Genomic DNA, 109,477 nt, shown 5'->3' with positions numbered 1-109,477 from the left:
CCTGTGGAATAGAGGTGCTGTCACAGTTGCACACAAGTAGGTCATTCTGTCAGGTGTGTGTGGCAGGACTGAATTTGGTGGCTGATGATCATGTCACTTCAGTACCGCAGCTGTACATGACTCATGCAGATGCCCGTAAAGCAGGGGACCATGGTGGGGCTTCCACCTCTTAAGATGAAATGCTGACAAGACATGATTATAAACCTGGGTCTGTTTATAATATATTTTAATGTGACACAGAGACTAACAGTATGGGACATTTGCAGGTGGTTTCTAATATATTTCTAACTAGGGCAAGATACTTGTATTTCATTGTGTTCATTTAAAATATTACTCTGTGTACTCTGTTTTATGTTGTCTCCCTGATTTCCTCATTGTGTATATCTGTTTGTAAGCCTAGTGTGTCATGTCCTCATTTTTCCCCCCGTACCTGTGTCACTAAATCCCCTTTTTATTAGTCATGCATTTGTGTCTGCTTTTTATCTACCCTGCCTTTATACCATGAGGCAAAACCCTAATTTGTTATTATGAATAATAATTATTATGTTATATATAATAATATTTCGTACATACTTTTATTTAATGACAAGTTTGTATAGAAATGTATGTATATTTCACACCCTCAAGGTCGGAGGGAGAGGAACAATGGATGACGGATGAGTTTATTGGAAAAAAAAAAAATTGAAGTGAAGTGAAGTGATTGTCACTTGTGATACACAGCAGCACAGAGCAGTCAGTGGAACCTTAGTGGCACCTTGGCGGATCGGGATTCGAACCAGCAACCTTCTGATTATGGGCCCGCTTCCTTAACCACTAGGCCACCACTGCTCCCTGGGATATTGGGGTTGAAAAAAATGGAAAAAAATTGCGCTATAATCAATCTACCATGCCACACGCTGAAAAAAGGGAAGAGTCCCTTTCTGTCCAGGAGTGAAAGTGCAGTAAGCTAGTATCGCTGTCAGCGGTTCAACGTTCCTCAAGTCCAACACATTGACTCCTTGACTAATGACCATCCGGCTCGAGCAGGCCACGCGACTACGCACGATTTTGTACGATACACACAAACATGCCACTTTCGCCAAAACAGTAGAGCACACTTAGGAGACAGAAAAACCCTGGATCTACGTGTTTGAGATCATCCCTGATGATCTCAGGGGCAGTGGTGTCTTAGCGAGGCCAGTGGTGGCCTAGCGGTTAAGGAAGCGGCCCCGTAATCAGAAGGTTGCCGGTTTGAATCCCAATCCGCCAAGGTGCCGCTGAGGTGCCACTGAGCAAAGCACCGTCCCCACACACTGCTCCCCGGGTGCCTGTCATGGCTGCCCACTGCCCACTCAGTGTGATGGGTTAAATGCAGAGGACAAATTTCACTGTGTGCACCGTGTGCTGTGCTGCTGTGTATCACAAGTGACAATAACTTCACTTCACTTTATCGCTTGAATCTGAAGATCACACAGGGCTTTTGAAGGGAAATGGAAGGGGAATGGAGTCACAATCCGCACTAGTTACAACATGGTGTGGGGGAATTGGAGTATAAAATGACACAAGGTTGATTTGGGACACAATGAGGAACGGACTGATAAATCGCAAAGAATTTGAGCAGGTGTCACCTTGTGGGGCTCTCCTTCTGTGATGATGGGCGCTACCCTTCGGCAAGCTTGGGATTTAAAATGGAGAATTGCTGACTGTCTGACCAAAGGCCTGGGGTGATAACTTGAGGTTAAAATAACCACAAGCCAGAGGCGTTTGAAAAATGCTTTCCACACTCATGAGGTGAACTGGGCTGCATAGTCAGACAGTTCCCTTTGAGAACCGATCCACATCCAGCAGAACCGTAGCCTTTCAAAACCAGCAGATCTGTGAGTCCACTGCAATTTGGAAACACCGGCTAGCAAATCATGGGGACTCTACGTCAGTGGTAGCACAGACCGTACAGGGGGGATGATGATTTGTACATCCTTCTGCAAAGAATGTCACCAGAACTTTCTGGCCACCACCTCCCTCACTCTGAGAATTCCAAGATGCCCGATAGATGGTGTAATGTGTGCCCATTCTATCACCCTCTCCCGAAAGTGCTCAGGCACATACACTCGACCAGTAGGGCACCCCGGGGGGACAGGCTGGGTCCAGCTCTCCCGAGCATCTCCTCGTCGAGCACCCACATGACCAGAGCAACTATAATGGAGGTAGAATGGGCGCCGGCTGCTTCTCAGTCTTGCCAGCAGAATACTGTTGAGAGAGCGCGCGTCCGCTCTCCTGTTCCGCTTCCTGGTCCAAATGTAATTTTAAAATTGAAAAAAGAGAAGAACACGCTCCACCTCACTTAATGTGTATTCAAGTGTTTAGAATATATCCGACAGATCAAATTGATCAAAGTGGTCAATATATAAAAGAGATTCATTGCTCCCTCCAGCAGGTGGTGCCACTCCACCGGTGCCCAGTTGCCCACATCATCATTTCTTTTGGCCTTTTCTTTCTTAAAAAGAAAAATATAAAGCGCAGGGGTGTAATTTCTCTGGGTTGCCATGGTACTGCGATAAAACCCCCCTAAAATTCACCTATGTGGCATCAACCTCTACGACGTAAGATTTTGGCAGGTCAGGCATTTGTAAAGGCCGGTGCTGTGACGAAACGGTTCCTCAGGAAGCGGAACACCTCCCGTGCACAATTGAGTCCACTGGAGCGGTTTTGATTTTCCCCGGAGTAGGGACGAGAGCAGTGCTGCTTAATGAACCAGTGGTAGTAATTGGCAAACCCCAGAAAGCGCTGCAACCCTTTCTTAATGGTGGGCTCCAACCACTCAATTACTGACTGGACTTTCGTTTCTTCCATCGTTTTTCCCTCAGAGCTAATGTGGTAGCCGAGAAATGCTACCTTCCTCATGAAGAAGTTGCACTTCTCCGCCTTTACATACATACAGAACGCCAGTATATCGTCGATGTACACCACTAAATGTTTAGTTAACATGTCCCTGAGGCCACTGAAATATGGCCGGGGCTTTGGCTAGGTCTTCAGGCATCACCCTGTACTCTTAATGTCCTAAAGCTGTACTTCTATTTGTAAAGAAGGTGGCCCCCCGGAGACGCTCGATGGTCATGGGAATTAGGGTTACAAATACAGTGTTGAGCCCCTGGTAGTGAATGTATTGGTGCCCGTCCTTCTTCTTTACAACAACAGAAATGAGTCGGGAGAGTGCAACTGACTCAGGGCCTCGGTCACATATTCCTCCATCACCCGGTACCCTGGTTCAGACAATAGATAAATACGTGACCGAGGAGGTGTCTTACCAGGCAGGAGGTCGACTGCACAATCCCAGGGTCGGTGCATTGGAAGATGTGTCCCCTTGTCAACAGAGAAGGCCTCGTGGGAGTCAGCGAACTTGGAGGGAATAAAAAAAAGTGAAGTGATTGTCATTGTGATACACAGCAGTAGAGCACACGGTGCACACAGTGAAATGTGTCCTCTGCATTAAACCTATAGTGAGCAGTGGGCAGCCATGACAAGCACCCGTCATGGCCCTCGAGCAGTGTGTGGGGGCTGTGCATTGCTCAGTTGCACCTTAGTGGCACCATGGCGGGATGAGATTCGAACCGGCAACCTTCTGATTACGGGGCCGCTTCCTTAAACGCTAGGCCACCACCGCCCCAAATAGTGTGTGACTCATGTGCATGTGGGCTTTCTATTGAAGTGGCCTGCACAGGCATGGCTTAAATAAGCACTTGACACACCAAAGTCACCATTGCTCACCAGCAGTGTAAAATCGGCTGATCTAACTGAAGAAGAAGTTTTGTAACACTAACTGCTGAACCTGTTGCTGTAGTTCTCGTGTGGCTTTACTTACCTGTAAGAAATAACAATGGGGCATTTAATTAACTTCACTGGATTTCAATGAGGCATCATCATCAATAATATCAGCACACCAACAAATTCCCTGTCACGAGGGCATGACAGGGCATAAAGAAGGACGAAACTGCTTAACTCACTAAAAACAAGGGATTTACATACACATACACACATACACACAGGACAAGGTAAAACTAAATGACCCAACAATACAGAATGTAGCTACATTTATTCATCATGTGCACACAATCAGGGCATCAGGGACACCAAACTCAGTCAATACCAAACTCTGGAAAGGAAGACGGAACCGCAAAGTCAGGCCACAACACTTCCCCTCGTGAGTTATATGTGCAAACCATTGTTGTTCAGACACATGTGAAGTTTTTCCATTCCTTTTCTATGTATAATATTTTTCAATGTTTATACTTATTTTTATTTCTTTTATTACTTAATACTGTGGACCCAACCTGGGTGAATCCCATCCCTGCAAGTGAGTATTACCACTTTAAATGCTAGATGATAGAGAGCTGTGAATCATCACTCGCCACTTATTTTAACATTAATGTTAAAGTTAATCTTCTTAGTGACAAATGAAGAGACTCAAACAAAAAAGACTGGGCGGTTATTAGTTCCTCCTAAAATACAGATAGTTCTTCTTTGTTGTTTTTATTTCTGTTAATACGTTCCTCACATCCAAATGCCATCAGTGGACTCTGGTCAACACTGGAACTCTGTTTCCATCTAGTGGTCACTACATCTCAATTTTGTATGCAGCAAGTGTGTTAGAGAAACAGGAAAAATCAACATGACTTCAGAGTTTGAGAAATCTCAGCATGCACATCAGTTCATGTGCTACTAAATGATGTTGCTCAGGACCAGCTGAATCTTTATAACGGAATACATAAAATTGAACTTTCAGCTATGGGACCGTATACATAGACAGGTGTGTGCCTTTCCAATCACGTTCAAATCAACTGTTTTCTCCACAAGGGATTTACTTGCACATACACACAGGACAAGCTCAAACTTAATGACCCAACTATAGAGAATGAAGCTACATTTATACACTTATCATGTGCACACAATCACGGTCAGGCCACAACACTTCCCCTCCTGAGTTATATGTGCAAACCATTGTTGTTCAGACATGTGAAGTTTTTCCATTCTTTTTCTATGTATAACATTTTTCAACATTTATACTTATTTTTTATTTCTTTTATTACTTAATACTGTGGACCCAACCTGGGTGAATCCCATCCCTGTAAGTGAATATTACCACTTTAAATGCTCAAATCTTCTGTGGTAAATGAGAAATGATAATTCATGTTAGGGCTGTAGTAACGATTAAATCGATTATGAAAAAGAGTCGTCCAGCTGAATCTTAATACACAATATGATACACAATACAATGAAATACACAATCTTAATCACCAGAATTAACTTTTCGATAAATCTTTCAGTTTTTTCTGTAAAGCATGACCATGAAAGTGTGCCATGAAATTGTCATTGTGAAACACAGCACAGCCCTCGGTGCACACAACGAAATTTTACTTCTTTTAACCATCACGCTTGGTGAGCAGTAAGGAGCCGTGAAAGGTGCCGGAGGATCAGTGTGGGGACGGTGCTTTGCTCAATTCAGGTTTCAGGATTTTTTGGCGGTTCAGGATTTGAAATGACAACCTTCTGATTACAGGTTTGTTTCCTTACTCACTAGGCCAACAACAGCCCCAGTTGGCTCCAGTTTGAAAAACCTGCTTGTCCTACAAGTTCTGCGCCAAGGTTCTGTGGCAGATTACGAAAAGTTGCAGACATGCACAGCTGGTGTCCCTATTTATCTTGCAAAGTCAGAGCATCAGACGGAACCAGCTGTTGTAAAGTTTGACCTCCATTATAATCTGGCACATGACGGCAGCTGTGAACATTTCAATACAAGACGGGTCAGAGGGCATGTTACATGATTTAGCAATCCAGCAATATAGATTCAATGCATCATGCCCAGCATTTTTGTTAATAACTTGCATCCAAATCATACCAGCACCCTTACTTTTAAATGTTGATAGCCAGCTACATTTGACCACCAGTGTGATAACCAGTTACAAGTGATTTGTTGAATTAATATATATACACACACCCATTGTGCAGCAAACCTCTGGCCAGTAATATATGTAAAATATAGGTAAATTTACTTGGTATAACTGCAATACAACCTAACACGAGTATTTCACGTAAGAGCCTCATAAAAGTGGATTACCGTTAGGAAATTTGGTTCAAGACCTTAAGAAGGAGCTTTATTACCACCACAGGGCATGCAATCTATATCTGATACCATGTCAAGCTGCAAAGCTCTGGTGGCTTACAAAGGATTCATATACATATAGATCTATTTCCTCTCTGGAATTAGCTGGACAGCACTGTGTCCACAGTCCAATTACAGTACATACACACCATTTTCTATGAATCATACATGCTCTGAGAGGACTTTCTGTTCAAATCTGATGTGCTAAACTTAACCGCGTTCGTTTACATTCCATGTAGTTAATATAATGTTTGAGTTCTTCATATGAATATTGAAAAACATTCACTGAATCTTTATAAGGAAATACTTACTTTCCAAAATTTAAATTATTTTTATTTTTTATGTTAATTTAATAAAGTCACTCAGATTTTAAATGCATGACACCCTTCTGCATAATTTAGGTATTTGATGAGTCTGTGTGGAAGAGGCAGAAGGTGAAGGAGTTTTAATCTCTGTTGTCCGACCTTCTCTCGGATCGCCAGTCGGCAAAGATGACCAAGATGATGTGGATTCTCTGTAAATAAACAATCAATTCATTCAGCATGGACAATATGATCACAATGCAATCTACTGTTAATTTGTGTTGCACACCTACTTGTTCTCTCCTTTATAAGGACCCAGCCATTGTGAGTGTCCAGCAATTCCTTGAGTTTGGCACAGAGATTCACTTGACCCACATAGTCGAGCAAAAGAGCTATGATGGGTCCTACCCAACATCTGACTGAGGGTTTGGAGATCACCTCACAAAACTGATGACATGACAAACTCAGTCAAGCAGTATTCAATAATCTGCATTTTATGAATAAAAATGTATTGAGAAGCTTAAGTAAAACTAGTCAAGGAAACATGGCTGAAGAAGCAAAATGTCATGGATTTCTAGATCAGCAGAAATTTCCGGTCCTTTCTATAATGAAGGATCTTGTTGGTTCAGCAATTCTTTTCTACAGCAGTCTTGGGTATAGACTTTTGACCAAATAAGCCAGGAAAAATGGCAACACAGCAGAATCTGAATCAAACATTATGCAAAATAACATTTGCACTGGTGTATTTTTAAGCTTACTTGCAGCGGGCACTCTTCTTTATGGAGGCCTGTGGTATCCTTGCAGGAAACCTTCACTGATGGATGCTGGTTGTCTCCATACTTACATTGGAAACAAGAGAGAGCACAGAGTCCATTGTCCAGGAGGTTTTTTAACATTGGTGGGTTCCTCATGCAGAATATAAGCATGGCTGGGAATGTGGTGGGTAAGGTTGGCATCCCTACGTTGACATTCGCACCATATTCCACCAACAGTCTCACCATCTCAATGTTGCCTTGCCTTATAGCAACCAGCACTGGCTGAAAAATGTCCAGGTTTGCATCAGCACCAGCTTGTAGGAGCATGGCTGCAGTCTCCAAGTTGCCATTGATGACGGCAAAGTAGAGTGGTGTGGTTCGGCAGTCTTGGTACAGGCGGGAATGACTGGGGGAGAGTTGTGCGTTCACATTCAAACCAGCTGCAATCAGAACCTTTAGGGTCTCATCCTCATTGTTTTCAGCTGCCAGATGAAGAGGACTAATGCCACTATGTATAATTCTGAAATTGCTGGTGACAGGAATCAACATGGACACAATCCTAAAATGCAAACAAATTTCATGTTCATGATGCATTGAAAAATTAATGGACCAGGCAGAAATTATATATCTGAAATTATAGCTGTTTACATAGATCAGCCAATCAGGAAATAGCATTTGTTGTTTCTAGATGTGATGCCACAGTGACACTTATGTATTTTAATCATATGCAAAGGACTTAATTATATATAACAGAACCTTTTTTTTTTATTTAAGGGACTGAAACTCCCAAAAAATGGCTCTGCCCTAACAAAGGTTGGGTTGTATTTTGATGATCAGCTTTGTGCTGTCTGTCAATTTTTTTTTGCACTGGTACAAAGTCTGTTTCCGCCACCATTAAAATATCAAAATGGACATAGAAATATATTTATACATTATGCACCAGATTACCAATATAGGACCGTCTTCAAATAAAGGATTACACTTATAATGTGACCTGCCAAGTATATTTCAGTTTAACAGGCAAAGGTTGCAGAACACAAATGTAAAATTTTACAAGATTTTATACAGACTCATCAAATCCATGTTTGGCAGCCACGTGAAGAGGTAGCAGTCCTGCTTTATTTGGTCTGTTGGCATCTGCCCTATGAGACAGCAGGAGCTTCACAATGTTGATGTGTTGGTTTTTGCAGGCTTCGTACAAGGCGGTGGCTCCATCACTTGCTTGGCAGTTTACAGAGGCACCTGTTCACGAAATCCGATTTAAAACATTCCACAACAGTTTACAACAAACCACAAAGACTTGCAAATGAATGATCATGTCCAGACATAAATTTTGAAGCGTAAGAAAAGTGATGACACAATGTCTCCTTGAAAACTCAGGAAGCTACCCTTAAGTTGGCATGTCTTCTGATATACTTTTTTGTTGTTTTCATGAACAGCAACAAACAGATGAATAGTTTAACAGAATCCAGATTCCAAATGAATACCAGAAACTAAGAATAAGGAACTCTCACCTGGAGATTTCCAGGAAACTCTAACATGAGGGCCAAACTGAAGGGTGTAGATGCACCATAAAAGCAAAATTTTACCAAAATTACTCACCATGGTCGAGAAGGAAGCTGAGAGCTGCCTCATTACCCGTCTGGGCTGCCAGAAAGAGAGGCGTGATGCCGTATATGTTGTGATGGTTGACTCTGGCTCCAGCCCTCACCAGCATGTTGCATATCTCTACCTTGCTGTGACACACTGCTTCATGGAGAGGTGTCCAGCCCTGTTTACATCTCTTGTTCACCTCAGATCCAAATCTCAGTAGAACGGCAACAATGTCTGCATTCTCCACCTCACAAGCTTTTCATTTTTTTGAGAGAGTGGAATCGGGGGGTACAGATAAGACACATTTATGCATCAATATATATAACTGTATGAATGTACATCCATGCATGCACCGTACCTTTGTGCAGAGCAGTCTCTCTGTCTCTATTGCTGGTGTTGGGATTTGCTCCTTTCTCCAAAAGGCATGCTGCACAGCTCATGTGATTGGCTTCCACAGCCAGCAGGAGAGGGGACTTTGCCTGACTGTCACAAGCGTCAATCACTTCAGGATGGACTAAGAGAGGAAATTAAGATTAAACAAGGTTGAATCATGAATCTCACAAAATGAGTTTGTAGTGGATGGTGTTTTTTTCTATGTGGAATTAGACATTAGACTGGAATTGGTCAGCATGTAAGAGGTATATGCTGACCTATGACCTACACTTTTAGAAAAGTGTTATACAGCCCATCCAGGTTGTAACAGTTAACACAAATTCAACAAACACCCAGTTTGAACACCAATTTGAATAATGTGTTGTATTCAAGATTCATGGGGGTTTATTGTCAATACAGCAGGATACACAGCCTACAGTGTTTCGAAATGTTGTTTCATACAGGCCCACATTAGTGCATTTCTAAAAAAAAAAAAAAAATGAATTTGAGGAAAATTACTCTGACAGGAAAATTACTCTGAAAACTAATCGGACAGTCATAGGAGACAGCAGCCACTGTGATTGCTGCTGTAAACGTCCTCTACAAATATGCAGACAGACTGGAAGAAATGAAATTGAAATTAGACTCACGGTGCCATAAACCGCAGAGCACAGCACAGATGTACACACAGATCAGGTAGGTGTCACAGATTGGGAAGCCACATGTCAATAATTGCTGCTAAACACTAGAGCTGATTCATTCATACTGGCTTATGATGCTTTGTTGCTAAGTTTCACTTTCTCCTGCAACTTCACTGCACCTGTCTGCAAACATGAAGTGACGTGAAGCACAGCAAGCACAGATGCAATGAAATGTGTCCTCTGCATTTAACCCATCACCCTTGGTGAGCAGTGGGCAGGCATGAAAGGCGCCCCGGGGAGCAGTGTGTGGGGACCCATTGCTAACATGGATTGAGAGGCTGCAGTGAAACTATGTGTACAGTAGACCACATATGGTAGATTTGTGAAATACCTGCCAACAGGACTCTGAGACATTCCTCCTGCCCGTGGGCGGCAGCTTCATGTACAGGCAGTCTTCCCATCACGCTCATTTCTTTCAGGCTCCTCCTCGTTCTGATCAGGTCTAGTAAAGAGGCCACAGAACCACGTCTGATCACTGCAGCCACAGCATCAGCAGATCTAAACAGGAACATGAGTGTTCATCCAAGATATAATTACAGATTTAAGTTTTTATCCAGCTGAGGATCTAAAGACAAGAACATACTCCTCAGGCTCAGCGAGAGTGTAGAAAGTCCCATCGTATCTTCTCCACGCGGCACAGCGTGTGCCGTCACTGCCGACAAAAGAATAGCTCCTGGTTGCGTCAGATGTGGGGAAGTTTTGTGTGAGGTCCAGCTTCATCTCTCTCAGACTATTATCAATCACAGTACCATTATATTGTAGTTATAGAATTATAACAATCCCACAACTGAAAGGATTTTCTGAAGAAACAAAGCTCTGTAAGATGTGCTGGAAAAGCAAGTCCTCACAATAAATTGGATCTTCACACTTTATATGATGTACACTCCATAATTCCACAGACACAATGGGTTAACGCTTCATATATGACTAATAATCAACATTTTGTAGATTAGCTGATTTTAAAAATGAAAAATGCCGGATTTTACCTTCCTGTAACTAGCAGCAAGACTCCATTCCTCTTTTCAGAACCAACAAAACACTGGTCCAGTAGCAGGAGGACAGTTCAACTCTCGCTTGTCCACTCAGCTCACGTTTCCATTTGCCTTTTTTGGCAGGAGCCACTGAAGTTCATGTTCTGCTGCAGCTGTTTGTCAAACCTCTCAGTTACTTTAGCAGCCATCAGTTATGGAAATTTCTTCTTTAACAGTGTTAAGGTGCCATTTTATCAGTTATTATCATCAGTTATTCCACATGCAGATATCTACTGTTTTGGCAAACCCAATGCCAGTCCTCCCCAGAGTTGTGTAGACATTTCTGTTTACAACAATTTAACCAAACTGAATAACAGAATTCGTTTTTAACATTTATTTCTTGGCAAGACCTGCACATGGCAGTGTTGGCATTTACACATGTGCACTGGCGCCTAGCGGGTCACCCAGCAAACATGCATTCAATGCTATGCATACGAGGAAAACAGAACTGTAATGCAGCAGCAAGAATGGCAGAATAAACCTGGGAGCTTATGTAGAAGGACACAGGAGGAAGACAATTAAGGCTGGGACAGTGACAAAACCAGGAAATAGCTCCACCAACTGGGCCAGGGGCTCATGGATGTTTCATTACATCAAGCCATATGAAAGTATGTATGTAATACCTTTTTTTTTTGGCTGTTCTCAGCCATTGTATCCTGTGATCTCTTAGGACTTCTGGTGAACACCAGACAAACAACATTCGGAATTGTCCATGAATAATGCTTCCAAAAATAAAAAGAATATGGCACATGCCGTGCATATTATCATTATGATAAAATGCATGTTTGGTTTAGTAGCGAGAGAGTGTCTACACATTTGTGTGTTATATACCCTGTGTACAAGGTGTTAGAATTGAAGGAAATGGACATGAAGGACAAACAAAATAGATGGATGAGTACTTATTTCCTCCTCTTTTTATTTCTAACATGTCCCATGCACTACATCTTATTAGATTTTTCCTGAAGTGATTGTCGTTGTGAAGCACAGCACACGGTGACCCAACAAAATGAGTCCTCTGTATTTAACCATCATCCTTGTTGAGCAGTGGGCAGCCATGACTGGGGAACAGTGTGTGGGGACGGTGCTTCGCTCAGTGGCACCTTGGCGGCAACCGGCATCCTTTCCTATGTATGGTCCCCTTCATTACCTGCTAGGCCACCACTGGCAATAGGAAAATACCAGGAGGTATTTTCAGTTATTCACCCCCCCATTGGAGGAACAATACCAAATGTCAACTGGCTTGCAATTACAAATGGATGTTTTGTTCTTATACAACTTTGATGGGCAAGATTTGAATGATGAAATTTTTACAGATAACTTTTTTTTGCTGGTTGGATATGGATGCAATAGATACTGCAGGCCAAATTAACAAAGATTGAATAAACAGAACTTCATAGTCTCCACTGATTGACAGAATCTATTGCTTGTTTGGAATTTCCTTTTTTTTGCTTCATTCACCCATGTTTGAGGATAAAAAGAATACGCTGTGCTATAGTGCCACCATGAGGTGTATTTGAGATATATCTTATACATATACTGTATATTTTTTATGTTTCAATAAATCTCAAAATACATTTATAGATTATAATCAATAAGCTTTGTTGTAGTTGAAACTTTGTTTAGTTGAAGTTTTTTTGTTTTGGCTAAAGGATTTTGTGTAGGAATTTTGGACTATGTTGTTTGAATATTTACACAATCCTACATGAACAACATTCTTCATATTCACATGAATAAGAACCACTAAAAATGACTTTTTAACTTACACCTCTCAAAGGGAAAACTACACAATGTATCTCCAATTCAGTCACTCTTCTGTTTAATCAAACTGTCCACTTAGGAAGCAAGACTGACAATCAAGTTCTCATGCTGTTGTGCAAATGTAATAGACAACAGGGGGCAATTACAGGCACTAACCAAGACATCCCCAATAAAGGCGTGTTTCTGAAGGTGGTGTCCACAGACCACTCCTCAGTTCCTATGCTTTCTGGCTGATGTTTTGGGCACTTTTGAATGTTGGCGGTGCTTTCACTCTAGTGGTAGCCTGAGACGGAATATACAACCCACACAAGTGGCTCAGGTAGTGCAGCTCATCCAGGATGCACATCAATGCAAGATGTGGCAAGAAGGTTTGCTGTGTCTGACAGCGTAGTATCCAGAGCATGGAGGCGTCACCAGGAGACAGGCCAGTACATCAGGATACATGGAGGAGGCTTTAAGATGGCAACAACCCAGCCCTGGGTTCCGCAAGACAATGCTAGACCACCTCATCAGGAGCATGCCCAGGCATTGTAGCAAGGTGGAGGCCACACACACTACTAAGACTTTGATGTAATGTTTTAAGGACATTATATCAAAGTTGGGGTAAGCCTGTAGTGTGTTTTTCCACATTAAATATGAGTGTGATTCCAAATTCAGACCTCCATGGGTTGATCAATTTGATTTCCATCAATAATTTGTGTGTGCTTTTGATGTCAGCACGTTAAACTATGTAAAGAATGAAATATTTAATAAAAATATGTCTTATTTTTGTGTTCCCTTAATTTTTTGAGCAGTGTACTTTTTCTGGTATTTACAGTATATGTAAAACATTTGGAATTCAATGGCTTCCATATGTTTTGTATTGCATGTTTAATGAAGAGCACATGACCGTACAATGACAGAAAAATAAGAAAATGGGTCTAAATTGGGAGACAAGAACTTGTGTGACAAGTACCGTAGTGAGAACCTAGCTGAGGAATAAAATGATTAGCTTGAAGTAAACTGAGTTTTATTTTTTTGGAAACTTTGAAATTATATTACTATTATCTTACAATTCTTTCATCACACAGTCATACGACTTGTCTTCTTCCTATCATGCTTCCTGGAGTTTTTGTAATTTTGCTACTGGGGAACAGTGAATATGGATGTTATGGATGAATATTGATGGATATATATATAAGCACAATGTACAGAAGTGGTCAACAAATGTTAAACAACCATTTGAACATAAAAAATTAACTTTGTACTTGTAAAATTGTACTTTATCTTAGGAATTGGACATTTGGCCACAAAGTCAAAGCCAGGTAATAAATGTATTGATTTGAATGTAATAAATGTATTGATTTGAATGTAACTAATGTACTGATTTAAACTATATATGTTATAAATTATTCTATTGTTATATTATTTTTGTTAGAGATTAATGTACCTAAAATATTCTGGGGAAAAGCTGCCCCTGACTGGTGCAGTGCTCAAAAGTCTTGTGTGCGTTCCTCGTGTCTGAGAAATCTTAGTATCCCAACCGGGACAGGAAGAGTATTGATAAGACATAATCGCTCAGTCCCAAGCAACTTGTAGATCCGTAGTCTGCAAAGCTGCATTAGAGTCCGGGGAGGTGCTGAAATGATATAAAAAGAAAAAGGTGCTTTATGAAAGCTGTATACTTGAAAACTGCTTTTTTCTGTAATGACCAAGCAAAACTTTATTGCTTAACATTATTGCAACCAGACTGCTCCTTTAAAATATTACAGTGTACTAATTGAATTCTGTTAATTAATTGGTGTGTTTCTGGGAAAAACCATTTCATTCTGTTTCCAGGTTTTGCTTGACCCATGCAGGGTTTTTTTGTGACTCTTCAAGGTTTTCTTTATTGGATTGCCTGGATGCTGGTTACACTCACTGATTTGACATGTCCTGTGGGTTTCCCTCTCCTGTCTGTGTAATACAACATTTATTTATCCATCAGCATTTGTGCATGTGCCTCATATGCTGGTCCTGAAAGTGTGACCGAATCAACTAAAGGAACAGCAGACAAAGCTGAGCTATGGAGCCGTCATCGTGCACCAAAAAGGCTGTGCTGTTTCTTGCAGTAATGGCCACTGAAGCGCATATTGATTCACAGACCAGACACTTTCCCTCACAGTGAGTAAAAGTGCCTCACACTATTACACGCATCAAGAGACAAGCCCTGATCTCAGCAGCAAGCACCTGGACTGATTCATGGGGGAACACTTCATTGTAGTTAACACCATCCTGACTTAGCAACCTACTCGCCCACAGATCATTTAGAGTCCTTCATTATGGAGCTTATATTCTTTGCACTGTAATTGTGTAATGACATCACATTTTTTATGTGTATGACCCAGAACATATTTTAAAATTTTCATGCTTGTCACAGTTGTGAAATTATAAGCCACCATTAACATATGACAAGCAACCTAGTCTCATTTAAAATAAAGAAAATTTACACATCCGTGTTAAAAAGCCAGGCTTTCAGGTGTATCAACAAAGAATTACTTATGTTTTGAATTTTTTCCATTGATTTAAGCATTTATATGCTTTTCAGTTGAATTGCACATGCTTTAAGTCCAGTGTGAAAGTTTTGAAAGGATTTTTTATTGTAGTGCATTTATTATGGTAGTGCATTTTAAAATATGCATTGGTAACATATCAGGGGATCAAGTCCCTCCCTAAATTAATGCTCTCAAGCTTTTGCCTTTTTTTGTCAGAAAGAAGCAAACCTGGGGACTGAAAACTATTAAGTCCACTGATACATAATTGTTTAACTCTTGGATAATCAAGACTTTGAAATTGCTGTTATGGTTCATCTCCATATGGTCATCATGTAAACAACCTAGAGAAATTCTCATGGATGTCTACTAAGGTATTTCCAGTCCTATCCTGACACAAGAATTGCTTGACTCATGGATGTCTGGCTGGTCAGATAGTGAAACTATTGAACATATTCATGTTTGGTGTTCACAGACATATCTGACCAACATGCTTGCATGAACATTCCTAAAAACTTACTGGCTTTCTCCTTGATGCAAGTCCAATCACTGTAGCTGTCCAGATGTTCAATGAGCCTGGCACAGAGTTTCACATCCCCAACATAGTCTAGAAGTACATCAATGATAGGTCCTGCCCAGCGACAAATGGACGGAGTAGAGATCACCTCACAGAACTGGTGAAAACAAATTTAATGCACGGGCAAAACACAATTAGAGCTCTGGAAATAAGACACCAGCAACATTTTTTTTTGGGATTTCTTGTGTCACCCACCTACCACACCCCTAAGCAAGACACATAAAAAAAGTGGAAAATGTCCATCAAATTCCCAATAAAAAATTTTATAGAAACTGAAAACAATGTTACAATAATTCTAAAAAAGTGAAATCAACTTCATACCCACGATGAAATAATATAATACATCACACTTTAACTCAGGGAGAGTTCAACAGTCAAAATAAGTGGTCAGCAGTGGTTCTCAAACCTTTCCTTGTGTGACTCCTTATTGAGAGTGTAGCATGATGATAAAGAGAAACTAAACATATAGTTTTACATTTACAGCATTTATCAGACTCCCTTATCCAAGCGACTTAGTAGTTACAGGGACAGTCCCCCCCTGGAGCAACTTAGGGTTAAGTGTCTTGCTCAGGGACACAATGCTAGCAAGTGGGGTTTGAACCTGGGTCTTCTGGTTCATAGGCTATGGCAAAAAATGAATTCAGTAAAGTTCCCAGAAGGAGGCTCTCAACTGAAGACAAGACAGATGAGTGCCAATGACCGGAGATAACGGATATATTTTATATAAAGGGGTTACCTTGTCTATACAAGCACAAAGACACGGAGACAAAGATGTGGCGCCATCTGCTGGGCCAGAGGCACCAGGATGTGACACTTTTTTTTGTTGATCTGATCATTTATTCAGCATTTCATCATGTTGAAGAAGGTGTGTTGGTGTTTAAATGCAAACTAATAATTGACATGGAATTCGGGAATATTTTTTGAATGCACGTTTTAGAGATGTAATTTTCCGAATGTCTGAGCTTACCTGGACACAAGTATTGGAAGGAATCTCAGGCCTGTTGCTCAGGACACCCCTGCGATCTTGTGAGACTTCGAGTGGCGGGTGAGGATCGCTTCCATAAGAACAGCTGAAACAGGAGAGAGCGTCACAGCCATTGTCCATCAGGTACTTGAGCATGGGCAGGTATTTCATTGCAAACATGACCGTGGCAGGGAAGGTTGTGGGGTGAGATGGTATGTAGAAGTTGACATTGGCGCCATGTTCAACCAGCATAGTGACAGTCCTGATACAGCCCTGTCTAATTGCCACCAAAAGGGGACTTAATGTATCCAGGTTTGGGTTGGCTCCAGCTTCCAGAAGCATTGTGGTTGCCTCAATGTTGTTATTGACAACGGCAAAATAGAGTGCCGAACTGCGACGGTCCTCATAACGCTTAGACCAATCCTCAGACAGCTTGGCATTAACATCATAGCCAGCTTCAATGAGGACCTCAAGAACTTCATCTCTGTTGTGTTCTGCTGCCAGGTGGAGAGGGCTGATGCCACTTCGCCGCACTCTGACCTTGTTGGTGACTTTGATCAGCATGGAAACAATTCTGCAATAGTCAAGAAAAATGCAGTGTTACACAATTGTCTGCTGGGGTACTGAAGTGAGTTGTGCTTCTGTAAAAGTGATAATGTGAAAGTGATACACAACAAACACAGCACACACAACAAAATTGTGTGTGGGAACAGTACCTTGCTCAAGGGGACCACAGTGGAACCATGGCGGCTCAGGATTTGAACTCAGAACCTTTCATTTATGAGTCCCCTAGGCCACTAGGCCACCCCTATAAGCCTTCGATCACATGGTCACAAAACTTTAACTACTCTAAACTCTTGTCAGTCATATTGCATGTACAAACTCTGACAATTAATAGTCAGTAACAGTAAACCTAACTATGTCCTTCTGTTGTAAATATAACTTCACTAAAATTGGCCATTTTCAAGTTCCACTAGTGTTGCCTGATTGAATTGAACAATTATGATAGAATAGTTTTTATAATTGAAGAACCAATTTCTTTTCATTATGTACAGTAGTTGCTGGTAAATAGTATTCAGTTTGTCAGTGTCATGAGTGGTTTATGGTTTATTTTTCAGCTAAAACATTCAGGTATCTGGCAACAGCACTTCCCACTGAGCTTACGACATTGTCAATATTGTTAAAACTTCCCAGTGAAGTAAAAATATGTAAATAAAATACGGAAATTACACAGTTAAGAAAATTAATGAACTGTCTTCATTTGTGTTAATTAATTGGGCATTGTTGCCTGTAACTGGTAATCAGAACAAGCAACTAGTTAGGGCAATGAATGGTTAATAACAACCAATCATTTAAGAGCAACACTACTGCCAGGGCGGCAGACACCACATAGATGGATGCTGAATCATTTGCATCTGGTCACTGTTGTGGTAGTTTTAACATTTAATGTACACAAACTTTTTTCATTTTTAGAGAAAAAAATGCTAACTCTGTAACATGTAGCTCGCATAAATGTTACCAAAGCCACAGCAGATGCCACCAGTAGACGTAGCAACAATAATCGCATGACACAGTTTCACCAATCAGACGTAGCCATGCAGTGACATGACCACAAACCACACAAACCATGGTGGCAGCACAAACTCATCACACAGCTCAGACTAAAGGTTACGTTACGAAATAATATCATAAGAATACGGAATCTCAGTATTTTATAATAACCCTTTTAGTTAAATGTTGAGATATACTAAGTAGACCTCTATGTCACGTCCATGCGGGCATGACGCGGTGGGTGCACGGAGAGGAGGACGAGGAGTGACGAGGAACGAAGAATGAAGGACTTTCACCTGACATCACGAAACCGGGGTTTAATTTGTGAAGCACAAGACAGAGGAGACATCCGAGACGTAGACACTGGTGAACATGGAACATAACGTTAAAGACCTGACAGCGAACAGAAACGAACAGGGCAGCTTTATACAATTAACACAGGTGAAAACGATTAGGGAACATTACACAGGACAACAATGAAACTCCGGTACGGATCCTGGACCGGAGTAACCCCCATTTCGGACCGGATCGTGACAGAATCCCCCCTCCTATGGCACGACACCTGGCGGGCCAGACGAAGCAGTCCATGAAGGAGGGAGGAAAGTCCAAAACACAGTCTTAAATGGTCCGAGTGGACAGGAGGAATTGAACGGAATCGATTCGAGTGAACCAGGATAGAAAAGATGAGCAGAGATGAATGATTAATGAATGAATGAATGAATGGTCCGGTATTCACGATTGACGAGCGGCGGTTCTCCAGCGCAGACGGCTTCGGGCCAGTGTGGTACCGGCACCTCGTCCGCCGTCCGCATGCGTCCGCCGCTCCCTGTCAGTCTCCGGCTCGCCCCGCTGAATGGCCGCTCCTCACCTTCAACGCCGCCAGACACGGGACTGAGAGGCAGGGGTCGGGACCCTGCTGAACATGAAGCCATGGAAGGCCAGGGACAAGGAAGCTGGCGGCGTCCTCCCGGCGAGTCGCGGCTCCTCCGATCTCAGCGGGGCTGCGTCAGGTGGCGTCCAAATGTAGGTCAGGTCTTTTCGTCACGTCCATGCGGGCATGACGCGGCGGGTGCACGGAGAGGAGGACGAGGAGTGATGAGGAACAAAGAATGAAGGACTCTTTCACCTGACATCACGAAACCGGGGTTTAATTTGTGAAGCACAAGACAGAGGAGACATCCGAGACGTAGACACTGGTGAACATGGAACATAACGTTAAAGACCTGACAGCGAACAGAAACGAACAGGGCAGCTTTATACAATTTACACAGGTGAAAACGATTAGGGAACATTACACAGGACAACAATGAAACTCCGGTACGGATCCCGGACCAGAGTAACCCCCATTTCGGAACGGATTGTGACACTCTATACATTTTCTGTAGAGAAAGGAATAAGCGTTATCATTTAGCTGTTTTATTTCACACTAACACTTATAATTGGCATATATAAGATAGTTTGTGTGATCAGATTTAATCCATTAATTACTAAATATAGTACTTTATTAAGTTATTCTGGTAGGAAAAAAAAAGATATTAAAATCAAACAATTACTCAATAGTCTTATCATTACATACTTTTGTATTCCTACAAATTTTTTGGATGGCTACTTTATTACTTGTATTGAGTAATTATTATTATTATTTTTGAAGTAGCACTACTCATACTTGAGTAAAATTTTTGGTAACACAACCCAACTCCTATTCAGTCTCTAAAGTTGTCGTTAGTTAACAGCAGTTTACATTTAGTTAAAAAATACAAGGTCTTGGGCACAACTTTTTTTTATCATGCCAGTCTCAATGGGAATGTGTCTAAGCTAAATTGCTAAGAAACATTGCCCAAACGTTATCCAATTTTCTGAAGATATATATATCTTATATATATTACTAGTTACATGGGCTTTTCATTGATTCTGATGATTTCCTTATTGCTCTCTCAGGAGACGAGGGCAAGAACTCCTTGATGAACATGATCAATTGCACACAACAATATCTTCAAAATAAAGGCAAAAGGACAAAAGAACAAGAGGGCCATGGCTGTGCACACTGTTGTGCTCTTTGCATGCAATAGCGGGTGCAGTGAGATCTATTGTGGAGAGGTCATGTCAGAGAAATGCAATAAAACAGCAAATTCAACAGGACGGCCCGATCCTCTATAGAAGCAAAAGTGAGGTCTACCATACAGTGTTCAATCTTTTTGAATGGAAAAAAGAGCTTGCTCAATGTGACTCTCATGATTGCCTCACAAATGATAGAATCAGTTGAGATATTGGCACTGTCTGGCAGGCTTCTCTATATTGTTTTCTAGCACTAAAGGGAAAGCCATGTTCAACAGGGGAAACCACATCCAGACTTACTTAACTGACTTGGCAAAGCCATTGGTGTAGTAGGTGAAGTTAAGCAGGTTTTTTCTGAAAATGGATTAAGATTTACTTATCATTGTTATTTGCCAACATCATGGTAACTGAATGTAATTATGAATTACAGGACAGTAATCTGTGTGAGCCATTCACTTGAGAAAAACATTCTGCTGATCTGAGTTAATGAGATAATGTCTGCAAGTTTTAATTGTCTCAAGTAAAGGGATTCAACATACTTTTAATCTTCACTGAATTCATGATTGAAGTTAAGACTTTATTAGTCAACACAATCCTTACCCATCATTGCCTTTTTGGGCAGCAATGTGTATTGGCAGTAGACCAGACTTCCCAGGCTTATTAGCATCTGCATTTTGGGATATAAGGAACTCTACAATGTCCTCATGTCCATTTTTACAAGCTTCATAAAGAGCCGTGGCCCCATCAGTGGCTTCACTGTTAATATCGGCACCTGTGTGACAGATGAAATCTTGGTTCCTGTTACAATTTCCAGGAGACTCTTCAGGAAATTGTTTTATAGTCATTACCATTTTTTACAAGGAAGCGTAGAGTTTCTAGGTGTCCACTCTGGGCAGCAACAAAGAGAGGACTAAGACCATATTTGTCCTTTAGGCTGACTTTGGCTCCAGCTCTCACCAGCATCTCACAGATCTCCAGGTTGTTGCGGTACACAGCTTCATGAAGTGCTGTCCAGCCTTGGATGCAGAGCTTGTTCACTCCAGCACCATAATTCAGGAGAGAGGCAAGGATTTCCGCATTCTCTTTTTCACAGGCTGGAGACAACAAGGCAGGCCTAAACGTATCTGAAGCTTACAATAATTCATAAAACATGCAAAAGCTGAAAATGTTGTTTTGTACTTTACTCTACATTCTGATTTGACCATGAAGCTCCTCTACAATGCATTCTATACAAACCTATTCCTTTTGAAGACTGTAAATCTCAATGAACTTGATTATCATTACAGCTCAGCTGGGGGGACCAATTCAGTGCACATTTTCTCTGAATGCCTCAGGGTATTGTTCATGTTAGGATTTAATGATATTCAGTAAGAGAATGCCTTTGACCAGTTCCTTGTCTGCAGGAGACAAGGAGGGGAGTCAATCAGAGGTTGACATCCCTGCTTCAAGAAAAAAATGACAACCTGGCTGCGCCTAACAGTAATATATATTTTCAATCATGACAGAGTGTGAACTATAACTGTTCTTTTTGCAATTTAAAAGAAATTCCTAAACCACTAATACCTTTAAATAGAGGTGTCTCCTTGTCTTTGTTAGTGATGTCTGGATCAGCTCCGCTTTCCAGAAGACACGTGACGCATTCACTATGATCCCTGGAGACGGCAAGCATAAGGGCAGTCTGGTCTCTCAGTGTCCGTTTGTTGACCGTTCCAGTATGGGCTTTTGCCAGAAAAAATTCAATGTGAAATGCAATTTGTCAATGCAATGCAAACTTCAATAACAATAAAAATAAAAATGAACTTTAATAACTAAAATGTGGTATTGTGCAAAAGTCTTGAATGACCACAGATTTTTTTATATTTCAAAAAGACGTCTTAAGGAAGGGAACTGAAAAAGTGTCAGCATATGCCAAACTAGAACAGAACTGCAAATCGTTGGCAATTCCTCTTATTAATATATTTTCCTTACATATTGCAGGAAGTGAACTGTAACAGTGTCAATGGTTTACTTGAAAACTCAGTAGTGTTGAATTCAGTTATTATGGGTTAATAAGGTTATAGTTATTAATAATTTGTGTGGTATATATAGTTATATATATTACTATTTGTGTTTCCACATGTTTTAATTCATAGCATAATAAAAAAAAATACTATACTGTAATATGCAGTACATATATACGGTATCTGATTACCTTCTATTAGAATTCTCAGACACCTTGCTTGGCCATAGTACGCAGCTTCATGGATTGGCAACCATCCTAGATTATTTGCTTGCAGCATATCTGTTCCAGGTTGTCGTACCAATGTTCTTAGTGTTGCTACGTCCCCATTCCAAATAGCGATCACAAGTGGGTCCACTTTCCTTTGAAGAGAAAGCCTTGCACTTCATACCACTCACTAGTGTGAGCAATCACTCAAATAAAACTAACATAAAGGCAACATTACACATTAGCAAAACCAGAATCTAATAAGCATGTGAAGCTCATTGAGAGAATGCCAAGAGTGTGCAAAGCAGTAATCAGAGCAAAGGGTGGCTATTTTGAAGAAACTAGAATATAAAACATGTTTTCAGTTATTTCACCTTTTATTTTGTTAAGTACATAACTCCACATGTGTTCATTTATAGTTTTGATGCCTTCAGTGAGAATCTACCAATGTAAATGGTCATGAAAATAAAGAAAACACATTGAATGAGAAGGTGCTTCCAAACTTTTGGCCTGTACTGTATTTCTCCTTCTCCCTCCTCTTCATCATCACCAGGTACCAGAAAAGTACAAAACAGTGACATAAAAAAATGTATGTACTCACGCCTCCTCCTCTGGTTTGGTGCAAACCAGTGTACCATCGGCTTGTCGGTAGGCAATCATTCTCTGCCCATATCCTGTGATGAAGTGACTTATCGTGCAGTTAGTTAAGTCTGTGTTTATATATCTGCATTAGTGAGGAAAAGAGAGACAGTGTTAAATTATAAAAGACACATTTTCAACACTAGATTGAAATACTAGATTCAAAGCTCCTACAACGGCCACATTACATTTATATTTACAGCATTTATCAGACGTCCTTATCGACTTAGTTACAGGGGACAGTCCCCCCTGGAGCAACTTAGGGTTAAGTGTCTTGCTCAGGGACACAATGGTAGTAAGTGGGATTTTAACCTGGGTCTTCTGGTTCACAGGCTACTACCACCCACATGAGCATCAGAGACCATGGAACAATGGAAGAAGGTGTGATAAATCTGGGCTGATAAATCATAATTTCTTTTGCATTGTGTGAATGGTAATGCCAGAATGCCCACTATGGGCAGAGGACCAGCCGGTCAATGTCCTGCCATGTAACCTTGGCGACAGCATTAACGTTGACGTTACAACCCTGCAGCTTACGGGACTTAAAGGATCAACCATTGATTCTTGGAAACCACCCCTTACCTTTCTGGTACCGCCATCTCTCAAGGTACGAGGAAAGCATTCATCTAAACTCTTCTATGTCTTGGAGACTAGGTGTCCAAACAGCTGAGTCATTCAAGAACTAAAAATTCTTCCTGTTTAGAAAATATTTGGACTTTTTCTTGGACCAAATACTTCTGGAATTTTTTTTCTCTTGTATGAACCGTTTCCACTATTGTGAAAGGATGCTGTACAAGTGAACTATTTAGTTAATGACTAAATTGTTTTTATCACACGTCTTTAAGCTTCAAGACATGCAAGTAGCATCACGAAGTGACCTATAAAAACTGAGCAGCGAGAACTGGACAGGACGCTCAGTCACACCATGTATCCATCCAGATAGCACAGGAATGTGACCACTCTGTTCTCTGTGTAAGTAGTGTGTACTCATCTCTCATCTCTCCATATTAAATCTTCATCTACTCACCACAGGCCATCTTTTACATACACTTTATATATATTGAAAAAAATACAAAAACGTTTTGGATCAGATACCGTTGTTATGCAAAGGGTATCTACATATCGGGTCCTAGGGGACCAAAGCAGATTTTAATGATGGAAATTTAAAGCACTTATGTAAGTTGCTCCAGATAAGTGTGTCTGCCAAATGCTGTAAATGTACATATAAGTGTAAAATGTAGTGGCTGATTGGTTTCATTGCTTGCTAAGTGTAATGCTTAATATATGCAATTGTTAAAAGTTCCGCAGTCTTCATTAAATAAATGATAAGATAATGTTATTAAAGTACAGAGAATTATGCAGATCAGAGGAATTGGTGTGATATCTGTTGGAACTGCAATCATTCAGCATTTTAATTATCATTAATATGAGTAGTAACCTACTTGGGGGGGTTGATGGGACAGACCGCTGAGGAAGGAGTATTGTTTCTCTGTGGGGGGTGAGATGGAGTGGGCTCCACGACAGCTGGACTGGGTTTGTTCTGAGCGACTGAAGCCTTGATGCTTTCAGCCGCTGGCGCAGCAGACTGGGCGTCCGCCAGACTGCGCTCGATGGCCAGCTGAATCAGCTCCTCGTCTGATAAGTTACCGTAGAGGCTGTAGTCATCAAAGCCCAGGCTGGTGCCTGTGGAGCCGGGCGGGGAAACGCTGGGAGCCGCCATGGAGGTACCTGGGAGGAGAAAAACAAACGTCCACTGGGATTTTATACTCCAATTCACAATTGAAATTTCCAATTATGTATGTTTTCTAATTTTATCAGCATAAAAATTTCTGAAGGGCAGCATGTCAGTTTAGTTTTTAACGTGTGTTTTGTAAGTCATGTATTTAGTTAGCATGTCTGGCCCATTACGTAGACCCTCAGTATATCTGTGCATATAAATAGAGCAAGAATTCCTAGCTGCACCCTTCCAAAAGCAGGAACTGCGTGCTTGTCTTAACAGGATTCATGTAGAAGCAACTTTATATCACATTGAACATTAAAATATGACATGCTATGGATGTCTGGACCCAAGAGTAAAATTCTGCAGTGGTTCCATTCACCAATTGCCTGGTGCATTCGTTTGCATTAAATAGTGTTAATTCATTGTCATTAATGGCTAAGCCCTTTATTGAACTTCTGATATATAAAATCAAACCTTTACATTTAACTTCACGACACAATCAAGGACACAATCACATTAAGTTAAAACGTTGTAAATGTTGTAAGTTGCTCTGGATAAGGGCTTCTGCCAAATGCCTTAAATGTAAATGTAAGTTAAAGTACTACTATTTACAAATGTGTTTGGTTTCCATTTTTTTTACACATTTGCTATTTGTAAGCAAGTAGTATAAACTTAGTAATTACATAGTAACATATTTCTAATTGTTAGGTCAAGTAAAGCACTTACCCTCCTCGGTTTTTAAAATGTCTTTAAGCTCCGGGTCCTTTCAGTGTCGAGCTTGTAAGTGTGGAGGGTAGCAGTGCTTCCCAGTAGGAAGAGGCCACCTGCAGTTAAAAGCGTGTCAATTGTCTCTACGCTCTGCTTCTGGAAGCCCCATGTCATGCCAGAACGTGACTGGCGCTTAACCTCTCAGATTGTGTTACTCAGGTCATCGGTGAAGAGCAACACCAGGCCCCGTCACTCTCTGAGGTCAGCAGAAAAAGGGGTGGGCAATGGGCATAGTATTGACCGTCAGAAAACCACAGGAGCCATGTTGCAACTTGATCGGTCGGTAGAGCTGCATTCCTGCTCCCCAGTTTATACAGTTTGTGTTCCCCACATTTTATTAATAAACAAATGCATGCAGACAGGTCTTTCCGGTATTGGGAGAGGCAGTAATTTCCCTTATCCAGAGCGACTTACAATCAATAGTTACAGGTACAGTCCCCCCTGGAGCAACTTAGGGTTAAGTGTCTTGCTCAGGGAGTAGTAGTGAGTGGGATTTGAACCTGGGTCTTCTGGTGCATAAGTGAGTGTGCTACCCTCGTGGTGGTACTGCTTGTTCCTGAATTCCTGAGTGCCCGTAGCTGGCGTAATGTTAACCCATTCTATCACCCTCTCAAGAAAGCACTCCGGCACATAGGTATGACCAGGAGGGCATCTCAGGGGAACCAGTATACTCCAGCTCTCCCGAGTGATCTCCTCATCGAGGACTCCTCGTAACGTAGGACAAGAGGAAACCTCAGGGTTGGGCGATGGCTCTGTAGACTCCAGAGTATGCAGGGCTTTTATAGGGGAGTGGATGAGACAAAACCAGCCACACCTGATGCTTTACATCTGGGAGGGTCTCTATCCGTGCTGAAGCGCCCCAGGAAGGAAACGTGACAAGGAACCCTCACCACTGAAGTGCGAGAAAGGTGCAATCTACAGGATTGCGACTTACCCAGTCACATGCGACACAAAACAGAGACAGGGACAATGTAAGTAATACTGAGTGTGTCATGGGGGGCGGAGCCGGCATGGACGTGATGTATATGAAAATTGCCAAAAAAACCTTTGTGAAAACCAGCATTTGTGTCATTCTCAAAACTTTTGGCCATGACTGTAGTGTCTGCATGCTCACGTATAATGATTTGTCTTGGTAGGTTGTTCTCATAAGGCAAATCCGTGGGGCATGTGCATGTTCAACACCCAGAAGATGGAATAGAGCAAAAGTAACATGCCTAGGTTTTTAGATTTTTAGAGTATTAATCTAATTAAGCATGCAAAACAGAAGAGATGCAGACATGATGGCAATCAAAATTGTATTTTTTAAAATATTTTTGTCATACATTTTTCCCAAACAGATCAAGTAGTCAACAAATTAATTCAACCCAATGCAAAAATATATTTCACAGAAAGAACACTCTTACAGAACAATTGTGTACAATACTTTGTCAAAACAAAGTTTTCCTAGATGCACTTTTCATCTTGCACTTGTCTCTGGTGCTGAGTGACTGGCTAAATATATCTACTTTCACTGACTCTCAGCCAACAGCACGTGGCTCCTTCTGAAATAAACAGACCTCGTTTTCATGGGTACATATCAGTCTCACTGCAACCGAAAGAAAAAAAGCTTATCCAACCTCTTACCCAACATTACCCATCTAGTTCAGCTGTGACGCGCTTAATGTGTCACGTGCTGACCCCAATATATGACGCCTGCTTGTTCAAAAGTTTTTTTAACCAAATCTGTTTTTTACCATGAAAATGATTTCACCTGAAGACAATGGTGACAAAGCATGCTGATATTAACACAATTTAAATGGAATTGTTAAGTTTCAGAATCAGAAAGAAATTGCTAATGCTACAACTACGCAGAGGGAAAGACATACAATGTATGTACAAGACATACAAGTGCACAGAGAGACAGACATACATTTATGAGTAAAAATAAAGTAAAAATAAGCACTAAAAATAAGTATACAGTAAACAGTTTGATTTCATTAATTGTTTAGATGAATTAGGTCAATAGCTAAATGAATGTACATTTTATTTATATGTAGAACATTGTAAGTACATTGTATGTAACACTACATATCTTTTTTTAGACGTTCAAAATAGAGGCTTATATTCAGGTCAATGTGGTACGTTAATGTGGTACGTTAAGTATGTACTGTGTACATTTTTAAGATTTTGAATTTTATCAAACTGTGATAATATTGCAAACTGCCATACCACATATTGAAATTCAATTAATGACAATTTAGTTTGTAAAACCCAGTCTGCTGTTATATACATGTTAACATACATTTCAAACTGAAATTCTGACTACAACGCAGTCAGTTATCGAAGAAAACTGTAGACATCTTCTAACTCCATGTCATCGTAGTTCAAATATCGAATAAGTATGGGAGGGAGGGGCAGACAACTGATCCTCAGCAGTGGAGTGCCAATCTGCATACGGATCTTCAGCCTGCAGAGCCGCATCAGGGTGTATGGTGGAGCTGGAACAGTAATGGTCAAATAATCAGTATTTTAAGTGTTTCCATGGAAACCTCATAATCATATCAATCATAAACCACACAATCACAAAAGCCGAGCAGTTGCGGCTGATGGTCACCAGACGGTGTCTGGAGCTGATCCTGTAGCTTATGTTCTTCAACTGAGCCACACTTCTCTGGTTGTGGACCCTTAATCAACTGATGATTTTTTTTTGTAATTTTGTTTCTTTTAAAGTGTAAGAAATTCTTAGAATTTATGTAAATTTACCTGTAAATTTACACACTGTGTAAATATAAGATGATTTGTCAGAAGGGTTTTATTCAAGATTCAAGATTGGTTTATTGTCAGTACAACAGTATACAGGGAGTGCAGAATTATTAGGCAAAATGAGTATTTTGTCCACATCATCCTCTTCATGCATGTTGTCTTACTCCAAGCTGTATAGGCTCGAAAGCCTACTACCAATTAAGCATATTAGGTGATGTGCATCTCTGTAATGAGAAGGGGTGTGGTCTAATGACATCAACACCCTACATCAGGTGAAGGACTTGACAGGCTCAGAAAAGTCAAAAATAGTGAGATATCTTGCAGAGGGATGCAGCACTCTTAAATTTGCAAAGCTTCTGAAGCGTGATCATCGAACAATCAAGTGTTTCATTCAAAATAGTCAACAGGGTCGCAAGAAGCGTGTGGAAAAACCAAGGCGCAAAATAACTGCCCATGAACTGAGAAAAGTCAAGCGTGCAGCTGCCAAGATGCCACTTACCACCAGTTTGGCCATATTTCAGAGCTGCAACATCACTGGAGTGCCCAAAAGCACAAGGTGTGCAATACTCAGAGATATGGCCAAGGTAAGAAAGGCTGAAAGACGACCACCACTGAACAAGACACACAAGCTGAAACGTCAAGACTGGGCCAAGAAATATCTCAAGACTGATTTTTCTAAGGTTTTATGGACTGATGAAATGAGAGTGAGTCTTGATGGGCCAGATGGATGGGCCCGTGGCTGGATTGGTAAAGGGCAGAGAGCTCCAGTCCGACTCAGACGCCAGCAAGGTATAGGTGGACTACTGGTTTGGGCTGGTATCATCAAAGATGAGCTTGTGGGGCCTTTTCGGGTTGAGGATGGAGTGAAGCTCAACTCCCAGTCCTACTGCCAGCTTCTGGAAGACACCTTCTTCAAGCAGTGGTACAGGAAGAAGTCTGCATCCTTCAAGAAAAACATGATTTTCATGCAGGATAATGCTCCATCACGTGTGTCCAAGTACTCCACAGCATGTCTGGCAAGAAAGGGTATAAAAGAAGAAAAACTAATGACATGGCCTCCTTGTTCACCTGATCTGAACCCCATTGAGAACCTGTGGTCCATCATCAAATGTGAGATTTACAAGGAGGGAAAACAGTGAACAGTGTCTGGGAGGCTGTGGTTGCTGCTGCACGCAATGTTGATGGTGAACAGATCAAAACACTGACAGAATCCATGGATGGCAGGCTTTTGAGTGTCCTTGCAAAGAAAGGTGGCTATATTGGTCGCTGATTTGTTTTTGTTTTGTTTTTGAATGTCAGAAATGTATATTTGTGAATGTGGAGATGTTATATTAGTTTCACTGGTAAAAATAAATAATTGAAATGGGTATATATTTGTTTTTTGTTAAGTTGCCTAATAATTATGCACAGTAATAGTCACCTGCACACACAGATAGCTAAAATAGCTAAAAAAACTAAAAACTACTTCCAAAAACATTCAGCTTTGATATTAATTAGTTTTTTGGGTTCATTGAGAACATGGTTGTTGTTCAATAATAAAATTATTCCTCAAAAATACAACTTGCCTAATAATTCTGCACTCCCTGTATACATGTATTGAAATGCTATTTCAAACAGACCCCCCATAGTGCAATCGTAAAAGAAAGAAAAATATATTTATGTATATATATGTACATACACACTAAACTAAACTATACTAACTAAAACAAAAACATAAAATACTGTACAGGACTATAAAAGAAAAGTAAAATATTTCTGTACACTGAACAAACATGTGCAAAATGAGCAGAAATGTGCAAAATGAGCAGAATGTTAGAAAGTGCTTAATGTGTATTGTTGTTGAGTTTAAATTTTTTTGGTGATGGCAGTGCATTGAGAGCTCTGAATGCTTATGAACTACAGGCTCATGAAGGTTTGGGAAACACAATGTCTGTTGTGTTTATGTCTGTTGAAATACCTTCATATAGTTTATAAGACATGTTTTAATGAATTTATTTAAAGGTCCCATGACATGAACATCTCACTTTGTGGGATTATTTAACATTAATACGAGTTCCCCCAGCCTGTCTATGGTCCTGCAGTGGCTAGAAATGGCGATAAGTGTAAAGGGTGCTTTGGTCATTTGCTTCAGAGTACAGAGAGCGGCAGCTCAGACGGTTGGATCTGGAATTTAGCCCGTTATGTCATTATAAGGGGAAAGGTTACCACCCCTTACCTCATGCTTTGCCCACACAAAGAATTTCGCTCCCTTCCCTGTCATGCCATGGGGTGAGAAGGAGACGCAAATGAAATGAAAAAAAACAATAATCTTTAATAAACGAAAAGAACAAGAACACGAGGGCCATTAACAACATAGAGAATAATGTAGCATAACTGTCCAACTAAAACACAACAATGTAGGACGAGGGAGAACCCTTGTGGGCATGTGACTGGCAGCATCTGGCAGCATAGTCCAGGACTGCCTTGTCATCACACACCCCTAAAAAAGTAGCTCCACCGACCGCTATGACTTGTAAACAAGCGGAGCATTGCAGCTGCTCTGTGATTGGATGTAAAAATGAGCACAAATGTATTTGTGGGTTAAATTTTTTTCTGTAAAATGACAACGACTCCCTCTCTGCACCAAACATCATGGTTGGTGAATGGTGTTGATGACATCATTTCCGCGAATGCCCGCTCACTTCTATAGGCCGCTCTCCTCCTTGTCCCACCACTCTCCTCATTAGCATTTAAAGCTACAGACACCGAAACGGCGCGTCGTGGGAAATCTCATAGTGAGACTGGATCAAAGTGGCTGTAATTCTTCCCCATGGCTGAATTTCAGTTAGAGACTTTAGATACATTATTAGGGGACCAACTAAGACCGACATAAAAGAAAAAAACATATATCAGGGTCATTGCAACTGAAATCTACCCTTTTACTGACTTGATTTTTCTTTGATGTGGGGGAATTCCTTGAAGCCTCTCAGATGATCAATGAGCCTGGAACATAGTTTCACATGGCTTGCATAGTCTAATATAAGGTCTATGATGGGTCCAGCCCGAGGGCTAAATCTGGGATCAGCGATCATCTCACAGAACTGAAAATGAAGCAAAGATCAAAAAATTTGAAAACACCAACTGGACACAACATGTGACATTACTAACAAATTACTGAAGTCACTCTAACCTGTACAGTTTCAGGGGGCATCTCCAATGTGCAGTTTAGATCATGTCTCCTGCTGACGATGGTATTGACCGGTGGATGAAGGCCAGTCCCATGCACACAGTCAAAACAAGCGTTGGCGTCGCAGCCATTTTTCATCAGATACTTGAACATAGCCAGATAATTCATGCAGAACATCAGGGCACCTGGGAAGGTTGTGGGGTGGGTGGGGATGTAGACATTTACATTGGCTCCATGCTCCACCAGCAGAGTGACCATTTCCATGTTACCCTTCCTCACTGCCACTAGGAGGGGCTTGAAAAAGTCCATGTTTGGGTTAGCCCCAGCATCTAGTAGCATTTCTACTGCTTCTAAGTTGCTGTTCCTGACTGCAAAGTAGAGTGCAGTGCTGCGCCGATCCTCATACATTTTCGACCATTCCAGCGAAAGTGTGGCGTTCACGTCAAAGCCGGACTCGATTAGAACCTCCAGAACCTCATCTCTGTTTCGTTCAGCAGCCAGGTGGAGAGGACTGATTCCACTGCGTCTTATTACTGTTCTGCTGGTGCGGGGAATCAGCATGGACACAATTCTGCACAAGCAGGGAAAGATAAAACAGGAATCAAAGAGTAGAAAAAGCCTCAACCCATGAGCAACATGCCGAGATCCCACTATTTGTATTTTGTTGAGGCAGCAAAATTATTGATATTTGTGTGTTGTGAGATTCTTCTGTTCTGTTTACTGACTTGATTTTTTTTTTGATGTGGGGGAATTCCTTGAAGCATATAGTCCAGAAAAAGGTAGCATATAGTCCAGCATATATTTAATATTGGTTACATTTATCTTCAATAAGCCATTATAACAGCAATAACAGTTTAAAGTTTAATTGGACTTAAATGTTTTATACCCAGAAAGAAACATAAACTTCATGGACATAAACACTTGATCTGCAGGCTCTCTTGGCTCTAGACTCAGGGTTGCCAGATTGGGTGTTTCTGATTTGTCAAGAAGAGGTAACAAAAAGCCAGTACAAAAAAAACAAATGCACACTATTATATAGGGGCCAGTGGTGGCCTGGCGGTTAAGGAAGTGGCCCCGTAATCAGAAGGTTGCCGTTTCCAATCCGCCAAGTTGCCACTGAGCAAAGCACCGTCCCCACACACTGCTCCCTGGGCACCTGTCATGGCTGCCCAATGCTCACTAAGGGTGATGGTTAAAAGCAGAGAACACATTTCATTGTGTGCACAGTGTGCTGTGCTGCAGTGTATCACAATGACAATCACTTTTCTTTCACTTTTTAATTGAAAAACATAATCAGACAGTTTAAGAGGTCAGCAAGGTCAGCAAGCCTGGGAAAAGAAAAACTACAGATAATTATAGTATGTAGGCCTCATCTAGTATGTAGGCCTTATCTTTACACCCTACAGTACTGTGCAAAAGTTATTGGCAAAAATCTGTAAACAAAGAATGCTTCGCAAAATCAAAACAATAATGCTTTTTTTTTTTTTTAAAGAAATTACAAAATGCTGTTTCTTTTCACCAAATCAATAATTGGTGTTACTACCCTTCAAACCAACATAATTTCTTATACATACACGTACACAAAAGGGCAGGGATTTTGCAAAATTATATCTAGGTGTATGAGCAATCAATTATACCAAGCACAGTAATTTCCTGTGAAAGAAATAGCTGGAGGATTAATATCAGGAGGATTAAAACACATTTCTCGTCTGTTCAATAACTGCATTTTGTTAAGTAAACTTTTATTTTTGAAAGCATCCTCAGTTCATAGTATTTTTCACACCTGCATAAAACTTTTTCTCTGTGCTTTATATTGTAATGTAATCATTTCAAACAACCTACCTCACATGCCCATTTTTTGCAGCAATGTGGAGAGCGGTCAGTCCAGCTTTGTTTGTTCGGTTGACATCAGCCTTATTTGACAGAAGAAGTGCGACAACCTCCTCATGACCATTTTTGGAAGCTTCATACAAAGCCGTTGCTCCATCATTTGCCTGTGAATTAATGTTTGCCCCTGGAGCATATAGAACTTATATAACTATAGACTTCAAATGAAACTTAACTACAAGCCCTGTTTGAAAAGAGAGGAGAATGGTGGCCTTATTGTTACCACACATTGGCCAAACTCACCAACTTTTATCAAGATCTTCAGTACCTCTGTACCTCCACTCTGGGCAGCCATGAAAATAGGCTCGATGCCGTAGATGGTTTCAGCAAAAATCTTCGCTCCTGCTTGAATCAGTAGTTTGCTTATGGCGACATTGTGGTTTTTGACAGCCTCGTGAAGTGGCGTGACTCCCTGGATGCTGCTCCTGGACACATTGGCCCCACAACTGAGCAGGACCTCCACTACCTCCTCAGCCGATTTCTCACAAGCTGGTAAAAGACAGGAAGTTGACCTGGTCATGGTTCATAGGAATCTCAAGCATATTTTGCAGAATATTTTTATTCAGTACCTTTGTAAAGGGCAGTTTCTCCTACATTGTTAGATATGTTTGGATCTGCTCCCTTCATGAGAAGATACTTGACAATGGACAGGTGTTTACGGGCCACTGCCAGTATGATGGGTGTCTGGTTCCGGTTGGTGCGCCTGTTTATTGTATCTGGGTAGGCTGTTGATGGAGTAAAATTAAAAAAAAATAAGTGTCAATGAACATGCATGCAACACCAAAAATGCTGCTGGGTAAAGATGGAAGCGTTACCATGGAGCAAAACCTTGAGACATTCCAGATGTCCGCAGTAGGCTGCATTGTGTAATGGTATCCAGCCATCTTTGTTGGGTTTGTTCACATTCTTAGGAGATTCCTTTCTGATGAATTGACTCAAAGCCTCAGCATCACCTTTCCACACGGCTGACAGAAGGGGGTCTAGATCTCTGCAATTTTTACAATGTTTGCAAATTGTGATGATTTAGCTTAAGGAAATAACCCCTCCAGGAGTTTATAATGGTGTGACCTAGACTGTAAACTCAAACTGACCCAAAATTCCACGAATACAGCTTTGCGGCACCAAAATTATGACTGAATAAGTGCCATCTCCTCACCAATCATTTCATCATTTCATTCCAAGGGCATAAAACGCTGAGTCAAATTTCACCAAATTTACCATGCTTGCCCACATTGCCCACGCTTGTGTTTTACCTCCTTTTTCTGGGGACGCGAGCTGCTTTACTGATTTCAGAAGTAACTCTCCAAGTGAGCTAGGAAGTAATGCTTAACTACAAAATAAATAGTGGTGGTCTGTCATACAATGTAATATAACTTGCTTATTTAATGGGGATAAATGATGGTGTTATTTTAAAAAATGGGATTTAAATGGGATTTAAACAATGCAGTGGCAAATTAAACATGGTTTACCCCATGAACCGACTTCCTTACTACCACAGTCTTATAAAAAAAACATTCAAAATCATTGCAAAAACAATATTGTCTAACTTTGCTGCTTCCACAGTGACGTGGAGGAATCCGTTGTGTCGTGTCCAGGCAACCACTTGCTCTTTTTCAGGACGGAAGAAATGGCTCTGAGAATCTCGGCTTATTTTTTGCTCTTGAGTTTCACTGGAAGCAGAGGGATGTTCTAGACCACAACATCTGCTTCTGTGTGCAAACACGTCAAGAGTCAACTTCCTTTTCGAGAGTGTTGTTTAATGTGTAATGTCTGACTGTTGGACGTGATGTTACCTATTGGAGCTGGTTATTGGTGGTTGTGGTGGGTTGGCAGATGGGGGAATGGTGTTATGTTGGTGAGCGAAACCTCGCCGTGCTGACAGATCCGGTGGGCTGAGGCATGTTGTTTTTTCTGCATCAGCCAGACTGCGCTCAATGGCCAGCTGAATCAGCTGCTCGTCGGATAATTTACTGTAGGCACTGTAGTCTTCAAATTCTTGACAAGAGCCTGTGGATACCGGAGTAGAGATGCTGGCAGCAGCCATGAAGATCCTGGGTGGTTGGAAGAGTCTGTCAGTACAAGCATTTGGCCTAAAAAATGTTAAGTGAGCAGAAGATTACCAGGGATTACCCAAAAGAAGACCCAGGTTCAAATCCTGCTTACTACCATTGTGTCCCTGAGCAAGACACTTAACCCTAAAATTGCTCCAGGGGGACTGTCCCTGTAACTACTGATTGTAAGTCGCTCTGGATAAGGGCGTCTGATAAATGCCTTAAATGTAAATGTAACTGAGTCTGTATTGCCTCTATTGTGTCTATCATGCACCTAAAGGAAATCAAATAGAACATATGGAATATACATGTTTGTACATGAGGACATGTTTGAATTTAATGATGACTGCAAATAAGACCATAAGTTACACAATGTCCCAGACTTCCTTTAAAAATTTGATGATCAGTTCAACGTCTCCTCATTTAATTATTTACAGCAACAGACAATTTAAGCAAGAGCACATAAACCTTTACATGATTCAAACAAGCCAAGTACAGGATGATTTAAGAAGCACGCAATCAAGAACAAGTTGCATCAGCAGCAAATAAATTCTGCCTTTGATCAGAGCACATCTATGGTTCTTCCATTTACAACATCAGGGTGGACACTTCTGTTCTAACTCATTTGCTCATGTCTGCCTATAACACAAACCTCTTCTTGCGGTTTTCATTGACATTCATGTTTCAAACTCTTCTTGTATTCAACATGGTGTTCGAGCAGAAGGATTTTTTTTATTTAAATAGAACATAGTTTTCAATTATGGTGATTTATTAAATGTGCAGCATATAAAAAAGATCCTGAAATGACTTACCTAAACGGTATTCTTCTCCCCACTGTTAAAATGAAATTAGAATGAGATGTAGGTCTTACTCTGCAGTGTGGTTTATAGAAGGGGATGTTTACCATCTGCCCACTCCTCTAGTTTTTGCTTGGGTGGCTGCAGCCTGTGTCACTTGCCCTGGTCGATGAAGGCGTATCTGGCACCCAGCGCTGGATACTTTTAGAAGGGAAGGGGTATGGGGTAAACAATTCTAAACTGGGTCACAGGATTAGTATTTAGACACAGTGTAAAGTCAAACCTATTTTTTCCTTATACAATTCAGCTTTCATTACACTTTTGCCAGTTTGGAACCGAGTCTGTATTGCCTCTATTGTCTCTATCATGCACATAAAGGTAATCAAATAGAACAAAAGCAATATGCATGTTTATTAAATCATATACCACATATCAAATGCCATTTTTAAGCTTTGTTAAAAGATATTATATTCAGTTTCTTCAGTAATGTCTTGATCCTAAAATTCCAGTGGGAAGGAGCCTCAGGATTTTTGCACTATTCGTACAACACTAGAAGACATTTAAACTGTGTGCTTGATGAACTATGATTCAGCGTAGTTCAGGTATGCTGTAATCTTTCCCGGCAGATTGAGAGTTTTAAGACGCTCCAGTCTCCGGACTCCCACCAGCTGGCGAATCTTCAGTCTGCACAGATGCATTAGTGGGCGAGGAAGCGCTGGAGGAGTTCAAGGACCAAATTAAAGAAGCAATACAATTTCATTTAACCTTTCTCCAATGCCTAAATGTGAACATTCAAATTTCAACATGACTCTCTGTGTGACAAGTCTAGCAGCAAACTTACTGGCTTTCATCTTGATATGAATCCATCCACCATAGCTATCCAGATGTTCGATGAGTCGGTCACAGAGTTTCGTTTGGCCCACATAGTCCAGAAGAACATCAATAACTGGTCCTGCCCAATGGCTGATGGTTGGCCTGGATAACATCTCACAAAACTGATCACAGAAACCCACACTGTAAAAATACATATGCTAATTCAACTTAGCAGTCATTGTGCTACTTTGAAGGTTCATTACCTGTAGGCAGGAGCTGATGCCGGTTTGCACGGTGAACTGCAGGACATGTGTAGCCTTGTATGGTCTCTTTCCACAGCTACACTGGAAACACGACATGGCATCACACCCGTAGTCCATCAGACACTTGAGCACCGCGAGGTTGGTCCCTGAGAGCAAGACAGCAGCTGGGAAGCTTGTAGACTGGGTTGGAACGTTGGCATTGATATGGGCACCATGCTTCAGTAACAAAGAGACCATGTTTACATAGCCCTGTTTTACAGCCACCAGCAAGGGGTTAAAGGTGTCCAGGTTTGGGCCTGCCCCAGCCTCCAGGAGCATGCCTGCAGCATTCAAGTTGCTGTTGACGACCGCAAAGTAGAGTGGTGTGGTGCGGCGGTCCTCATACATGCAGGACCAGTCGCTGGAGAGTTGGCTATTGGCATCAAAGCCAGCTTCAATCAGCATCTCCAGGGTGTCATCTTCATCATTTTCAGCTGCCAGATGAAGGGGGCTGATGCCACTGTGTTGTAATTTAACACTGCTGGTGACAGGGATCAACAACGACACAATGCTGTTTGAAGGCAAACAGAAAAGAAAAATCTGAGTTAATACAATCAGGGCCCTATTCTTAAAGGTCCCCTATTATGATTTTCTTTTGCTTTTATATAGGTCTTATATTTGCACTTAATTTTGTATTGTTGTGTCCCTGATCTATCATCCAAGAATTCCTTTAATTTAAAAAAAAACTTTTAACCTTTTCAAATGACAATAAAGCTCTACCCTCCTATCAACAGTAATATTTTTACAACTATTACTATTTGTAGCAAAATTGCATTCATGATTAGGAGAAATCTCAATTGGCATTTCAGATCCAATCTTTTTAGTTTTGCATATTAATAATAAACAGGTACAATAAACAGGTTCGGCACCTCATAGACAGGGCGGAGGTAGAGATAAAATACAAGGCCATATGGGACATAATTTGCATGCATTTTAACATGTGCTTTGATCTGTGCATGAGCTCAACACAACCATGCATTACGTGTGCTTTCTTTGTACAGGGCACGCGTGACGCCTGCTTCACAGCACCTGCTCTGACCAGGGATCACGCATGGTCCAGAATGCCTGGTCTGACCCGCAAATTTCTCCTCCCCTGACATAACAACGAGCTCGTCATCCTATGTGACAACAGTACGGCGAGCTGGAGAGGACAGGTGGGGTGAGATGAGGTGCCTGTTGTTCGTATTTCACAGCTGTCTCCAAATTATTTGGCAAGGCATAATGAACTACACGGCTGTTTCAAAGTGGATTTTTGCGTGATTAATTTGCATGTTTACGGTCCAGTTAAAGTTGTGACATTCTTGAATCATCTTTATCACCCTCACTGAGGTTCACAGCCAAGTGCAGAACAAAGTCGTCACATTCTTTGGAGAAAAGAGACTTGAAAACCCATTACTGTGGTTGAAGGCTAACAATAAAATATATCCCATGTTTGCCAGGTCAGCCAAGTGGGGCAGTGGTGGCCTAGCGGGTAACAGACCCATAGAAGGTTGTGGGTTCGAATCCTGATCCGTCAAGGTTCCACTGAGCAAATCACCGTCCCCACACACTGCTCCCCGGGCGCCTGTCATTGCTGCCCACTGCTCACCAAGGGTGATGGTTAAAAGCGGACACATTTCACTGTGTTACTGTGTGCTGTGCTGCAGTGTTTCACAATGACAATCACTTCACTTTAACTTTCAAAGAAAATGCAGACATGCTTTTCTCAATGCTTTTGCATTGCAATGCAAAGCGTCTGAACAGACAATATGTTGCATCCGACCGAGATTCAGAACTTTGAACCAGTCCCACAATGAGATTTCCCCAGGACATGCGGTTTTGGTGTGTGTAGCTTTAAATGCTAATGAGGAGGAGAGTGTCCTAAGAAGTTTGTTGAAATGACGTCATCAACACTTTCATTTTTAGTTTTTCCAGAAAAATATTAAATGAACCCACTGGGTCTTCAAATTCTCACGTATCACGTCATGATGGTAAGTGGAGATACCTTTCCCCTTAGGTCATCACAAATTCCAGATCCGGCTGTCTGAGCTGCCGCTCTCTGAACGGTGAAGCAGAATGACCAAAGCACTCTTTACACCTGTCACATTTCTAGCCACTACAGGACCATAAACAGGCTAGGGGAACTCGTATTAATGTTAAATCATGAAATTTTCATGGCAGGGGACCTTTAAAGAGCTATAACAGCTGTAAAAAATGGGGAGTGTTCACTAATGTTGACACACACACACAAAAAAACCTTATAAACAAGAACAAGACTTCTTGCTACTTGTCTGTATCGTGAAAAATTAGAAATAACTACTTTGATTTTTTCTGTTCCCCAGCAGATTATCTTTAATATTATAGATTTTCAAAAACAAATTATAGATTTTTTAAAACATGATTTTCATTTGAAATACTTCATAAAGAACCCAATTACTCACTAACAATTACTCACTAGCAATAGTTTTTCCTAAAATATCAAATGCAAAACAACCGAAACTGCATTGCCTTTCCTTTTGCAATCCTTTTTTACAAAACCAAATTAATAATTCTGATTGGTGAATCTAACATTGTTTGACAGTTCAGTGTATTTTTTCTATACCTACAATATCCTCGCTTAGCAGCCACATGAAGAGGAAGGAGGCCACGTTTTTCCGGTTTGTTGGGATCTGCACCGTGAGAGAGAAGAATCTCCACGATCTTGTTATGACCATGTCTACAGGCCTCAAATAATGATGTGGCACCATCTTTAGCTTCTTTAGCAATTTCAGCCCCTATAGTATTTACAGCAAAGGCACATTTTTGAATGCAAGTTTATGTTATACAGGTAATATGGAAAATTTTGGATATTTTGTTATTGTAATTTTACTGATTTCAACTGAACTTGTAAGAACGTACCACTCTTAATCAGGAAGAGAAGGGTATCTACACTTCCACTCTGTGCCGCAATGAATAATGGAGAGATTCCATCATCACTGACCGCGTCCACCTTGGCTCCGTGCTCGACAAGCAGAGCCGTAACTGACAGGTTGTTGCGGGACGCCGCCTCATGCAGAGCTGTCCAACCCCCTGCGCACCTCCGATCCACCCTAGCACCAGAGCGAAGAATTCTCTGCACCATTTCGACATTGCCGACAACACTGGCTGGGGCAGAAATCACACTGTCTGAGCTGATATGCCCATTCTTTGCCAAATGAAAATTGTATTTATATTTACAACTGCAGACCAGTTTCAGGATTTTCAGAATTGGAAAAAAAGTCACCAAGTACCTTCATAAATAGGAGTTCTCTTGCTCTTGTCTGCTATGTTAGGGTCAGCACCCATGTCTAGAAGACACTGGGTACATGCGAAGTGACCTCTGGCTGCAGCCAGTATGAGAGGAGTCTGACTGGAGGTGGTCTGGTGGTTAATCATCTGTGGGGCAACTTCATAAAACCACATCAAGTCATTAAGTTAAATTAAATATAAAATAATCAATTTATGTGGATTGTATATAATAATCAACTTGGAATGATTCTTTCAAGCAGTTACCTAAAAGTAGTATCTTCATGCACTCTGCTTGGCCGTAATATGCTGCCTCATGTAGAGGTGTCCATCCATCCTTGTTTACTTGCAACTGATTCGATTCTGATGTCATCAAAATGTCCCTCATGACTCTTGCGTCACCTCTCCACACAGCCATGAGCAGTGGATCTTCATCTCTGTGTGAATATTTCAAATATGTTCCTTCATGTTTCAAATCCTGAAGTTGACTGTGAGACACTGTGGGGAGACACTTACACATCATTGTCAACTGTAACCTGCATAAGTCCATTTACTGCTTGCCATGTGACACAGGTCTTCTGGCAGTGCTTGCCACTAGATTGTGTGAACCTATAAAATGTTATACCATCAAATGTCATCAAATGACCTCACATTCAACAAATTTTACAACATTCATGTGATGCTGATGTGAGGTATCAACAAGGATCTGATAGCATTTTACACTGATCAGCCACAATTTTAAACCCACACTCGTGTGTTATCAACAGATCCTTTAAGTCTTGTACATTTTGTACCATGGATTGGACCTATTTTTTCTACAGATGATTGGCCAGATTGAGATATTGGGTAATTTAGACACTCTTGTCATCTGGAAGGGTGGTATGGGTCTAGTGGGAAATATATAACGTCACAGGTTCAAACCCCACTTACTTGAGTGTCTCCAGGGGGACTGTCCCTGTAAATACTGATTGTAAGTATTGCTCTGGATAAGTGTGTCTGATAAATGGCAGAAATATAACTGTTAATATAAAGAGACCTAAAAGAAACCACTGCCATCGGGCAATTGAGGTCTGAGTCCTTATAGGTGCTGCTGTCTCTTCTCCAGCAATGCACATGCACCCAAGCATTCACACGACCTATGACCCAGTGAGTCTCTGACCTGGTGGCTGGTTCACCAAGAACACCTAGGAACACTCCACATGACCTGCTGCTTTGAAGATGCTCAGACCCAGGCTTCTATTCTTAGAAATTTAGTCCCTTTCAGAGTCCAACCTTGACCTGCCCCGTCAATAACCGGGTAATCAATTTTAAAAACTGGTTAATGTGGCTGATCTGTTAATTTCATATCGTTTTTGTTTTTCTCTTCTAAAAGATGCCAGTGGTTGTCACTCACTTTGTTCTAAGCACACTTTTTTAAGAGGACGCAAGTTTATGAATAGTAGACACGGCAGCTGTCTGGTGACCCACTTTGTGTTGTGTTGGAGCCCCGCTGGTGTCTGCTGTCAGTAACTGATAGGTCACGGTCATCAGGTAAATAAGCAGGTCCTAAATTTAGCTGTGGGAAATTCAAGACCACGTGCGATGGTTAGGGGTGTTTTACCCAGATCGACAAATCAGCAAGTCTTATTTCAACCCACAGCAAGAGAAATCGAACAGGCGTCTGCAACAGTTCCTCATTGTTCTGCTGGTAATGCAGTTACTGCAGGGAGATGTTTTACCTGGTGGCGCTGGTTACAGCAGCCCCTGCTGCAAGGCTGTCACAGGAAGAGGTGACCAAGATGGGGTCCGTGGGAGCGTCAGACATCAGGGCATCATTCAGACTCATCTCAATGACGTCTGGTCAAGGGACTGTGACGTTTCGCCCTGTTACTTTTTGGTAGTGAAGATGAACGGTTTTTTTTCTCTGATGTTTCTGATCATTAAAATAAATACCATTGACTTTTTCTGAACCATGTTAGATGGCCATACCTGTAATATCACAGTTATAAAGCTACAACAGAAACATAATTGTATATCTGAATAATGAATGGATAAAAATAAATCAGCAGCAACAAATGTAGATAATGAACTATTGACAATGTATTTATTGGCCAGGACAGCATTAACAGCTTCTGGAAAATCTACAATGAAAATATTGCCTACCTTTAGTCCTTCAGCTTTCCCTGAAAGCTAGTGATGATAGCAAGGCTGCAGCTTCTGTACTTGTCTGTTACTGCTTCCCCACTACAAACACCACTGACACTTGTGGCAAATTTTTCAAGAGCTTTCAGTGACAAGAAAAACTTTCAACTTGGGTTGCAGGGGCCTGTTAGGGGGAGAGCAAGAGTACAGTATGCATTTTGCAGGTGACAGCTAGACACAGGCACAGTCCTCACCTAAAACAAAACTATAGGTAATTTTTCAGATGCGTGTTAATACATGCTTGTGTTAATGATTACATTTTGTAGATCACGTGACAATGAGCTTTATGGAGAACATTGGCTTTTCAGGAATCAACTCCGCAGACCAACCATTATTATTATTATTATTATTATTTTTGTTGTTGTTATTATTATAAATTAATTAATTTATGTATTTATTTTTATCTATGCATACCTTGACTCTTTTACACATATCACATTCTTGCCTTTTTTTGCACAATATTATTTGCTCATTATTCTCATTCTGTATACCTGCACATTCATACTGCTTTTTTCCACATTGAAGTCTCCATGTCTTTTTAATCAGGCCTAGTCTAACTGTCTTTCTCTGTTCCACAATTCTATTAGTACATCATTTTGTATTGTTGTGTTCCTGATGTATCATCCAAATCTGTAAACTAGGACAATAAAGCTCTACCTTCCAATTAGTAGTAGCATTATTTTTACTATTAGTATGAGTACATTTACATTTACATTTAAGGCATTTGGCAGATGCCCTTATCCAGAGCGACTTACAACGTGCTTCCATGTTACAATCAATGACGTCATCAATTCTGGTTCAATAGGATCCTCAACTATGAATACAATCTTTTTATTCACTCTGTTGTAGTTTCTATACATAAGTTAGACAATATGAAGGTTACAAGTTAATATAAATATTCTCTTAAGAGGAATGTCTTGAGCTATCGTTTGAAAATACTCAGTGACTGAGCTGTTCTGACCTCAAGGAAAAGTTCTTTCCACCACGAGGGGCCAAGACAGAGAAGAGTCTAGATGAGTGTCTTCCTTTTACCTTCAGAGATGGAGGGACCAGGCGAGCAGTACTGGAGGCTCTGAGTATACGAGGTGCAGTGCGAGGTGTAGTAAGGGCTGTGAGGTAGGATGGTGCTGCTCCATGTTGGCTTTGTAGGCCAGCATCAGTATTTTGAATCTGATGCGTGCAGCTACTGGGAGCCAGTGGAGGGAACGTAGCAGAGTAGTGGTGTGGACCTGGCGGTCCTTCATAAAACCAAGCCAGGACATGCAACTGCTATAATTTCTGTTTAATGTAGTTTTCTACACACATAATCTTATTTTTAAGAGATAAATTAAGTAGTTTGTGTCGGAGGGGTGCCCTTGTCCGAAGTTGTGTTGTCATCATAGTCACCCTGATGAATATGTGCATGAAAAAAAGAACAATATTTCTAAAAAGAAGACTTGTAATATGTTGGACATAATATTCACATATGAGGGTTGGGTTTTATGCCATCATCTGCCGTGGTTAAGGAAATTAATAAACACATTTTGCAGAATTTGGTAGAATATTGTATTTCTGTATTAATGTGGTGTTGTTAATGTAAATGACAAAAAATGTGTTGGATTAAATGTCTTAAGATTTATATGTGTGAATGTTTGAGTGTTCATACGTATAAACCACAGGCTCCTGCACCGTTATGAGCGCGACCTTGTCGCGTAGGCACCAGTGCGCATGCGTGTCACTAGCAGCCGGCTGCTGCACATGCCCGCTGGAGTGCAGCAGTTTTCACGTCAGCGACAACTCCCTAAAAGTATTCAAGGCTCCTGCAATGACAGTTACCAAGGCAACACTAATGGTCCAGTTATGCAAGGGTTGAGAAAAAAAGGAAACCCCAGCAAGGACCCTGTTTTTCCCCACGGCACCTGCAGTTTCTCCTAATCTGTAATCCGCTCCCACGAATGAAACACGCGGGCGACTGATATTAGATTACATTCGTTACATCAGCCCGAGATTCACAACGATTCACCTGCCATGTGGAGACAGTTTAGGGACATATTCACATTTTTTCACGCCCATCTGACCCCGGCAGCGGAGTTCCGCTTCAGAGGCTGAATAAAAAGTTCTCGTCGCCTCAGACCTGGTTCGGATGACGCTGTCTGCCACCATTGCGGGATGTTGCCACGACTTTGGGGAAAAACGCGCCACGCATGAGCGCCGCGCCAGTTACCCACCGGGAGAGTTCGGCTGCGACTCCCGCCCCTTCGAGCGTCGAGCCAGCGCCTGGTTTAATTTGAACTGCCGCGCGGTTTAATTGCCGCTGCCTCGTCATTTTCGCTGTGGGCTCGAAATCCGTCGTGACCTGGCAACCCCGCGCGCGCCGCCGTGGCACGTCGTCTCCATGGCGACCCGTTTAGTTGCTGCAGTGCGTGTGCGCGCCGACTGTATTATTAGAAGACCGCGAGCGGAGTGGCGGACGTCGGTGGCGGATTATAAAAGTGCGCCGGGACGTGGGCTTTCCCAGAGAGGACCAGCATCCCTGTCCTCGGATGAAGATTATCTCGAAGGGGTTCGTTCGCGCCGATGTTGCGTCCCTGCTGACTCGAACCGACCACCACCCAGCAGCCCCTTCTACCCAATGAGTGGGTGGAGCAGCGTTTTCTCGCATCACACTCGTACCCTCGCGGGCTGGAAGCTATGGCCGTGACGGAAGCGTGAAGACCCGCTGATGTTCCCCAGCAAGATGACTCTGAACCACTCCGGGCTTTTCGGCCAGATAGACGACCTGCAGGACCTCACCTTCATCGAGAGACCCATACGCAGGAGTCTGAAGGTATTTAGCCCACTTTTTTTACATGGCCTGGTGCTCGGGACGTGTTTTGTTCTCACCTTCTGACCACAGGACACAACTGGTCCCCTTTAAACGCTGATGCTCCTCTCAGCGAGGGTGCTGGAGAAGGACCTGAAGTTGCACGATGCCGCTCCAGTGACGGGGAGGGGTTGCCCACACGGCTCTTTCACGGCGTGACGCACTTTCTGTCAGCTGCCAGCGTCACCCGCCCCTCTCGCTCCCCTCCACTGCGGAACCGAGAGGATTTTCCGCTCCCTGGTCCACCTTCCCACCTGTTCCTTCCCGCTTGGTCTCGCCCGTCCCTCTCTGCAGGCGTGTAGGCGAGGAAGGGGTTACTCTCGTTCCCTGGCACCAGAGTGGTCTTCTCTGTGTATGTAGGGAACGTGTCGCCCACACAGGAGGGGGATGCGGTGTGTGTGTGTGTTCTTCTCTGGTTCCTTCCTCCTCCTCTTCTTCTCTTCCTGTGCAGGGGAGGATCCAGATTGTGGCCTGTCAGATACTGAGAGAAGCCCTGAAGTAATAACTGTTCGCCCCCACTCCCCCACGCTCTCCTTCGTGCCCCGGCCCGCCCCGCCCACCTCCTCCCATGGCACGTTTGGCTGAGTCATCCCTGAGCCGCGATGGAATCCTGTCCAATTACTGAGCCCCGGCTCTGCAAACCCCCCCCCCCCCCCCCCCCCCCGAGGTGGCCGGTTCGTCTGAGTGATGACGAGCAGGGTCCCCGGATCGGAGTCGTGACACACCGTGCGCCCTCGCCGCCTGTCTGTGTCTCACCGCACGTTTCTCATCTTTCCACAGACTGCAGAGGAAATTGACAAGTTGACCGTGGACGAAGATCTGAACGACATTGAACGGGCTGTGTACCTCCTGAGGTAAAACGGATGGCAGACAGGTTCCATGCTGTCTGGGGGAGAGATTAGCGGTGGAAAGCAGACCGTCTCAGCTCTGTGTTGGTTAGAATGTTAGAAGCTTGAATCTTTGGCTCTTTAAAATGGGTATTTACAGATTCTGTGGTGCTCATACGTCTGAAAACTGCCACGATCCTAAGAGTTATGTACATTCCCATACATAATACAGGACATCCAAAGGCCACAGAGGTGGGGCAGAGGTGCCCTAGCGGTTAAGGAAGTGGCCCCGTAATCAGAAGGTTGCCAGTTCGAATCCCGTTCCCACACACTTCTCCCCGGGCGCCTTTCATGGCTGCCCACTGCTCACTCAGGGTGATGGGTTAAATGCAGAGGACAAATTTCACTGTGTGCACCGTGTGCTGTGCTGCTGTGTATCACAATGACAATCACTTCACTTTATCACAACATCCCCTTGTCCCAGAACTAACCCTCCATCTTTTCAGCATAGATATGGTGTTGCAGTGCAGGGCCTGCAGACAGGCCTTCACTGAGCATTTCATGTATTCTTCAGTATGTAGATATGTTTGGGAACTCCTTAATAAAACCTTTGACCTATTTATTTTTAAAGAAAATAACTGAGGAAATGGATTGGGAGAGTCTACGCAGTAGCCCACAGGGGTTAAGAACTATTTTACCAATGCTTCGGCAGCTAATAATTAAAAAATGTGCCCAAACTTATACAAAACCCTCTGGAAAGTATTTATTTGCCATGATTTAAAGGACAAAGACATTCCTCAATTTTTACAAATTTACAAACCAGATTTTTACCTTGCCAATTCGGCACCAGGAAATGAAAACACTGCTACATAAAGACACAAAAATATTACAGTAGCAGTTTGCTCTGATCTCAGTTAAATCCCCATCCCCACCATGAACTCACCTCCCACATTTTTGCATACTTTATTAAGATTAAGATTCTATATTTGTAACAGTGAACATTTTGTGTCCTCCCCCTCTTCCAATCGCTGCACTTTTGACGGTGTGCAATGTTTAACAAAAAATCTAAACTTTAATGTACATTAAATCATTTTTCCATTTGGAACTTTTATTTTGAAACATCATATAGAGTGGCTGTATTATTTAAACGCTGCAGCAAAAAGAGAATCCAGCTAAGTTCAATTGATGTCTGCCGAATATAGAAGTCACCGCTAACTTTACTCAGGTAAAAAAAAATTTGATCTTTTTTGTCGCCTTACATGCATATATGTCTGCCACCCTGGCTGGCCACCCCCACCAGAGCTGTTAATCAGTTTGTTCAATTGGAGTTTTAAAATCTGAAATCTCTTGGGCTGAGTAAACAGTTGTTTGTAATATTTAGTGTTTAATGATTTTCATATGCTAACCATAATTTGATAAATAAGTTGTGTAGAGTTAACATAAGGCAGTTAGTGTTATTTAGTTAGTGTGATCAGATCTCCTCTGGTCTTGTTCACAAGCAACACACTAGCCTTGTTTTTATTCATAGCATAAAAAGTAAAATAATATATGCAGTGCTATCTTCATTTTACATGTCAAAAATTATTTGCCTCTCCCATTGCTGTCTCTTTTGTGGAAACCAAGTCCAAATTGCTCTTTGAGTGGTAAAGGTTGCTGACTCCTGAGCTAGAGATTCCAGTTCAGTGATTTCTAAGCACGTAAAAAGTTGTGGTCATTGAAAATAACTTCGCATTTAGTAAAACATCATTGTGCGTAACTTTGCTTCTAAAGCAAGGATTAAAATACAGCCTACTGTACATCAATCTGAATATAAAAAAAGATTCTCAAAGATTCTGCTCGTCATGGTTCCTGTAACTGCTGGTGTCTGCAGTTCTTTATTCGGACTAATTAAAGATCCTCGTGCATGAAAGATTTTTCGTGCATGAAACGCCTGCTCTTTTTGGCTGTAGTCTTAACAATAAAATTTTAATTTCAGACTCATAGCAAATTGAGTTGTTGGTCCCATGCTACTTACCTTTCTTTAACCTACAAGCGATTCACCATCTTTGAGCTAATTAAGAGCCTCATTTGTTGTGTTTTTTTTTTTCTTTTCTCCCTCCTCCTCTGCTCCCATGGGTGGCAAACTAGTTCTGAGAGCAATTTAATTGCCTCTGTTGGCTTTTCTCTTCAGAGCCTGAAAGGGCCGAGCTGCCAGGCAGTGCATTTGAGATGACAGACAGAACAGAGTGGGCTTGTTACGGCGTGGGCAGTGGCCTAGAATGGAGGAGGGTGTTCCTGGTGTGCAGACACCTTTTACATTATGATTCAACAAATGCAGATCTCAGCTCTCCACGGCGCAATGAGTTCCGGCCACACATTCTAAAGCTTATTTCCACAAGAAATAAGAAGATGAAAGGTCCGATAGTTCTACCAATACTAGGGATCATAGTTATGCTAGTTGTCTGTATTTTTTCCCTAATTTTCATTCATTCTAGCACTTAAATTTCATTAATTCTCCATCCCTAGCAATGTAAAAAACCTACTGTAACAGCATGAGTTATATACATTTACTCTTTAAAGATCCTTTTTGCGGTTTTGTTTGCCATTGCTGTGATAGGCTGAATAAAGTCTTATTTTCTGATTAAGCTTGCATTTGATCAATTACTTGGGTAATTGATCAACTTGGGTAATTGATCAACTGTAATTGAGGCTGGACCAAAGCGTATGAAATGCTGACCGATGGGGCGATACTGCTGATCAGTAACTCTCTGCTCACGGTAAATGAAGCTTCTCACAAATGATACCCAGCATGCTGTGCGGCAGAAGCCATTCGTCATGCACTATTTGGCAAGGTCCTTTTCAAGGAATCTGTAGGGAGGTTGTCCCAAGGACATAGTTCTCAAGCTCCGTCACTGAAATCCCAGTTTTCCCAATGTTATTGGTTTGAAGAAGAAATTCAGCAGTTGAGCACTGGGACAGGCCTTTCAGGAGATTTTGCTGGTCTGCTGCTGTAGCTATTAGTTGTTTGGTGTGAAGCAGGAATATTATTAATACAATGAAAAATAGAGATGTAAGGACTTTGCTGATGTTCTTTTGATATTTAAATGATACTTGAGTGTCACGGCTCCTCTGACCACATAAGCAAGCTGCGCCCATCCAGTGCTCATTCATGGCCTCAACAACCACTGACATTTTCTTTATTGTAGTTAGGGTTTCTGCATCTTCTCCTGGATTATTTGCATTCCCGTTCCTGGCCATGTCTCTGCCCTGATTCCAGTGCTGATAGGGTTTAGGGTCTCATTTACAGTATTTACCAGACACCCTTATCCAGAGCGACTTACAATCAGTAGTTACAGGGACAGTCCCCCCTGGGGCAATTTAGGGTTAAGTGTCTTGCTCAGGGACACAATGGTAGTAAGTGGAATTTGAACCTGGGTCTTCTGGTTCATAGGCGAGTGTGTTACCCACTAGGCTACTACCACCCTCGACTAGTGGTGGAAAATATCATGATGCCTGTGCCATGAAATGATTATATCAAGGTATATTGCAATGATGTACATATATAGTTATATATTTCAATATTCTACAGTTCACAGAAAAACAGACCTGAAGTGCAAGATGTTGAGAACAATCTGGGTGGATCACTTTACATGAATAATTGAGCCAAAGCAATATGACTCTGAATTGAAATGTATCTATATTGTCTTTGAGATTGTAGAATTTTGAAAACTCTCCCTGAAATGGCAAGCATAATGACATTTCTGCCTGGAATGAAAAGCACCTTGCTGTACAGCGCCATCTACAGGAGTGGAGGTTGCAGTCGCACGATGACCTCACTAAATAAAACCCTCAACAGCAGACACCGGTGGAAAACATTTGTATACGAAATATCAATATTTACCGTCCCTGTATCGATACAATATCACCAAATAAAATATCACAATATCATGCTGTATTGTATCCCCAGCTCTAGTTTCGACCCTCAAATGCTCCTGACTGAGTGTGTCACACTCCTTTTCCCACAAAATGACACAGAATACCATGTTTCTGAGCGAGTAAATGTTTCTTATCAGCACCCTCCCGTTTTCCTCCACCTCTCCTGTCTTCATACCTCCCTGGCCCTGGAATTTAACTCAACAGACCCTGCAGGCTTCGCTGTTGTTGGTGGTGGAAGAGAGTGACACAGAGTGGGATGTTGCACCGGTTACATTTCGTCATGACTTCTATTCCTAAACAGGCCTAGTGCTGCTTCTCTCCGAAGCCTTTGCAGCTTGTCGATCAGAGGTTTTGGTTCATGCTTCCTTTCTTTTTGAGCCGCAGAGGTCTCTACTTCCTTCAGTGTTCGTCCGGCCGTCTGATATTTGCAGGTCACCTCCGAGTCTGAAAGTGCGTCACTTGAGTTAACTAGAGACTCTGGCTTCAGTAGGATAAGTATTGAGCTCCAGTGTCTGGCCTTCACTCACTTCTAGGAATTACGGGTGGGGGAAAATACTGGCTTCGCACACAAATCTACTTTTGATGGAATCGTGATCTTTCAAATCCACATAAAGTGTAGCATGGATTGAATAATATGGTTTGGGGAGGAGCTGAAGTCTGGGGTGGGAGAATAGCCAACAAGGCTGAATATCATGAATAATTCAATGTGTATTCAGTCAGAGTGGATGAGACATTTACATTTACATTATTTATCAGATGCCCTTATCCAGAGTGACTTACAATCAGTAGTTACAGGGACAGTCCCCCTGGAGCAACTTAGGTTTAAGTGTCTTGCTCAGGGGCAAAATGGTAGGGATTTGAAGTGGGTCTTCTGGTTCTTAGTGTGTTACCCACTAGGTTGCTACCACCTCTAGTTACCACCACATAGTGATTCTTGGAATTCCTTTTTTTCCTGGTTGTCCTTACAAACATATATTTTTTTTTGGTAGTCTTGCAATAAATTGTGGGATTAAACACCAAGGAAGGGAAAGTTCAGAGCAGCCGATTGTGACTTGGGTTTCAAGTTTCTCTTGCATCAGTCACCGGCCAGCAAACCTCTATTACCAATTCAATGGGGACTCTCTTTACGAACTGACAGCCTTCCAGGAAACACTGCGGGCAATATTCACCGGAGTCTGATTACCTGCTGACCCTCTCAGAACCCGGTCTTTAAGAGATTAAGCCCTTACGCTCATCTAGCAGCTGTCCACTGCAGACATGTCCTCCCGAACGACGCCATTGTCAAGGTGCTGGCTGCGATTGCTGATATTCAGCAAGTGCATCAGCCATGACCGTATTACCATCTCTTCAGAAAGGCTTGACAAATGCTAAAGTTGTGTCTTAGTTATTAAATAACCTGTGGCCAACAGAGGCCTCAACAGGACAATACAGGCCTGAAAAAATAATGAGTAGCTGTTTAAAGTTCATTATTTAGAGTGGTGATGGGAACGGGGAGCCATGGGGCCGGTCTAAGGGCTTTAATCGTACCAGTCAAGTGTACTAAGTGTCCTGCAACAATGAAAACCGCATACATTAATACATAAATTCAATGAGTAAAAACAGCCATCTAAATTATGGCCAAACTTGATTATGCATAACAGATTTTATTTACACTTTTCTATTTTCCAAAAAGCATTTGTGTAGTGTCCTTTAACTACTGGGTACTGGGGATTCATTGCATGCCACTTGTTGGGCTGACAGCAGTAATCTTCTTGACATGAACCCAGATCAAGCACAGTACAAGCATATGCCACGGTGCATATCACATACACTACAGGCCAGATGATTGGGCAAACAAATTCATTATATTCTTTTTTGTCAGTTTTTATAAAAAAATGTTAGAAGTACAGAAGTATCTGATTGTAAGTTAATAGTCCGTAGTAACGATATGTTAAGCTACATTAGGTCTGTGTTTAGGTGTGATGGGTGTGGCATTCACTTTGCATGATTGAAAAAATGCTGGGAACGTTTGGACAGTATATGCAAGTTGAAGTAATTAAACGTTTTGGTAATTTGTTATATTGTCGAAGAGATACATAGCTTTTTTCATGCAAGAAATAACACCATTATAACGTCTGTATTTTTCTTTTTATGTTTGCTCAAAAAGACTGGTGTCTCTACAAAAATTTGAATAGAAAAAAAATATATAGATTTTATGAAAGTGAACACTCTGCAATTGGCCAGCCCAACATTAAACACAACTACAGATACAGATACACTCTGTATTTATATTGTTTGTTTTTGTGCAGATTTATGAAAAGCTTGCAGATAGAAAAAGAATGGAGCAGCGGCACTAGAAATTGTAGGGAACGGGTAGTTCAAGTGGGTCCCGAATGTCAGTGGTGGTCTAGTGTTCAAGGAAGTGGAAGGCTGCAAAGTCATGGGTTTGTCAAGGTGCCTTGGTACTGTCCCCACATCCCCACTTGAGCAATGTAGCGTCCCAACATGCTGCTACCCAAGGCTGGCCAGTGCTCACATGATAATATTTATGAAATGCAGAGGAGTTGTGGTAACACAAAAATCACTTTCATTTAAAGAAACGATGAAACTTCTGTGTGAGAGGGTCCTAAACATGTATACATGTTGGCCACCATGTTCACAGCTCAGGTCAGGAGATCCAGCGAGCGAGCGTAATCGTCAATCTGCCAAACCTTGTGCGACAGAACCCGGCCGAGACCTTCCGGAGGGTAGTGCCAAAAGTCAGGGTGAGCCACTGCTTTCTTCACCTCTTGACTCTTTTCTCTGAAAAGGACGCCATCTTCTCACGTGCACCACTCCTCTCCACTACAGGAAGTGCTGCACGTGGCCGGGGTGGACATGCAACTTGCAGCAGCAGGGTCTTTCCTGACCACCCTCCAGGACGACATCATCCTCATCCAAACACACACCCACTCAATCCTGCAGATTGTCCTCCTCAACCTGGACCATCGGGAGGCAGGTCAGAACCGGTTTTCCATCCAATACATTGGTCTTGTGAATGTAGCATAAACAGCTTGTCCAGACTGGGCAGTATCGGGATAATAACGGTGATTGTTACCTATGCAATTTAAACAATAATTCACTGAAAGTTCTGTGGTCAAAGGTCATCCATTGCCAATATACCTTTGTATCATGCCACAGTTAATTCATAAATATTAATGAGTTCAGTAATATACTAATAAAAATGACATGTGGTCTATAGATCTCATGCTGACTATGATGAGCAATGCTGCTCTAATAATAATAATAATATAATACACATTAATGAAACACTGTGAGAAATAACCCACTGACCTACTGAATGTTGGTTAGACATTATGTTGCTGGTTATGATGTCAATGTGATCGTCTGAAAGTTTTAAAATATAATGTTATTAACCGCTCTTCTGTGTGGTTCTCATCAGCTAGTAATCAGATGAGTGGTTTCGTGACACTGGAAGGGGACAAAAGCACATGGTTTAGAGGGCCATTGGGGCAAGATTCCTTAGTTCCTTAGATTTCACTAAGTGAAAAGCGAACAAGGTCACTGCACAGAGAATCTTCCTGAAACCGGTGTATACTGGACATATGAAGGGTGAATGTTCTGTTGACTGGACCAGGGGTGAAGCTTCATTTGCGCTCGATTTTAAATGACCGGTTTTAACTGTGCAGCACTGATGCGCTGCGCTTCAGTTCATTTGCCACATGTAATTAATGCAAGTTTTAACACCACGGGTGTCAGACGTGTCACCGGTTGTGTAACAGGAAAGTTGGGCCTGACAGTGACATAAAGCCGCCATCGGTAATTCACACTGGTTTTGCTTTGGGAAACTGCTTTCACTGTAATGTGGAATTTATGTGCAACATCTGATCAGGCATTACTAGTTTGTGTATGCATCAAACTCATGTATGTCCCTGAATACTGTGTGACGATCTTAAAAAATAACTTTAGCTATTGTGGTGAAAAAAAAATGCTGCAAATTATTTTACTGCTTTTTTTTTGTTGAGTGGTTCATCACTCACACAAATGATTGCACCCCACCTTCAAAAAAGCATATATATAACAGTCACTCTGTTATTATGGCTGATCCTGCTCTGCCAGTATTTCCTACAGCCGCTCTGGAAGCTCTTTCCTCAGGGCTCTTAAGATCAGACAGAAGTGCAGTGGTCTCTGCTTGACCATGATGAAAGCCTCCGAATCCATGACACTTGGCACCTCATGACTTATTTTTGGCAGAATGCACATGGCAACGCCGCATAGCAGGAGCAGAGCCAGTTATTGTCGCTTTTCCTCCACAGTGGTCAGTAATGCCTGGTTAGAGACACTGCTGTCAGCTATTGATGCTTTACCGAAGGAGACCATCAGACAAGAGGTAAGAAAAACAACACGGCAGAGAAAGTGGGGCACAGTTTTAGAGTCCTTTAAAAATGTCCCTTTTTTGGATGGGGAAACAACTATTTGGTGCATTAAAAAGACATCAAATGGGCCATATTATTCATATTGTAAATGACTGCTAGCTGGAAATGCATGTACAGAGCAACAATTAGTCCAGAGTTGCAGTGGAATGCAGGTCTGTCACTTTAAAAACTTTGTTCATCATTCACCATTTTCAGTAATCAGATTAAATAAGTAACAAAACTGTCCAAATTTACACTAGTTGGGGCATCAGCAAATGGGGTTTTGACAGCATCATTATTTCTAATAGTTTGTCAATAACAAATTATTTTGCTATGTTTTCATTTTCATTAAAGACATGGTCTTAAAAAATTGAATTTTATATGTATGTTTATGTTAATAAAGAAATATTAGGGGTTAACTAATATTATCATTAAAGCTCAAGATGCAAATTACACACTCTAATTAAAGCTCAATTGTATAGAGGATTTTTGAAAATGATCTCCTTAGCCCAGTCCTTGAACAATCTTTGTGAAATAATGAAAATGAGCAATCTGTTAAACAAAAGGCATAATGTAAACCATTCCATCTTACAGAGAAGATTTAAACTTAAACTGAGTGTGCACCAAAGGCATATGCCAGAATGTTTGGACGGCTTCTCATGTCTGCTTTCTGCTGGTTGGCTGGGCAGATTCTGAGCCCTTTGGTGTCAAAGGCACAGCTGTCCCAGTCTGTACAAGCCCGCCTCGCCAGCTGTCGGATACTGGGGAAGGTAGTCGGCAAGTTTGAACCATCAATGTGAGGTTTTTTTCTGTCTGTTTATTTGTTGTGCCTGCAAAGGATTTGGATTTTCAGTTTAATAAAGCATACCATGTGTAATGCTGAAAATAGGCATTTTATGTCTTCATTTCTTTTCATATTCTTAATTTTGTACTTTACGTAAAGGTACATTGATGCTGATGATGAACATGTTTTATTCTCTATGTGTGTATTTAAGTGAGAGAGGTACACGTATCACAAATGGACTTTTCATGAATCATTTCTGAACATCCACAGAGTGAAGAAGGACCTGCTGCCCCTGGTCAGGTCGCTGTGCCAGGACGTGGAGTACGAGGTGCGCTCCTGCATGTGTCGCCAACTGGAGAACGTCGCCAGGGGAATAGGGTAAAAAAAGAAACAAAAGAAAAGGAATGGAGTGTGCTGCCATATTTGTCCAAAATGGTCAACTGTTGAATGAACTGAGCTGAAATGCCTTTTTGTTGCTGGTTCCCCAAATGGATCTGATAGTTCTTCTCAGAATAGGTAAGATAGTTGTCAGTTTACAGAATAAGAAAAGAATAAGCTTTTTCTAATCAATGTGAGCACCTTTAACAGAAAAAAAAGTAATATATTAGTACTTTTACTCCAGATAGTTGGAAACATCATTTATGGGCCTTGTATTTTTTTACATTATAGAAGAAAACTGAAGACACAGGACTATGAAATAACACGCGTTGAGGTTATGTAATAAACAAAAAAATATAGCTAAAATCAGGGAGCTTTTTCTGTGATGGCAGCATTTCACACTCTTATCTTCTCACCACCACCACCTTAAGTTAAACAACAGGGACGGTTTCCATCAGTCCTGAAGGTTCATGCTGAACACTTTCTTATGATCCACTCATGTTAATGAGCATCTCATCAACCGGCTTTTGGTGATGACAATAGTGAACAAAGCAGCCACGAAGGTAAAAAGAGGCGAAAACAGATTCATCAAACAAACCTCATTTTCTCCTGATACAATAAATACTAAATATGTTTCTTGCATTGTATTCTTCAAAATGGCTCCATCTTAGTCTCCATAACCGCCTCTGACTAGTAGTTTATGGAGGAATGGCTTGCTTGCTATAAACTGGTGGATATTCATCAAGGTTTAAACATTCTTTATACATTCCAAAAGTGACAAACATGGTGGATACTGAATTACAGTGTTAACTGTAATACCTGCTGCTATGACAAGGAAAGTCAAAGGAAGGACCGCAGAACATGCAACCTCACAAAATTACAAAAAATATAACATTTTAATTAGGAGGTCAATACCATGGACCAAGTTCTAAATTAGCACATCAATTATAAAAAGCAAATGGACATCCATGCATGTGGTGCAGCAAGGTCTTTATTTGCCAAGTGAGAGACTGCAACAAAACTTATCCTTCCTGTCTCAGGCTAGAACACATTAAGGCAGCAGTGTTGCCGGAGTTGGTCGAACTTGCCCAGGATGAGGGCAACACGGTCCGCCTGGCTGCCTTCGACACCATCATCAACCTCCTGGAGATGTTCGACAATGGTGAGTTGGTGTGTAAGCCCCTCCAATAACCGGACATTATATTCTAGTAGATTGTATCCTGCTTAGGTGTAGACTAACAATGCACATACCCTGTTACTATGCTCATGTTTCTAATAGAAAAATTTGTGGACATTTATATCACTACATTTTGAGAATACAAAGTGAGTGCTATACACATTATACACATACACACATTGGGGGAGTATTCACCAATGTCACATCAGTTATATACTCAGGATTTACAGAAACAAACAGGTAGGAACAAGCATGGTCTGCATGCTATGGAATGGTGTTTTTATTAAAAACAAAGTTTAAAATGGAAGGAGACTTACAGCTATCGTGCACCCAACTTCGTCATTCTGGAGCATCTGAACTATTCTTGTCAATACATCACATGCACACAAGTGATGTTGCCTGAAAGCTTCCTTGGCTCACAGTTAAAAGGACCTCTGCATCATCCTCAAGAGAGTCATAAATGTCAAAAATAATGATTATTATAATTTATTTTTTGTTCTTCTCTCATCTGTAGATGACAGGACATGTGTGATATTTCCGTTGGTGAAAACGTTCTGTGAGAAATGCATAAAAGCTGACGAAGCCGTCCTCGCCTCTCTTTCATATCAGTATGGAAAGCTTTGTCATGGTCTGTCCGGTGAGCGTCTGTGAGAACTTTTTATATCACATTTTAAATGTTTGTTCTTTGGCAGTAATGAAAATGACTTTTACAACCATATTCCAAAATTGATTAAATACATGTATTTCTCCCAGGCAATTGAAAAGAAGTTCACTTGAGGCTTTGGCAAATATTTTAACAATTAAAAAAAGGAGAAATTATATGTATATAAGTATTTAAAGCCTTTGCTCAATACTTTGTCGATGCACCTTTGGCAGCACATACAGCCTCAAGTCTTTTGGAATATGATGCCACAATCTTGGTACACCAATCCTTGGCCAGTTTGGCCCAGTCCTCTTTGCAGCACCTCTCAAGTTCCATCAGGTTGGATGGGAAGAGCCATTTTAATGTCTCTCCAGAGATATTCAATCGAATTCACTGGGCCACTCAAGGACGTTCACAGAGTTGTCCTGAAGTCACTACTTTGATATCTTGGCTGTGTGCTTAGAATCATTGCCTTGCTGAAACATGAACCGTCGTCCCAGTCTTCAAGAGCGCTCTGGAGCAGGTTTTCATTCAGGTTGTCTCTGTACATTTCTGCAGTCATCTTACCCTCTATCCTGACTAGTCTCCCAGTTCCTGCATCTGAAAAACATCCCCACACCACCATGCTTTACTGTAGGGATGGCATTGGCTTGGTGATGAGCGGTTTTTACCAAACGTGACGCCTGGCAATCTAGGAGGTAATCCTGTCTCGGAGGTCTACAGACAATTCCTTCGACTTCTTGCTTGGTTTGTCAACTGTGGGACCGTATATAGATAGGTGTGTATCTTTCCAATCATGTAAAATCAAATGTTTTTTCCACAGACTGACTCAGAAACATCTCAAGGATGATCTGGGAATACACGATGCACCTGAGCTGAATTTTGAACTTCATGGCCAGGGCTGTGAATACTTATATACACTTTTTTAGATATAATTTTTTTTTTTTTTTTTTTTTGCCAAACCCTCACGTAAACTCCTTTTCACTTTGTCATTGTGGGGTGTTGTGTGTAGATTCATTCATTTAATTAATTTTGGAACAAGGCTGTATTCATCGCTGTGAATACTTTCTGGATGCACTGTATGATTGGCCTTTAGGTAGTTTGATTAAAAATATGTCAGAAAACTGACCTTTAACCTGACCTCTGCCCTCAGCGTCCTTCACTGAGGAACAGCACCTCTGGTTCCTGGAGTTCTACAAGAAGCTCTGTTTACTTGGTCTGCAGCATGAGAACGGCCACTGTGAAAGTCAACCGTACCCCCTCGAGCTGGAGAACAAGTACGCTTTGGTTCGGCGGAATTGTGCCTACAACTTCCCTGTGAGTGACTGAACTGACTTCTGGGATTCTGATTCTGCAAGAAAGAAAGAATAGCTTGTTGTACACCATAAAATGTAACTGTGTAATTTCTGTGGAGTCTATGAAATGGATTTAGCATGCCAGTCCATACTGAATCTGCCAGAATTCGTTATTTTTACTATTTTTAGGTGATGAAGACACTATAGAACGTAATATACTTGGTGGAGTGTTTGAGGGTGCTAGTTCTCAGATGACTGGCACAGTGTGTTAAAGGTTGCAAAAAAATATATGTGCTAAGTGCAGTTATGTTACATTAATGTCACAATTTGTATTTGTGATTTAATTTAATGAGGGGCATTTGAATTAAGATTCAATAAATAAATTAGCATGTTCGTATTAGAATGCCCACTGTGTTCCACAATCAAACTTACATACCAGCTTAAGGGATGTTTTCACACTGGTCAGACCAGCTTTTATCAGCAAGTTTAACTTGACTTCTTTAATGCAGCCAGAGTTGCCAGATCAGAAATAACTCAGCATTTTTGGGGTTGTATCTGGTAACACTGAATATTGTACACCTTGTTGTATTTTTTTATAAAGATGTAAATTAGTAACATGCCATGCCCGGGCATCTGCGAAGTGCTTCATTACTGACTGTTCTACAGTTGGAGAAACTGAGCAGCTCATCAGCAAATCAGAGGTCCTAAAGCTTTAGAACGTTTCAGAATGTGATGACGTAGCAACGTTGAATCCCAAGTGAAATGTGTCAGTCTTCATGGTTGAGTCACATCTGACATCTCTCTGTGTGTTTAGGCAATGATGGTGTTTGCAGACCCCAACCATTTCTTATCAGAGCTCTACCGCACTTTCTCCAGCTTGTGTCATGACCCTGAGATCTCAGTGCGGCGAAGCACAGCAGAAGGTTTCCATGAGGTAGGCCACTTTATTTTTCAACATCAAGGCACCTGAACTTCTGAACATTCACACTGTATTTAAGGTCTGCAGCCATTCACAAATACTAAAGTGATCCTGTGTTGAAGCAGAGAGTTCAGTTATTTGTGTAATTTCTTTTACTTTGTTAAAATAAAAAGTGGCAGGCTGCGGCACCCACGATGTGGGACCGAGAGATTCAAAAGGTCTTTCCGGCCAACCACTGTCAGGCTCTACAACAGCTGACTACACAAAAACACACATCCAATACACCATCTCCATGTTTCTCAAGTGCAATATGCAATATCTACCCACTCTGACCATATGTAAAATCTTACAAATATATCTTTATTTATGTATATACCGACATTTTTTTTTTACAACACACATTCACTGTTTTATTTTCCTATTATATGACTATTTATTTGCTTATTTGTACAGTGAACCTTTATATTATACAGTCGACATATTGTCTGTGCTATTGTCTTTTGATGCTCGTATCTTGTAATACCTACTTCTGGCCGTGACAATGTACATTTCCCACTTGTGGGACTAATAAAGGATAATCTTATCTTATCTAAAAAAAATAATCACACACACAGAAAAAGCAAAACAAACAATATAAGAACAGATAAATAGTCTTGTTTGTCTTATTTGACAAATGTCTGCACATATGCATATGTGTATTGGGGCAGCGGTGGCCTAGCGGTTAAGGAAGCCGTAATCAAAAGGTTTGAATCCCGATCTGCCAAGGTGCCACTGAGCAAAGCACCGTCCCCACACACTGCTCCCCAGGCGCCTGTCATGGCTCCCCACTGCTCACTATGGATGATGGGTTAAAAGCAGAGGACACATTTCGTTGTGTGCACTTTGTGCTGTGTATCACAATGACAATCACTTCACTTTCATACAGACCCAAAAATATATATACACACATTTTTGTGTATATATAACCCTATGTTCATATCTACATATATTCCAGTCCTCAATTTGTTGCCAGTCATTCCATTTGTTAAGACACTGTTCTTCCTTAATTCTGATCTTTTACATCAATAGCTCCATGTTGTTTATACCTTTCACTATTTCCAGCCATTCTTCTTGTGTATGGACCTGGCTTGTTTACAAGCTGCTAAAAGTAATTTAAATAAATATCTATCTTCTTTTAACACAACTGTTCCTGTCATATCACCAAATACAACATATTTGTATAATTTTTGCCTTACCAGGTGGTCAAACTTCTGGGCTCCAATGTCCACTACATTCACAAGGAGCTGGTGGCATTACTGCAGGACGATTCGCTTGAGGTGAGTCCAGCTCACGGCCCGTACTGATGCATATATTATTTTGGACATTACAGATGGGAACCTCTCCTTTAAAGGCACATGGTGGAGTTAGTCATCTGTCCCGCTCCAATGCAGATCATACGCAGATCGATTCTCCACTAAGCAGAGGAACTGAGCAGACTTGTCCAAGCTCCTGTGGTCCCTTCATCATTTAATTTTGTATTACATAAAAGTAATGTTTGGTTTGTGTAATATCCCTTTCTCATGTACAAGTGGTTACCGACATTTACCTGAGTACATTTACATTTAAGGCATTTGGCAGACGCCCTTATCCAGAGCGACTTACAACGTGCTTTCAAGTTACCATCGATGAAGGGATCAGTTCTGGTTCATTAGGACCCCCAACTATGAATACAACCTTTTTATTCACTCTTGTTGTAGATTCTGTACATAAGTTAGACAATAAGAAGTTTACAAGTTAATCTAAATATTCTCTATAGAGGACGGTCTTGAGCTGCTGTTTGAAAATACTCAGTGACTGAGCTGTTCTGACCTCGAGGGGAAGTTCATTCCACCACCGAGGGGCCAAGATGGAGAAGAGTCTAGATGAATGTTTTCTTTTACCTTTAGCGATGGAGGGACCAGGTGAGCAGTATTGGAGGCTCAAAGTATACGAGGTGCAGTGCGAGGTGTAATAAGGGCTATGAGGTAGGATGGGGCTACTCCATCTTTGGCTTTGTAGGCCAGCATCAGTATTTTGAATCTGATGCGTGCAGCTACTGGGAGCCAGTGGAGAGAACGTAGCAGAGGGGCGGTGTGGGAGAATTTGGGAAGGTCAGTCGTGCTGCTGCATTTTGTATGAGTTGTAGAGGTATGATGGTACATAGAGGTAGACCAGCTGGGTAAGTGAACTGTAAGCATAATTAATAGAGAGCATAATAAATAGACAGCGGCATGAGATTCTCTTTCTTCTCGGTGGCCCTCCATTCTCTACATGCTTCACTACTGTTCCCTCCACTACACACCGACCCAAACCCTTTAAAACCTGAAGCCACAAATGCCAGAAAAACACCTGGTTCAAACGTCCGTGGCGTCAGGTGAGTACGGACTAAACATAGGTCGAACACAGCATTCCTGCTTCACGTGTGTGTTTCAAAGTGGCACAAAGAAAACTCACCTGCCTTGGTTGTATTGGTCGCACAAGAATACGTGACGTGCAGTGTGAAAGTCCTACCCAGAGCGGCGCTAATATATTATTTTAAATAAAAAAGTGTTTTTCCATGTTCTGCTCTCTTATTGGCTGTAGCCCTACTGAATAACTGATTTTTAGATGCCAACAAGTGTGAAGTTTTACCACAACACCATCAGATGGGAGGATTTGATCTGCAACCTCTGGATTCAAATCATGTAGTGTAAACTAGGAGTAAGTGAAAGTTGTGGGAGAAATCCTTCTCATGGTCACCTTGTTTGTGCTATCTGACAGACCTGTTTACTTGTATATTCAAGCACGTGCACAATCACAAATGAACAGCCTTTAGGAGTTTTCAGGGCTGGAAATTGAAATACAAATCCATTCCTTCCCTTCTGTGTGCCTAGCAGATGATGTCTGCTATGATGAAACCAATGAGAGATCATGTTTGCAGAAAGGTTGCATGACTTGGGCAATATCACAAATATCTAATGTATTTGCAGGCATTGTTTTAATTTTGGATATATGTTGTAGATGCAAATTCCAGCAGAAACTGCATGATCTTGTGTGTGTGTCGAAACTGTGTTTAGACTAACAGCACGTTCATCTAAAGAATTAGCACTGGAATTCTTGCAGTTTTTAATAAAGGATTTCTCTAATGTGAGCAGCCTCTCACAAATAAATTTTTTTGACAATGACAGAGGAAACGTGGTACAGTATCAGACTGACCTAGCAGTTAAGGATGCGGTACCGTAATCATAAGGTTGCCACCTCAAATCCCGATCCATCAAGCTGCCACTGAGGTGCCACTGAGCATAGCACCGTCCTCACACACTGCTCCCCGGGCGCCTGTCATGGCTGCACACTGCCCACTCAGGGTGATGGGTTAAATGCAGAGGACACGTTTCACTGTGTGCACAGTGTGCTGTGTTGCTCTGTATCACAATGACAATCTCTTCACATATGTTTGTGTGTGTCTGTGTGTGTGTGTGTGTGTGTGTGTGTGTGTGTGTGTGTGTGTGTGTGTGTGCGTGTATGTACGCTGTGTGTGGGATAAACGAATACATTATTCCCAGGCGGCTGGGTAGACCTGTATAATTAGTTTTTTTCTAGATCCCCGGAGAAGGCTTTAGTCATACATTACATGCATATAACAGAAAGTTTCCCGACTGCATGATCTTAAAGGCAGAACTAGCTTCTCTTCGTCAACAAATTCCCCTATAGACATTATCATGTTTTTTTTTGTGTGTGGTTTTTGAATGTCTTTGATTACATTTATGGTAATTAGTGGAACTAATATTGCCATTGAACTTTATTGTCATTGACACTTTTTAGCTAATGGCTCCTCATGACCTGGCAACCTGATGTGATTTTGCACTCTTCATTTATGCTATTTTTAAATAATCTCAGTCCTGACTGGGCCAAGTTTCTACTGAAATCTCTGTTTAACAAGCAGTCTGCTATGGTTCTTCCCATGTTTGGGCTCATTGTCATGGTCTGGCTGTAGACCACAAGCAGACAGTCTGACATTCTGCTGAACATCCCTCAATGGTTACAAGCCGTCCAGGCCCAGATGGGAACAAAACAGATCTACAGCGTTAAACTCTATACTGGCATCACTGTTATATGGAGGGGCAGTTTCCTTATATGTTTTTCTCCAGTGATTACTGCTAATATTATCCTGCGACATATATTGCACAGATCCTGCTGCCCTAAGGGTATTTTTGTTCTTACATTTACAGCATTTATCATTTACAGCATTCTTGTGTATGCTACCAGTCAAAAGTTTGGATTCACCCACTCTGTGGCGGTTACTGGGACTAAGATGGAGCCATTATGAAGAATCCAATGCAAGAAACATATTCAGTATTTGTTGTATCAGATGAAAGTGAAGTGTGTTTGATGAATCTGTTTTTGAAGAGTCGCCTCTTTTTACCTTCATGGCTGCTTTGTTCACTATTGTCTTTATCAAAAGCTGCTTGGTGAGATGCTCATTAACATGAGTGAATGATAAGAAAGTGTTCAGCATAAACCAGCATAAATTTCATATTCCTGTGTCTTCAGTTTTGTTCTATGATGAAAAAAACGCATGCCCTATAAGTGAGTAGGGGTGATCAAACTTTTGATTGTTACTTTACATCAACTCCTTTCCTTTTTACACACGTGAGATGATATTTAATACATGCCTAATCTACTAAATCTACCAAAACCTTGTTTTGCAGCCTCCCTGTGAGTTCAAGGGCAGTTTTAGTTGTGTTAAATCAGATTACTAGCTAACATTTCCTCCCATCTGTAGGTCCTGGATGCTATGCTCACCCATCTCCAGGAAACTCTGGAACTGTCCTCATCCAGGGGGGATGGGCCCGGGTCTGAGAACAAGGTAACATCCCTATGATTTACATGTATGATGTCATTAGATGAAAAAACAGCAAGTTGTTATGGAAAAGTGATGCTGAATTGATTAATTAGTGTTCTGGCACCCCCTGCTGGCCAACATGACCTGATCACATAAAAATAACAGGCATAAATGAAATGAAATTAAATTGAATGTAATATTAAAGTAACATTTATAGCGTTTATCAGACACCCTTATCTAGCTGCTGTGACATCAGAGGCTATCTGTATTTGTTACAGTAAATAAGTGCTCTTGACATCTGTCCCTTTTATTTCCGTTCCTTTTCTCCGTGTGTGCGTATGAACACGCAGCTAGTAAACGTGCCCGATCTGGTGCCAGCCCTGGTCACAGCAGAGCAGAAAGCTGCATCATCACTACGATGGCGAGTGCATGAGAAGCTGCTGCAGCGCTATTCCTGCCTGCCCCGTGTCATCTCCGGTGACCAGATCTATTACCGCTTCCTGCAGAGGATGTTCACTATTATCACCACCAATGTAAGTGCTGAGGCAGATCTCTCCCTTGCAAACAGCCCTGACACATAAGTAACAGGGGGGTAGTAGCTAGTGGGTAAGACAGCAATCTATGAACCAGAAGACCACAAAGTCACAGGTTGAAACCTCCTCCTCTACAATATCAGACGGCTCCGCTCTTATCTTGCCTAGATACTTGTTCAGTCCCTAGTAATCTCACGACTGGATTACTGTAATTCCCTTTTACCAGGTCTACCTCTGAATGCCATCCGGCCCCTACAACTAATACAAAATGTACCAGCATGACTGGTTTTCAACCTTCTCCCACAACCCCCTACTGCTACACATCCCCCTCCCAAAGCCAAACATGGGGTTTCACCATCCTACCTCAGAGCTCACATTATATCTTGCACTGCACCTCACATTCTCAGACCCTCCAGTACTGCTCGCCTGCTCCCTCCACCATGAAGGTACGAGGAAGACACTCAAGAGTCAAGATTCAAGATTGTTTTATTGTCAGTTTAACAGTATACATAGTATACCGTGTATTGAAATAATGTTTCACACAGACCCCCCATAGTGCAATAATAAAAGAAAGAACAATATATATGTATATGCACACTAAACTAAACTATACTAACTAAAACTAAAACCTAAATACTGTACAGGTTATCTCTATATGAGAACATTTCTGTACAGGACAAACAGCTCCTTGTTAGTGTAGTGGTGACCGGGGTTCGATTCCTCGACGGGGAGGCGATGCTCCAGGGGCAGTGGTGGCCTAGCGGTTAAGGAAGCGGCCCCGTAATCGGAAGGTTGCCGGTTCGAATCCCGATCCGCCAAGGTACCACTGAGGTGCCACTGAGCAAAAGCACCGTCCCCACACACTGCTCCCCGGGCGCCGGTCACGGCAGCCCACTGCTCACTCAGGGTGATGGGATAAATGCAGAGGACAAATTTCACTGTGTGCACCGTGTGCTGTGCTGCTGTGTATCACATGTGACAATCACTTCACTTTTTTTAACTTTAAACAGGGCAACATCATGTAGGATGATTGTAAGTGGATATGTTGAATATTTCAAACAGGACACACAAGAGACAAACAGCAGATATGTGCAAAAAGAGCAGAGAAGTGCGAAATGGTCAGTATGTTATCAGATGCATAAGGCTGTTGTCGAGAATTTTCAATGGCAGCTTAAGACCTTCCTCTTTAGAGAATACTTAGACTAACCTGTAGTTTGACTTATGCAAAAAAAACTACAACAGAGTGAATAAAATGATTGTATTCATGGTTTGAGTCCTAGTGAACCAGAGCTGATTACATCATCGACAGTAACATGAAAGCACATTGTAAGTTGCTCTGGATAAGGGTGTCAGCCAAATGCCGTAAATAAAAAATGTAATGTAAATGGACTACCATTGTGTACCTGACCAAGACACTTACACATACACAATCACATACTACATATGTACTACATACATATGTTTATGTTTTTGAAACCACATTAAAAGTTTTAAGATGAACAAGTCAAGATTGACCTGACTTTCCACAGTGAAATAATGACCATTTTCATGATCATAATAAGAAGATGAGACTCTTAGATGGCCCATGTGTAAGTTCAACTTTTATGTCCTCTTCCTTTCCAGAATGTTCTGCCAGTTCAGAGAGAAGCTGCCAGGACTTTGTGTGTATTTCTTCGCTACAACCGCAAGCAAGAACAACGGCAGGAGATTGTCAGCAAAGTCATGCAGGGTAATAACTGTAATATTGTTGCATGATCAGAATGGTTGGTTATACCCATTATAAATAAAAAATCTGTGATATAAAAGCACCTTGGCGCTATTTTAGTGCTGAGCTATATAGGTGTGCAGTTGGTGTAATATCAATCACTCAGACTTTGTGACTATTGCTTGATGTTTTGGGGCACAATTTTCTAACTTGCACATTTAGCTTGGGACTTGTTCAATAGCGTAAGGGAGTATTGTTTTCATCAACCAATTTTTTTTTTTTTTTTCAAAAAGCACATTTAGTCTCAACAATATAACACAACCAGTATATCCAACAATATAACATAACCATATATATATATATGGTCGTGGGTTAGCAGAAGGCTGGGAGAAAAAGACCAAGTGACCTTTGGACACACTTTCTTTTACAATGAAGTGGAAAAGAAAGCAGAAAGTGTCTCAAAAACATATGCAAAAATGTGGCCACTGGAATGGATGTAGTGTATTCTTGAGTCTATAAGGTAACAATAATATAATAATGAAATAACCTTGTTTTAACTGTGAAATGGGTTTGACTACAAGAAAATGTTGCTTTTGTTCCTTCTACTAGGTACTTACTATATTGGCTGGGTTCAATTGAATTGCATTAATAAAAAAACTAAAATACAACTATAATAAAATGTCATTAGTTTTTGTTGACTAAAACTAGACTAAAATAATCATGGATGATTTTGAGTAAAATAAAACTAAAATGCTCAGACTTTTAGTCGACTGAAACTTGACTACTAAAATGACGTGACTAATAAAAACTAAAATGACAGCTTGATGCAAAGACTAGACAAAAACTAAAATTAAGACAGGCTGCCAAAAACAACTATTGTGTATTGATTCACATAAGCAGGTTGATAAATATTGATAAATATTTCAATGCTGGTGAACAAGCCTCATGCTTAGTGTTGTGTCAAGCACCAGTTTGAGAATAGTGCCTGTAGACAGTCTTTGGTGATTTTAACAATCAACCTTGTAACCCACTCCAGATCTTGCACAAGGAAGAAGTTACTGGAACAGACTGCGCTATCTAGACCTGTGTGAGATCGCCATGGAACTCTTCTCCAAATCATACTTCTGCAAGAACTTCCTGATGGAAGCCCTTGAACTGGTCAATGATCCTGTGGCCAACGTCAGGTCTGAGTTGTAATGCAAATATTACTCTGAAAATTTGTGACTTGAAGTTTCTGACATGAGTCTTCGCCTTAATGAGACCCGCAGGTACAAGCTGTGCCACATGCTGCCCAGATTGAGGTCTACTATTAGGTTACCCACTGACAAGCACCTGCAGCAGCAATTGGACTTCTGTGTACGCAAGCTGCTGTGTCGAGAGAAAGACAAGGATGTGGTGGCTGTAGTGCGCAAGGTGAGGCCCACGCACATGCCCATTCCTCACCTGCAATTCAGATGCAAGTAGGAACAGCAGACTGATGACTATCTCTGTTCTATCTTCTCTGTTCAGATAGTGCTAGAATTGGACAAAATGGACATCACAGAACCAGTAAGCATGGTCTTTTTACAGTTCTCAAAATGATTACTGTAAGCATGTACTGCTTCATAGAATATTTTGCGATTCTAGTATCACAAAAGGCATGAAAGAGACCTACTGGACCAGAAGAAAGAGAAAGAGGAAGCTCTGTTACTTGAAATGGTGAGATATTCCATACCTTGGGAGCAGTTTTCTCTGTAGTAATTTTCACTAGGGCTCTTGACTAAGCCTTTAACTGATTAATATAATATTCAGATTGTTCTGTTTGCTTTCTCGGGGGGGTTATTTTCGGAATGGTTTTGGCCTGCAGGAGCTGCTGGAGCGACAGCAGAGTGAAGCAAAGCTTAGTGGAGAAAAGCATACAGAGAAAAAACGTGAGTAGAGACATCCATATACACCCCTGAATAAAAATGACAGGTTTGTAAGTAGAGGTTAAAACTGCAAAAAGAAGAGACAATAAATATAGAGTAGGCAATTTATTGAAAACTGCATTTAAACTCAAACAGGCTGTTCATCAGTTGATAATTTACATTTGCATTTGTAGCATTTGGCAGGTACCCTTCGATGACAATCAGTTCTGGTTTACTAGGACTGCAAAAATGAATACAATCATTCTATTCTCTCTGTTTAAGTTAGACTAAAAGAAAGTTACAAGTAAGTCTAAGTATTCTCTAAAGAAGAAGGTCTCAAGCTGCCATTTAAAAATACTTAGTGACTGTGCTGTTCTGACCTTGCGGGGAAGTTCATTCCACCACCTAGCAAGACAGAGTCTAGATGATTGTCTTTCTCTCGTACGTGGATGGACCAGGCAAGCAGTACTGGAGGGTTAGAGATGCAGTGCAAGATATAGTAAGGGCTGTGAGGTAGGGTGGCCAGCATCAGTATTTAGAATTAGAGTTGTGTGTTGTCAGCATAGCAGTGATGTCACATGATTTCATCATGTGACCGGGAGTAACACGGAAACGAGGTAACGTGACTCCTATATATTAGGCTGGAGAGCAGCTGCCAATTGCTCAGTCATTGAATGAAGCACGCCATTCGACTCGGCCCCGAAAACCTTCAACCCAGTAAGACCGTACCTGTCCTCTCTGTTCTCCTGACCCACGAACTCCTTCCTGTCGCTCTCGTTTCCTCCTACACGTCTCTCTCGTTCTGGTCCCGGTTCGCGTTACAAGTGATAGGATAACCCACGCAAGGAAATTACCTCATCAAGTGATTTCATGTAGAGGGAGAAATGGAGAGGACTGAGTACTGATCCCTGAGGGAAAACAGTGGAGAGTCTGCTTGGTAGGACCGCTCATCAAGGTAGGAAGTAAACCACTGCCATGCTGAGCCCAGAGCAGACAACTTTCTCGTATCCAACTGTAACTTTATCAAATATGGAAGAGAGATCGAGGAGAATACAAACCAATGACACTTTTGCTAATCTGTTTGCATATAGCAAGAAGGGCTGTCTCAGTAGAATGACCTGCTTTGAAGCCAGACTGGTTGCTCTGATTGAATCGGTGATCAGTGATAGATGATTGTAGACCAAGCACTCAAGGACTTTAGAAAGAAATGATAAAAGAGCAGTGGGTTTCTTTAGGATTGGATCAAGTGGACATGATTTTATCTGATGGAAGCTTTAAACTATTTGGTGAGTCTTCAGGGTGTAGATTAAGGGTTGGTAGTGGAGAATGTCTGGCAGATTTTTTTTTCAATCTTCCCTGTGAAAACTCTACAACTCATACAAAATGCAGCAGCACGACTGATCTTTAACCTTCCCAAATTCTGCCACACCGCCCCTCTGCTACGTTCCCTCCACTGGCTCCCAGTAGCTGCATGCATCAGGTTCAAAATACTGATGCTGGCCTACAAAGCCAAACATGGAGTAGCCCCATCCTACCTCACAGCCCTTATTACACCTCGCACTGCACCTCGTTTACTCCAGTAGCTTCCAGTACTGCTCGCCTGTTCCCTCCATCGCTAAAGGTAAAAGGAAAACATTAATCTAGACTGCCAAATGCCGTAAATGTAAATGAAAAATTTGGTGAAATCTTCAGTGGTTAGCAAAGATTGGGTCGAAGAACTTGCAGGGTTGAGTAGAAATGAGAATATGTTGTGGAGTTTCTGAGGGTTGTGGACCAAGGCTTCCAGTTTTGTAGAAATCAGTTTCAGCAGAGTTGAGAATTTGAATAGAAGATTCTCATAATACAACAGGTCTTTCTCCTCTTTTGATTGCACAATGTATCAATGTATTCTTTTGGGTTTAGAAGATAGAAGACAGAGATGATCCATAGAATGTGAACATGAGAAGAGGAGAGAGTTAGTGTGTGTCTCCAGTGGTAAGGAGTAAGGAATGACTCAGAGGTTGGAAGATGTGGAAGAGTGTAGGAAGATGAAGGCGAGACAGAGTAAAGGTTATGTAGAATGAAGAATGGATGGTGGTCAGTCTTGGATCTGGTAAGTAGAGTGAGGGTGGTCAGAAATGTGAAGTCGAGTGGAAGAAAGGTTGCTAGTTAGGGAGGGACGACTGAAGACCAGGTCCAAGACATTCCCTCCTTTGTGTGTAGAAGAGCAGCTGCTCACCAAAAGGGGTGTCTTTGGGAACTTTGCTGAGCAGAGGGTCCGATTAATTAATAAAGCGATCCGGAAGGGCGATATATGACAATGAGAAGGATGTTCACCGGAGAAGAAACTGAGACTGCATGGAGCTCAAAGGAAGTGATATTAAGACATGTGAGAGGCAGTGGTGTAAAGGACCAAGTCCTGTTTTTTGCATTTTGAGCCTCAATTTACAACCTGGTTGTGATCCACCAGCACAAAATGTGTACTTTATTCCAGTGTATCTACTAGATAAAAAAAAAAAACAGAAAAAATTATAATCACTCACTTGTTCAGAAGCAGGAAATGTGCAAAAGAAGCCACTTTCAGTATCACCTGTTCCACAGGAAGGGACAGCAAAGCAGGGCTGTCAGGAACCAAAGGGATGTCTGTGTCCACATCTGGAGCTACTCTGTCTACCTCAGCGGGTAAGCGGCTTGACTGAGAATTCACTGAGCTGTTGTGCCGCCCCTGACCACTAGTGGGCAGTATGACATGCTGTGTCTTGTAATTGATTGAGTAGTGACTCAATGAGCTGTTTGCAGAATTGAGGGATCCTGTGGTATTTATGCATCCCTGTTTAACACGAGAAGTCGAGCTCTGCGTCTGTTTCTGACATCCTCTGTATTTTCCAGGTAAAGAAATGAGGAAGGCTAAACTTGCCCGGAGTCGCTCACTCAGCAGCCACCCCACCACACCCAAGATTACCAATTCTGAAAAGTCCCTGTAAGTGTCTTTCTACTATCTCACAACATACTACGTCTTACAACTGCTTTACACATGCAGAGCCTGCTCTTAGGTTAAATAACATTAATAATAATAATACTAATAATAATAATAATTTAACTGACTGGTTAATGAATGTAACTGACTGGTTGTTTAAGTGTAATATAACGAAAGTTTAGAAGCTTTAACTGTTATCCATACTTATTTTAAGTGTTTGTAATGGTTTTTATAATAAAATGTGGAAAAGTAGGTTATCATTAGTTTTGAAAGTCCAAGAGTGATTGTAAATTTCTAGCCTGTACTTAAAATGAAAAAATAAACATATTTTATGTTCCTGGTTATTAATTGCAGTAAAATGACAACTTGATATCAGAATAAAAAAATGAGCATTATTTCACTCTCTGATTCACTACTCTGTATTCAGAAAAGTTAAAGAATCTGGAAGCTGTTCTGGAACAGGGAAGGGCACAATGTTACCTATAAATGGTAAGACATGTGTTATGTTGTGTGTGTTTGTGCACTGTTCATGATATGTTAGGCAGATCATGAACACTATCATTAAAAGTTTGGACCCTGTGGCAGTTATGGGGAATAAGACGGAGCCATTTTGAAGAATACAATGTTATATCAGGAGAAAATGAAGTATTTTTGAATCTGTCACCTATTTTTACCTTCATGGTCACTTTGTTCACTATTGTCATCATCAAAAGGTGCTTCATGAGATGCTCATTAACATGAGTGAATGATAAGAAAGTGTTCAGCATAAACCTTCAGCACTGTTGGAAACCGTCCCCGCTGTCCTGTTTCTTGCATTTTGAGCCTCAACTTGCAACTTTGAGCCTCAAATGCGAATACTTTTTTCCAGTGTAAAAAACAGTTATATTAACTCGCTCGTGTACGTCTAGCCGTTCTGTGACCTGTGCATGTATTTTTAGCTCAGAGAAACCCATGTACATTTAAGAGTGGCTTCATGTCTTTTAGATGACGCTCTGCGGCCCCACCACTACAACGTGGCCACTTCGTCCTCCTCCCTGCCCCCAACCCCGTCCTCCTCCTCCATGCCAGTCCTCATTCGCAGCAACACCACCAGCTCTGTGGACCACCGCAGCAATAGCAAGGACACACAGTCCAGGAAGTTATCCATGTAGGAAATCTTTCAAGAAAACTTTTTTTTTTAACTTATTGTATTTCAAAGAAATTATTCTAATTATTGCTCTTCTGTTCTTTGTAAGACAAAGGAAGTCCAATTCGTTTGGAATGCAGTCTGGGAGGGAGTGAGTCCACATCTCACGAGGAGTGGGCTGAGGACAACCTTGTGGCAGATCCGCCTCCACCCCAGGGTCGTTTGCCTCGTCTGATGGCCACCCCTTGAAAATTTCAGAACGAACTGCTTCTTGGACAGGAGGAAACTGTCCCTTTGTTTTAGCGCCAACGAAATTCGACATTGATCCATCTCTGCCTTACTTCACGAAATACTTTGTCCAAATCAAGCCAGACAAAAAAAACCAGAAAAGACAGGAAACAAACGTGACGTTAATGAGCAAGCTGGATGTATTTTATTCATTGACTCATTTGATTTATTGTATTTTAAGCATGCTTTTTTTCTTTTATATCAGCAAGTAAAGTCAAGAGATGTATTTTTATGACCGCCCACCACCACTTCTCATACATCCTTTGAGTTGCAGACCCCACCCTCTCACCCAGTGAAAATGTGCCGGGGTCCCTTGGCACCTAAGTGATGCCAAACAATGAATACTCTGTCAATAAAAAGCCTAAACTGAAAGTGTGTCACTTTGAAGTGAGACTCAACTGAGGACATAAAAAGACACGAGAAACCAGGAATACGTCAGACTGGTGAAGTTACAGGTAACAAACACAAAACATCGAAAAGCAAGATTTAGTGTTTTCCACTACTTCTTGGTAGGATCATTCACTCTTCCCATGAGAAGCAGGTTTTTGGTTGCTTCATGGTACACGAGGAACAGGAAGGGTCGGTTGATGGTAAGCCGGGGAGGAAGGTTGGAGACGTTTTGGTCTCCCCCTGGGGTGGCAGCCGCCACTGAGCCACTCTCGTCTGCTTCAATGGCCGCCTTGTGCACCACCTGTACAGGAATATAGACGGAACTCATGCCTTTTAACTCCCTCCTATACTATTATTGCTATATGCAACTATCTGAATGTAGAACCACAATTCCATTCAATGAAATGAATGGGACCCCTTGCAAAGAAGCAACGCTCTTTTTGAGGTTGGGTGACCAGACCTAAACATTATACTTAAGGATGGATCCTGTGAGGGATGTAAAACCAAAACAGCTGGGATGCCGAGTTTATCGCTTGTCAGACATTATTTTGTGCTGATGGCTGTGCACATGGTGGGAGATCAACTGTGTACCATGTTTATTGTTGTTTAAGCAAAAACATAATGAACATATTCCACTATCCTAAAACAATGTGCATGGTGCGGATGTTGTGCGTCAGATGCTCAGATTTACTCCCAAAGTAGTCAGGATTCGAATTTTCACTCAAATGCTGTTGTGTGCGCTGCACTCTGATTGTAGACTACTAACCCTATAAAAATGCGTTGTGAACGTGCCGATCATTGGCCCTGTGGGCTTGCCTTGGTGGAGGGCAGAGGAGGGCAGCATAGGGAAATTTGCATATCATTATTGTTATTATTAGTCCTGTTCAGTAAATATCTCTCAGTGTAAAAAACGTCCTCGCATTCTATCCATCACCTATCGTGGTCATGGCTGCCAGACCTAAGGGCGCAAGGCAGGGACACTGCGAGGCCACCGCAGGGTGTGTCGGTTAACAGTAGTGTGATGCACTAACCTCAGACAGCTTGAGGTCCTGCTCTTTGCTGAGGCCAGAAAGGTCAGCATTTCCCTGGAAGACATCAGTGATCCCCATGGTGGCCAGGGACATCTTCAGGGAATATGACTGCTCCAGTGAGAAACGTGGCAGTTGCACCTCCAGTTTTCTGATGGGGAGGACGAGACAACAAACACAACAACAGAACATCTGAGGATGATATTATTACTTACAGCAATCCTAAGACCTTATGAGCTTGCAAAATCATATTGATGAGGCTCATTTCGTCAGACTCACGTTTTCTTCAGTTTTTTAAGCCAGTCCATAAACTTGGCAGCGTAGAGGTCGTCGTCGATGGAAGTGTAATCCACATCTTCATCAGGCAGGAGCACTAGCATGGCAGCGCCGCCTGCACAGGGCAGCTTCAGGATGCCCACCTTCAGCGCAGGATCATACGCCAGGTAGTATTTGTCGGAGTTGAACATCATGGGCACCTGCACGATGTGGTACTTGTCGATATAGAATCGCTCGTCCTGTGTGACACTCGCGTTGAAGGGCAGCAGCCACTGTCCTAAACAGTATTAGTATATTTGATATGAATTAGAACGCCGCCCGAGACGGCTGAAATTAAAGATTCAGGGGACATATTTTCCTCCTTGCATGTATTTAATATTTTACACATTTACACTTTACTGCCAAATCTCGGTAGTGAATAGGCTCCTTATGTACAGGATATGAATTACATTCATTAATTTATTAGTTACCCGCCATGGTCACACACCAGCCCTGGTGCGTTTCTGCCACCAGGGGGAACTATGGGACATTTGGGACGATTGGTGTGACCGTGTCACCCCATTAAATTTTCTGGTCACACCTGTGCCTTTTTTTCATGTAGGGCTCCTCATCCATGTATGTCTCTCATTTACATTTACAGCATTTATCAGACGCCCTTATCCAGAGCGACTTACAATCAGTAGTTACAGGGACAGTCCCCCCTGGAGCAATTTAGGGTTAAGTGTCTTGCTCTGGGACACAATGGTAGTAAGTGGGATTTGAACCTGGGTTCATAGGCGAGTGTGTTACCCACTAGGCTACTACCACCCGGTATGTAGTATGCATGGGTTGCACCAGGATTTTCTGACTTTTCGTTTTCCTTAAAATAAAGTCCCTTTCCTCGCACAAACATGACAGCCATTTACTACACAAGCATCCATGTGGAAAAACGGATGATGCAGTAAGTTGGCATTAATAAGATCTGGCATTAAGCTGGTCTCAGTCCTCTCACCTTTGAAGAAGGAAGCGCTGACAAGAAGCATCTGAGTCTGGCTGTCCACGGGCACGTTCACATCTCGGATCTTATCCCCAGACACCGTTCGGGAAAAGTCATTGATTTGGTTCTTGGCAGCCTGCACAGCGGCAAAGTTGGTGTTCTGGACTTCAGCGTTGTAATACATCCTGGCTTGGTCCTTGAAAGCTGCCTCGACCTGAACCTGCTGTCCAGCAAAGACCGCAGCCCCCTGGTCAAACCTGAGCGCAGCGTCGTTCTCTAAAGCCTCCCGGAGGTTCTGAAGGAGCTGCCCCGGTTCGTCCAGCGCGCTCAGCCGGAGGGTCTCCAGGATCTGGCTGCGTGTCTGGCCAGCAGCTCCGCCCGCCAGGGCAGCCAGGCCCAGAGACACGCTGAGAGGTGAGATGACCACGTTGTCATCGGTAGAGCCGGCGACCTTGCGGTACAGCGCAGTGGCGAACTCGGCATTCTTCAGAGCCAGCTGCTCCGTCTCCTGAGCAGAAGAGCCGGCGAGAAGAGCGGTGCACAGGAAGAACACGGCAGCCATCTTTAAACGCTTCTGTTAACAGCAGGGTAGCAGTGATGAGTAGTAGCGACGGCTGAATCCTGAATGCATTGTCATTACGTGTATTACATTATGCATTCTGTTATAGTAAATTAATGAATTTTATTTTAAATAAATGCACAAAATGTGCTGTGCTTTAGCTTTCTTTTGCCATACCTGTTTTTTGGTATATCGACATGAAGCAGAACCACTCCCTGGTTCTTTCATGACTATTTAAATATAGTAATACTGTCCCCAACAATCATGGTTTAGACCAAATCACGGGACAACCTTGCAGCAGATTTTTTAAGTAAATGTATTTAAAAAAAAAACTGTGAAATTAGGGCTGCACAATTAATCGAATTTTATCACGTATCACAATTTTGGCTGCCGCGATTAAATTATATAATAGCTGGCCCTGCTGCTTATCAAATCTCTCAACCAATAGTCAGCCAACCACCAGGGGGGCGAACGAAAGCATAGAGTGTATAACCTCAAATTGTGACAGAGTGAGACGTAATGTAGGGAGCAGTAGGTGACAACATAGATATATGCACTAAAAAAAAGGATATATACACTAGATGTCGCATTCAGCCTCTCGGCATGCATTAATACTGCCATCATATTTGGACGGGGTTTCAAGCTCATTCAATTGGGCTTCTCTGATGGTACGAGCGTAAATAGCGGACTTCCTTACCCGACACACATGTACGGCTCTAATAAAATCTGTCTTCCCACCCCATCACATAGGAAAGTCACAGTTTCTTTTCTGACACCTGACATTGCAGTTAGTAACTATATATCTATAGTTCTTTTTTCTCTATAGTTCTTTAAATTCTCAAATTTATACAAAATGCCTCTGTTTATGGACCCGCCCGATCTATAGTTTTTTTTTTTTTTTTTTTTTTTTTTTCTTTTTCAAAAAAGCAAGTAAATGGATGTTCATCTTTCATATTAAATATAAAAAAATAAGTATTTTTTTTTTTTTTAAGTATTTAATCAGTGACCTACTTTTACTTGTTTGTTTAAAACAGAAAGTGCATTACATTTGTTTTACCTAAAATAATGAAAAATCGTGATGAATAATTGTGATTACAATATTCATGATAATAATCGCGATTATCATTTTGCCCATAATCGTGCAGCCCCACGTGAAATGTTCGTTGATGATTAGGCCCTGATGATTGTTTGGCCTGCACTCACTAACGCTGCCAAATAAGGGTTTATCTACAAACTACTGCAAGCTTTTTTTTTTTTTTTACTGAGATGGAAACTCCTCTCATCAAGTTCTTCAGATAGTTTGCTGTATAAAACGCTAGAGTCGGGTTCAGCGTTTGTCTGGCCCCTGAGGCGCTCCTGCTCGTGGACTTCCACTCATGTTATTACGATGGTGGATGCTTCGAGGATGATTTGCCCTGAGCCCAAACCGGACTTTGCCTGCCGCACTCGTTCTGTTTGAACAATCAAAGTTTCTGTTTACTGGTTACATCATCTGCTGGCTACAACAGACACGCCTTTTTATTATTTTCAAAAGGGGCTAACTCATCATCATCATCATCATCATCATCATCATCATTGTCGTCATCATCATCTTCTCACAAGCACATCACTATCATACAGCGGTTCCTTGACTGGTATGAATGAATTGGTAATATTGGTAATGCCCCATATTCTCCTGCAGCCCTGCTGTTCCCTGCTGTTACGTCATAGAGAGCCGCGTGCAATAAAGGGCGAAAAAAATAATAATTACAGACAAGCTGCGATTCGGCTTACAATGATAATACTTGTACGACAATTACAAAAAAAAAAAAAACATTTTATCGCATAAAATAAAATAGGCTAAATGAAATATTATAGACAACGCCCATCTTTGAGCGTCGCGGTGTAGACCAGACGTTTCCCAGAGAAGAAAAGTCTTTCGCCCCCTTAACATCACGTAGTGACCGAATGTAAAAGAAAAGAATAACGCTCACGGCTCCGACGAGAGATCCAGCCGACGACGAGCAACGCGCATCCGCCGCGCTTCTCCCTCGGCCGACGGCTGACGCAGGCGCGACAACAAGCTACGCAACCGGCGTAAGATACGCTGCGCCCTCTGGCGGCGTACGCAAACGCCGCAGCTCCGGGCTCTGGTGGCTCTGGCCGTGTCGAAGAGGGTGCTTCGCTGTTGAAATGTACGTTTGCATTCGGTGTGAAGGGTGGTAGCAGCCTAGTGGGCAACAGACCCGCCTACGACCCAGAAGACCACAAATTCACAGGTCCAGACCGGTGTCCCTGAGCAAGACACTTAACCCCGAGTGTCTCCAGGAGGGGACTGTCCCTGTAACTACTGATAAGGGCGTCTGATAAATGCTGTAAATGTAAATGTAAAGACACTTGACACATTCATGCAAAACTTCCAGGCTACATTTATTTACAATGGCCATATATTTTTCATTTGAAATCACAGATTGCTGCATTCATGCAAAACGTCCAGGCTGAAATCACAGATTCTTTGGATGAAAGCATCTGACATAAATTCTTTAAATAAATCCAATTGGATTAGGACTACTGCTGTCAGGATTATGGCATAACAGGTTCCCGAACATAGTTTAAGTTAAAAGTCAGGAGAGTTCAGTAGGAGGGCTCCATATCTGACCTTTTATTGGACAGCCAGGACTCTGATCCCGCTGCGCCTGTCTGAGTCGTAATTGGATGTAAGGCTCTCGGCGGATTGGAAGCTAAGAGCAGAGAATCTGCTTAGACCAGGGACAGCGCGGGTGGTGTGGCACTGCTGTCAAATCATGAGTCAATATTCATATTTATGTCTTGTTAGGCAGAACTCACAGATATGGTTTACAGGCCTCAGTGGTCCAGTTTTATTTTAAAATGCACGCACAAAAAAAATCATTTCACTGTGTATTTATTTTACAGGTTTGTTTGTTTGCTGGTTATTTCATAATTTGTTTAGTTTTTTTTTTCTGGACCTTATATGAAAACCCTGATCAATTCTAAAAAAGGTCCAGGGAAATGGGATGATCTGTCACATAATAAAACATTAAAAAGACTATTGCATCCAATAGGGTGTTTTATTGGATAATAACTTTTGTCGTTATGTACATTATGCATTTATGCAAATTCAGAGGCACTGAGAAGGAATGATGCCTTGATATCAAACCTTAAATCTGCATGATGGTTTTAAGGAAGCCCAAAACATCATAAGCGGGCAGAGGCACAAGTCCAAGTACCATGACCCTCAGATCTAATGTGACCCATGGCTCAATTCAAACAATTCTATCATGCCCTAAAACAAATATTTCAAAATAAGAAATATGTTGATTTCACATCATATTCATATCAAGGCAGTTCTTCTGGAAAACGTTCTTCTTTTCCCAACATCAAAATAAAAGCCTAATGCCCTAGACTGTATAATCTGGAAATAAAGGTCTGACCAGGTCAAGTTAAATGTTCTTCTACTTACTATGGTGTTGCATACTGAGTTTGTGGCTCTGGCACGTCTGTGCTGTTTCATTAGAATAATTCATTTGTTCATTATTCATTCATTCATAAACCTGTCCTTAAGGCAATTCATGATGAGAGTCAAGGAAACTTCATTTCTGTAGTGGGGTTGGACAAACATTTTAACTAGTGATGGCTAAATACTGAATATGTTGTAATGTAAAAGAATGTGCTAAGAATAATTTTGCAATACATATTAAATACCTGTTTTAAATGCCAGTGTAATACAGCTCTTGTGTATCATTTGCTAATTTTTCTTGGTGATGTCAACATGCAAAACTTATGAATATTTTATCACTGGGGAGTGAGAGACTGTATCCCATTATCATTGGTTGAAATGAAAGTGGTAGAAGGGTAGAAATTGAAGCAGTGTGGCCTAGCAGGTAAGGAAGCCGATTCAAATTCCAAACAACCAAAGGTTCCACAGAGGTCCTGCTTTCATCCTTCCTACCAACTTCTGTTTCCAAGGCAATTAAAACCACATGTTTCCTGATAGGCACCCCACAATGATAATGATCTCTGCCACTGCTCTTAGTAATCTGTGTAGTGGCACATTCCAAAAGTTCTGGATATCCTTCAGTGGATGAATGCTTATATGTGGCACAGGTACACCATTGCAGAACTACATTATGCCTTAAACCATGCAACTTATTTTACTCTGTGGCATCAGAGACCCCTGGATGTTCATGTTCTTATAAAGATATAAGGTTCTTGTGCAGACCTTAATAATTGTTCCTCCAAGTCACATGGCCCCAATGTTCAGGTTAAGTTTGTCCACAGTCCTGGACATTCCTGACAAGGTCAGCTCGCCATGGGGATCCCCTTTGTAGGCACAGGGTCCTGTCCAAATTGGCTTGAACTGGGCACGTCAATGTTGGGGTCATCATCCACCTGATAGCACTTTCCAAGGTTCTTAATAATGTTGAAGTTGTAACGGGCCGTCTCCGCAATGCTGTTCTCCAGAAGCCAGCCGTCCGACTCAGAGTCTGGGTCACCCTGCCGCAGCACGTTCTCCATCGCTGTCTGAAGGTAGCGCACCCCGGTCAGCACAGACAACTAGGAAGACAGTGGGGGAGATGTTATCAATAGTAGAAAAGACCACACAGGAGATGATGGACCTAGTGCATACATTTCTGGGTTATGTGTCAAGGGTATTATTCCGACTCTACATTGCAGTTAGAGCTGCCACATTTCAAGCAGAACAACTGCCATTGTTGCACATTGCCACATCCAAGATGTTCCACGTGATTCCCCAATGGTGGCAAATCAAAACCTAAACCATAGTCCCAAGAAAGTACTATGATCCATATTTAATATTCATTATAAATGTTATAGTTAAAAAATGAAATGTGACCAGCTCCTGAATGAATGTTGCATTATATCAAAAAGCAAGGGTGCACATCACTGAACCAAATTAAATAAAACTTCACTGTTAAACCATACACAACTTATTTATTATAGATAAGCCTTCTGTGATGCAGGTAACTGGTTCAGAGCGGGAATAATCGCCTGAAGCCACCCACTCTGAGACACAGCAAGTATTTGGTGAAAAGACTACTCAAGTACTGAAAAACTGATCACTATTTTTTTCAGTAATTTTTTAAACTGACAGACAAAAATATAAAATAATGTTCAAATTCAGGTATTTCTGAATTTATCTTCACAAATAAAAATAATTAGGACACCACAAACACGCATGTCCAAACCTCACTTTTTAACTCTTAAACGGATTCTGACAATGAGATGGGAGTGCAAACCATCATGTTACAAGCCCCGAATTATGAGAACGTTTGCCGTGGGTTGATGGGAAAGTTTGATGTGTGTAGGTCAGTTTAAACATTAACATCATTGTTACATTGTCAGAGATCAGAAGTGTATATGTACATAAATACTCTCATGATCTGTTGAAGTTAACCTCTGAGTTGTATCTAAATAAATCATATACAGTACAGGTCAAAAGTTTGGACACACCTTCTCATTCAATGTGTTTTCTTTATTTTCATGACCATTTACATTGGTAGATTCTCACTGAAGGCATCACAACTATGAATGAACACATGTGGAGTTATGTACTTAACAAAAAGTGGAGACCTGGCCTCCACAGTCACCGGACCTGAACCCAATCGAGATGGTTTGGGGTGAGCTGGACCGCAGAGTGAAGGCAAAGGGGCCAACAAGTGCTAAACACCTCTGGGAACTCCTTCAAGACTGTTGGAGAACCATTTCAGGTGACGACCTCTTGAAGCTCATCGAGAGAATGCCAAGAGTGTGCAAAGCAGTAATCAGAGCAAAGAAACTAGAATATAATACATGTTTTCAGTTATTTCACCTTTTTTTGTTAAGTACATAACTCCACGTGTGTTCATTCATAGTTTTGATGCCTTCAGTGAGAATCTACCAATGTAAATGGTCATGAAAATAAAGAAAACACATTGAATGAGAAGGTGTGTCCAAACTTGTAGTTCATGGAGACACACAGCAATGTAAAAATGACCTTTTCTCTTGTTCTTTATTTGCCATTAATCGATCCTTTATTTAAGGGTGCAAAATCCTATTTTTGTGTTTTCTTCATTGTCTTACAAACAAACAAAAGAATTTGATTTACGTTTCCCTGAGTTTGTGAGTAGGAGACAGATCTATCAGGATGAGAAAGTAAAACCCAGACCTCGGTATTGTTGCAGTCACCCAAATAGTCACATCATAACCTATAGTTCAAGTGCTGTATTGAAACAAAATCCTGCTTTAGATTATGATGTTCTGGTCCTGAAATGTCCACATGATAAAAAGCTTAGAATTGACAACGGAGCAGCACCTCAAATAGCCAGATGAGGATGACGATGAAGCCAGTGGACTGCATGATCTGAGTGTAATGATCCAGGAGCGCCTGCCTGCAGCCTAGCTGCCAGAGGTTCAGCTCCTCAGTATGGTAATCGTAGCTGTAATGAGCTGAGTTGTTGGTGAGATGCTCTTGGATGCAAGGCCTTGGGGAGAACGTATTGCAGCAGCTGAAGGGCACACCGTCCATCAGATATTTTCCCTCCACATTGCTCCTCATGCGGCTGGACAAGATCAGAAACAGTACAATGTAGTCATTTAGCTTTTTTATCATGATTGGACTTCAGCTCATATGGTTACAAGTGATGCTTCTAATATTTTGAATATTTGTCAAGTGTTGTTTGAAAACCATGATATCTATCACATTTCTTTAAACTGAAAAACACACATAATTCGTTTGGTTCTGATAAGAACTGATTTGTTGTTGTGTAATTAATTCCGTCATGCAAAACACAATTTTTAATGAAACAGAGTTTAAAATTTGAGGGGCTTGATGATTGACAGCTGCCACAAAGTGCAGTGTCCCTTTCCCATCCAGCCTTATGGTTGACCAGTGAGTTGGTGTCCATGAAGACTGCTGGCCATTGTTTGGAAAGGCTCACTGTCAGGTCTCACTGTCCCCCTAGTGGCCTTTAAAGACCGGTGAGTCCTTAAAAGTGATCGTTTGTTCAAGGTCAAAGGTCATCCAATCCCCATCCACTGTTTCTCTGCCTCAGCATTGCCTCTCCTCGTTCTCTCACTGATTCTGGATGATCAATTTGTCCCTCAGGCAAACAAACCTGACACCCATTGTTTATTTATTAATTATAATAGTTCTGATGATAAAGATGATGATAAAACATAACTGTGCATACAGACAATTAAATACCTCTAATTTAATCTTAATTAACCTTATTAGTAGATTGACAAAAACAGGGTCCACCTCTTTGTAACCTGGAACGATAGTGGAGAACCATTGTCTCATTTTTGAAGTTGGATTTATGTGATCTGAAAAGCTCAGAATCATTGTCAGAAATTGTCCAACCAAATATTAGAGTGGGTACCTTTTTGGCAGGACCGTGTAGCACTACAATCAGCAGCTTTCTGGAGGTGTAAAACAAAACCAAAAAATGACGGGTGTAGTGGTTCACTTACTCCACCACCTCGGTGTTGGTCATGTTCAGGTAGCGGCTGCTGATCCACTGGATGTAAAACCAGTCCCGGAAGTCCCCGTTGCCACAGCACTGGAATTCGATCTGGAGCATGTCGATGGTACGCTTCAGGTAGCAGCGACCCGGCATGTCTGTGTCTTTGTAGTGGCGCATTGCATCCCTCAGCCCCAGGTACAAGGCCTCCTCGAGCGCATTGCGCATGGTGTAGCACAGAAGAGCTCCGACCAGGATGAAGAAGGTGAAGAACAACGTGCAAATTATATAGGGTAGCATTAGCAACTTCCAGCGCAAGAACTTGCCGATGTCCACACAGTCATAGCAAATCTTGCCACCCAGAAAGTTGATGCCACATGCTGCCAAGCCCACACCAATTAGCATGTTGGGCACAGAATGGACCTCGTCAGACATAAGTTCCCATCGCTTGTCAATCTCTACCTTCAGGAAGAGACCCAGGCTGAACAGGGTCATGCCTGTCATCACTGACACCCAGTTCAAGACCCACAGCACCTGCGCCAGCTTGCCCCTGTTGATCTTGGTAAATTTCACCTTGAGGACTGCCATCTTGGGGAAGTAAAAATGAAGCTTCTAAATGAGACTCTAAATGAGTAGAGATTAAAAAGAAGATTAGAAAATAAAGGTAAATGAACGCAGTTATCAGGAGGTGGGAAAGGGGCTGGAGGTTATTTTTCTTCCAGACCACATAAGCAGCTTAGCTGAGGTCAATTTTCACTCATGGGCCTGAGCTGCACACAAAGGCAAATTCTGGAAACATGCACACAACATTAAAGAAAAGGTCAAGAGGCTGGAACGATCTGAATATGGTGGCACCAGTGGTGGGATATTTTAGACAGCAGGTGTGCAATGATCAAACTTTTGAAGGTGAGGAACTTTGGGTCAGAGCATCTCAAATACAGTATTGGGAAGGTCACTTTGGAAATGTAATTCGTTACCATTACAAGTTACCCTATTTAAAACATAGTAGTGTAACTATCTCAATTACTATATTTAAATTTTTTGAATTTCATTTGATTACTTTTTGATTACATTTTTAAATTACAAATGAAAAATCTTAAGTTTTAACTATTTTTTAACTATTATAATTTATATTAAACAGTCAACATAGTGTCTGGGCTATATATTTTTTAGCTGCTCTTATCTTGAACTATCCACTTCCTGCCATGACAATGTAAATTTCCCACTTGTGGGATTTATAAAAGATCATCTTATCTTATCTTACAGCAGTACTAAACACTGACTAAACACTGTCAAACTCCTTTCAATACATGAATTAACATCATTATAATTAGTCAATTTAATCAACGGAAACGGTGCAGCAAATGTAGATGTGACAGGATAACCAATCAGAAGCATCAATATAAAATCAACTATCGGCTCTGGAGGGAAATAGAAAAGAAGGATATTTAGCATTAAAAACAGACAACGCAATAGAAATACTACAACTAAACATATCATTAAGGTTTTGCACAGTTACACCTTTTTTCCAAAACCGATTACAATTACTATTTTTTGTAATTAAATTACATAACAACATTATATGTAACTTGTTACTCCCCAACACTGTTTCAACACAAATGGTCTTGGTATGAGGTTGTTAGTACTGGTTAGTTGAAGATCAAATAGTGAACATTCATGGGTGCAGACATCAGAAATGTACACAACCAGTCAAAAGTTTGGATACATCTACACTAAGGTGGTTATTGAGTCTAAAATGGAGCAGGAGAAAGTGAAGTATGTTTGATGAATCTGCTTTTTCAGAGTTGCCTCTTGTTACCTTCATGGCCTCTTTGTTCCCTATTGTCATCATCAAAAGCTGCTTGGTGAGATGCTCATTAACATGAGTGAATGATGAGAAAGTGTTCAGGATAAACGTATCAGATAAATATCCTCAAGGAGGCTCCCTCATTTGGAGAGATGCAAATGTATATTTTTTTGTGTATTACATAACCGTACATGTTAGCTTATTAAATAATCCAATCCAATAAAAAATGTGATACCCATAAATGAGTAGGACCTCCCAAAGTGACTGAAGACCAATATGCCTGGCGGGAATGAAGCCCAATATGCCTGGCTGTGGACAGTCAGGTTTGTTTGCCTGGGAAGACAAGGCCATGGGAATGAGACAAGTCTACTGACTGGTGTATATCAATCTGCACTTTAAAAAACAGCAGCATGCATTTCATATTGAAGAATAAGTGTAAATGATCGAATTGGCTCAGATCAAACATCTAATTATTACAAAGGCTTAAACTTTAATACAGGGAATAGACCTGCAGCTGCGATGTTTTTTCAAAAAATCTGAATTTTAGGATTATCTATTGACACAAAATCACAGATCTAGGTTAACAGATTAAAAATGGATCTGACATGGTTCAAGTGCTACCCATTCACTCATGACAGGCATAGGATTTGGAGGATCTAACTATAAGAATAAATGTTATCAAAAAAACAGATATGTGCAGTGTCAGGTTGTCATGTCAATTACGACTCATAATATCCAAATTACAGCTATATAATTTCCATATACTATTCGAACGCACCTTTATAAGCAGTTTAGGTATGAATATATCAGCTAAAAATCACAGTGCATATACAGTTATGTCAGAACAAAGTAAAACATTTGCTTCATTTTGCTTCACATTCATTTAGCATTTGCTATGTACAGTATATTTAAATTCATATTACATGCGGTAACAACTAACCATCTGAAACCTATTTCGAATCCATCCTTAGTACTACCACAGCAATAAGTGACAACAGTTTCTCTCACCTTCGGTTCTCCAGAACTCACATGGTTGATGGGCCAGTCCAAGTTTGCTAAAATGAGTCTAATGAATTGAGGATGTTTAATTCTAGTCATTTCTGCAGAAGATTCTGGTACAAAAAAAGCTCAAAAAGAGAGGTCAAGTAGAGGCTTCATTCTCCTCCCCCACTGCTCTGACATGTCTAATCTCTTTATCCTGAGGATTTATGGAAACACACCCTCCGGCTGCCTGAATCAGACACAATGCAAAACCAAGAACCAAACGACCTGGACGGAGGTGTAGAAGTGTGGGTAGTATTTAAGCTGGTCATAATAATCAGATGGAATGAGAACTATTTAGCTCTGTGTCCAGGCGTGATCAAGTAATTCAGAATGAATGGGATTATTAAAGTCCCTAATTGCTTTTGTTTTTTTTTTTGTCTTACTGGTGGGTTAATCTAAACTTTTCACAATTTTAAAGAAGGGTCAGCAATCTTACTCCGTCTTCCTTCCTCTCACTTTTTGGCCAGACTCCCAAATCCCATACTGGATCACTGGGTGACATTGACTGGTTCATTGACAGACTTTGTACAGAATTCAATAAGTAGATATTAAATAAAAACAGCAGGTCTATCTTGTCAAATACATAAGTTCATGTTGAACAATTTCTTTGTTCTTTATTGTGGTCTTAAGAGTGTAACATTTTTATTTATGTGTCATGGCCAACATGCATCCAGCCCACCAGAGAGCGCCAGACCAACCAGGAAGACCACGACCCGGAAGAGGAAATGGAAGCGTGCAGCGTCGAGTAGAAAAGTCGGATGACCCCGAGGAGATGCTGCACGCTCTTTGTATGAGACTACTCATTCGAGACGCTCGCTCCCTTAAACCACATCCTAGATCTATCGACCCATGAATTATGACCTTCGCCTGCCCCCGACTCCGAGAATTGCTTGATCCTTCGATATACGACGACATTTTTACCTAGACAACTCGCAGCTCTCTCCTTCTGCTACAGCCCGCAACCTTGGGGTAACAATAGACAACCAACTCTCTTTCTCAACTCACATCAGCAATCTTTCCCGCTCATGTAGATTCCTTCTCTACAAAATCAGACGAATCCGCCCTTATCTGTCAACCCAGGCCACCCAACTACTGGTTCAGTCCTTAGTAATCTCACGACTGGATTACTGTAACTCCCTTCTAGCTGGTCTACCACTATGTACCATCCGATCTCTACAACTAATACAAAATGCAGCAGCACGACTGATCTGTGTCCCTGTGTCCCTGAGCAAGACACTTAACCCTAAGTTGCTCCAGGGTGACTGTCCCTGTAACTACTGATTGTAAGTCGCTCTGGATAAGGACGTCTGATAAATGCTGTAAAATGATCTTCAACCTTCCCAAATTCTCCCACACCACCCCTCTGCTACGTTCCCTCCACTGGCTCCCAGTAGCTGCACGCATCAGATTCAAAATACTGATGCTGGCCTACAAAGCCAAACATGGAGTAGCCCCATCCTACCTCACAGCCCTTATTACACCTCTCACTGCACCTCGTTTACTCCAGTAGCTTCCAGTACTGCTTGTTCGGTCCCCCGCATCGCTAAAGGTAAAAGAAAACATTCATCTAGACTCTTCTCCATCTTGGCCCCTCGGTGGTGGAATGAACTTCCCCTCGAGGTCAGAACAGCTCAGTCACTGAGCACCTTCAAACGACAGCTCAAGACCTTCCTCTTTAAAGAATATTTAGATTAAATTGTAATTTTCTTGTTGTCGAACTTTGTGTACAGAATCTACAACAGAGTGAATTAAATAGATGTATTCATAGTTGGGGTCCTAGTGAACCGGAATGGATCTCTTCATCGATGGTAACTTGAAAGCACGTTGTAAGTCGCTCTGGATAAGGGCGTCTGTAAATGTAAACGACATTCATGTTCCCCTGCCTTCCTGCCTCCCAAGACGTCCTCCCGTCCCGCCCACGTTCCCGGACAACCCTGAAACCCGCCGTCTTCCTATTCTCCTCTGCCCCCATGGATCCCGACTTCACTTCCCGCCGCGCTGCAGCGCATCCACTGCTTCCTCCACGTCCCCATTCCCCGCCAGTCTCTCCCCCACAGACCAAACGCCCCCGATCCTCCTCCCCAGCCCCTAGCATGTCTGCAAATGCGTCACAGAACTCACCGTGTGACATTATGTGTTAAATAGTTATGGTGAGAGCCGAAGTAAACAAGAGCTGAACAGAGATGTGTCAGTAAGCAGGCAAGAGTTCGGCAACATCAGTGTCCAAAACGATCGGCAGGCAAGAGCAATTCTGAGTCAAGTGAGTTTCATTTTTAGAGCACAGCAGTTCCACTGCCCCAAAGTGCTGTACAAGCATAAAAAGACACACAGATATACATAAAAAGAATACAGTAAAATACATGGACGGTAGAAGCAACAAATAGGGATAGATAGATAAATAAATAACTAAATAAATAAATAAGTCAATATGGGGGGGCTGAAGAAAATAACTTAAAAGTATAACAATGGGTTTAAACCTTTAAAATGTAAAGGTTATGGAGTACTGAAGAGGACAAAATAAAAACACATTGAGGGAAAACTTTAAACGTTTGGGAAAGCTTAAGAGTACAGATGAGTTTTAAACCTGGATTTATAAGCAGAGGTTGTATGGGCAAATTTAATGTCAAGGGTCCAGCAATTGCGAAGACTGTCACCTTTCTGCTTAAGGCAAGATTGGGGGATGTGGAGGTGGGCGTTGCTGCTTGATCTTAAGGATATAGGTGTTCCCTGAAGATGAACGAGGTATGTAGGGTGGGGCCTGTCCATTTAGGGCCTTAAAAACCATCAACAAGATTTTAAATTGAGTTCAAAAATGAACCGACAAGCAGTGCAGAGGTGCAATTTTGGACAATAGCTGGTGGCATTGGGCTTAAAATTTAAAACCTCTGTTTTGCTTTCATTAAAATGTAAAAAATTCAAAGCCATGCATTCTTTGATGTTATCCAGGCAGTTAAGTACTGTTTAAAAAAGAAATCTGCATAACAATTGAATAAAATATCACATTTTCTACAATGGTTCCTAATGGGAGTGTGTATAAAGAAAACACGCACTCAGTCTTCATGCATTCACGTCTATCTGAACGAGTAACGTCATTAAGCCATGGTTCGGATTTGACCTTAGGACGTAGGGTTTTATACAGTGCCACAGTGTCTAAGATGTCCCAAAACATTGATAGTGAGTGCCTGGAAGACGTCAGGCTGTTTGATAGAATGATACTCATAATGTCTAGTAAGTGTGATGAATCTCGTTTCCCCTTCATGGACTCGGACCAAGTGGTAGGCGTTGCACAGGTCCAGTTTCATGAAGAACAAGGCACTGGTGAGGAGGTTGAAAGTTGAGTCTAGCATAGGCAGGAGCAAGCGATTTTTCTTTGTGATGTTGTTGAGCCGTTGGTAATCTATGCATGGGCAGAGGCCATCATTCTTCTTCCCCCACAAAGAAAATGGTGCAGCTGCTGGAGAGGTAGAGGTAGCCATCGAATATCAAGGATATCGAATGTATTCCTTCATGGCTCCATGGGGCAGTGGTGGCCTAGCGGGCCACGAGGGGTCGGTAATGCAGCCACCTGGTCTTTATAAAAAATGGCTGCCAGGTCTTGATATCAAGGAGGGGTACCCCTTAAGGATCTGTCTTTGGGGATGCAGGGACAGAGGGAGGGCCTGGGAGGTTGCTTGGCATAAGGCATGAAAATAAGTGAAGTGATTGTCACTTGTGATGCACTGCAGCACAGCACACAGTGCACACAGTGAAATTTGTCCTCTGCGTTTAAGCCATCACCCTAAGTGAGCAGTAGGCAGCCATGACAGGAGCCCGGGGAGCAGTGTGTGGAGACGGTGCTTTGCTCAGTGGCACCTCAGTGGCACCTCGGTGGATCGGGATTCGAACCGGCAACCTTCTGATTACGGGGCCGCTTCCTTAACCACTAGGGCACCACTGCCCCAGCATGGGAACATGGCATGGAGTGAGGTGGGGACCCCCAGCCAGAGGGTGGTCACTTGGGTCAAAGCGATCTGTCAGGCTGAAGGACTGGGTTTGGTGCTTCATTGTATCTGGGGTTCATGGGAAGCCAGCCATAGGTGTCCTAGCACAAGGGGGTTCATGGGAGTGGCTGTTATGAAAAAAGTGATTGTTTCATTGTGCATCATCCTATTTCTGAGCGTTAGAAGTGTCGTATGTGGACCGATCCCAGGGGTCATCCATCTGACCCCATGACCTCTCTGGGGGCTTCATTGGACAACGGGTAGGCGCAGACGGGTGGCCAATTCTTGGGCCCTTATTTATCAAAGCATTTATCAGTCAAATTTAGAATGGTTTTAGGAAAAGAAAAAAAACGTCATTTATCAAGCGTTTGCTGGTTTGTCTTACAGACACCAGTAAATAATCAGCAATGATAATTTCCACACTTTCTTGTCACATCGGAGGTGCGGAGGGAAGAAAGATAGAAGCAGGAGGGTTGTGGGTAAAAAAGTAGCAGAGTTTATTTTCCAGGAAACAACTACAATCACGAAAGAACCACACCTCGTGCTGACAGAGGGCTGAAGGGCTGTACACACAACAGCCTGCTCATCACCTTCTCAAATCCTATGCTCCTGGACTTGTGCTTGAGCACCACTTACTTCACATACAAGGGCGACTTCTACAGATAGAGACATGGCTGTGCCATGGGCTTGCCTGTGTCACCTATTGTTGCCAACCTGTACATGGAAGAAGTGGAGGAAAGAGCACTCGACTTCTTCCCAGGGACGACACCAACCCACTGGTTCAGGTGTGAGGATGACACCTGGGTGAAGATCATGTTACGTCCTGGTCTAGGTCAGGAACGTGAACAATTAGAAAGAGGGAGGGAACGAAGTGATTTTTAATAAAACAAAACAAAACAAGTCACGCCTTGACACACAGTCAGGCCACGAAAAGCACCGGGTAGACTAAATGTGAACAGGGCATCTGGCCTGCGTATTTTCCCTCTCCCCCTCTCTCCCCTCCTCATCGCAGCACGCCGTCTTTAACGGCCTCACTCCGACGGGAGCGCGAATCAGCGTCAGGTCTGGGAGGAGTTCCGTAAATTACAGGCTCCTCCTACAAAAAGGAAAAACACCAACAAGACAGAACATACAAACCACACATCACATGATCACGGGACGTAACAATCAAGAGCCAGGAGGTACAGGCCTTCACAGATCACATTAACTCAGTGGACACAAACATACAATTCACCAGGGAGGTCTCCAATAATAACGTCTAGCCTTCCTGGACTGTGCGGTTATTGATGGGACTGATAGAAAGCTGGACATAGAAGTTTACAGAAAACCCACCCACACTGACCAATATCTATTGTTTGACTCACATCACCCACTACAACACAAACTAGGAGTAATCAGGACTCTGTACCATAGAGCAGAGAACATTCCCACCACCACAGAAGCCAGAACTAAGGAAGACAGGCATCTGAAGACGGCCCTTAAAACCTGTGGATATCTCAAGTGGGCCTTTAACAAGGCAGGATCCTCCTTCAAGAACAGGACCACAGAACAACCTGAATCCCAGGGCCAACGGAAGAACCTGGTCCTTCCATACATGGCTGGTGTGTCCAAAAGATTGCAGCGAATTTTTGGGAAACACCACATACCTGTCCATTCCAAACCTGCAAATACTCTGAGACAGAGACTCATCCATCCTAAAGACCGGATACCAAAACAGAAGAAGAGCAATGTAGTGTATGCTGTCCAGTGCGGTGAAGAGTGCTCCAAGCTGTACATCAGGGAAACCAAACAGCTGCTACACAGGAGGATGGTCCAGCACAGAAGGAGCAACACCTCAGGGCCAGAATCAGCTGTGTACCTTCACCTTAAGGACAAAGGACACTCATTTTTGGACAAAAAAGTTCAAATATTGGACAGAGAAGATAGGTGGTTTGAGAGAGGAGTGAGGGAAGCTTTGCATGTGCAAATCAACAAACCCTCACTCAACAGAGGTGGAGGCCTCAGACACAACTTATTTCCAACCTATTTCACCCGTTCTTCTATCCCGCTTAATGGGGGCTGGAGGAGCTGCCAGGGTGGGGCTGCCAGGGTGGGGTTGTTGTTGCTGTTGGGTCTACAGGATATGCAGACTGTTGGTGTTCTGCTCTGGTTGCACGGTGTATGGTGTGGAGAAACTTTCCCGATCGCTTCGTACAGACTGTGTTTTTTTCAGCTTTTATTTATTTTCGCTACTTTGTTTTACACATATATGTTTGGCGCTTATAGCATGTGACGTTACTGAATATTTTTTTACTTGTCACATCCCAGTAACTGTCTTTTCCAAAAGAGCAGTTGGAGCAGTGGTAATCAGAAGGTTCGAATCCCGATCCGCCGAGGTACCACTGAGTGAAGCACCGTCCCCACACACACACTGCTCCCCGGGCGCCTGTCATGGCTGCCCACTGCTCACCAAGGGTGATGGTTAAATGCAGAGGACACATTTGGTTGTGTCACCGTGTGCTGTGCTGCAGTTTTTCACAATGACAATCACTTCACTTTCACTAAAGCCTTTTGGATAAAAAACGTCATATGGCGGACATTACGATCTACAAAGAGATTAACAAGCGGATGCAGGGACCTGAATCAAATGTAACGCTATGCAAAGATTCACCTGGATGGTTTTGTGTGCAAAAAATGTCGAATAGGGAATTACAGCACTTTCCACTGCAACTGAAGGAATAATTGGTGCTCGATCGTTACAATTCCATGGTTGTGATTCCATGTGGTTGTTGATGAATACACAAAGTTTTGGATTGTCAAAGGACAAGCTGTTGCTCCTAGACTGGCCAAGCTAGCAGTAACAAAGGGTTATTCTCTCGAACAGCACTTCATACTAGTCTCAGACAGCATTGAAATGGTGAAAAAAAAACATAAAGGACTAACTTATTGTTGTAGTTAATAACAGGTACCCCAACCTGTGTGCATGTGAATATCAATGTTAAGTTAAGAAGGAGATCTTTGACAGAGCTGTAGGTACCGAAACAGTCTGTTTTTATTTCTTTTTTAGGGTGTCTACTCTGTTAAGTGTTAAATGGAAGGTTATTATTCCTGTTCATATTTCTGTACACACAGATGTACAGAAAACTTTTTTTGATAATGTAAGGGACACGCAGGCTGGTTGAATGTGACCATAATCCTTCACAGCTCTCAGTACATTCTTTGTTCATAAAAACTTGCATCTGGATCAAACCAGGACATAGACCCTAAGCACACAGCCAAGATATCAGGACAACTCTGTAAAGGGCCCAGCCAGAGCCCAGACTTGAATCCTATTGAACATCTCTGGAGAGATCTTAAAATATCTACACACAACCTGATGGAGCTTGAGAGGTGCTGCAAAGAGGAAGGGTCCAAACTGGCCAAGAATCTGTGTATCTAGCTTGTGGCATCATATTCAAAGAAACTGTTTTTTGTTTTTTTTTTGGCAAATGTGCCATGTTGTTATTATGTGGTGTTGCATGTAGAGTTCTGAGGGGAAAATTGCATTTAATCCATTTTGGAATCAGGGCTGTAAATAACAAAATTTGGAGAAAGAGATGCGCTCTGAATTTTTTCCGGATGGACTGTATGTATTTATTACTTTTAAAATAGGCTTTCTGTGTAGAAAGCAACACTTATGACTTAAAAAAATCAATGATAATGAAAAGCATTTTAGTTATTTCTAATACAAAAAGGGTTTGACCATAAAGAAACAACTGAAGTGGAAACCATAATGCAAATAAGACCAAAAACAGGTTTCAATAAAACAGCAAAACACATCACAACAGAAGACATTGATTAAAATACAATTCAAAGAAGAATGAAGAATCCTATAGAACTATATACAAGTAAACAGAATGTGAACACATAGACTTCCAAAGACCAATCATGGCAGAAAGTACATGTACAAGTGTACACACCACATGTAGAACTTGTCGTCTTGGTTTTACAATCTGCAAATCTTTGGCCAGAAGTAACATCTCTCGTTAACTCTTGCCTGGGCTGCTGAAGCTTGTAGAGCCTGACTTGCAGTGAACAGGGAACAACGGTGTGATTCGAGGAAGTCATCCAGGAAGAACCTTCTCCATTTGCACTTGCAAACATGGACGACAGGACCACTCTAACCTTAGTTGGCAGCTCCTTCTTGAACCAAGTTCATTTGAAGTGACTTTGTGACCGAGCCACTCTGGAGCTCCACCTGCTGGCTATAACAATCCAAATCGTAATCCCATATTTTGCAGGCTTGTTTGGCATGCACTGTTTGGAAAGTGACCTTTAGGAAGACAAAAATTAGAAGACTTTATAGTTCAAAATATTAAAAACATTCTGTAAAAATGTATGTAAACATGCATTAAGTGATTATGCCTTAATGATTACGGTTATAATGAAAACAATTTTCAGTACATAACTCCACATGTGTTCATTCATAGTTTTGATGCCTTCAGTGAGAATCTACCAATGTAAATGGTCATGAAAATAAAGAAAACAATTGAATGAGAAGTTGTGTCCAAACTTTTGGCCTGTACTGTACATATTAACCTCTCTCCATAAAGCCACCAATCACAAAACTAAATAATTAAAAGAATTAATGAACACTTCATTTAACAACTGTACAACATTTATCTTTCAAAGAACATAGTATAAAAGAACACTCACACTCGGCCGGCAATCTCCTGCCCACTTGCTAGTTGTCGTGGCTTAGCAGTATTAATCTGAAACACACACAACTCTATACACATAGATTATAACAAAATGACTTTCAGATACATACACTAAACATAGACATAGGTACCGTGCATGTGCCCTTTTCCTCACCTGCAACACATAATATAAAACAGTGGTTATACTGGCTCGATTTACGCAGAAATAAATGTGTGCCATGTTTGAGAACAGAGAATACAAACGAGTGTCACACTTTTGTACTTGCACGTGTGACTCCACCAACCTCTCTTTTGATGTCAGACTTTTTGCTTTGTGATGTGTGAAGGAGAAGGGGTGACTGTGACAAGCATGAACAACGTACCACCCCTTTCAAATCAAATTTGAAGTGCAGATGCAGTTTTGTGTTGTTTGAAGGACACACACACACACACATTTGAAAATGAATGTGAAGTGCAGATGAGGTGTTCACTTTATACTTTTAAAGGATGATAATTAAACAATCCCCAATGCAATCATAAATTAAGTTTTGGTCAGGTCATTCTTTCAGTTTTATTTAGAGCTTTGCCAAAGGATGATATTTGATTGGGTCATTATTATTTTTTTCCATTGTTACAATATTGTTCTCTTTAGGACTGGTGTGCACAGTGGTTTTTAGATTATAAAAAAATTATATTTAGTTCTCTTATGTCTATTAAACATAATGAATAATGAAGTACACTAGTTGACTTGTAGCACAAAAATAAAAAAAGCAATAAAAAATCATTTAAATAATGAGACAAATATGCAAGTTCTAGTCAAATTATTTGGTTAATCCCATAATATCACCTTAATCTTTTACAAGCATGTGAATAAAATAAAATATTCAGGAACTCATCATAAAGCATCGACGGCCTCTTCATTTCTGCGTGAAGGCGGTGATGCTGGTCCTGCGCATGCGCAGACCCTCTTGCGCGATAAATGGCAGGAGAGCGATGGCCCTTGACAATTTCCTCTTCGGCCAGTGCATCCTCTATTTCCTGGCATTCTTATTCGGCTTCATAGCCGTGGTGCCCCTCTCGGAAAACGGCGACGACTTCCAGGGCAGATGTCTCCTGTTCACGCAGGGCATGTGGCAGAACGAGAACATGACGGTGGGCAAGCAGCGCTTCATGGTGGAGGAATGGGCTCCGGAGTCATCCTGCCGCTTCATCACTTTCGTCGGCATCGTCTCCCTCATCCTCTCCGCGGTCCAGGCGTGGCGAACTTTATTCTTCCTCTGCAAAGGCCACGATGAGTGAGTTTGTTGGGGAGTAGTTACGTAACGGCGAGAAGAACCCGAGAACGTGCGTGACCTCCTCTCTGTCCCCGCAGCTCCTTCTTCCACGCGTTCCTCAACCTGCTGCTCAGCACCTTGGTGGTGTTCGTGGTGTTCGTGGCCAGCACCATCTCCAGCGTGGGCTTCAGCTCGTGGTGCGACGCTGTCACGGAGAACGGGGCTTTACCCAGCAGGTCTGTCCAGTTTGGAACCCTCTGCTTCTGCAACGTGCTGAACTGGATGTTCTGATGAGATCAAGCAGGCCTGAGTTATTCGATTCCAGATGGTTTTAGATGTACTAATCTTTTTTTTTTTTTTTTCAGCTGTGAGGACCTACAGGACACAGATCTGGAGTTGGGACTGGACAACTCCTCTTTTTATGACCAGTTTGCGATTGCACAGGTATGGTAGGATATTTAAATAAATATCATCATAGGTTGGGACAATGTAGGTTTATGCAATTTATTCAGAATACATATACACGACCAGTCAAAAGTTTGGATGCAGCTACTCTGTGGCAGTGATGGAGCCCTTTTGAAGAATCCAATGCAAGAAACATATTTCATATTCATATGGCTGCTTTGTTCACTATTGTCATCATAAAAAGCCGCTTGATGAGATGCTCATTACCATGAGTGAATGATAAGAAAGTGTTCAGTATGAACCTTCAGAACTGTTGGAAACCGTCCCTGTTGTCCAACTTAAGGTGATGCAGAGAAGACAAGAGTGTGAAATGCTGCAATCACAGGCAAAGCTGTCCAGTGATTATGTTCATTACATGACCTGCATGTGTTATGTCAGAGTCACTTGTCTTGTTCTATAATGTAAAATGTAAGTGAGTGGGTGCGTCCAAACGTTTGACTGGTAGTGTAAAATACATGCTTGAGGTGCATGTGTAATACAGCTATGTTGTATCATAGTTTGTTCATATTTGTATTGCAATACTGCTGGGTGGTGAATTTGTTCGGTACTTTTTGAATATCATCTGGAATATCAACATGAATATTATGATATTGGTCTGAATATAACAATTAAATCACTTGTATCCTATTTGATGCTGTCAATCAGCCTTGTCTTTTATTTCCATAATTATTAAATAGTTTGTCTTAATTACGGTTGTCTAACAGCACATTTTATTAAATGGTATCTAAATCCGCATTTGAGTGCATGATGCAGAAATGTGATCTCGTAAGTGGTTATACATTTTATGACTAATAAAATAATGACATAAAATTTATGGCTAACAAGAGACTAAAACGCTGGCAACTGCCATATCAGAAGCAAAGCTTCTAAAATTATTCTTTTAATTTGCCTGTCCACATTATGATTTGCATAAAAAAAAAGTACACTAATGTACACAGGAGGTAGTCTTATTCCTATAATGAATATGAATTATTATGGGCTGTCATCCACTGTCATTACAGCAGTATAACACACTTCAAGTGAGGCTATTAAGATGAATAAAACAGCTGTGGATGTTAACAGCCTGAGCACCACTGTTCTAACTCCGGCCTTATAAATTGGATTAATTAATTATCGCATGCATGTGAGTGGTCCTGTGGTCATTTGCACATGAACGAGCGTTTTAGAGTTTGTTGATGATTGCTTCCTTTTTGCTGTAGTTTGGCTTGTGGTCTACCTGGCTGACCTGGCTGGGCATCACTGTCCTGGCCTTTCTGAAGGTCTACCAGAACCATCGTCAGGAGGACCTGCTCGACAGCCTGGTCCACGAGAAAGAACTGCTTCTCGGCCACTCCTCCCGCCGGGGATCTGACATAGAGGAGAGGAACGCCATGATCTGAATAAAATCCTCTCATAAATCAACAGAAGACTAGTTCTAATTTCTCAGTGGCCAGCATTACCAGAGGCTCATTCAGTAGTTTGCATGTTTTTTAATATATTAGACACTGAAGCCTTGTATCTGTAATAGTGCTGGCTAAATATTCAACATTAATAATCACAAGAATGATATAAAAGAATCTGGAATGATCAAGCAGCTTAGGATTTAAGTGCACATACACACACACACACACAGAGACACACACATACACATCTCTAATAAACACGTGTGTGCCATGATACTCGGTTTCATCATTTTGTTTTTTTACAAACAACCTTGGCCATTAAAGATGAAATGATCCAGATTGTCTTGTCAGTAAATGTGCTTCTTCAGAGGAAGAATTGTGCCACTGCATAAATGAAATTACTCAGCCCATTTTGGTATACAAATGATTAAATGGAAACACAAAACAATTACAAACAGTTACAAAACAATATATATTTATTTTATTTATTTTTAATTGCAGTCATTGGTGCCATCTTGTAGATGCCAGTAATTTCAAGAATGAAAATTAGAGCTAGTCCTGGTCGTTTAAAAAATAAATACACTTATTTAAACGAATTACTGTTTAAATAACTGTACCACATTTAGAGAAATGAATTGAGAATTGAAAAAAATGATTTCGTTCAAGAACATCATAGTAAATTTTTGTAGAAAAATGTCACTGACCTCTTCTTTTAATGTGAAAAACCGACCACTGTGAGGCGCTGTTGTAATACATACCTGAGGAAATACAAACTATAAAAAACAGCTTCAGAAACTCATTAGAAAAACTAATGTGCCCAGTGGCTGAAGTGTAATGCAACAGCATGTATTGGCTGTGAAAGTTTTTATACGATTTTCGTCAGAATAAAGCCCCCTTGCACAGCATCCTTTCCATCAATTGTTGTGTCCAGTGAACCTGTGTTCAAACCCTCCCAACAGCTTTTCAAGTGTGCAGCATGAGCCTTATAATGATGTTTCTTATGGATCTTTTTTTCTGAGGTGGCCCCAAACAACATGCTTGTAATGTATCTGTAACGTTACTTTACTTTACTGGTCACTTTTCACTTTTTTTCCTCTGTTGTCCTTTACTTAAGTACAACAATAAGGTCTGAGGTCTGTACTTACCTTGTTACCGTGTTCTTCAAGAAAAACGTAACTAACACCTCCCGTGGGAGCTGTCACTGGCTGCTAAACAAGTCTCGAACCGGTCTCCTCAGAACCATTTCCTGGCAGGAGAGGGACAGGAAACTCTTGGAATGCATGTGCAATGCTCTGTTTCTAATCAGGCGTGCGTTTACTGGTGGTAAATGAGATTTACCCATCCCTACTGGGAGGCAATGAAGTGGGATCAGTTGTCATGGTTGCTTGCATGAGAAACACACTGTGTCCAAATTCCACTGTACATTTGACCTTTTCAGCTATTATTGAAGCAATATCCATGTGTGATAATTTTGTGTCCTGTAAAATGGTGACACATCGTCACAGGTTTGCATCGTCTCACAAAGAATGCCTTCACAAATGAACTATATGCCTAACAATAAACGTGTAACGAATTCAACTGTGTCTAATTCAATCTAATACGGCTCATTTGGGAACAGTCAGAGGCCACCATACTCGTGGGTGATCATGCCAGAGCCCAGCTGATGACCCACGAGTGTCAGTCAATCACCATTCATCCAGAAACTGGAAGAAATTATCACTCGATATTCATTTGCTGTGATGTGCCAAGTGATCTCAGATCTGCCCTCTTGGGTGGGATCTGCTTACAGGAACTGGAATTGTGTCCATTAGTGAAATTAGAGTAATGAACTACTAATCGCTTCAGTAAATTAGAATGGCAGCTAAAGAATGGAGGGTTTATGCCTCCGACTGAGGCCCACAGTGTAAAAAAAAAAGACGATTGTGTGGTCAAGAATCTAAGAATCTGTTGAACAGAATGTATGCATGTCGAATACATCACACCCACATTCACACTTTCCCTTCATCAAGTGAAAGTGAAGTGATTGTCACTGTGAAACACAGCACAGCACCCGGTGCTCAGTGGCACCTTGGCGGTTCGGGATTCAAACCGGCAACCTTCTGACTGCTGATTGCCTGTTTCTGTGTCTTCCAGCAGGTCTCTTTACACTCATAAAAGGTGTCACCGACAAAAGGAACAAATGAAATGCACTTAGTATACCAGGCTGACGGGGAATAACATGGCCTGGTGGTGGCCTCTGAGCTCAACTCGCAGGTTTTTAAGAAGCACAAACCTCTTTAGATTCTCTCCAATAAGCAGAAAAAGGTCGGTGTCACCTGACACCACGGACGTACGAACCAGGTGTTTTTCTGGCATTCGTGGCGTCGGGTGAACCGTTTTTCTGCTCATTGTATCAAATCAAAGTGTCTACACGGGTGGACGAGTATTGTATTTGATAACATTCATGGGATGAATTGTGAAGCATCGATAATCGAGACTTTGATAACCATAATCAAATCGTGAGAGCAGTGAAGGGTCACAGTGGGGACGGTACCTTGATCAAGGGGACCTCGGTTCAGCTTACCCTGAACCGAGTTCACTTACTTATCCACTAGGCCACCACTATATAAATGATCATTTTGGCCTTCATTTCAGGTCATACCAGCAGACCATTGGGTTTCACAGTTGTACTAAAAGGAGAAGGTTGCAGTCGCCAAGGAAGGGGTGAGAAGGCAATTAAACAGAATCATAAAACAGAGACGGCCAATGGTGACCGTGTGAAACCTATTCACTACAAAAGTGTTCCAAGGTAAGATGCCTGTTGTTATCAATGATGAATTACCACAAGGTGACTAAATGATGTCAAGGTTGTGTTTAGTGTGATTTTTATCTCGAGTAGTACCCTATTTTCCTAGAAAAAATTCCCCCAAACGTTCCTGCAAAATCTTCTTTGTTTGTCTCTCCCAAACCCATGTCCTGCATTGACTGTATTTGATGTGGAGATTTTGTGTTGTTGCCTTTGTGTGTATTTTTCAGGCCATCGTGCCATCTTTTTTTTTTATTCATTAAAACATGCTTCTATTTAATTCAGTTGATTACCTAGACAAAGGGACAAGAACCTGCTGGATGGGGCACTTTCCTGTTATTGGAATTGTCTTTATGTATTTATTTTTATCTTATTTGCTTTATTCTTGCTGATTTATGCACACTGTGGCGACCGTGATAAGCTAATAATTTAAATGCAGGCACAAGAGATCAATAGAGTTGAAAATTGCCACCATAAAGCCACGGCAGCAGCCCCCGTTCTCCTGCCAAGTGTGTGTTCTTGTGGACCGTAATGACTTTCCAGCTTGGATTTGTGAGCTGTGTCATTACCCCACCGCTCTCCCTCTTCTGCAGGCAGAAAAAAACAAGAGGGCATTCATTAAACTCAGCACGTCAGGACGTCTCTGTTCATTTAGATGCAGTCCCTGACATGTACCGCTGATCTATAGCGCTGTTAATCCATTTATTCTGCTGTTTTGAATGTCGAAGTAAAAGGCAGGAAGGAAGAAGTGAGTTTCTGGGGAGGAGACCAGTCAGCGGAATGGAAAATGGTCCTGTTTGGGCAGTTTTGTCAGGATGTGACTTCCCTAATGGCCTAAGTGTCATTTGCCGGTTTATAATGTTTCTGTCCTTAATTTATCGCATGAACAAGACCTCTCCCTTCCATCCGTGGTTAAATACGTTACGCAGTGTGGAGGTCATCGTGTGTACGGTCGTAGTGTGGGACTAGCTATAATTATACAAAGACGAATGCGATATTTAAAAACACACACACACACACACAATTGCTGAATGATAGTGCTCCCATGCAGTGATGTTACGCAACAAATGACATCTTCTCACAAGAAGCCACCTCCATCCAGACAGTAACCCGTAAATGGGAAAAGAGTCTCCATTGTTCTACTGCAAGATGTTGCGGTGCAGCAGTGAAGAAGAGCGCCATGTTTTTGAATTTGGCATGTTGTCTTTTCGCAGATTCATTTTAAAGGTTAGCACAAGACAGAGAGTTCCGCATGCGGCAGGCATTTGAGCTTGACTGATTGATTGGATTGGTCAGAACTCAGAAATGGAGACGTTCGAGTCCAAGTCCAGACCACGCCCTCAATGTGTTCACTCCCAGTTGGTGTCAAACCTGTTACACACTGAAACTGTGCGAAAGGGATAGTCTGAGGTGAGACGTCATTCTTCAGCAATGAATTAGAGGGACGGCATTCCTGCTCGGTGCATGACGCTCTCGATCTGTGTCTGAGTCCACCACAACCTGTTCAGCCTCATACCCATAGTTTTGTGGGGTGTTTTTTGTGTGTATGTAGTTTGGCATAAGCTTCCAATAGGCCAACCTTTTCAGGTCTGGAAATTTCAGAGCTCTGCCTTATAGCACGATTCCATTTCACCGTGGTAATAGACAGGAAATACTACCTTGTTGCTCTTTTGTAGAACTTCTAAACTGATTCATTTCAATTACTTTATTATATGTTGGTTTTTCCAGTGCAAACAGTAACTTTTTTCAGGAATAGAAAAAAACATAATGATATTAAATTAATCCTGCGATATTAGATAGATGGAGATACTCAATAGCGATGTTAAAGCTTCCCATTGAGAAGTGTGTCAATATCTACTTATAATTACTAATTAATTTTAAATACTCTGGGAAATACCTTTTCAGTTACCCAAGGTATAAAATGTATTATTATAGAATATAATTAGAATATGTGTGCTGTCAAGTTTATCTAGTTTCTAGCTACTGTAAACGCTAGTAAAAATTGGACATCACAAGGTCAAATCCTGATCCGCCAAGGTGTCACTGAGGTGCCACTGAGCAAAGCACCGTCCTCATGCACTGCTCCCCGGGCACCTGTCATGGCTGCCCACTGCTCACCAGGGTGATGGTTAAAAGCAGAGTACACATTTCACTGTGTTGCAGTGTATGACAATCACTTCGCTTTCACTTTAAACTCTCACTCTTGCAGTTGTTCCCTGCATATTCATAACATGTATTTAAATCTACCCCCAAACTAGTTGTATCACATGGGTACACATGCTTTTGCCACAAATTTAAAATTAATGTTCAATCTTTGTAGATTTAAAACTACAAAAATGTACAGTAATGTGAAATTTTTAAAAATGGATGAACGTACTTCTGAGTGAGAATATGGACAGTGTACAGGCAGAAACATTCAGAATGACTTTAACCCGGAACTCCTTCAAACTGGCTTCACTGCTCCAACCTGTCAGACATAAAGCAGGTTTGTTCCTGACATAACACAGTTATGGTAAGCTGCCAAGCTTCTCATCTTCATGCACATTTGTTAAATACGTCTTGTTTTTGGTTTATGAACATACAGTACAGGCCAAAGGTTTGAACACAAATTCTCATTCAATTTTTTTTTTTTATATTTTCATGACCGTTTACATTCTCACTGAAGGCATCAAAACTATGAATGAACACATGTGGAATTACGTACTTAACAAAAAAAAGGTGAAATAACTGAAAACATGTTTTATATTCTAGTTTCTTTGCTCTGATTACTCTTGGCATTCTCTCGATGAGCTTCAAGAGGTCGTCACCTGAAATGCTTTTCCAACAGTCTTGAAGGAGTTCCCAGAGGTGTTTAGCACTTGTTGGGGTCCAGCTCACCCCAAAGCATCTGGATTGGGTTCAGGTCCAGTGACTGTGGAGGTCAGGTCTCCACTTTTTGTTAAGTACATAACTCCACATGTGTTCATTCATAGTTTTGATGCCTTCAGTGAGAATCTACCAATGTAACTGGTCATGAAAACAAAGAAAACACATTTAATGAGAAGGTGTGTCCAAAATTTTGGCTGTACTGTATAAAAGATTAAATGTTAACAATACCTTCTGGCCCTATTACAATTACATTTATGTATATTTTTTAAAAAATTACAGGAACATTTTAAAGTTAAAGTACCTTTATGAGCCTTAAATGATGCTTCATTTTATGTATGTAATGAAGGATCTTAACTTCGGTGGTGAAGTCGATCAGTTAGCATCAGGGTTCAATTTTCAGATTTTCAACATTTTATAGTTATAAGTAGAACAACTCAGCTTCAACTAAAGTTGCATTTCATGCCAGACAGGTGAGGCAGGGAGCAGCAGTCAAACTGGATTCCTTCAACGCGTCTGAAGATGTGAAGGAGACATTGCATCAGGACGCAGCATCTCTTTTCCTTTAGTTACAGAAGACGGAGTTCCATGAATTCCTTATTTTAAAATGTTTTGGGTTTTTTTTATCTGTGGCAGCAGTGACTCAAGATGAACCAGATCTGTTTACTTCACTGATGGTGACATGAAAGCACGTTGTAAGTCACTCTGAACAAGGGTGTCTGCACAACACCGTCTCAAGCTAATAAAGTAATCTGTCACACCTAATATTTTACCATTGCCGTTATGTAAATAAACCAAACAAACCTGCTGTAAAAAGAACTATTCACCCAAAAAGCATAAATCAGACTGCTTTGTTTAAAATAGAGAAAATTTTTCCTCAGAATTCTACACACAACACCTGAGAAATTACATGTATATAACTATTCATAACCTTTGCTCAGTACTTTGTTGATGCACCTTTGGCAGCATCTACTGCCTCAAGTCTTTTTGAATATGATGCCACAAGCTCAGCACATCTATCCACACCTATCCGTCACCCCAGTCTGACTTCAAGAGCGCCAAGGAGCAGGTTTTCATCCTGGATGTCTCTGTACGTTGCTGCAGTCATCTTTCCCTCTGTCCTGACTATCCTCCCTGTTCCTGCAGCTGGAAGAGTTCCCCTACAGCATGATGCTGCCATAACCATGATTCACTGTTGGGATGGCATTGGCCTGGTGCCTGATGGCAGTCCTTCAGGTGCTTTTGGCAAACTCCAGGCAGGCTGCCATGTGTCTTTTACTAAGGAGTGACTTCCGTCTGGCCCCTCTACCATACAGGCTGCAGAGACGATTGTCCTTCTAGAAGGTTCTCCTCTGTCCACAGAAGACCTCTGGAGCTCTATCAGAGTGAACATTGAGTTCTTGGTCACCTCCCTGACTAAGGCCCTTCTACCCCGATTGCTCAGTTTAGGTTGCCGGAAAGCTCTAGGAAGAGCCCTGGTGGCTATGAACTTATGGGTGACTTCAACTTATGGATGATGGAGGCCACTGTGCTCATTGGAACCTTCAAAGCAGCAGCAATTATTCTGTAACCTTCCCCAGATGTGTGCCACGAGACAATCTAGACAGTTCCTTTGACTTTATGCTTGGTTTGTGCTCTGTAAACTTTTAAAAACTTTGCATTATGGGGCCTAATTTGAGGAAAAATTATTTTTAATAAATTTTGGAATAAGGCTGTAACATATAACGTGGAAAAAGTGAATACTTTCTGGAAGCACAATAAGTGATACGTTAGACAGAGAGCTGGATGGTGATATGCTAAATTGACTCCTGGGGCAGAACCGGACATGCCAGAATGTCAGTCCTCTAGGTGTTGGCTGCAATTATTCAATGATGTGATCTGATGATGAGATGTGTTCATGTGACACAATGGCATTTCCATTAATGACTTATTCAACCACTGACATGAATCCTTTTTTAATTATTAATAATAATATTATACTAATAAAGAAAAAATATTTAATAGCAAAATAATGTCATTTTTGTTTATCCCACTGATATTAGTTACAGTTATGATTGACAGTTACAGAAAATGATTAATCAATGATGTCTAAACAAACAAGACCTTTTGGTTTTTTTTTTTTTATTTAATACATCACTTGACTGGAAAATACATATAATTATTTTTATTTAAAAAACAAACAACTTCTTTTGAATTGTATGTATGAGATGAATAAAGTTGTAATTAATTTATTTTTAAAAAATACAGAATTCCTTAGGCATTTATCAACATGGCCACTCATCATCCAAACATCTCCAGTTACTGTCACTCGTCCAGTCCTCTGAATCCAGTTCCTCAGGTTCTGGAGGAAGTGTGATACCTGAAGCGCCTCCGCTGCACAAAAATCCCGTCCGCCCGGTCGGGCAGGAGTGGTTACCCTTCGTTGGGTATAAATAAGGCCTGGTGCCGGCGAACACACAGCAGCTCAGCTCTGGGCCTCCAAACACGAAACCAAGATCGACATACCGGCGGAAATATATGGAACTTCATCACTGTGACTTCTTCACTAGGACTGACCTCTTTGGTCAAGTGGTTCTTAACAGTTCAACAGTTCTGTACCAAAATTGTGAAATGTTTAGGACCACTTGGTCAGGTGGGGACGTTTCTCACAGGAGGATCAAGACCTTTCAACTGACCTGATGCCAACAAACATCTGAGCATAAGTATACTTCACTTTCACTTCTACATACGTATGGATAATCCGTTATTGTTTGTTTGAGCATCCATCATGACATGTATATGTAAGTAATAACATGAAATTTTATTGGATTGAATTGACCTGACCAGTTCAGGTTTGAAGAAGGCCATATGTTCTTCCAGGACTTAAAGCCAGATCAGTACGTAAAGACACTGTCATGACCGGCTCATGGCTACGACAAATAAAGGTGGGAGAGATGCAGGATCGGATGTGTAACTGTGCATTTAATAACATTAATAACACGTTTTTTTGTTAAAATCAAGGATGCATGATCAGAATCAAGTTTGAAATGTGGTTGTTCCTTTTTTTGTTGTAATGAATTGGAATTAATATCAAAATAAAATGATCAATGTTTATATGATTGTTGATGTAAGAATGTAAATTGTGTTTGGCCTAAAATTATATATATGGATTTGTTTGTAACATTAAAAAGAAAGAAAATGTTTATGATGTGTTGGCTCGTTACATTTGAAACATGGAGAAATCTGCTGTCCATGGTGCTGATCAGTTCTACAGTTCAGTTCTACATCTGCAGTTCTTGGCCATAATAGGTGTGACAGATTACTTTCTTCTTTTGTGTGTGCAGCCTGTTCAGTTGCGCCCTGTGTCACTTTGTGCCACTGCTTCCCCTGCAGATGCTACCACAGTGACATCATGTGCAAATGGCCAACAGGGTCATCTGGGCTAACATAGTGACACATGGTCTGTAACCTCTTTATTGAGCTAATTAGAGTTCATTTTTCTAATTAGCATAGTTATGAGGTTTGTGTCCGATCAATATAGTCGTGTTGCCTGTGGTCCTTTTTCATGAGGACACTGGCCAGATCACCAGCAGCCCTCTAGTTGAAAACAGTTCAGTTTCATAATGTAATTACTCTCATTAAAAGCACAATTTTCATTCATTATGGAGATGAACTGAAAGCAGGTAGAACCCCTTTCAGACCAGTCTCACAGCATGGAAAAAAAAGAAACATTTTACTCACTTACCCGCTCACTGTAACCGCTTAGTCTCATTACTCGGTGGTAGTAGCCTAGTGGGTAACACACTCGCCTATGAACCAGAAGACCCGGGTTCGAATCCCGCTTACTACCATTGTGTCCCTGAGCAACTGTCCCTGTAACTACTGATTGTAAGTCGCTCTGGATAAGGGCGTCTGATAAATGCTGTAAATGTAAAATGTAAATGTACTCGGGGTTGCTTTATCCAATCCTGGGACAAAAACACAAACACCATTCACCAACAGTAGAGTCGGGAGCAAACCGGGGAGAGCATGCAAACAAGGTCTGAACTGAGATTCACAGTTTAATCCTCACTGACAGGGACTGAGAAACCCACTCCAGAGAGTTAGTGACGTTTTCAAACTGCTGTGGCTTGCAGTGGAATAATGTATTATTTATTATATATACACACACACACACAGACACACACACACTTATGTATTTATTTAGTGTGTAATCAAACTTGCTACAGTGCTGGTTTGGTCTTTGGAAACACCCCACCTCACCAGACAACAGCACAGGCGGACGGGTGAGGGAGGGTTTTCATGCAGCTGCTCATGGCAGCATCGCGCATTGCCCGCAGAAGAAAGTTTTGTCTGGACATGACACCAGTTGCACAAAAGCTGGAATACTAAAACTGCATGATGAAATTCAGAAGAAGAGAAGTCCTGGACACAGGGGATGATGGGATCGTGGAGAACGTGCAGTTTGATGTTCTGTTCGGACACGCAAGACCTCTCTGGAATAAACAGGAGCAGGTAGGATCTTTTAAAGTTTATAACAATATCCTAAAATAAGTACATTATTAAAATAAAACAATTTTGAGACGTAAGTGAAACATTTTTCACTTAACTTTTTTAATTCTAAAAGAAAAAACATAAAAAATAGATATATATAAAAAATAAAAAATCTGTCTATTCTCCAGACAAGGAAATAAACAGGATGCACATTATGTACGTGGAACGTTACTGCGAGTATTTTTCTACCTTGTGGCCGTTTTTTCCAATTCCTAAAAATTCGATTCAACATTTAGCCTCGTGGCGGCGCCTTTACATCTGCTACTAACTCACTACTACTCTACTACATCTACACACACACACACACAAGGCCAGAAGCATGCTTGAAGACAAGAGTCGAGGTTACCACAAAATGTAGATGTTATCCCACGTAAATGTACAGTAACACTGTTCATCGTTCATGCTGCACCACCACACGTCCTCCGCTCTGGACTGTGGACCCCTACAAAAAATAAAAAAGGTTTTTAACACGTGATTACTGTCGTTACGGAATAGGATGGGATGAGATTTGATCGTTTTTTGCTCATTTCTTGGAACCCGGTGCGTCATCGTAGTGACTCCAATCGAGTCTCCATCAGACCACCGGCTCCAAACTCCAAGGTTGCCAGGTTTGATCCTCGATGGCTGTTTCAGGATGTGTGGATGTTCATTCATTCGTTCTAAAGGAATT

General features: G+C 41.5%; 6 protein-coding genes and 1 pseudogene across 8 annotated transcripts; 2 read left to right on the top strand and 5 right to left on the bottom strand.

Moving 5' to 3' along the window:
* Positions 1-6,498: 6,498 nt before the first annotated feature.
* Positions 6,499-10,907, bottom strand: LOC114763709 (ankyrin repeat and SOCS box protein 2-like; annotated as a pseudogene).
* A 2,594-nt stretch (positions 10,908-13,501) lies between these two features.
* Positions 13,502-25,820, bottom strand: asb2a.1 (ankyrin repeat and SOCS box containing 2a, tandem duplicate 1). Its single transcript, XM_028953639.1, has 11 exons — positions 25,597-25,820; positions 24,593-24,878; positions 23,113-23,235; positions 22,497-22,666; positions 21,869-22,024; positions 21,154-21,399; positions 20,906-21,077; positions 20,606-20,659; positions 16,703-17,273; positions 15,679-15,832; positions 13,502-14,266 (listed from the first exon to the last, which is right to left on the bottom strand). The coding sequence occupies exons 2-11, from the start codon at positions 24,868-24,870 to the stop codon at positions 14,121-14,123; spliced, it is 2,070 nt and encodes a 689-aa protein (XP_028809472.1). The 5' UTR covers positions 24,871-24,878; positions 25,597-25,820; the 3' UTR covers positions 13,502-14,120.
* A 1,096-nt stretch (positions 25,821-26,916) lies between these two features.
* On the bottom strand, positions 26,917-44,837 carry LOC114763708 (uncharacterized). The gene is made up of 21 exons (XM_028953465.1): positions 44,823-44,837; positions 42,782-42,944; positions 42,358-42,508; positions 41,156-41,248; positions 40,907-41,076; positions 40,645-40,800; positions 40,274-40,519; positions 39,978-40,149; positions 37,358-37,907; positions 37,123-37,276; positions 36,864-36,996; positions 36,443-36,482; positions 35,227-35,531; positions 34,981-35,142; positions 34,249-34,421; positions 34,003-34,158; positions 33,677-33,922; positions 33,389-33,560; positions 31,550-32,117; positions 31,307-31,460; positions 26,917-28,115 (listed from the first exon to the last, which is right to left on the bottom strand). Exons 3-21 carry the CDS (start codon positions 42,462-42,464, stop codon positions 27,955-27,957), a joined length of 3,918 nt encoding a protein of 1,305 aa, XP_028809298.1. The 5' UTR covers positions 42,465-42,508; positions 42,782-42,944; positions 44,823-44,837; the 3' UTR covers positions 26,917-27,954.
* Positions 44,838-45,219: 382 nt separating this feature from the next.
* Positions 45,220-73,700, top strand: ppp4r4 (protein phosphatase 4, regulatory subunit 4). Its single transcript, XM_028953656.1, has 25 exons — positions 45,220-45,626; positions 46,443-46,516; positions 53,046-53,148; positions 53,234-53,381; positions 54,700-54,773; positions 55,488-55,594; positions 55,853-55,960; positions 57,001-57,122; positions 57,652-57,774; positions 58,934-59,097; positions 59,890-60,009; positions 61,233-61,310; positions 64,775-64,858; positions 65,185-65,367; positions 66,991-67,096; positions 68,109-68,256; positions 68,341-68,485; positions 68,582-68,620; positions 68,699-68,770; positions 68,919-68,982; positions 71,539-71,619; positions 71,827-71,917; positions 72,342-72,403; positions 72,899-73,061; positions 73,150-73,700. The coding sequence occupies exons 1-25, from the start codon at positions 45,522-45,524 to the stop codon at positions 73,193-73,195; spliced, it is 2,610 nt and encodes an 869-aa protein (XP_028809489.1). The 5' UTR covers positions 45,220-45,521; the 3' UTR covers positions 73,196-73,700.
* On the bottom strand, positions 73,446-78,650 carry serpina10a (serpin peptidase inhibitor, clade A (alpha-1 antiproteinase, antitrypsin), member 10a). Its single transcript, XM_028953657.1, has 5 exons — positions 78,531-78,650; positions 76,014-76,572; positions 75,026-75,299; positions 74,750-74,897; positions 73,446-74,019 (listed from the first exon to the last, which is right to left on the bottom strand). Exons 2-5 carry the CDS (start codon positions 76,558-76,560, stop codon positions 73,828-73,830), a joined length of 1,161 nt encoding a protein of 386 aa, XP_028809490.1. The 5' UTR covers positions 76,561-76,572; positions 78,531-78,650; the 3' UTR covers positions 73,446-73,827.
* A 295-nt stretch (positions 78,651-78,945) lies between these two features.
* Positions 78,946-86,995, bottom strand: prph2lb (peripherin 2-like b). Of its 3 annotated transcripts, none has more exons than XM_028953603.1 (4): positions 86,830-86,995; positions 84,025-84,602; positions 82,868-83,114; positions 78,946-81,111 (listed from the first exon to the last, which is right to left on the bottom strand). In XM_028953603.1, the coding sequence occupies exons 1-4, from the start codon at positions 86,917-86,919 to the stop codon at positions 80,857-80,859; spliced, it is 1,170 nt and encodes a 389-aa protein (XP_028809436.1). In that variant the 5' UTR covers positions 86,920-86,995; the 3' UTR covers positions 78,946-80,856. The 3 variants fall into 3 exon arrangements, with proteins under 3 accessions (XP_028809436.1, XP_028809438.1, XP_028809437.1); XM_028953605.1 differs by having other exon boundaries at positions 84,025-84,638; positions 86,830-86,968; XM_028953604.1 differs by having other exon boundaries at positions 84,025-86,154; positions 86,830-86,957.
* Positions 86,996-96,441: 9,446 nt separating this feature from the next.
* On the top strand, positions 96,442-98,963 carry tmem179aa (transmembrane protein 179a, genome duplicate A). Its single transcript, XM_028953173.1, has 4 exons — positions 96,442-96,798; positions 96,876-97,013; positions 97,143-97,221; positions 98,442-98,963. Exons 1-4 carry the CDS (start codon positions 96,443-96,445, stop codon positions 98,619-98,621), a joined length of 753 nt encoding a protein of 250 aa, XP_028809006.1. The 5' UTR covers position 96,442; the 3' UTR covers positions 98,622-98,963.
* Positions 98,964-109,477: the final 10,514 nt, after the last annotated feature.

Source organism: Denticeps clupeoides, chromosome 14, assembly GCF_900700375.1.
Source record: "Denticeps clupeoides chromosome 14, fDenClu1.1, whole genome shotgun sequence".
In the NCBI taxonomy this organism is placed as follows: Eukaryota; Metazoa; Chordata; class Actinopteri; order Clupeiformes; family Denticipitidae; genus Denticeps; species Denticeps clupeoides.
The sequence above is the reverse complement of the archived record's forward strand: the minus strand, read 5'-3'. Positions and strand labels throughout refer to the sequence as shown.

What these genes read in the sequence shown, in the direction of transcription:
- serpina10a (XM_028953657.1), bottom strand. Translation starts at nt 76,560, where the DNA reads ATGGCTGCCGTGTTCTTCCTGTGCACCGCTCTTCTCGCCGGCTCTTCT. An exon ending in CAGCGCTTCCTTCTTCAAAG is followed by an intron (nt 75,300 to 76,013) that starts GTGAGAGGACTG and finishes AATACTGTTTAG; the next exon opens with GACAGTGGCTGCTGCCCTTC. An exon ending in AGGACCTCAAGCTGTCTGAG is followed by an intron (nt 74,020 to 74,749) that starts GTTAGTGCATCA and finishes ATTCCTGTACAG; the next exon opens with GTGGTGCACAAGGCGGCCAT.
- prph2lb (XM_028953603.1), bottom strand. Translation starts at nt 86,919, where the DNA reads ATGACTAGAATTAAACATCCTCAATTCATTAGACTCATTTTAGCAAAC. An exon ending in ACCAACACCGAGGTGGTGGA is followed by an intron (nt 83,115 to 84,024) that starts GTAAGTGAACCA and finishes GATCTTGTCCAG; the next exon opens with CCGCATGAGGAGCAATGTGG. An exon ending in TCCTCATCTGGCTATTTGAG is followed by an intron (nt 81,112 to 82,867) that starts GTGCTGCTCCGT and finishes CTGTCTTCCTAG; the next exon opens with TTGTCTGTGCTGACCGGGGT.
- LOC114763708 (XM_028953465.1), bottom strand. Translation starts at nt 42,464, where the DNA reads ATGAGTCTGAATGATGCCCTGATGTCTGACGCTCCCACGGACCCCATC. An exon ending in GTTACAGTTGACAATGATGT is followed by an intron (nt 41,077 to 41,155) that starts GTAAGTGTCTCC and finishes ATATTCACACAG; the next exon opens with AGATGAAGATCCACTGCTCA. An exon ending in TGCCCCCTGAAACTGTACAG is followed by an intron (nt 31,461 to 31,549) that starts GTTAGAGTGACT and finishes CTTCATTTTCAG; the next exon opens with TTCTGTGAGATGATCGCTGA.
- ppp4r4 (XM_028953656.1), top strand. Translation starts at nt 45,522, where the DNA reads ATGTTCCCCAGCAAGATGACTCTGAACCACTCCGGGCTTTTCGGCCAG. An exon ending in GGCAAGTTTGAACCATCAAT is followed by an intron (nt 55,595 to 55,852) that starts GTGAGGTTTTTT and finishes GAACATCCACAG; the next exon opens with AGTGAAGAAGGACCTGCTGC. An exon ending in AACGTCGCCAGGGGAATAGG is followed by an intron (nt 55,961 to 57,000) that starts GTAAAAAAAGAA and finishes TTCCTGTCTCAG; the next exon opens with GCTAGAACACATTAAGGCAG.
- tmem179aa (XM_028953173.1), top strand. Translation starts at nt 96,443, where the DNA reads ATGCTGGTCCTGCGCATGCGCAGACCCTCTTGCGCGATAAATGGCAGG. An exon ending in CTCTGCAAAGGCCACGATGA is followed by an intron (nt 96,799 to 96,875) that starts GTGAGTTTGTTG and finishes CTGTCCCCGCAG; the next exon opens with CTCCTTCTTCCACGCGTTCC. An exon ending in ACCAGTTTGCGATTGCACAG is followed by an intron (nt 97,222 to 98,441) that starts GTATGGTAGGAT and finishes TTTTTGCTGTAG; the next exon opens with TTTGGCTTGTGGTCTACCTG.
- asb2a.1 (XM_028953639.1), bottom strand. Translation starts at nt 24,870, where the DNA reads ATGGCGGCTCCCAGCGTTTCCCCGCCCGGCTCCACAGGCACCAGCCTG. An exon ending in TCTGAGAATTCTAATAGAAG is followed by an intron (nt 22,025 to 22,496) that starts GTAATCAGATAC and finishes TTCTGGCAAAAG; the next exon opens with CCCATACTGGAACGGTCAAC. An exon ending in GGAGACACCTCTATTTAAAG is followed by an intron (nt 21,400 to 21,868) that starts GTATTAGTGGTT and finishes TGTTGTCTCCAG; the next exon opens with CCTGTGAAAAAGAGAATGCG.